The sequence below is a fragment of the Heterocephalus glaber genome, unplaced genomic scaffold, assembly GCF_053883595.1.
Source record: "Heterocephalus glaber isolate CG9 unplaced genomic scaffold, H.glaber_assembly_v1.0 deba00001481, whole genome shotgun sequence".
Lineage (NCBI taxonomy): Eukaryota > Metazoa > Chordata > Mammalia > Rodentia > Bathyergidae > Heterocephalus > Heterocephalus glaber.
In genome coordinates, this window is record NW_028258317.1 from 66,461,213 (window position 1) to 66,605,391 (window position 144,179).

The window sequence follows — 144,179 nt, forward strand, 5'->3', positions numbered from 1 at the left end:
AAAGGTACCAATAGACCAGTATTTGCAGAATCTTGTGCAATTTTATGTGAGTAAGCTATTTGGAGTCTCAGTATTACAGAAGGAATCAACAGTAAATTCTCCTTCAAATGTACTAATTGTGCCTTTGTGAAGAATTACGAGACCACTTTTCAGAAGGGGAAGAGGAGTAGGATGATTCTTTGGCTTCCTGTTTTGTCTTACCTGCCAGCCAATTCTGCATTATAAATAATTATAAATAGAAACAGTATTGGACAATTATGTTCATTTTAATGCTGGTACTCCATAATCATGTTATAATTTTATCATGTTTACAATCTTACAAGACAAATCATGTTGTAAGACCACAGTGGGTTTCTTTCAAAGGAAGCCTATAAAATTGACCTCAAAAATTTGAAAATTATATTAGTTCCAGGGAATGCAAGGTATGCATTGCTAGAATGGAGATAAACTTACAGTTGCCAGAAATAAAGAAGAGATATATATTTCTATGGAGCACAAAAGTAGTTCACAATTCTGTAATATGAGAAAATGTTAAAATATCAGGTGTTTTTATAGAAATAAACTTTATTTTTAATTTTCAGAAGTATAAAAGTTGTAACACTTTGTCTAAATTATTAACAATTTAGTTGATACCTAGTTAATCTCAAACAGCATTATTTTTTTTTCTTTTCTTGAAAATTTATACTTGCATCCTTTAAAAGACAGACTAACATATATTAGCATTTAATAAATTATTTGAAGAGCAAAATTCTAGAATATCCATGTTTGTCATGGTACTTGAAATATGTTTACTATATTAATTTAAGTAATGTATCTCAGAAGTAACAATTATAATCATTAGTTCTCTAACCTTTAGGTCTGAATAAAACCTATCACTTCTCACAATGAGAAGGCAGAAAATAATATAATAATCAAATGGAGCTAACCTGAAATCATTTAATTCTCTTGGGCCTTTAAGAGACAGGGCCTGGTGGGATGTCATTATGGGACCCTTCCATTTTCTGGCTTCCTGTCTTGCCATGTCATCTTTCCCTCTCTTCTGCCCTCCCACCACTGTGATAACCATGCACCATGATGTGTAGCAGCAAAAGGAGGCCTCACCAGAGCCAGCACCATGCTGTCTAGACATTCAGCCTCCAAATCCATGAGCTAAATAAACTTTTCTTTACGTCATCCAGCCTCTGGTATTTTGTTATAGTAATGAAAAACAGAATATATTTTCGATTTTAGCAACTTAAGATAAATGAAACACAACTTTCATTTTTAAATAAAAATTACAATACCATATTTGAAACTGCAAATGTGATTCACATTATGAGAATGAGTTAAACAGCAAATACTAGATAATTATTTCTCATGAGTAATGAGTGTGACTTAAAGTTCTCATATTACTTATTTTCAACTCAAGTAAGGACAATTAGGCCACAGAAGTCATTTCTTCATCCAAGTCACTCAATTTGGCTTTTATTTCCAATTGCCCTAAATCTTTGTCTGTAGTTAAATTCCGAGTTTTCTTCTTGTGCTTCTTAGCGACTGCATCATTCACACAAAGTTTTCTCATTTTAATGTTTGACAATTTCTTCAGATCCAAATCCCATTCCCTAAAGGTTTTCAGACTACTTGCATGTAAAATGTCTGGAATCTCAAGGCCGTAGCCTTCATATTGCTGTTGTTCACGCTCCATTGTCTGCTTAATGACCATCTCCCAGGCTTGGTGGCACCTTCCCTGCCAGTCCTTGATGCTGCTGTGTAACTCAATCTGCTCCAACTCACTGCTGAATCGATTTAAATACCTTTCAATTAATTCACAAGCGTCTTTCTTTGAATATCTCATTTTTGGGGGATCCAGCTCATTTTGAAACCACTGCAGTTTTTCACCAATAAGGTTGAGACGTAAAGCCTTTTCATTCTTCAATCTCAGAAGAAAATTTGTATATGTGTTAGGAAATTTCCAAAGCAAGTTTTAGAAATTTTTCCTTCTTTTCTTGTTTGTGGGCCTCTCGTAATTTATGCAGCTTTTCTACTATATGGGTGGATGATTCTTTTTTTCTGTGCTTTTTCCCTTTGGTGCTTTAGGCATGGTGACGCCCTGGAGGCCACAGGGGACCTCCGCACTCCAGACCGCACAGACTCACAGACCCGAGCGCCGGGTCTCAAGCCCGCTCTCCAGCCCAACACACGTGGGGCCCTGGGGTTTTTTGACTAAAAAGTATTAAACCTCCTGGTGTCAGAAGTACAAAATGAGTCAAACTAGATCAATCAGAAAGAGATGTATAAAATTCAAAACTCATTCCTATTTCTCTATGAAGCATTCTATCCTTCAACATTCAAAGAATAAGATATTCAAATAAGGTTCTTTTCATTAATACCCTGGAATCTTAAGTTATCAATGAACTAGCTCTCTAATATTTCACTAATGTAGCAATTAGAAATACAGAGTCAGAATTTCTAATAATGCTACATGTCTTCCTTAATTTGCAAGTCTTTAATGTCATAAAAGATTAATGGATAAAATGGGGAGCTAACAAAACATCACACTTGCCTCATAAAAATGAGGCACTGGCAGTGGAATAAGACAGCATTCCCTTTTTTCTTTTTTTGTACCAGGGATCAAACTCAGGACCTTGTGCTTGCGAGGCGGGCAGCAGAACCACTGAGCTAAATCCCCGGCCCTAAGGCAGCATCCTCTGTCCCACAACACACTGGTTGAGAATGCTGTGCCCTTAGCGGTGCTTTTTAAAGCAATGTAGATTTCGTTATGTCTTTAAAGTTGTCTCACAGCAAGCAAATTATTCGTTTTAACTTTTAAAAAGATACTACCATTGGAAAACTAAACTTCCTCAAACTGTTTCATTATATATATATTTTGAAATCTAAAATCATCCAGGATACTGCAGAAAAGTATTTTATTCAATGGAGTCTCGTATTTCATGAAAGATTCATTATGGATACCTCAGATTTCATTCAAAGAGTTCAGATTTAACATAGCAAATGATGAATTAAATATTTCTTGAAATACAAAAAACTTGAAATGGTAACTTTGACTCTGATAAATCTTGAAATGTTTTCCTTTCCCAACTTATTTTATAGTTACGGAAAATGGAATTCCAAAGATACAGGCCACCTTCTGTGAAAGGTGTTATAGGGACAGAAAATAGAACAGGGGTCTCATTAGGGTTTCTAGCTAATCCTGAGTAAAAGGAGTTTTAGAAAAACTTCACTAGAGAAATTCCCCTAAGAAGTAGCTCAAGGACAGGGGTAGAGAAAGAAGGAAAAGAAAAAACAGATAAAGAAAGGCACCAAATGGCCTGACTTACATCAAGAGACCAGAGAAGGAAAGAGCTGACAGTCAGGGTACAGAGATAGGCAAGTGCACAAACAATAAGCTTCTCCCACCTCCAATAAAATGCAGGGGGAGCAAATGAGAGAGAGGGGGGCTGCATAACTTTAAGGAAAGCTCTTATTGCCATGTATACAAGTGTACTCACACCTATGCACTTACATATACATACATGTGTGTTTGTGTGTGTGTATTTACTCTAGAGTCACTATTCACTCTAGGATCAGTATAGAGTACAATAGACAGCCACACACCCCCTTACTAACTCTGAGCTAATCGTGAATAAGGTACCCCCTTGCCATAGACCACTGGAAGAGATGACGTTAAGCAGAGATGCCCAGAAGCCAATTCTGCTATTGAAAAAAATCATAGAAACTTGGTTTATCCTCAAGTATAGTTACTAGAAGTTATTTTCTGAGAAATATTTAATGATTGCTGCAAATTTGTTTTGGTAAAGTAGAAATAACCATAAACATTTATGAACAACCACAAATAAATGCACAGCTAACATCAGGCTTCCTCTTCACTTTGTGATGAAATTTAAGGCTAAAGGAGGCATAATCCATTTTTTTCCCCATCTAAAAGTGGTTTCTTTGCTGTGATGAATCTCTGCTAGACTTCCAGAAACATTTCCCTCAACTTTATCTTGCTACAAAAGAACTAGAAGAAGAAGTTGAGTTAAAATTGACCAAGTTGGGAGGAACAGGAGCCCAGGAAGCAGGGATGGGGCTTGAGAACACAAGTCCATTCCAGAATTTGTCAAATTTGTGGGCTTGTGTTATGTTTTGGATCATAACTGTCCCCCCAAAATAATATGTTGAAGGCTTTGCTCCTAACCAATGGAATTATTGGAAAGTGGCTGAAACTTTAAGAGATAAAGCCTAGTTGGAGGAATTAGGTCAGCGAGGGTGTGCCCTTAAAGGGTATCTTTAGATCCCAACCCCTTCTCTCTCTTTTTGCTTGTTGACCGTCATGAGGTAAGGAGCTTTCCTTCCCTATGAGCTCCCCCCATGACATACTGCCTCATAAGAGGCCTAATGGCTATAGTAACAAACAACCATTGACTGAAACCTCTAAAACTGTGAGCCAAAATGAGTCCTTCTTCCTTGTAAAATGATGATCTCAGGTATTTTGTTACAACAGAAAGCTGATTAACACAGCGTGGAATTTTGATAATTTGGAGCAAAAGTTTACCTAGATACTGTATCCAGAATTAAATAAGTTCTTTTCCAGGATAAAAGGTCTATGTAAAATCTAAATCATTGGTTCTCAAAGATTGGTTCCTAGCCAGAAACATCAGCATCATCTCAGAAATTATTAGCAAATGGAGGACTTTACCCCTGGCCCACTGAATCTGGGCATGGATTTCACCAATCTTAGGGTCTGGCAAGTCCTCCCAGGATAGTCTCATGTAGGTAAATTTTGACAATCACTAACCTCCAAAAAATGGATTGTAACTGTTAAACTAAATTAGAGATAAGGACCAAAGTTTCCCTGAATAGACAAAAGCAGGCAGGCCTAAGTGACCTTCACTTTACTTGATCTGCAAACATAAGCAAAACTTAACTTGAGCTACTTATTCTAAATACCTATATTAAAGAAAAATGAAACATAAAACTAACGAATCAGAAGCTGCCAACTAGCTTATAGCTATGTAAGTAGGAATTTTCCAGCAGGACAGACCAGATAAGGCAACTAATAACTGTAACCAATCAAGTGGTTTCTTTACTTCCAATTTCACCCTATAAAAAGCCTTGTCCTCACATTCCTTCAGTGGAGCCCTTGAACCACATCTGGTTTAGAGCTGCCTTGTTCACAAATCCTGGTATCTCACTGGATTCCGTTGAGTACCTATACTGGTATCATCTAGGAAGAATATTCCCTCTAATATTTCTGAAAATTCAAAATTCTTCATCATGGGTTTACTCTAACTCAGTAATACTGAATGTTTTTGCCCTTACAAAATGTTATTAATAAATAGGGAAGGGTGGAGAGGCTGAAGGGAGAGCAGGGGAACGGGGAAAACATAGGATACATCATGTAAAGGTGCATGATCCTGATGATGAAAGTAACTGCATTATAGACCTAAAATGTACAAATAAACTTAATGAAAAAATGTTATTAATACAAAAAGTGAGTATTTATGAATACCAATATTCTTTGGGATAAAGAAAATTCAATTGAACTATGAAAAAATAATAAATGTCTAACCCAGGATGTTTCCTATGTGTCAGGCTCTTAAATATTTTTCTGTATTAGAACACTAAATCCCTCAGTGATCCTGAAGTAGGTGTTATTGGTATGATCCATATGTTACTAATGAGGAAACTGAGCCACAGAGAGTTTTAGTTGACTTACCTAAGGTCACACAGCTGGAAAAGAAGATGAGATTTGGATTGGGAAACAGGCTCTGAAGTCCACACTCCAAATCAATTCCGCCTGTCAAATAAAATGAAAAAAGTGATTCAGACTATGTGTGTAAGCATGACTAGAGTCTTTTCTTGAACATTTTAATTAAATGTCTTATTGTTTTATATAGAAAATATCATTTGCCTCTCATTCTTCTTTTTCAATATTTAGCATTTAATATGAATAACATTGGGGAATATTATGCCATAAACAGGCAAATATATATGTAACAATTTACATTAAAAAAGAAAATACCAAAATCTTTTAAAAAGTTATTCAATGTTAATTAGGGAAAGTCACACAATACCTTCATTTTCAGAATAAGTTCCTTGTGGTTTTATTTATTTACATATTAAAACAAAATGAAAAACCTTACACAACATCATGGAAAAGTCAACTGTTCTTATCTAAGATTTTTACACTTTTAAAAATTTTTACACTATTTTATAAAAAATCATAGCTCCAAATCTGGAAGGTAGTTTTCCATGAAATATGCTTTCTATGGGAAATGCTCCCCTGATTTAGTAAACCTCACTATGAACATCCCAGGTCTTCACAATGACACCTGTGGTTAGTATATTCACTTCTCATCCCTGTCATTCTCCTGTCTGCAAAGGTTTGTGTGCTTGGCCACTAGCAGTGTTCGCACACTCATCCCAAACAACTGCTCTCTCCACTTGACTTACTTGGTGTGAGTCTATTTTTAGCACATCCTGCCTGTAACTCTGTACAACTTCACAGGCCTCTGCGATGTCCACTCCTATGAGAAGGCTTCCAACAGTCACTTCATCACTTGCATCTCACCCTTGTGCATTTTTCCAATGGATGCAAAGCCCCAAGTTCCAGCAGAAGGACTTCCCACACTTGGAACATTTCTGCAGCTTCTCTCCCATGTGTACTCTCTGGTGTTCACTGAGGGAAGGCTTCTGAGTGAAGGCCTTCCCACACTCACTGCACTTGAAAGGTTTCTCTCCTGAGTGGGTTTTCTGGTGAATCTGAAGGGATGCCTTCCTTGGATAAGCCTTCTCACACTTACTGCACTCATAGGGCTTTTCTGATGAGTGCATTCTCTGGTGGATGATCAGCTGTGACTTCCCGCAGAAGGGTTGTTCACACAAGCTGCACTTATAGGGCCTCTCCCAGTGTGTGTCCTCCTGTGAATAATGAGGTAGGACTTGCTGCTGAAGGCCTTCCCACACTCACTGCATGCATAGGGTTTCTCTCCTGCATGGGCTCGCAGGAGAGCAGTGAGCTGTTCCTTCCTCCCAAAGGCTTTCCCACACTCACTGCACTGATAAGGGTTGTTTCCCGTGTGGACACCCTGATGATGCACCACAAGCTGTGTCTTCATGTTGAAGGCTTTCCCACAGTCCCCGCACTGGTAGGGCTTCTCTCCTGTATACATTCAGATATGAACCAGGAGGTAGGACTTGCTCCTAAAGGCCTTCCCACACTTGTTGCACTTATGTGGTTTCACTCCAGTGTGAGTTCTCTGGTGTACAACAAATGGGGACTTCGAGCTAAAGGCTTTCCGGCATTCACCACACTCATAGGGCTTCACTCCTGTGTGACTTCTCTGGTGTAAGATGAGCTGAGATTTCCAACTGTAGGCCTTGCCACACTCACTACACCCATAGGGCTTCCCTCCAATGTGGACTTCCTGGTGGACGATGAGCTGCGACCTGAAAGAGAAGACTTTCCCACATTCACTGCATGAGTAGGGCTTCTCCCCTGTGTGAACTCTCTGGTGGGCATTAAGGTTTGACTTGGCACTGAAGGCTCTCTCACATTTAGTGCATTCATAAGGCCTCTCCCCAGTATGGATTCGGAGATGGATGATGGGCTGTGACTTACAACGAAAAGCTTTCCCACATTCATTACGTATGCAGTTTCTTTTCTGTGTGATGAACTCTTTGATGCTTAAGAAAATACCATTCCTCATAACCATGAAATCTATCAGAATTCTTTCTTATATAACTTCTGCTTAAACATGAGTTTTTCACCAAACTTCTCCCATGTGTGTTATACTTAGAGAGCTTTTGTCCTGAAGGAACATGGGTTTTGCTTAGATGAAGTTTTCCAAACACATTGCACACATAGCTTTTCTCAACACTTTCACGCTCATTTTGATTTTTCTGGTACCATTCTTCCCAACCTACACAGCTTGGAGTGGACATTTTGGCATTTACTATCCATGGCTCTTCTCCTTGTTCCATCTTGAAGTCTAACTCAGGTATAATACCATGATATCCCACTGATAACAGGTTGCAGTAGTTTTCCAGGGTCACCTCCCCTGTACAGGTGCCTTTGTGTTGAATTCAGTAGCTGCCACTCTTCCCAGGAGAACTCCATGGACACATCCTTGAATGACAACAATCCCACTCACAACTTTTTGTTTGTTGATGCTCCTCTGAGAGTTGCCTGTTATCCTCCTTGTGGTCTCAGACTCTGTCAGTCCTCATCACCCCTCCATGCTCTAGAAAATGTCCTGGCATAACAGTAGGAAGCTTTCCATGACTGTAACAAACGTTTTGTGGCACTTCACATGGTGGCTCTTATGAACTTCTTAGAGTTTGGAGAAATCCCACTCCTTCTCACTTCTTTTGCACTCTAGCCCTTCATCACAGGTCCTTTCCTTCTCATTATCCTGAGTCTTCAAGTCAGTCCTCTTCAGGGTTTCAGTTTGTCACATTCACTCTGATCCAGCACGAAGTTGTCCCGAAGCTGACAGCCATCCCTTTGAGCCACTAGAACCAAGAAGGTGCGGCCTGAGTCGCTCACAGGGACACTGTCTCCACTCTTCCGATCTCCGGGCTGGGCACTGGCACTCAGCCAGATTCAGAGTGATCAAAGCGACTGTGGGCCAGGCCTACCTGGGTCCAGACTCTTCGAGTCCCAACACTTGCACAGCCACAGAGCCTCCTACTGCACTGGTGGCGACCTCGGAGCTAGAAACAGCCCCGTTCTCATTCTTGATAGTCTGTTATAAATGAGTAGACATGGCTTTGGCTAATTGCTCCGGTTAATCTCTGGTCCAAACCTAAAGAATAACATAAAAGCCTTGTGATTGCACCGCAGGATGCAGCACGTTTTTATTGAGTGCCTTCATGAGCATAAGAATATTTCACATTTTCTTCTAAGACAACAAATTCAGTCATGTGTGGAAGACCACATAAGGACAGGTTTTACATTTCTTTTTTTTTAACAGTGGTAAAATATACCTTTATTTACTTTTTTGAGTCAGAGGGTAGTAAAAAAAATTATTGCTAAAGTAGATATCAGGCAAACAGAAAGGTGCTTTAGCAATCCAGTTATCTTTGAGTTTGTTTAAACTAAGAGGAAAAGGTCATGATGTTTTCATGCAATACATACTTGGTTCTGTAAATAACAATTGTGACAAACAGCAGAAAGAATTAAGGACTGCTACACTTGTGCTCCATACCAAACACCAACATTTTGGGTTGTACATAATTAAAGAAATACCTCACTTTCAAAATATTGTAATAGCCAATACATAGAGGCATGTGTTAAGTGGACATAGGAATGCAGTTTAGAAAAGAAAAAAAAATCACTGGAACTATACAATTTTTCTTTAAAATCACTGAGCAAGAAAAGCAACAACAAACTTTCATACTGATTTTACACAATTTCTGTACAGTACCTTGACTTAAATCCAACAGCAAAAGTTAAGACTCTCCGCCTCTATTTTTGGTAAACAACTGTATGGTAAACTTAGATGACTTTTCCCCCTGGATTTTACATGTGAGTGGCCTGTTTTATATTTTATTTAAAAGAGGGCAGGCTTGGTACTTTTATACTGTTGTCACCAATGTTAATATTTCTTGGGATCTCAAGAAGATTCATATTTTTTACAGCTGAGACAGCACAGGCTGGAGCTCCTGCTAAGCCAGCCTCAGATTTCTCCAGTTCATTTTGTTCATCAATTTGTGTAACAATTTCATTCATGTTGATCTCCAATACCATCCCCCCATCACCATTTCCTCAAGAATATCGTGAAACTTGCCTACGTCGAAAATTAAATTCAGTTCACAGACATTTTCAAAACATTTGTCTAATATTTCCAGGAACACTTGAATTAAATCTAAATGCCAAGTTCACTTTCTGAAGAATCCACACAGAAGACAAAATATAGTGTTGCATAATGTCTGTAAGTCAGTTTGTTGTCAGATCCTCCAATTAATTATCCTTCTTCTAGGAAATTACAAACTTCATCTCTTTTAGATACCAAATGGAAAGGCTCCCAGATGATTTATTGTTGTGCATCTTCACTGTAGGGCTGGTAGAACTTGGAGAGCCGCGGCTTACTGTGGTTGTTGAAGATGAGGATTACCTTGATCATGGTTGGGCCAGGCCAACTAGGTTTTACATTTCTGTAACATGTTTCTCTCAAATTATTCAACCACCACTGGAAGTTCCCATTGGTTTTGGAATAGAATATTTTTTCTCTAGTAAGAGAGTATATCCTGCTAAAATAGACTAGCTCTGTTCAGGAGTCCACAATAAAGAGTCATACTAAAGCAAGACACAGTCTCTGGTGCTTATTGTGTTTTACCTACATGATAACTGCTCTATAAATTATATGACTGAAGTACTGGCTTCAGTACAATAAGCAGGCCAATGTAACTGGTTTTGAATTCACATTTGAGTCAACTGAATGTTTTATTGAAGACTTAGAAGGAAAGTATAAATGGAAGACTCTGAAAAGTATGAACTAGATAATCCTGTGAGAAGTGCCAGGAGGACCAATATGTATGGAGTTGTATCATTCTTATCAGGGAACATAGTATGGACTTAAAAGTCAGGAAGATACTATACATGTGCCAAAATAAGCTTTTAAAACTATAGTCATTCTCTTCTCTGTACTTTAATTGGTGTGATCCTGACCTTTGCAACCAAGCCAGAAGAGAAAAAAAATATCTTCATTCTGTCTCTTGTCAATGACCAACAAACTTCCTTAGGAAATTTTCTCTGTGGCCTCTGTAGCATAACAGCTAGGGACATGACCACCTTATAAGGTAGATCATTTCCTAATTAGAGAATGTAATTGACCTATCTAATGCTGATGGAAGCCCATGGCTATCAGAATCCCAGAGAAAACCATGGTTCAGCTGAATAACAACACTTTCATTTTTTTTTTTTTTTTGTATAGCAGCAACACTGTCAACCATAAAAATGCTCAACTTCTACAAAACCCACAGTGAAAAGACAGTCTGGTAAATCCAAGATTTGTAAAAACTATGCACAAAACCCAAAGAATCTGAGAAAAGGGGAAATATTTATACAAGTAGCAGTTCCTGTTCATGTCACCAAGGGAACTGCTTTTGTCTGAGCGGATGAATCAGTACTACAAATCTAACACGGGCTTGTCAATTGCCCCAGGACATTCGGTACTTAATTTATTAATTATATTTCAGTCAGATTTAAAAGTGAGATTCAAATGTGTGTAGTGAGCTGAACAAAGAGAACATAACCACAAAAATTATCCAGATATTCATGGAAAAATACAAAAAGAAAGGGAGATTGAGAGAAGCAAACAGAAAGGTGACTTCCCTCTGTAATGGGTTTTACACATAAATAAGAAGTTAGATCTAATTAAAATTGGGTTTCCACAGAGGACCTCAGCTGCAGGGAGTGGAGCTCCCTCCCGCCTGCACCCTGCCTCCCAGCAGCCAATTTAGCTGCACCTGCAGCACCCCTCCTCTCCACTGACCTCCTGGCAGCCCCAGTACATGGTTCCACACTACAGAGGCACAGGGGGTCCTACAGGCCATTGTCCTGAGCTGCAGAAGACAGAGCAGAAGTGAACAACAGAAAGAGGGCCTCTCTCAGGCTCCTTGATGAAAATTGAACCCCACGGGAAAAGTGAAGAGAACCTCTGCAATAAGGGCACACCAGACCACCATGCTTGGTAAGCTGGAGGGATCATCACCTCCCATCGGAACCTGCACTATCTTCAGGGGAAGGGCAGCTGGAACCTTCAGTAGAAACGTGCAGAGTCCAACCCTCCAGGAGGACAAGGAGCTCAACTTGGGCCTTGCAGCCAGAAATCTGCCTGAACCTCAGGGGACTGCTGCTGGCCTTCTGAGACTCACTGACTTACAGCTGCACCCTGCTGACCACATTGTCTATTGCGACAGCAGAGACACATACCCTGAAGGAGACCCTTCTTTTTCATTTGTTATTTTCAAAATTATAATGTTTTTTGCTCTTATTTTTAATTTTTATATTTTTTTCTATTCTTCTCAAATTTTTCTTTTTTCTTCTTTTCCTTTTTTTACTCTTTTCTTTCCCACTCTTTCTCTCTCTCACTCTCTCATTCTCTCACTGTCCCACATTGTTCTTCATCTCCATTTTTCTTCCAGTTCTGGCCCCGATTCAGATTTCTTCTTTGTTTTTCTTTTCTTCTCCTTTTCCGTCTCTCGACTGGCATTAGTTTTAAAGGAAAGTGAATATAGTTTCTAGCCTCCCTATTGCTGTTACATTGTTCTGTTCTCATCTTTGTTCTTTCATTCTGTCTTTTCCTCTTGTTTTCAACAGTTTCTTAGAGTTTTCATGATCTTCCTGTGTCCCCTGGCCTCACTGCTAACCTTTCTTTATCCTTCTACCTATCTATCTCTCCCTCCCCAACTCCTTCTAACTCCCCATCCTGAAGGGTAAAGTTGCTATATTGAAGAGTTTATTCACTATAAACATATGTTGGGCTTGTCCTAAATTTTGATTTAATTCACACACTTAAAGGTGATAGATTAATAACTACCACAAATTGTCATTTTCTAAGATGTACTTGATGTTATGGTGTTGCTGATTGTATCACTTGGGCTAAGGTTTTGTGATTGACCAAATCAGTTGTCCTTCCCAGTATAATGAAAATGAGATCACCTCAGAGTCATTAGAGACTCAAAACCTAAATACCAGATATATCTGGAAGATACCTCTGAGAAGCAATGATTCCATAAGGGTTCTAAATATAAGCAACAAAGATACTTACAATAAGCAATTGCAAAGTATCAACCAAGGAATTAAACCAAGGAAAGTATCAAAAAAACCTTAGAAGACATTAAAGCAAGGCACAAACCCAGACTCCCACCCCACCAAAGGCAAATTCTGGAGGAAATGAGGTGGAAAAGTCTGATAATCAGCCACCTGGACAGCCTGAACTGATAGCACAGGAAGTAACAAAACAGATGAATGTGGCTCTATAAAAATTCAAAACAGAAATCACTTCCCAGATAGAGATGGTGAACAGAGTAAAAGACATAATTAGTGGCTCTAGAAAAGAAACAGATGAAAAAAATAGATAAGCTCAGAACCATGCTGGAAACCATGAATGCCCAGCATAAAAAGAAATGAAAACCATGATCACCCAATATAGGAAAGAAATGGAATCCATGAAACAGATTCAAACAGATATCCAGGGGATTAAAAATTCCATTGAAATTATTAACAGCAGATTGAGCAAATGTGAAGATACAATATCAGATATAGAAAATATCAGATATACAGGATAGCAGTTAGTGACCATGAAAACAGAGATTTCTTAAAAGTAGTAAGGGACCATGAGAAATCAATCCACCATCTTCTAGATGACACAAAGAAGACTAATATAAGACTGATAGGAATTCACAAAAAAGCAGGAGAAAGTACATAAAAAAACTATTCACAGAAGGAATAGTAGAAAACTTCCCAGACAGAGGTAGAGAATTGGATGTACAGATACGTGAGGTATCTAGAACTCCAAGTAGCCATGATAAAAAAATCTACGTGTAGACATATAATAATGAAGATCCCAGAAACCCAACAAAAGAACAAAGTGCTACAAGCAGTTAGAGAAAAGAAACAAATCACCTACAAAGGAAAGCCCATCAGAATCACAGCAGACTTTTCAACACAGACCCTCAAGTCAAGGAGAGCCTGGAGTGAAATATTTCAAGCCCTAAAAGAAAATAACTTCCAACCTAGACTATTGTATCCTGCAAAATTAACTTTCAAAATTGATGGGGAAATTAGATACTTCCATGACAAATAACACCTGAGAAATTTCATGAACACCAAACCAGCACTGTAAAAATTCTAAACAATATCCTAGAAGAACACAAAGAAGGTCATAACTCCATGAGGCCCAACCAAATGAAGTTACCAGGCAAAGCAAGAAACTAAAGTGAAAGGGGGAAAAATAAAAAATAAAAGAGCCAGCAACAGTAAAACATCATGACAAGGATGAGTCAATATCTATCAATTATAACCATCAATGTTAATGGCCTCAATTCACCAATCAAAAGAATTAGACTGGCAGAATAGATTAAGGAGCAAAAGCCAACAATATGCTGTATACAAGAAACACACCTAACTCAAAAAGAAACTCATAGACTGAAAGTAAAAGCGTGGAAAAAAGTTCTCCATCCCACAGGAACCCAGAAGAAAGCAGGGGTAGCAATCTTATTTGCAGACAAAGTAGATTTCAAACCAAAACTAATTAAGAGAGACAAAGATGGTCACTACCTCCTTGTGAAGGGAACAATCCAAGAGGAAGAGATGACAGTCATACATATATATGCACCAAATATGAATGCCCCCAATTATACCAAACAAATATTAATGGATATGAAAAACCAAATAAGCACTAATACAATTGTAGTGGGGGACCTCAATACCCCACTGTCACAAATAGGCAGTTCATCTAGCAAAAAATCAACAACAAAATTCTAGAATTGAACCAACGTATTGAACAAATGGACATAATAAATGTTTACAGAATGTTCAACCCCACAAAATCAGAATATACATTCTTTGTGGCTGCACATGGGTCGTTCTCCAAATTAGATCACATGCTAGCTCATGGGACATGTTTAAGTAAATGTAAAACCAAAGAGCAGTTACCCCCTGTATATTATCAGACCATAGTGCAAAATAATTGGAGATCAATAGCATAAGAAACTGCAAAAGGCAGCCCTCCATGCTCACCAGTGGGCACAAGGACACGCATCCTGCAGGCCCCGATCCAGATGTGAAAGCAGGCCTGGCAGCTCCTCACCTGCTGGCATGGTCCAGTCTTGCCAGCCTCCCCACCACCCAACCCCACAGCTGGAAGATGTGGCAGCTGGCCACGGAGCACATGCAGGGTCACTAAAGAAGTCCCTCTCACAAATTGGACAGCAAGCGCAACAAAACAAACAAAACACCAAAGACAAGCAACGTCCTACCAAATCAAAGCCATACTTAGAGTGGTGCACAGTGAAACATGAGTGAAATACTCCCCTGGCTTCTGTGAGCCAGGGATGACAGAAAAAGGGGAACTGAATCAGGACATTTCCATGGAAGTTTCAGTCCTGACACAAAGGAAGGAAGGAAGGAAAGAAGGAAGGCAGGAGGAGATAAAAAAAGAAAAAAATTCATTTTGAAGAGACAGAGCCATCAACATAACTGAACTCAGAGACCCCCTCAGATATGGAATTTAAGATAATTTTGACTAAGGTATTAAGAACAGAAGTGGAAAAAGTAGAACACAAGCATGAGTATGTGAATATATGAGAAATTTCAACAAAGAGTCAGAAATATAAGAAGCAGTGAATGTAAAAGTTAGAGAAAGCATCAACAACAGAAATAACAAACACAATATAAGAGAGATGAGAAAAGACATTTAATGAGCTCATCAGAAGTTCCAGCACAAAAAAAGTGAACTTGTACATAGGCCAGCAGAAATTACCAAAGCTAAAACATAAGGAAAACACAAAAACAGAATTTATAAAAGTACAGAAGAACTTATAAGTTCTGAGGAACTGTATCATATGTTGTAACATATACATAATTGAAATCCAAGAAGGAGAAGAGAAAGAAAAGAGTAGAAAAGCATTGAAAAGGGAAGGGCTGAAAATTTTACAAAAGTAATGAAAGATATAAAACTACAGTGCTACAGATCTAAGAAGCTTAGAGAACAGGAATCAGAATAAATACTGAAAAAAGCCATGGCTTATATTCACACAGTTGGAATCTAAAAATACAAAGAAAATCTCAAAAGGTGTCATGGGGAAAGGATGTGTTACACAGGGACAAAAATAACAATTGTGGCAGACTTCTTTTTCAGAAAGTAAAATGATAGTAAGATTTCAGTGGGATAATGACCACATGATGCTAAAATATGGCTGTGAGTCAAATCCAAAGTTAATCTTAAATTCTTAAGAAAATATCTGCAATGGATGTCAGACAGTAGTTAATATAAAATCCAAAAACTCAATTATTACTTTTGAATTTTTAAATTTTTCACTTTGAAATAATTTTGAATTTATAATAATGGCAAAAATAGCACAAATAAATTCTAAGGCTCTCCAAATAATATTTCATGCAATCATAGAATAGTAACAAAAAAGCAGAAATGTTATTGCAAAATAATACTATAAAATTTTCAGACCTGATTCAAACATTTGTCATTTTTTGAACTAATGCCCCTTTTCAATTAAAATTATATATTGTCTTAAAAAAAAAAGAAACCACAAAAGCCCCACAAATACATGGAAATTGAATAACACCCTCCTGAACAGCCAATGGGTCACAGAGGAAATTAAAGAAGAAATTAGACAGTTTCTACGATTAAATGATATTGCCAGTACAACATACAGGAATCTATGGAACACAATGAAAGCAGTTTTACAAGGTAAATTCACAGCAGTGAATGCCCATATTAGGAAAACAGAGAGAGTCAAATAAATAACCTAATGCAGAACCTCAAGTTCCTAGACAAAGAAGAGCATGACAAACACAAAACTCATACAAGAGAGGAAATTATAAAGATCAGATCAGAAATCAATGCACTAAGAGACTAAGAGAATGATACAAAAAAATCAATGAAGCCAAGAATTGGTTCTTCAAAAGAATAAATAAAATCAACAAACCTTTAGCCAACCTTATCCAGAAAAGGAAAGAAAAGGCTCAAATCCATGCAATTAAGAACGGAAAAGGTGAAGTCACAACAGATCCAGCAAAAAATCCAGAGGATCATCAATACCTACTTTGAGAATTTGTGCTCTAATCAAATAAAAAACACAGAAGAAATGGACAGATTCCTAGATACATAGGAATTGCCAAAGTTAATTGAAGAAAATATAAATATTCTAAATGCCCCAATTACAATGGGCAAAATTGAAAACGTAATTAAAAATTTACTAACAAAGAAAAGCCCAGGTCCTGATGGCTTCACTGTGGAATTCTACAGGACATTTAGAGAAGAACTATTGCCACTACTCTTTAAACTCTTCAGTGAAATTGAAAGAGAAGCAATACTTCCAAATTCATTCCTGGAAGCAAGTGTTACTTTGATTCCAAAACCAGGTAAAGACCCAATGCAAAAAGAGAACTACAGGCCAATCTCCCTAATGAACATAGATGCAAAAATCCTCAGCAAGATCCTGGCAAACAGAATACAGAGGGTCATCAAGAAGATCATACACCCTCACTGAGTCAGATTTATCCCAGGGATGCAAGGCTGGATCAACATACATAAATCAATAAATATAATACACTATATTAAGAGAGCCAAGGACAAAAACCATATGATCATATCAATAGATGCAGAAAAAGCATTTGACAAAATCCAGCACCCATTCATGATAAAAACCCTATAGAAAATTGGATTAGGAGGTCTTTATTTTAACCTGATTAAGGCTATCTGTGAAAAACCAACATCCAACATCATACTAAATGGTCAAAAGCTGAAAACTTTCTCACTAAAATCAGGAACAAGAGAAGGATGCCCACCATCACCACTCCTGTTCATTATAGCTCTGGGAACATTAGCCACAGCAATTAGAAAAGAGGAAGAAAGGAAAGGAATAAAGATAGGAAAGGAAGAAGTTAAATTGTCATTATTTGCTTATGATATGATACTTTACATACAAGAACCAAAGAACTCCACCAAAAGACTTCTAGACTTAATTGACAGATTCAGTCCAGTAGCTGGATAGAAGGTCAACACTCAAAAAAGAATAAAGATCTTGTACACAAATAACAGATTCACTGAGAGAGAAATTAGGGAAAAAATTCCTTTTACAATAGCATCCAAAAAACTGAAATATCTAGGAATCAGTCTAACAAAGGAAGCAAAAGACCTCTACATTGGAAACTAGAGCAGTCTGAAAAAAGAGATTGAAGAGGATATAAGAAAATGGAAAGGCATCCCTTGTTCCTGGGTAGGAAGAACCAATATAGTGAAAATCGCCATACTTCCAAAACTGCTATACAGCTTTAATGCAATACTGATTGAAATTCCAATATACTTCACAAAACTAGAGAAAACAATTCAAAAATTCATTTAGAACCAGAAGAGACCTAGAATAGCAAAAGCAGTTCTAGGCAATAGAGACATGGCTGGGGGTATCACAATCTCCAACTTGAAACTATACCACAAAACTACTGTGATAAAACAGCACAGTACTGGCAAAGAAACAGACCTGAGGATCAGTGGAATAGATTAGAAGATTGAAAACATCTCCAGACACACTTAGCCATCTCATCTTTGAGAAAGGAGCCAACCACCCTCACTGGAGGAAAGATAGCCTCTTTAATAAATGGTGTTGAAAAAGTGGATTTCATCCTGCCAAAGATTAAAACTAGACCCACACCTATCACCGTGCACTGAACTAAGATTGAAGTAGATTAAAGATATAAATATTAAGACAGAAACACTAAACTTGCTGGAAGATAAGTCAGGCAGAACTCTTGAAGACATTGGCATAGGAACAGACTTCATGAACAAAACCTCAGTAGCACGGGAACTAGCAGAAAGAATCAACAACTGGGATCTCATCTTGTTAAAAAGCTTCTGCACTACAAGAGAAACCAACAACAGAGCTAAGAGACAGCCTACAATGTGGGAAAAAATTTAGCAGCTGTACCTCAGACAAAGGATTACTATCTAGAATATATAAAAAACTGAAAAAAACAGACCCCCCAAATTCAAAGACCCAATTCAAAAATGGGCATCTGAAATGAACAGACATTTCTCAGAAAAAGAAGTAAAAGCAGCAAATAAACATATGAAAAAAATGTTCAACATCACTGATCATCAGAGAGACGCAAATGAAAACAACACTGAGATTCCATCTCACCCCACAAAGAATGGCTGCTGTCAAGAAATCAACCAATAACAAATGCTGGTGGGGGTGTGGGGAGAAAGGAACACCTCTCCATTGTTCGTGGGAGTGAAGACTGATGAAATCACTGTGGAAATTAGTATGGAAATACTTCAAAGAACTAGGAAAGGAGGTCCCATTTGACCCAGCTATTTGTCTGCTGGGTATCTTCCCAAAGAATTAAAAGAATCATACCAGAGTGATATATTCACACCCAAGTTTATAGCAGCACAGTTTGTAATAGCTAAAGCTTGGAAACAGCCCAAGTACCCATCACCTGGAAACTGGGTAAGATGACATGGGGTTTTTTTATATAAAGTGGAGCACTACTTAGCTATAAAGAATGACAAACTAGAGACATTTATAGCTAAGTGGATGCATATTGAAGCCATACTCTTATGTGAAATAAATAGGACACACATGTGTAAATACTGAATAATTTCTCTGGTGTGAGAAACTGAAAGTGTAAATAAGGATTAAAATGAGTAAAATGAATAAATGATAATTTGAAATAGGAAGAAAAGGACCAAAGGCGTAGGGGAAGTGGGAGGGGATGGGGAAAGGAAAGAACGGGAAGGAAAAATTATGAGAAAAGACAAAAATGGAAACAAAGTCTGTGTAAATAGGCAAGGGTGGAGGGGATGAAGGGAAGGCAGCAAATAGGGAAAAAATAAGAACCAAGATGCATCATGTTCAGGTACAAGCACCCGATGATAAATGTAAATGTGTTGTATACCTAAAATGTACCAATAAAAGAATTTAAGGGAAAAAAAGAATAAATGAAAAGGGAAAAAATAAAAAGCAAAAATAAAGACTTTAAAAAATTGGATTTCAATGACACAATGAAATAAGCATGTTATGTCTCCTTTCTTATTTGTTTTGATTGTTTTTCTCATACAAATGTTGATTGAACTCTGACAAGTTTATTCTTTCTACCAACTTCCACATAAATTATGAATGAAACAATGGATAGAAGGAAATTATTAGAAAGGGGGATGATACTGGTGGAGCAGTACATGAGTGGAGGAGACAGCATGTTAGTTTTGCAATCCTAACATAAATTCATAGGTCTTGTGATCACTAAGTGCTAGAAAATATTCAGGGCAAAAAAAATCCTTATACACTGTTGGTGGGAAGGTAAATTTGTACAGCCACTATGGCAATTGGTATTTAGAGTCCTCAAACAACTAAAAATAGAGATGCCATATGACCCTGTAATACCACTCCTTGTATACCTGAAGGAATTAAAGCCAGGATATTAGAGAGATACTTGAATGTCTATATTTTTTCATGGCACAGTTCACAACAGCCAAGATATGGAATCAGACTAGGTCCCCATCAATGGATGAATGGATAAGCAAAAATGTAATATATACACACAACAGAGTTATATTCCACTATAAAGCAGAATGAAATCGTGTCATTTGCAGGAAGATGGATGGATCGCAGACCATCATGTTAACTAAAATAAACCAGATTTTGGAAGATAAGTATTGCATGCTTTCCCTCATATATGGAATTTAGGGGGAAAATATGAAATGAATATAGAAGGGAAACTGTTAAAGAAGGGCTTTCTGCCTTTGGGGTTGGGAAGAGAAGAAAAGGAGTAACACAAGGTTTGTAAGAAGGGTGGATGTGACCAAAGTAGGTTCTATGCATGTGTGAAAAATGTCATAAAGAAACTCATTATGTTGTTCAATTAATTTATGCCAATAAAATTATAGAAAAAATTCATTTGTTATAAGAAAATTAAGATACAGCACTATTGCAATACTTTTAAGCATGAATCATCTTGGAAATACAATTTTGTATCTTTCACTTTCCTATCTAAAGCTTATACAAAGTTCTTCTCGCTCATCATCATTGAAAAATATCAAATTTGCCGATTTGTGTACCACATCACTATAAGGCTTGCATTGTGAATGGCACTTTGACCTAGAAATTGCCATCCATTTCTGCCTCCCAGAAATGGCATGTTTGAATGAAAAATGCAGTGCACACTGTAGAACCATTCTGAAAAGCATTTTTGGCTTCTAAACTGAAGTTCTTCTTAGGAAAATGTTGACTGCTCTCCATGCCCTTTCAGTGCAGTGAAACTGGATGGCAATTTCTAGGCCAAAGTTCCAGTCAAATGCAAAGCTCATAGAGATGTGTTGCTCAAATTAGCCATAAAGAGAGGCACACATTGAAATGAATACTGTTTGACATCATTGCTGAAGTGGAGTTTGTAGCAATATGACCAGAGTTCTAGCTGCATTCTCTGAGAAGGAACTGCACTTTATGTCAAACCATTCCATTGACTTGTATGGGAGAGCAGGGGCCAGGAGAATGTTTGAATGAAAACTGCAGTGCACACTGCAGAACAATGCCGAAATGGGTATTTGGCCTCTAAATTCGTGTGCTTCTTGGGAAAAAGTTGAGAGCTCTATACACCCTTTCTGTGCAGCAGAAGTGGATGGCAATTTCTAGGCCACAGTGCCATTCACAATGAAAGCTTATAATGAAGTTTTTTGGATGCTATTGTGAAAGGAATTATTTGCCCGATTTCTCACTCAGTGAGTCTGTCATTGGTGTAGAGGAAAGCTATTGATTTTTGTGTGTTGACCTTGTAACCAGCTACTTGACTGAATTTGGTTATTAAGTCTAGCAGACTTTTGGTGGAGTTCTTGGGGTGTTCTATATAGAGTATCATGTCATCTGCAAATAATGACAATTTGACTTCTTCATTTCCTATCTTTATTCCTTTTATTTCTTTCTCTTGTCTAATTGCCATGACTAATGTTTCCAAAACTATATTGAACAGGAGTAGTGATAGTGGACATCCTTGTCCTGTTCCTGATTTTAGTGTGAAGGATTTCAGTTTTTGACCATTTAGTATGATATTGGCTGTTGGTTTTTCATTAATGGCTTTTATCAGATTGAGGTAGAAACTGTCTATTCCAATTTTTGTAGGGTTTTTATCATAAGTGCATATTGGATTTTGTCAAATGCTTTTTCTGTATCAATTGAGATGACCATATGGTTTTTGTCCTTGGCTCTACTGATATAGTGTATTACATTCATTGATTTGCATATGTTGAACCATCCCTGCATCCCTGGGATGAATTCCAGTTGGTCAGGGAGTGTGATCTTCTTGATGATCTTCTGCATTCTATTTGCCAGTGTCTTATTACGGATTTTTGCATCTATGTTCATTAGTGAGCTTGGCCTATAGTTCTCTTTTTCAGTTGGGTCTTTCTCTGCTTTGGGGATCAAGGTGATGCTTGTTTCCAGGAATGAATTTGGGAGTATTGCTTCCCTTTCAATTTCATTGAAGACTTTAAACAGTAGTGGCAGTAGTTCCTCTCTGAATGTCTTGTAGGGCCAGGGATTTAGTGCAGTGGTTCTGCCGCCTGCGTCACAAGCGTAAGGACCTGAATTTGACCCCTGGTACCAAAAAGCGCCCCAAAACAAAAATAAAAACATAAATGTCTTGCAGAATTCAGCGGTGAAGCCATCAGGATCCGGGCTTTTCTTAGTTGGTAAGTTTCTAATTATGTTTTCAATTTCATTGATTGATATTGGGTTGTTTAGAATTTTTAGGTCTTCTTTGTTAAACTTTGGCAATTCATATGTATCTCGGAATCTGTCCATTTCTTGTTTTTTTCCATCTTATTGGCGTATAGGTTCTCGAAGTAGGTATTGATGATCCTTTGGATTTCTGCTGGGTCCTTTGTAATTTCACCCTTTTCGTTCCGACTTGCATGGATTTGGGCCTTTTCTTTCCTTTTTCTGATAAGCTTGGCTAAGGGTTTGTTGATTTTGTTTATTCTTTTGAAGAACCAACTCTTGGCTTCATTGATTTTTTTAAATTAGTCCCTTAGTCTCCACTGCTTTGATTTCTGGTATGATCTTTATAATTTCTTTCCTTTTATGAGCTTTTGGTTTGTCCTGCTCTTCTTTTTCTAGAAGCTTGATATTCAGCATCAGTTTGTTTAATTGGGCTCACTGTTTTCCTAGTATGAGTATTCACTGCTATGAATCTCCATCATAAGACTGCTTTCACTGTGTCCCATAGATTCTGATATGTTGTATTGTCATTGTCCTTTAGTTGAAGGAACTGGATGATTTCTTTAATTTCCTCTGTGACCTTTTGGTTATTCAGAAGTGTGTTCTATTTCCATGTGTTTATGAAACTCCTGAGGTTTCTTTTGCTATTGATTTTCAATTTCATCGCACTATGGTCTGATAATATACAGGGGATAACTTCAAATTTTTTGCACTTACAGAAACATGTTCTATGAACAAGTATGTGGTCTATTTTGGAGAGTGACCCGTGTGCAGCTGAGAAGAATGGGTATTCTGATTTTGTGGGGTAGAACACTCTGTAAACATCTGTTAAGTTCATTTGTTCAAGAGATTGATTGAGTTCTAGTATTGTGTTGCTTATTTTTGTCTAGTTGATGTATCTATTTGTGACAGTGGGGTATTGAGATCCCCCACTACTATTGTATTAGTGCTTATATGATGTTTCTTGTCCATTAATATTTATTTTATATAGTTGGGCTCACTAGTGTTTGGTGCATATATATTTATGATTGTCATTGCTTCCTCCTGTATTGTTCCCTTTATAATGGTGTAGTGACCTTTGTCTCTCTTAATTAGTGTTGGTTTTAAATCCACTTGATGTGCAAAGGGGATAGCTACTCCTGCTTTTTTTTTTTTTTTTTTACCATTCTTGTTGCATGGAGTATTGTTTTCCACCATTCAACTTTCAGTGTATGAGTTTCTTTTTGAATTAAGTGTGTTTCTTGTAAGCAACATATTTTTGGATCTTGCTTCTTGACCCATTCTGCTAGTCTTTTTCATTTGATTGATGAATTGAGACCTTTCACATTGATGGTTATAACTGATACATATTGACATTATTGTCATGACTTTTTCTTTTTGTTGGATTCCACTCTTTGTATTTAATTTCTTGTTATGTCCGATGGATTCATCCTGTGGGGCCTCCTGGGGTTGTGATCCTCATTTTGTTTTTGTAGGATATTGTCTAAATTTTTTGTAGTGCCGGTTTGGTATTCATGAAGTTTCTAAAGTGCTCTTTGTCATGAAATTATCTTATTTCTCCATCAATTTTGAAAGATATATCTGCAGGGAACATCAATCTGGGGTGGAGGCTGTTTACCTGTAGGGCTTGGAATACTTCACTCCAAGCTCTTTTTACCTTGAGGGTTTGCATTGAGACATATACTGTGATTCTGATGGGCTTTCCTTTGTATGTGATTTGTTTCTTTTCTTTCACAGCTTGTAGAATTTTGCTCTTCTGTTGGGTTTCTGGAGCCTTAACAATTATATGTATATTTTTAGATTAGTTTTGATTAAGGGTAGTTGGAACCCTATATGCCTCACTTTTCTGTATGTAAAGTTCTTTTCCCCTGCTTGGAAAGTTTTCTGCCATCACTTTTGTGAACAGTTTTTTTATGACATTTACACTCTCTCCTGCTTCTGCATTGACTCTGATCAGTCTTATGTTATTTTTCCTTGCATCATCTAGCAGCTGCTGGATTGATTTCTCATGATCCCTTACAATTTTAAAGCAATTTTTCTTTTCCTTGTCACTAATTGCAATCATATCTTCTATATCTGAAATTCTGTCCTCACATTGGCTTGTTCTAAACTTGACTAAACTTTCAGTGGAGATTTTAATGTCCTGGAAATCTGTTTGCATCTGTTTTATGGATTCCATTTGTTTTCTATGTTGGGATTCCATCATGTTCCTCAGCTCCTCTATTTTTTTATCCATGTCTTCTCTAGATTTATTAATCATGTCTTGTACTATGGGCATAATCTCTGCTGTTATGTGAGAAATTATTTCTGATTTTATTTTTTCCAGATCCGCTTTTGTTGCCAGTTCAGGGAGTCTGTGTGGTTGAGTATCAATGACTTCCATCTTGTTTCCCTTTGGGGTTGCTGTAGGTGATCTGGAAGTCTGATTTTGATGCTTGTTTATGTGACTTCTCATTTCAATGGCAGGGGGGTGGGTGCTGCTTGTGCCTGCATGGCTCACCTCCTCGGCCCTGGGTGGAGCTATACTCCTGTTCTAGGGGTGGTGGTACCGCAGCCCAGAAGGCTCAGCTGGGCGTTGAAGGCCTCTGCTCCTCTGCACTGGTGGTGATGGTATGCTGGCCCAGAAGCCTCCTCTTCTGTGCTGCGAGTGGTGGTACAGTGGCCTGGAAGCCTCCTCCTCTTCCCCTTTGTTGAACTTGTGTGCTTGCTTTAATGCATGATTTTAAGGTGTGACCCACTGACGTCTAGAAGAAATGTGAGGGTTCTTTTGTGGAACTGAAACCATATTAGATACAGATCCAAAAATAGAAGTGAGTGTAGACTATAGCAGGGCCATGTTGAATCAAAAAGAGTTAAAACTACCCATGTGTTTCTAATCATTCACTATGGGTGCACACCTCCGCACTTAGATACAGTGAATATTTAATTTTTTAAAATTATTACAGTGAAAGACACTTTGCCATTAATCCCACTTGCTTAAGCACACTTACACCATCTTTCTTGCCACTCTGAAGTGGTCCTGAAAACTTCTTCTCATGTCTTTATCTTTACTGTTGTGCCTGCCGTGATATTCTGAATTGATTCAAAATGTTAACCTTTCATGTTTATTTTGACTTTAGGGAAGAGCCAGAAGTTGAAAAGCCACACTGTAATGTTTTTAGAAGACTGCCTTTCTAGTGGATGACAGCAGCAGCATTCATTGTATTTGTGTCATACCTCGTGAAGATGCTCACAAAAGAGTACTTCCAGAACTGATTCAGAAAGTGGCAAGAACAATGGGATAAGTGTGCTCCAAGTGTGGGGGGGTATTTTAAAGGGGGCTAATGGCAGTGTGTCTTTTACTGTAATAAACTTTAATTTAAACATTCACTCTATATTTCTATCACAACTGATACGTTTTCAGTTGTCTTGGGTATCTATATAACTGGAAGTGAAATTTCTGGGTCATATAACTTAAATTTACCTTTTTTAAAAATTACCAATCTGTTTTCCATAGCAGCTACACCAATTTATAGCAACTGACCATTCTAGTGTCTGTGAAGTGGTTATCTCATGATTATGATATGTATTTTTCTAATCTGTAATTTGAGGTAATAACATAGTGAGGGAAATAGCTGTAATGTGTATAAATTCAGCCATAATGTCATGGGTCAAATCCTTGAAATCATCACCTTTAATGCTATCCCTTTCTCTGTTGAATACTTTTGGATAAGTGGGCTTCTGCTATAGTGGGCATTTCATTTCCTCTATGATTATTCTGCCTTCCTTTACTACATCACATCAACCAAGTTCTGCCCTTTATTTGATGATGGCAGGAAAAAGTGATAGGCAATGTGTTGATGTTGCAAGATGGGCCTTTTAGGATGATGGAATGGTCATTCTGCTATTGTTGAAACTACATTGTCTATTTTCCTTCACACAACCTTTGATCAAACAAATTCTCACATAGCCCCAAACTATGCACCATTCATTTCTGTTTTGTTCATGTATAGGAAGCAGTGATGAAACAGGTCTCTCCACTAATGAGGCTGGCTGTGCTCTGCCAAGATAAAAATGTTTCTGGCAGAATCCCCATTTCAAAGTAGGCAACCATTTCTAATTCATCCTTCAAAAAGCATGTACTGGTTATTTGAGTGATTTAAATAAGGAAAATTGATCAAGCTCATTTGTCTTAAGAACAGTGTGGTCTCTTTTCTGGGATCTAGTGAAGCTACTCACACAAGAAGAATTAGCTGAGGATTCACAGGTAATCGCTGATTTTCACCAGGCTCACATGTGTTGTCTGGGAGCAGCCGCTGAGGGCCAGACTGTGCAGTTGAGGACATTGTGTCACAGGGACACAGATGAGCCTGTCTTCCCTTATAACAGGAAACAAACTGTTCTTTTCAAGTATAGGTGTCTATGCACAGAGGACAGGGCAGTGAATCAAGTCTATTACAGATATCACATATTTTTGTCAGATATATCATCAACATCTTCTTCAGCGTCATCTTCACATTAATAGTTCTTGTTTGCAAAGTGCCTAAGGTGTGTTAGGTTCTGAGGTAGGCACTCTATATGCACTAGCTCTAATGCTTATGATGCTCCTACAAAATGCAACATCCCTAATTTACAAATAAGGAAATGGTCTGAGAGTTAAATGTCTCATTGAGGTTGCCTACAGTAAAAGTCATATCTAGGAGACACAGCCCATATTTTTTCCAATGCACTTTTGGTTTAGAAAATTGATATGAGCCCCTCATTTCATGCAAGCACTTAGTCCTGTTAACACTATCAGCAAGTAAGAAATACCTTGACAAACTAATACTATAAAATCAAGTTAATTGAAAGTCTGTACACTGAATGACATGTTTAGGCCTACTTGGTTCAGTTTTAAATTATTAAAAGAATAAAATGAGTTATGAAACACTAAGAAATTAAAGTGTTACAAAAGGATCAGAATATACCAAAGTGGAACAAAATGAACAAAGGAAAAAACAAACCTAACCTATAATTGACTCCAGAATTGTATGAGATTTTTTCTGTCTGGTTTAACCACTGCTAATCGTATTTTTATTTTTCACTATCATATTTATGACTTCTACTGAAAATGTACCTTTGCAACATTGTAAAGTGGAAAAGTCATAAATTGAACCAATGTGAGTCAAGGATCATATATACTTAGCACTCTAGTAAGAGAAAAATTTTATCTTCTAATACTATTATTATAAACAATAATTAATAGGTGCTAATTACAACCAGAACAGTTCTAGATGCTATACAGTGACATGGAATTTTCCACTCATAATTTATAATACAGCGTGAAATTAAAAGCTCCATCTACTGGGGAATTTCTTTCCCAGAGAAAGGAAATTCAACTTCTCTAAATTCTTCAGCCACCCTGTCATTTATCTATCTGTCTGTATATCTATCTCTGTGTCTTTATGTATCAGCATCTATGGATATTCTATCCATTTATCTGTGTAATATTATGGTTATACTATATTATTCCCTTTGTCCATCATAGTCTGGTTTAAGTGCACATATACACTTACACTCTATATAAATGAGGATTGAAAACCTTGGACTCCTAAGGCTGAAATCTCAAGGACAAAGAGTTCATGTTGTTTTTCTTTTTTATGGTGAATATTTGAAGAACTTATTACAAAACTTCATATTTAGAGAACATCGTAGAAAGTATCTTAGATTGGAAAGGACATACAAAGACGAAAGATAACAGAAGAGACCTTGTTCAGTGTACATTTTATGCTAAGGTATTTTTTTATATTGTACTTGCAGGTGACCTATATTTTAAGGAAATTATGTAAGAGGAAGTCCAACTCATAGATGATATAAATTAGGATGTAACTATTTATCTTACAATTTAAGGCATAGTTCCTCAATATAGGAAGTCTTCACCATGCGTTCAAAAGGAGGCTTGATTCACAAAAGCTCACTTTGCATATAATTCACTGTGAGATAGAATTTATTTTATGTTTTATTTATTTGTTTATTTTTAGAATGTAGGACATTCACATTTGATATTTTCTAATACATTTTATTTTATTCAATTACCTTCCTTAAGCCCCCTCCCCTCCCTATGTACAGAAGCCTTGTTTCCATTTCCATTTTTTCCTTCTGTTTTCACTTTTTTTCTTGGTCCTTCCTTCCTTTCTCCCTCCTCCTCCCTTGTTCCCCTTCCCATTGAACACTTTCTTCCCATTCCCCAACGTCCATTATGCATCTCAGTCCTTATTTCCACTTTCGGTTTCTCACGCCAGAGAAACAATGCGGTATTTAAACATGTGTGTCTGATTTATTTCACTTAAGAGTATGGTCTCAGGCTGTTCAAGGCGGGAAGGGGTCCAAGGCTGCATGCCCTTGGGATGGGTGAGGGAACCCGTCTTGAAGGGAAGAGAGTTATTCTAGAGGAGTTTCTCCCTCCATTCTCTGGAGTAGCAAGGTAAATAAGATATAAGGATAATGATATAAAAGCCACACCTGCCTCACACCCACGGGGCCTCCCAGCAAGGAGTGGAGTCACTTGAGCACCCACATCAACAACCCAGTGGGCCCCCCACCCGGCCTCTGGCCTCTAGAATATGCCAGTACCTGGGTCCACACCACAGAGGCACAGGGGGTCAGAAAGGCTGTTATTCTGAGCTCCAGAAGACAGAGCAGAAGCAAACAACAGAAAGAGGGCCTCTCTCAGGCTCCTTGATGAAAATTGAACCCCACTGTAAGAGTGAAGAGAATCTCTGCACACCAGACCATCCTAGTTGGTAAACTGAAGGGATCACCACCTCCCATTGGAACCTGGAATATCTTCAGGGGAAGGGCAGCTGGAACCTTCAGTAGAAACTTGCAGAGTTCAACCCTCCAGGAGGACAAGGAGCTCAACTTGGGCCTTGCAGCCAGAAATCTGCCTGAACCTCAGGGGACTGCTGCTGGCCTTCTGAGACTCACTGACTTACATCTGCACCCTGCTGCCCATGTTGTCTGTTGTGACAGCAGAGACAGACCCTGAAGGAGGCCCTTCTTTTTTATTTTTTTTTCAAAATTATTTTTTCTTATTTTTATTTTTTCTTCTCTTTTCAAATTTTTCTTTTTTTCTTTCTTCTCTTTCATTTTTTCTTTATGCTCTCTCTCTCTCTCTCATTCTCTCACTCTCTGACCTTGTTCTTCATCTCCCTTTTTGTTCCAGTTCCTGCCCTAATTTGGATTTCTTCTTTCTTTTTCATTTCTTCTCTCTTTTTCCTTCTCTTGATTGTCATTGCTTTTAAAGGAAAATGAATACAGTTTCTAGCTTCCCTATGGCTGTTAGGTTGTTCTTCTGCTCTTTGTTCTTTTGTTCTGTCTCTTCCTCTTGTCTTCAACAGTTTCCTAGAGTTTGTGTGATCTTCCTGTGTCCTCTGGCCTCACTTCTAACCTTTCCCTACCCTTTTACCTGTCTATCCCTCCCTCCCCAACTCCTTCTAAGTCCCCATCCCGAAGAGTAAAGTTGCTATATTGAAGAGTTTATTCACTATAAATGTAGTGTGGGCTGGTCCTCAATTTTTATTGAATTCACATGCTTAAAGGTGATAGATAAATAACTACCACAAATTGTCATTTTCTAAGCTGTGATTGATGCTATTGTTGTTGCTGATTGTATCACTTGGGGTAAAGTGTTGTGATTGATCTAATCAGTTGTCCTTCCTGGTATAATGAAAATGAGACAGCCTCAGAGTCATTAGGGACTCAAAATCTAAAGACCAGCTTTATCTGGAAGACATCTCTGAGCAGCCATCATTCCATAAGGGCTCTAAATACAAGGAACAATGATACTTACAATAAGCAATATCAAAGTATCAACCCAGGAATTAAATAAAAAACAGTACCAACAACAAAAATAGGAATGAGAAGACACTTAAGTAAGGAACAAACCCAGACTTTCAGCTCAACAAAGCAAATTCTGGGGGAAATGAGGTGGAAAAATCTGCTAATCAACCACCCTGAACTGATAGCATAGGAAGTAACAAAACAGATGAATGTGGCTCTAGACAAATTCAAAACAGAAATCACTTCCCAGATAATTACAGAGATGGTGAGCAGAATGAAAGACATGATTAGAGACTCCAGAACAGAAACACATAAAAAAATAGATGAGCTCAGGACCATGATGGAAGCCATGAATGCCCAGCATAGGAAAGATATGGAAACCATGAAACAGATCCAAACAGATATCTAGGAGATTAAAAACTCTATTGAAAGTATTCACAGCATACTGAGCCGATCTGAAGGCAGAATATCAGATATAGAAGATAGGATGGTGGTCAGTGACCATGAAGAGACAGATCTCTTAAAAATAGTAAGGGACCATGAGAAATCAACCCAACAGCTCCTAAATTACACAAAGAAGAATAATATAAGACTGAGAGGAGTCTACGAAAAAGCAGGAGAAAGTACAAATGACATTTAAAAAACTGTTCACAGTATTAATGACAGAAAACTTCCCAAAAAGAGCAAAAGAATTTTTTTAATCATCCTGTGCCTTACTACTCTAATGAGGCCTTTATTGAGTTTTAATGTATTCTTTCTTTTTCTCTCAAATCAAAGATTTCCCTTGTTGCTAAACTTTCTTCATAATCATACTTTATAAGCTATGCATAATATACTTGACAATATTTAATTTTTTAAAATTTTATTTTATTGGTACATTTTAGGTATACAATATACTGACATTCATCATTGGAAATTTGCACCTTTAGATAATCTCAAAAGAATTTTTTTTGGTACTGGGGATCAAAGTCAGGACCTTCTGCTTGTGAGGCAGGCAGCCGAACCACTGAATTAAATCTCCAGCCCTAGAGCAAAAGAATTTGACACACAGATAAATGAGTGCATATAGGATTCCAACTAGCCATGATCAAAAAAAAATCTACACCTAGACATATAATAATGAAGATCCCGGAAACCCAACAGAAGAACAAAATACTACAAGCAGTTAGAGAAAAGAAACAAATCACATACAAAGAAAGCCCATCAGAATCACAGCATCCTTTTCAACACAAGCCCTAAATTAAAGGAGAGCCTGGAGTGAAGTATTTCAAGCCCTAAAAAACTTACATCCAACCTAAACTGATGTATCCTGCAAGATGACCTTTCAAAATTGATGGGGAAATAAGATACTTCCATGACAAAGAACACCTGAGAAACTTTATGAATACAAATCAGGCATGCCAAACAATTCTAAACAATATCTTAGAAAAAGATAGTGAAGGTCACAACTTCATGAGACCCAACAGAGCAAAGCCATCAGGCAAGGCAAGAAATTAAAGGGGGGGGGGGAATAAAAGCCAACAACAGGAAAACTACGTCAATGATAAGTCAATATATATCAGTTATAACCATCAATGTTAATGGCCCCAGTTCACCCATCAAAAGAAATAGACTGGCAGAATGGATTAAGAAGCAAAATCTGACAATATGCTGTATACAAGAAATGCACCTAATTCAAAAAGAAATTCGTACACTGAAAGTAAAAGGATGGAAAACAGTTATCCACACAACAGGGACCTGGAAAAAGCAGGGGTAGCAATCTTATTTATAGACAAAGTAGATTTCAAACCAAACCTAATTAAGAGAGACAAAGATGGTCACTACATCCTTGTAAAGGGAACAATCCAAGAGGAAGAGATGACAATCATAAATATATATGCACCACATACTGGCACTCCCAACTATATAAAACAAATATCAATGGACATGGAAAATCAAATAAGCACTAATACAATTGTATTGGGGTCCTCAATACCCCACTCCCACAAATAGGCAGTTCATCTAGACAAAAAAATCAACAACAAAATACTAGAACTGAACAAAGCTTTGGAACAAATGGACTTAATAGATGTCTACAGAGTGTTCCAACCCACAAAATCAGAATACACATTCTTTTCAGCTGCACAAGGGTCATTCTCCAAAATTTACCAAATGCTAGCTCATAGAACATGTTTAAGTAAATGAAAAGAAATTGAAGCTATCCCCTGTAATCACAGATCATAGTGCAATTAAACTGGTCATCAATAACATAAGAAACCACAAGAACTCCACAAACACGTGGAAATGGAATAACACTCTCCTAAACAACCAATGGGTCACAGAAGTAATTAAAGAAGAAATTAGACAGTTACTGCAATTAAATGATAATGCCAGTACAACATACCAGAATCTATGGGACACAATGAAAGCAGTTCTATGAGGGAAATCCATAACAGTGAATGCCCCTACTAGGAAAACAGAGCAAGCTCAAATAAACAACCTAATTCTGAACCTTAAAGTCAGAGAAAAAGAACAGCAAGACAGACTCAAAGCTCATACAAGGGAGGAAATTATAAAGATCAGAGCAGAAATCAATGCAATGGAGACTAAGAGAATGATACCAAAAAAAATCAATGAATCAGAGTTGATTTTTTGAAAAAATAAATAAAATGGATAAATCTTTAGCCAATCTTATCAAAAAAAGGAAAGAAAAGGCTCAAATCCATGCAATTAGGAACATAAAAGGTGAAGCCACAACAGATCCAGCAGAAATCCAGAGGATCATCAATACCTACTTTGAGAACCTGTACTCTAATAAAATGGAAAACACAGAAGAAATGGACAGATTCCTAGATACATACAAATTACCAAAGTTGAATGAAGAAGGTATAAAAATTCTAAATACCACAATTACAATGAGTGAAATTGAAAATGTAATTAAAAATTTACCAACAAAGAAAAGTTCAGGTCCTCATGGCTTCACTGCTGAATTCTACAAGACATTTAGAGAAGAACTATTGCCACTACTCTATAAACTCTTTGGTGAAATTGAAAGGGAAGCAAGGGTTCCAAATTCATTCCTGGAAGCAAGTGTTACTTTGATTCCAAAACCAGGTAAAGACCCAACCCAAAAAGAGAACTACGGGCCAATCTCCCTAAGGAACATAGATGCAAAAATCCTCAATAAGATCCTGGCAAACAGAATACAGAGGGTCATCAAGAAGATCATTCACCCTGACCAAGCCGGATTTATCCCAGGGGTGAAAGGAGGGTTCAACATTCGTAAATCAATAAATGTAATACAGTATATTAACAGAGTCAAGGACAAAAACCATATGATCATCTCAATAGAGGCCGAAAATGCATTTGACAAAATTCAACACCCATTCATGATAAAAAAAAAACCCTGAAGAAAATTGGACTAGATGGTCTTTATCTCAACTTGATAAAGGTATCTATGGAAAACCAACATCCAGCATCATATTAAATGGTCAAATACTGAAAACCTTTATGCGAAAATTAGGAACAAGACAAGGATGTCCACTATCACCACTCCTGTTCAATATAGTACTTGAAACAATAGCCACAGCAATTAGACCTGAAAAAGTAATAAAAGGAATAAAGACAGGAAAGGAAGAAGTTAAAATGTCATTATTTGCTGATGATATGATACTCTACACAGAAGACACAAAAACTCTGCCAAATGACTTCTAGACTTAATTGACAGATTCAGTAGAGTAGCTGGATACAAGGCCAACACTCAAAAATTAATAGCCTTCTTGTACACAAATAACAGACTCAGAGAGAAATTAGAGAAACAATTCCTTTCACAATAGCATACAAAATATGAAATATCTAAGAATCAATCTAATGAAAGAAACAAAAGACCTGTACATTGAGAATTGTAGCACTCTGAAAAAAGAGATTAAAGAGGATATAAAAAAATGGAAAGACATCTCCTGATACTGGGTAGGAAGAACCAATATAGTGAAAATGGCCATACTTCCAAAACTGCTATATAGATTTAATGCAATCCTGATTGAAATCCCAGGAGCATACTTCATGGATCTGGAGAAAATAATCCAAAAATTCATTTAGAAACAGAAGAGACCTAGAATAGCTAAAGCAATTCTAGGCAACAGAGACATGGCAGGGTATCGCAATCCCCAACTTGAAACTATACTACAAATCTACTGTGATAAAAACAGCATGGTACTGGCAAAGAAATAGACCTGAGGATCAGTGAAATAGATTAGAATATGCAGAAACAGCTCCAAACATACTCAGCCACCTCATCTTTGACAAAGGAGCCAACCATCCTCACTGGAGGAAAGATAGCCTCTTTAATAAATGGTGTTGAAAAACTTTATTTCAACCTGCCGAAGATTAAAACTAGAATCCTATCTTTCACCATGCACTAAATTAAAATCAAAATGGATTGAAGATCTAAATATTAAAACAGAAATATTAAACTTGCTGGAAGATAAATTAGGTAGAACTCTCAAACACATTGGCATAGAAAAAGACTTTATGAATAAATCCTCAGTAGCACAGGAACTAGCACAGAGAATCAACACCTGGGATCTTATCTCATTAAAAAGCCTTTGCACTGCGAGAGAAACCACCAAGAGAGCTAAGAAACAACCTATAAATGTGGGAAAAACATTTTACCAGCTGTTCCTCAGGCAATGATCTACTATCTAGAATATAGAAAGAACTCAAAAAAAATCAGACTCCCCCAATATAAAGCCCCAATTCATAAATGGGCATCTGAAATGAATAGACATTACTGACAAAGAAGTAAAAGCAGCAAATAAACATATGAAAAAATGATCAACATCACTGGTCATTTGAGAGATGCAGATGAAAACAACTCTGAGATTCCACCTCACCCCAGAAAGAATGGCTGCTATCAAGAAATCAACCAATAACAAATGCTGGCTGGGGTGTGGGGAGAAAGGAACCCTTCTCTGTTGCTGGTGGGAGTGCAGACTGGTGCAACCACTGTGGAAATCAATATGGAGATACTTCAAAAAACTAGGAGTAGATGTCCTATTTGACCCAGCTATTTGTCTGCTGGTTATCTTACTAAAAGAATTCAAAGAATCATACCACAGTGATATATGCTCACCCGTGTTTATAGCAGCACAGTTTGTGATAGCTAAAACTTTGAAACAGCCCAAGTGCTCATCAACTGGAGACTGGATAAAGAAGATGTGGGGTTTTTTAAAAATATAAAATGGAGTACTATTTGGCCATAAAGAATGAGAAACAAGAGACATTTATGGCTAAATGGATGCACATTGAGGCGATACTCTTAAGTGAAATAAATAGGACACACGTGTGTAAATACTGAATAGTTTCTCTAGTGTGAAAAACTGAAAGTGTAACTAGGATCAAAATGTATAACTGATAATGTGAAACAGGTGTAGGGGTGGTAGGAGGGGTAGGGGAAAGGAAACAAGGGAAAAGAAAAAATACGAGAAAAGGAAAAAACGGAAAGTTTTTGTAAATAAGGAAGTGTGGCGGGGGTGAAGGGAGGGCAGGGGAATGGGGACAAAATAAGAACCAAGATACATCATGTAAAGGTACAAGATCCCAATGATGAACGTAACTGTACTGTATACCTAAACTGTACCAATAAACTTAATGACTACAAACAGTATGGTCTCAAGGTCCATCCATTTAGCTATAAATGTCTGAATCTCATCCTTCTTTCTGGCAGAGCAGTACTATATTGTATATAAAAGAACCACATCTTCTTTATCCACTCTTCAGTTGATGGACATTTGGGCTGTTTTCATGATTTAGCTATTACAAACTGTGCTGCTATAAACATGAGTGGGCATATACCACTGTGCTATGATGCTTTTAATTTTTGGGGAAGATTCCAAGAAGATATAGCTGGGTCAAACTGAACCTCTAGTTTTAGTTTTTTTAGAAATCTTCACATGGATTTCCACAGTGGTTGCACCAATCTGCACTCCCACCAACAATGGAGCAGGGTTCCTTTCTCCCCACACCCCAGCCAGCATTTGTTATTGATTGATTTCTCAATAGCAGCTATTCTTTCTGGAGTGAGGTGGAATCTCAGCATTGTTTTAATTTGTACTTCATGAATGACCAGTAACGTTGAACACTTTTTCATGTATTTGTTTGCCATTTTTGATTCTTCATCCAAGAAGTGTCTTTTATTTAAGATGCCCATCATCTCATTGGGTCTTTAAATTTGCAGGGTCTGGATTTTTTGAGTTCTTTATTTATTCTAGATAATAGGACTTTATGTGAATAGTGGGTAAAAATTTTTTCCTACTCTGTCAGCTGTCTTTTCATCCTGTTCGTGGTTTCTCTTGCTGTGTCAAATCTTTTTAGTAAGATGAAGTCCCAATTGTTGATTCTTTGTATTATTTCCCATTCATCTTGGTTTTGTTCATGAAGTCTTTGCCTACTCCTGTATTCTCAAGTTTTCTACCTACTCTCTCTCTCTCAGCACATTTAATGTTTTTGTTTTAATATTTAGATCTTTGATCCTTTTTGATTTTAGGTAGTGCATGGTGAAAGATACGGGCCTAGTTTTAATCTTTGACATGTGGAAAGCAAGTTTTTTTCCAGCACCATTTATTAAAGAGGTTATCTTTCTTCCAGTGAAGGTGTTTGGCTCCTTTATCGAAGATAATGTTGTTGAATATTCTGTAAGACAGATTTTATACCCTGGTCTCAGACCAGTCATGAAGTTAACAAACTTATGGAGACCAAACAACATGCCAAGATTCAAGTTTGCCTTTATGAGCAACACCTGAACCCTTCAAAGATTGGCAGTTGAGGATTACTCTCCAAATCTGTAATCTTACATGTCTATTTTAGTGCCAGATTCTCCAGAAGCTCCCTTTTGATTGTACAAAGCACAGGGTTATGACTGTGTTTCTCTAACATTGTGCTCAGATTAAGCAAGAAACTTCAGTTACAGAGACACAGCATTCATTACACTAGATTCAAACAGTTAGAGGAACAGACAATTGTGCATCACCTTGCATCTTATTTAAGGTGTCTCATAGTCCAACATGATATCCATAATGCTAATTTAAGAGCTTTTCATAGATTAAAAACAAATGTGTACAAATTGAGTAAGATTAAGCTACTGTTGCTATGTGAGTTTATGCTTTGAATGAAGAGACTAAAAATGAGACCTTACATCTTTTCAGAACTTTGAATTTGTGAAATACTTTCTCAAGCACATCTAAATACATCATCAAGCAAGTTGAGAGTAGACTGTCAACTTTTTAATAGCAAATCCCTTTCAAAACATGACATTTTAATTAAGATGAAAAAGAAAATTAGTATTGTCCTCTCATGGCTTTATTCAAAACAGTGTTTAAATAAAGTAAGAACACTTCAGAGCCTAACTTGAAGCTAGTAAAGTGGAGACAAAGCTTGTAGATTTTTCATTCAGGATGTTTAAGTCAGAACATCCCTCACTGGCTTCCCACCGATCAGCACCACAAAGCTGACAAACACTATGTACTGATGTTCTATTCTTCTCAGAGGAATCCTCCACTCCAAATTTATAGGACTCCCTGTGAATCCATATTCCACTTGAAAAACAGCCCATCCCATTGTTGCATCACCTTTTGGTTGATCATATTTGAAAGAAGAAAAATATTTTTTCTTTTGTGTAGTCATAATGTGTAAACTCTATCAAACCTGTACTATGAGATTCTTATGCTGTTTAAATGCACATTTCAGAGCATTACTTCATGACAAGGTGAAAAAGCCAATGAGGCAACGAGCCCAATTAAACAACCTGATGCTGAACCTCAAGCTTCTAGAAAAAGAAGAGCAGGACAACTCCAAAGCTCATACAAGGGAGGAAATTATAAAGATCAGAGGAGAAATCAATGCAATGGAGACTAAGAGAACGATACAAAAAATCAATGAAGCCAAGAGTTGGTTCTTCAAAAGAATCAACAAAATTGACAAACCTTTAGCCAACCTTGTCAGAAAAAGGAAGGAAAGGGGCCAAATCCATGCAATTAGGAATGAAAAGGGTGAAATTACAACAGACCCAGCAGAAATCCAGAGGATCACCAATACCTACTTCCAGAATCTATACGCCAATAAGATAGACAACACAGAAGAAATGGACAGATTCCTAGATACATATGAATCACCAAAGTTGAACGAAGAAGACCTAAAAATTCTGAACAACCCAATATCAACCAATGAAATTGAAAATGTAATTAAAAACTTATCAACTAAGAAAAGCCCGGACCCTGATGGCTTCACTGCTGAATTCTACAAGACATTTAGAGAGGAACTGCTACCACTACTGTTTAAATTCTTCAATGAAATTGAAAGGGAAGCAATACTCTCAAATTCATTCCTGGAAGCAAGCATCACCTTGATCCCCAAAGCAAAGAAAGACCCAAGTGAAAAAGGGAACTATAGGCCAATCTCACTAATGAACACAGATGCAAAAATTCTTAATAAGATACTGGCAAACAGAATGCAGAAGATCATCAAGAAGATCATACACCCTGATCAAGTGGGATTCATCCCAGGGATGCAGGGATGGTTCAATATATGAAAATCAATTAACGTAATACACTATATCAATAGAGCCAAGGACAAAAACCATATGATTATCTCCACAGATGCAGTAAAAGCATTTGACAAAATCCAACGTGCATTTATGATAAAAACCCCACAAAAAATTGGAATAGATGGTCTCTACCTCAAACTGATAGAAGCCATCTATGAAAAACCAACAGCCAATATCATACTAAATCGTCAAAAACTGAAATCCTTCACACTCAAATCAGGAACAAGACAAGGATGTCCACTATCACCACTCTTGCTCAATATAGTTCTGGAAACATTAGCCACGGCAATTAGACAAGAGAAAGAAATAAAAGGAATAAAGATAGGTAATGAAGAAGTCAAATTGTCATTATTTGCAGATGACATGATACTCTATACAGAAAACCCCAAGAACTCCACCAAAAATCTTCTAGACTTAATAACCAAATTCAGTCAAGTAGCTGGTTACAAGGTCAACACACAAAAATCAATAGCTTTCCTCTACACGAATGACAGACTCACTGAGAGAGAAATAGGGCAAATAATTCCTTTCAGAATAGCATCCAAAAACCTGAAATATCTAGGAACCATCCTAACGAAAGAAATCAAAGACCTCTTCTCTGAAAACTATAGCACTCTGAAAAGAGAGATTGAAGATGATATCAGAAAATGGACAGACATCCCCTGCTCCTGGGTAGGAAGGATTAATAGAGTGAAAATGGCCATACTTCCAAAACTGCTATATAGATTTAATGCAATTCCAATTGAGATCCCAGCAGCATACTTCATAGACCTTGAGAAAACAATCCAAAAATTCATTTGGAAGAAGAAGAGACCCAGAATAGCAAAAGCAATTCTAGGTAACAGGGACATGGCTGGGGGTATCACAATCTTAAACCTGCAACTCTACTACAAAGCTACTGTGATAAAAACAGCATGGTACTGGCAAAGAAACAGACTTGAGGACCAGTGGAACAGGTGCAGAAACAATGCCAGACACACTCAACCATCTCATCTTCGACAAAGGATCCAAACACCCTCACTGGAGGAAAAATAGCCTCTTTAATAAATGGTGCTGGAAAAACTGGGCTTCAACTTGCCAAAGATTAAAACTAGACCTACATCTCTCACCATGCACTAAACTAAAATCAAAATGGATTAAAGATCTAAATATTAAAATAGAAACTCTGAACCACTTGGAACGGAGGATAAGTAGAACCCTTGAAGACATCGGTGTAGGAAAAGATTTTATGAACAAAACCTCAGTTGCCCGTGAACTAGCACAAACAATCAACAAGTGGGATCTCTTCTTATTAAAAGGCTTCTGCATAGCAAGAGAAACCACCAGCAGTGTGAAGAGACAGCCCACAATGTGGGAAAAAATCTTCACCTGCTCTTCCTCAGACAACGGTCCACTATCTCAAATCTATAAAGAACTTAAAAAGATCAGACCTCCCAAATTTAAAGACCCAATCCGAAAATGGGCATCTGAAATGAACAGACATTTCTCAGACAAAGAAGTAGAAATAGCAAATAAATACATGAAAAAATGTTCAACATCACTGGTCATTGGAGAGATGCAAATGAAAACAACGCTGAGATTCCACCTCACTCCAGAAAGAATGGCTGCTATCATGAAATCAACCAATAACAAATGCTGGCGGGGCTGTGGGGAAAGAGGAACCCTGCTCCACTGCTGGTGGGAGTGTAGACTGGTGCAACCACTGTGGAAATCAGTATGGAGATACCTCAAAGAACTAGGACTGGAAGTCCCATTTGACCCCACTATTCCACTGCTGGGGATCTTCCCCAAAGAATTAAAAGAATCATACCACAGTGATATATGTCCACCCATGTTCATAGCAGCACAGTTTGTGATAGCTAAAACTTGGAAAGAGCCCAAATGCCCATCAACTGGAGACTGGATAAAGAAAATGTGGTTTTTTAATAAAATGGAGTACTACTCAGCCATAAAAAATGAGAAATTAGAGACATTTATAGCTAAGTGGATACACATTGAGGCAATACTCTTAAGTGAAATAAATAGGACACACATGTGTAAATACTGAATAGTTTCTCTGGTGTGAGAAACTGAAAGTGTAAATAAGGACTAAATGTATAATAGGTAAGGTGAAATAGGAAGAAAAGGGGCAAATGGGAAGGAAGTGGGAGGGCTAGGGGAAAGGATAGAAGGGAATGGGACTTATATGAGAAAATGGAAAATTAGGAACAAAATCTTTGTAAATAGGGAGGACTGGAGGGGTTGAAGGGAGGGCTGGGCAAGGGTGAATAATAAGAACCAAGAGAGACTATGTAAAGGTGCAAATTTCCAATGATGAATGTCATTATATTGTATACCTAAAATGTACCAATGATTAGAATGAATAATCGATAATGTAAAATAGGAAGAAAAGGTCCAAAGGGGTAGGGGAAGTGGGAGGGGCAGGGGAAAGGAAAGAAGGGGAAGGAAAAATGATGAGAAATGGACAAAATGGAAATAAAGTCTTTGTAAATAGGGAAGGGTGGAGGGCATGAAGGAAGGGCTAGGAATGGGGAAAAAATAAGAACCAAGATGCATTATGTAAAGGTACAATTCCCAATGAAAAATGTAATTGTGTTGTATACCTACAATGCACCAATAAAAGAATTTAATACAAATAAATAAATAAATAAAATAAAATGGATGAAAGACATTGCAAGAAACATTGAGTCCATCTGTGCAGTAAAAAGAGATGAATAATATAAGAGAACCTTTAATCAAAGTGCTTTGTGCACCCACTGAGCACTTGAAAATCAGTGTCTGCCCCAGAAAAGGAGAAGGGATGAATCTACTCAAATATATTTGTTGGTATCAGTTCATTCAAACTACAGACAATTACTTCTTTCTTCTGCCCATAGAAAGAAAATCTCAGTGACAAATCAGAAAGTCTTTGCAGCATCTGACCAAACAATTCTTCATTTCTCAACTGATTAAGTTCTTGGTAGACCACATCAACTTTCAGAGACCTTATTTACTCTGCACTTCAACATAAACTGCAACCTACCGTGATATTAAAATGTTGGGAGTTTTCCAAAAACATTTAAATGCTCATATAACAGGGTTTTCTGATAAAATAAAACAGGTTATATTATGTAATACCTTCCCATTACTAAGAACAGTTTGCCTTGGATAAAAGACCTCTTTACATCCCTCCTAGTTCTCATACTCCACTTTGGTGTGAGAGCATAAGCAAGTAGTTGAGGTAGGAGGAAGAAAAGAAAGACTCCTATTTATTAAATGTCTATACTGTTTCAGGTAAATAAGAATCCATAACTTTCACTGTTAACAGGGAAGAGAAGCAGATTCAAAAGTTGTTATGAAGTTTATGATAAATGGCCAAGTGTAACCATTTTACACTGGCCTTAAACCAGACTGAGTCTTACATTACCATCAAAAGTTTGAAATACACGCCACCTGCCCTCATCTCGAAAAGAGTCCCAAAGTCAAAAGACAGACTATAAAATGCTGCCTATAGGTCATTCAACTTCACCCATTCAGGACCCCCACAAATCGACACAGTATCCCTTGCTGTTCAGGGCTCAGGTTTATTTTTCAAGTTTAAATGCCCTTCCATATGCTTTTGTTTCCCATTGACACAAACAATTAATCTAACAAAAGTAAATGACTTAAAATCATTTCTCCCTTCTCATCCTGAATTTTCCCAGAAATTCATTTCCCAAATTTTTCTGTAAGAGAAAAATCTTTGTGTACATAAAAAGTAATTAGTATAAATGTATAATCAAGTATTTGAAAGTACTTTATGTACAGTTCTAAAGCCTATAGCTGTTAGAGAAATGTCACTACATTACTATAGATCCCAACCACATTATGACAAGTGAATAGGATGTTATGATATAGAAGCTGAATATAATCATAGCCAGGAGTTTTGGTTATAAAGCTCAATAACAATAAGTTTTTATACTATCCCATACTTTGGCTGCTGGATTATGGCCTAAAAGAAAACCACCCACACCCAATCAGCTACAGAACTGAAGTTATTGAGACAGACTGTTGGATTATCTGGACATGAAGCCCAGTGCCTGCTCTCCTCAAGTAGATGAACTTCAAATCACCACTATTTTCATCGGGAACAACCAAAGTATCAGTCTGCCCATCTGTCCTCTCCTCCACCCTACAACCCTCATCCCTTCTGGTTTGTACTTATGAACTCCTATCTCTTGCTCAGCAGTCCAAACACTTGAGTTGAGCTCTGGATAACTATTGTTTCGTTCACTAAATCCTCTGTGAATTCATCTGTTCCTTTCATCCTTCTACCTTGACGTAAAAGAGACTCCCAAATCCAAATAGGTTCCTACATCTCTCACAATGGAAACTTCTCATGACCTCATGGTCAGGTAGCTCAGAATCAGGATATGGAAATTTGTCTTCAGTCCTTCTCATCAAACTTGCCAACTGTTATCATTCACCCCTAAGGCATCATGCACAACAGCCTCTCCCTTCATCTTAGCTGTCATCACCACTTGTCTAGTTACTGCTCTTCCAATCACCATTACTCACAGAACACTTTAGCAGGTAATCACAGTGTTCTTGTCCACCCTAAGTTGTGCCAATATCCTGGGTAACTCAGTGGCCAAGTTGGTGGGGTGCTGATATGCTGACCTGTGTTCTTAGCTTCCTCATCACCCTGACTTCCTCTGCACTTCTTCAGCTACTCATTCCATTGGGATGGTGTTGGATTTTGTCATACTCTGAAGTTACTAACCAGGGCATCTCTTGGTTAGTTCCTGACTTTTCTTCCATCTTATTAACTACTTTATTAAACAGCTGTCAACTGTCACTCCTATTATCAGCCTTCTAATTTCTTAACTTTCATTTTTCTCCTGCTCAAATTCTATGATACTACATTTCTGGGATAATTGGATCAGGACTGGGCTAGGGATGTAGCTCAGTGATGCTGCGCCTGCCTGGCAAGTGCAAGGTCCTGAGTTAGATACCCAGTATTAAGAAAAACAAGCAAACAAAACAAAAAACATAATCTGACCAGGACTCCACATCCTGTCATAATTGTCTGGCATGCCAGAACCCATATCAATGCTACTGATGTTTTCTGACTTTGGCCTAGAGCGAGTCACACAATGTAATTACATTTCAAACAAATGATCAGCAATTTGTTACATTTGCCTAGTCAATATTCTTCACTCTTTGAAATGAGTATTTCAAATGTATGTTGTAGAGAATGTTATCGAGATCCCCTGTCATGGGTCTTGATCTCCTGTGAGACAATCTGATGCAAGCCAACAAGAACGGGAGACAGAGACAAGACTAGAGAGAGAAACCTGTCTTAAGGTTGATCTAAGCTGCTCTGGAGAGCAAGAACAAAAGGCACCAAGGACATCCAGTGTTTATTCATAACAAGCGTGTGATGGAGGGGAGCAGGGCAGCCCTCAGAACAACTGATGATAGCAGGTATCGCAGGCAGGACTATAAATCGGAGGCACTAGCATATCTTTACTGAAGAGAACAAATGAGTAATTCAGAGAGAAAGAATTTAGTTGGAGTCAAGCTGATCTTGGCTGGAAGTAAGCCCAGCAGGGCCCTGGACCCCTAATGTAATATAGCCCAATTACAGAGGGGTGAGAAGCTTGTGCCACTTACAGCCTGCAAATACTGGGCAGAGATGTCTGCTACAGTATGTCACTGTACTCCAGACATATCTTTACAGTCCCATCATCCCCTTCCACATACCCAGTGTCCTCATCTTCTTCTTTATGGAAATGATTGATGCCTTCAACACGCTACTTCCTTATCCTTTCACACATTTTTCATTTTCTCAATTCCTCTCATCCTTTAAAAAGCCAATTCCTAATATTTGAATCCCATCACCTCCAGCTTTCCTAGAAATGTACACTATCATTTGTATTGTTTTCATTTGACAAATCCAATGAGTCAGTCTCAAATTGATCACTCCCACAGGAGACATGTTAAAACTTCACTGATTAGAAATCAAAAGGCTCTTTTAAGTTCACACTCCCATCCAGTCGTCATCACCTTATCTTTCTGTCTCACCCTTCTCAAAAATATTTCTACTTTCTTAGTGTCCATTTATTCATCATTACATGCCGATCTGGTTCTTGACTGTGCCGCTCTTCTGCATTAACCCTCAAGAAGGTCCCTACTTATTGCTAACAGCTATATCTAATGGATATATATCAATCTTTATTTTATATACATCAAGCAGCAATGGACACAATTAACCAATATCTCTAAAGCTATTTCTTTCTATGACATACACACACACAGACACACACACGCACACGCATGCACACACACACAGGGTTTCTTCTACCTCTTTGGCTGTTGTTTTCAGTCCTTTTGGCAAAGATACCTTTGTCTATCCGACCACCGACCACTGAAATTCCTCATGGCCAAGGTCAAGATTATCTTCCTTCCTCACACTGCAGTTTCTCTCTAGATGTTAACCATGAATGTGACTTCTTTGAGTTATGTCTTCAGGTAGATGATGATCTCAGCATAAGAACAATATATTCTAATACTTTTTTCCCATTAAGTTTATTGGCACATTTTAGGTATAAAATACAGTTACATTCATCATTGGGATCTTGTACCTTTATGTGATGCATCTTGGTTCTTACTTTTTTCCCCTTCCCCTGCCCTCCCTTCACCCCCTCCACCCTTACTTATTTGCAAAGGCTTTGTTTCCATTTTTTTCCTTTTATCATATATTTTCATTTCCCTTCTTTCCTTATCCCTCCCTCTCCCACTTCCCCTACTCTTTTAGACCTTTTCTTCTTATTATACAATATCAATTATACAGTTTAAAAATTAAAATGTCAAGATCTAGAAGACATTACCACAGATTTTACAGAATTTAAAAGGATATAGAGGGCCAGAGGTTTAGCTCAGTGGCACCAGGACCTGCTTGGCAAGTGAAAGGTCCTAAGTTCGATTCCCGGTTCCACACACACACACACACACACACACACACACACACAAAGAATAAAAGGATGTAGAAAGCATATTACAAAAATCTTTTTTGAAATAAATTTGACAACTTCTAAGAAGTAACTTGGAAGACAAATTAATGAAACTGATTCTGGAGGAAATATTAAATTTGAATAACACCTATTAAAGAAAGTATATTCCTAGCTTGAAAACCTGCCTATAGGACAACAGGCTCATATACATTTTAACTGATAAATTATATCAAACATTTAAAGGAGAAGAAAGAAGGAACACTTCTCCCCTCATTTTAGGAAACCAACATTGTGCTAATCCTAAAACTGGATAAAGATAATAGAAGAAAAAAGTATGAACACAGATAAAAATTTGTTTAACACAACAAACTATTAGAAGTCAGATGTAGCAGCATGTACTAAGTGATTTTATTGTAGGGATGGCAGTGTGGGTTCAGCATTGGAAGATCCACCCCCATAAGTCATCATTTTAACAGAGGAAAGGAAAAAGCCATATGATCCTGTCAGTAGTTGCAGAAAAAGTATTGGACTAAATTCCACAGCTGTTCATGGTAAAAGCTATCAGGAGACTAGAAGTAGAACAGAACCTTCTCAACAGATAAGCCATGTACTCCATACTTGCAGCAAAAAAGCCTTATATGAATGGAGAAGATACAATGCTTTCTTCCTAAGGTGGGGAACAAGGGCAGATATGCCTACTCTTCATCTGTCCATTAAACTTTGAAACATAGGCCCAAACCAAAATAGTCTGGCAATAAAAAGACACAATTAGCATAGGATTGACAAGGTAGAAGTAAAATCTTTGTATGTAGATGAAATGGTCATCTACAGAGAAAATACTAAGAAATCTCTAGGAGCCCCTAGAACTTGTATCTGAATTTAGCAGGATTAGAAAACATAAGGTACATATAAAAATTTAGGTCTATGTACACTTGCTATAAATAAATAATTGGATATTGAAATTTAAAAGTTATGTAGGAGTACAAAGGACCTAGAAAAGTTTTAAAAAAAAAAGTGTTGTAAGAAAAGTTAAAAAACAAAAAACAAACAAACAAAAAACAAGTGTTGGAAGACGTTTAGTACCGAATTTTAAGACTTCCTCTAAAGCTACAGTAATCAAGGCAGTGTTGGTGTAAGGAAAGACATATAGATCATTTGAATAAAACAGAGAATCTAGAAATAGAACCACACATATATGGTCCACTGAGTTTTGAAAGATTATTTAACATTAGCATTTTATAGAATATAAACTCAATTCAAGAGCCGAGGAAGAGATAGTGTTTTCAGCAAATGGCACTAGAACACCTGGTATCCGTATATAAAAAATTAACCTCAACTCTTTTTTTCCATACATGAAAATAACTTGAAGGGATCTATGAACCTAAATAAGAAAGCCTAAAAGTATAAAACTTTAAGAAGAAATTATAAGGGAACATATTTATGAATTCAGGGTAGGCAAGAACTACCTAGGATACAAAAAAACATGATGCATAAAAGAAAAAAATTGATAAATGAGATTCCATCAAAATTTAGAACTTTAAGTGACATCATTAAAATGAAAAGTAGTCCTTAAACAGACCATATTTACAATGCATATAACCTATGACCAGAATATCTAAAGAATTCTTAGAGCTCATTAATAGACAACCCAATTAAAATGTAGACATAAGAAGATGATAAATAGCCAGTACAGCACAAGGAATGGTGTGCAACACTAGAATCAGAAAAATACTAATCAGTACAATAATAAGATTGAATTATACACTCATTAGGGAGATGAAGTCAAAAGTTTTAAAAGCCTTGTGATGACTTTTTCTTTTTGTTGGATTCTCCCCCTCTGCATTTAATTTGTCAAGCCCAATGCATGTCTTGGTCGCAAGCTGGTCAAGCATCACATTGTGTATCTTAAATTTACATAAATTTTCTCAATTATATTTCAGTAAAGTTGGGAAAAGGAATATATATTATTATTATATTTTCTTTGTATATTTTTATTTCCAAAGAATAATGTCATGAGAGTTAGTTGAGGAAAAAGTATTAAAAAATTTTAAAATTGGGTTAATATTTAGTGCATTTCAGGGTAATTAATGCCCCTTTAAATTTAAAACAGTAGAAAAAAACATAAAGGAGACTCATATGTAGCTAAAAACTTGGAATTTGAAAATAAAAACTTTTTATATCTAAAAGACAAATTTAAAAGATACTTGGAATAGCCATATAGGTTATTATCCTCTCTATCGAGAGATCTGAAACAAAACTCCTAAAATAGTTATATTTATATTTTCCAGTAGAGTCAAGTAGCCAATAAACTTACCACAAATAAGTGTTCTAATAAATGTCCAACTTTACTGTTACAGAGCATCAAAACAAATGAAAACATACAATTAATTCTATCAAGAAGAAGATATCGTCACCTAAAATTGTAATAATACGCAATGCTAACAAAACATGGTGAAACGGGCATTTGCATATTCTGCTGGGACACACATTGTTTCCACTTTTCAGAAAACTATTTGGCAATATTTATGGTCCTATTAATTATATCTCTAAGGCTGTATGTTAAGATTTTTCATCCTATTATATGTATTAGCAAACATTTTAAAACCATACAAGTATCTGTGTAAATTGATACGCTTACCTTATGAAAGCATTAAAAAGTATGCTATAAGGGATATTTAATTGGGAATGGATTGAGAATGATCAGTTGGGAATATGCTGTCAATGCAGCTAATGGGGGAAAAAAGGTGTAAGATTCTATCCTTGGGATCATTTTCTTAAAATTTCCACACAGATAAAAGTCTGTAGAGAAAATACTTAAGATGTAAACAAATTATCACTGGGTGATGGAATTAAGAGTGATTTAAAATTATTCCCCTCTATATAAGTCTGTAGATTCTTTTTAATTAGACATTGTTTTATGTGTTAAAAAGAAGCATTGTATTTTAGAATCCTTATGAATTTAAAAGTTAACTTTCAACAAATATATAAAAAGGAAAATATTGATATAGTCATCTGATATCTAAATTGGAAATGGCTGTTAACCTACAACTAATGAATAAAATCTATTCCAAAAACCATTATGTCTTCAAGAGAATTTGAACAGAAAATTCACAATTGAAGAAATACAAATAGTTAATCTATGATAATTATAAAATCAAGTAATCAAAATAAGAACATTAAAGCAATCATGCAGCCACTTTTTCTTCCCAATCAAATCAGTGAAGTTCACTTTGTCCCTGACCTTCAGTGCTACACAGCAAATGAGCAGTCACTGGTAGGAGTATGATGACTTGGCCTTCTGTTCCTGATGGAGGTTCAGCTTTGAAAATACTTGGAGCTGTGAATCAGGACTGTAAGATTTTTTCCATGTTATAAGATGAGCTCTAGGCCCAGGGATTTAGCTCAGTGGTTCCTGGTACCAAAAAGAAAAAACAAAAACAATAACAAAAAATAAGATGAACTTTGGAAAATCTAGCCTAAATACAAAGTCATAAGGAGAGATACAAATCTCTACACAGGAAGATGTATCATGAGGCTGCATTTACTTTAAAATATAGAAATATTCTAGAAGTTAAAAATTTGATCATGTCTGAAAAATGCTGCAAAAATTTAAATGAAAAATTTTCAAAAATGAGGAAAATACTTATTAAATTGCTAAAATTTGAAAGCTACAGCTATTTTTTTTAAAACTTTATGTATTAAGAAATTTGAAACAAATGTATCCAAATAGCGATCTTTTTAAACAGAGAAACAGGAAAAAATGTACTGGACTTTTTCTGAACAAAAATATTGGCTTTAATATTCCAAAGTGAATGAAAGGGAGGGCTGAAGCCAGCAGAGTGGACTGTATGGGAATTCCATGAAGATACTATTTCATCTTATCTTTCCATTTAATGTGGACTTATGTCAAAATTGTTCAAGGATCAGGATTCAAAGGACTTGATATAATTCAGAGAAATCCCAGCATGGTTGCCAATTTATTTAAGAAATATTGCCTTTCTGGTCCGGGGATTTAGCTCAGTGATTCCGCTGCCTGCCTCGCAAGCAGAAGGTCCTGAGTTCGATCCCTGGTACCAAAAAAAAAAAATGGTTAAAAGAAATATTGCCTTTCTTAAGAAATATTTAATAAATTTTGGCAATCAGAATTCAATTTGATGAGGTTCATATTGAGCAGCTACAGCTCTTAATATCACACAGGGCATACTCATTAGTGTGTTTCCTACCCAAGTATTACAAAATTCCCAGAGTGTTGACCGTGAGGGTTCATGGTGCTTCCCCAAATTGTTTCCTGCATTGTGCTAAATCCTAGCTGCATACAGTGCTCTTGCTTTACATAATGTTTAAAGAAACAGCTTTTATTTACAGAAATCCCAAGGTACAAAAAGTATATGCTAAAAGCATTCAGAGATGGAAATAATCAACACAGGTTGGAAGGAAACAATTAAAGTAGAGTGTATTGGGTGCATAGTAGGACCAGTCACTAGAGTTTTTGTTTTGTTTTGCTTTGTTTTGTTACAGTACTGGGGAATGGAACTCAGGACTTTGCACTTGACAGGCAGGCATGGCACCACTGAGCTACATCCCAGCCCCCACTAGAATTTTATGTACATTCTCTTTGATCTTTCTTTCTTTCTTTCTTTCTTTCTTTCTTTTTTTCTTTTATTCTTGGTTATTTGAGACAGGGTCTCACTACATAGTTCAGGCTGGTCTTGAACTCACTATGTAGCCCAGGGTGGCCTTGAACTTACAGTAATCCTACTGTCTCAGCCTCCTGAGTACTGGGATTTCAGGCATGCACCACCATGTCTGACTCTTTGACTTTTCAAACAGTTCTCTTTGATAGTCATTGTAACCCACACTTTATAAACCAGGTAACTAGGGTTCACAATGTACATAACTTTGCCCAGTTCACAGAACTAGTGAACAGATTTCTGTGATTCTCATATTTTCCCCTACTATTCAATGAAGGGCTCAAAAAGAACTAGGAATTTGAAGAAACATGATTGATATGTCAAGGGGTAAGAGGATAAGAATTCTGTAAATAACTTGTAATCTATTCAATACTTACTCCTGATATCTCTTCTTATTAAAAGGCTTCTGCATAGCAAGAGAAACCACCAGCAGTGTGAAGAGACAACCCACAATGTGGGAAAAAATCTTCACCTGCTCTTCCTCAGACAAAGGTCCACTATCTCAAATCTATAAAGAACTTAAAAAGATCAGACCTCCCAAATTTAAAGACCCAATCCGAAAATGGGCATCTGAAATGAACAGACATTTCTCAGACAAAGAAGTAGAAATAGCAAATAAATACATGAAAAAATGTTCAACATCACTGGTCATTCAAGAGATGCAAATGAAAACAATGCTGAGATTCCACCTCACTCCAGAAAGAATGGCTGCTATCATGAAATCAACCAATAACAAATGCTGGCAGGGCTGTGGGCAAAGAGGAACCCTGCTCCACTGCTGGTGGGAGTGTAGACTGGTGCAACCACTGTGGAAATCAGTATGGAGATACCTCAAAGAACTAGGACTGGAAGTCCCATTTGACCCTGCTATTCCACTGCTGGGGATCTTCTCCAAAGAATTAAAAGAATCATACCACAGTGATATATGTGCGCCCATGTTCATAGCAGCACAGTTTGTGATAGCTAAAACTTGGAAACAGCCCAAATGCCCATCAACTGGAGACTGGATAAAGAAAATGTGGTTTTTTAATAAAATGGAGTACTACTCAGCCCTAAAAAATGAGAAATTAGAGACATTTATAGCTAAGTGGATGCACATTGAGGTGATACTCTTAAGTGAAATAAATAGGACACATATGTGTAAATACTAAATAGTTTCTCTGGTGTGAGAAACTGAAAGTGTGAATGGGGACTAAAGTGTATAATAGGTTATGGGAAATGGGAAGGCGGGGCAAAGGGGAAGGAAGTGGGAGGGCTAGGGGAAAGGATAGAAGGGAATGGGATTAATATGAGAAAATGGAAAAATAGGAGCAAAATCTTTGTAAATAGGGAGGACTGGAGGGGCCGAAGGGAGGGCTGGGCAAGGGTGAAAAATAAGAACCAAGAGAGATTATGTAAAGGTGCAAATTTCCAATGATGAATGTCATTATATTGTATACCTAAAATGTACCAATGATTAGAATGAATAATCCATAATGCAAAATAGGAAGAAAAGGTCCAAAGGGGTAGGGGTAGTGGGAGGGGCAGGGGAAAGGAAAGAAGGGAAAGGAAAAATGCTGAGAAATGGAAAAAATGGAAATAAAGTCTTTGTAAATAGGGAAGGGTGGAGGGGGTGAAGGGAAGGCTAGGAATGGGGAAAAAATAAGAATCAAGATGCATTATGTAAAGGTACAATGTAATTTAAAAAAAAATTATTTGTAAAGATGGTTTATATTATGATTTTCTGAAGAAAAGTAAATTTTAAGGCAATATATCAAATATATAACTATATGGTATCAAATGCATATGTAAATATGTTTTTATATATCAGTATACATATCAGTATATATTACAGCTTTAATGTACATATCTACTTGACTCATTATTTGTAAGAAATTTGTTACTATTACTATGTTAAGAAGTGCTTCCTTATACCACATGTCAGGAAATAATGGCCCTTTAGCACCTGCACCTGATTTTTGAAAACAAAGATTTGGTAAAGAATAATGTTCATTTGTTTACATATTATCTATGGCAGCTACAAAAGCAGAATTGAGTAGTTACAGTGCATTGCTCCCACACTCTTAAAATACTACCTGTCTGGCCCTTGAGAGATGAAATGTTCTCACCTCTGCTCTGGTTTATGCTCCATCTAGAAACCTGGCACTCCTAATTGTGAATTGGGACCAACAGAGCTGTCTATAAAATCCATGGCTCAGTAAGGACCAAACACTAAATCAAGAAAAAAACTTCATGTTTTCTTTCTGCTGGAAACAGAGACAGGCCAGAGGGCAGTCAGACGCTGTAATCTCACTGTCCAGGCTATGACTCAGGTCCTTCTACTATCGAAACTGTGTGAAGCTAAGCCAGTCCCTTGCCTCATCTGTACCTATATGCTCTCATCAGCAAAGCAAGGAAAATAATCAGAATAGCTACTTTGTAAAGTTGTTCTGAGGGTTATTTTTTAAAACAATGAGTAGTAATAAAAATATTTATGATTATTTATTAATTGGAATAAATCAATAATCAATGCAGATATACTTTAGAATAATGCTTTGCACACAATAAAGAGAAATGTATTTCATGTATTTTTGTTAGTTAGGGGAAATGGCAGGATAATTTTTGGTGCAGTACCTTGAAACTCCTTGATAAGAGCCATGACATCCGCATCAGTGGCTGCGGACCAACTTACATCCACTGTTGTCAACTGGCTGCAGAGGAGCCCAGCATGGAGAAGGATTGTGTCTCCAGGGAATCCAGGACCACTACAGCTTGTCAGAGTTAGCTCCTAGGTGAGGGAAAGCAAATGAGCATTCATTAGCAATGCTTCTGAATCCCTCTGGAATAGGGAATGAGCAGAAAGGGATTTCATGACATAAGATAGTGGGTTAAAGAATATGCGAAATCTCCATGGAAGCCAAAAGCCAAGGCATAAGCAGCTCAGACAAAGAAGGAGGAAGAAAATGACTAGAGAAGTTAAACTCATGCATCCCCGTGGGCTGGCCTGTCTGCCCCTGGGTCTGTTTGCTGACTGGCCCACCCTCTCTGAGGGCATTGGACTCCAGTACAGGAGAGAAATAACTCAAGAGTCACTGCAGGATTACAGAATCTTGTCCAAGTAGTCAATAAACATATAATCTTTAAAAAGTGTGCTTATAAAGAACTTTCAATTAATTGATAAAACATTAAAGTAAAATATGTATATAAATGTTTTACATAATTTATAATCGCTATTTTATCTTAAAATGTTTATAAGTGCTCTTTAACAAACATGAATTGATTTTATAGCCTAAGGAAATGACATTTGCCAAGCAAGACAAGCTAATTTATAATGGAAAAACTCAGAAAAATGACTTATGCTGGGGATTGGGTGGGAAGAGACAAGAGGGAACTTCTTGGTAACATTCTGGAGGTAGTGGGGTTGCACAGAGACATGCACTTTTCAAAACTCAGCAAATATTATATCTACAGTATGTATATTTCACTGTATACAAATTTTACCTCTAAAAGAAAAAAAAGGAATTGCAATGATATGTATGCCGAAGAACTTGGGGGTGAATTATACCAGATATTTGTAACTCTCTGAAATTCATTTTTTAAAAAGATTTATTGATGAATAAATAGAGGAATGAGCAGGAAGGCATATGTGTGATACTTAGATGGTAAGCAATGACATTTACTATATAATTCTTTAAATTTTGGTATACTTGAAACATTTCAGCTATAACTGGAAACAATGTTTTCCTGAGATCACGCAGCAGCTGTAAAATTCCTAAGAATCCCCTTTCAAGTGTGACCATTGCCTTCCTACCATTGAGATCCTCGTATTAGAGATTCATACTGAGCAGGTCAATAGCCCATGCCTCACTCACCACCCTGTCACTGGTTCATCCCACCTAGGCCTCCTACTCTTGCCTCAGAAGCACCAAACAATCTAGAGCTAATCCTGCCTCCTCAGAAGATCCTCAGAATCCTTTAGAAGGAAGCCAAACCTCCTAGTAAATGCTTCTCTCCCCATGTTGAGCAGCATTTCGGGGTTCTCTGAAGTGTCTTCCCTGAGACTCCAAGTCAATAAATCTGATTTCATCATACCTCTGCCTGTTCCTGGTGCTCTTGAACTGATAGGGTTCAATGATACCATCCTACTGGCAAGAACTTAGTCTTTTTATTGTGGAAAAATATACATAACATAGAATTCATCATTTTAACCATTTTGTCCAGCCACCACATCGTCTATCTTCAGAATCTTCCCAAACGGAGACTCTATACCAATAAATATTAATTCCCCATTTTTCCTGCCACTAGGTCTTCCAAGTACCATTTTATTTTCTGTCTGTATAAATCTGATTCTGCTAAATACCTCAAGTAATTGGAATCATACAATTTGTGACTTCAACAATGTTGTAGCATGTGTCAGAAGTTCTTTGCTTTTTTTGGTTTGTTTGTGGTACCTTGGATCGTACTCAGGTCCTTGCCCTTGTGAAGCAGGCAGCAGAACCACTGAGCTAAATCCCTGGCCCCAGAAGTTCTTTGCTTTGTAAGGCCAAATACTGTGCCATTGTATGTATACACTCATTGTGTTTATTTATTCAACTATCCATGAATACTTGAGTAGCATCCATCTCTTGGCTGTTATGAATAAGGATGCATTGAAGGTAGGTATACAAATATCTGTTTGAGTTCCTGATTTCAATTCTTTTGGAATTATACACAGAAGTCAAAATACTGGATCATATGAAAATTCTATGACTAACTTTTTGAAGGTAATTCAGCCTTTTGATAAAATTTAATACCATCAGGAATGTGCCATATTAAATGACCTCAAACCTTCCTTGGGCTGCTACCTCAATATAAGAGAACAACGATCTGTAAAGGCTGTAAAAATTGTATTAGTCAGGGGGCTAGGCTTGTAGCTCAGTGGTGCTGTACCTGCCTGGCAAGTGCAAGGTCCTGAGTTTGATTCCCAGTATCCCCCACCCCCTCCAAAAAAAACCAGACAGACCCTCCGGTCCCTTTAGGGGCGGGGAATTTAGCTCAGTGGTGCCGCTCCTGCCTCACAAGTGCAAGGTCCTGAGTTCAATCCCCAGTAGCAGAAAAAAATTGTTTTAGTCAGATATGCCTGTTTGGGAGATTTCAAATGAGGATGGCAAGTAAAGCTGCCAGAGGTTCTTCTTCCCTGAAGATATAATAATATTTACATAATTCCTTAGTGAACAAGAAAATATAGCCCAAAGTGGACCAAATGACAAAGAAGGCACAGCCCAATGTCACAACCTCTCTGAGGAGGTGAACTGAAGGTCCTAGAGCAGAGTGGAGCATTGCACATCTAGGGACCCAAACTATTCTCTTCCTCACCAAGCCTTATTATCTAAAATTCTGAGACTTGTCAATAATTATCCAAGATGGTGTGTTTACACCTCCATTTTCATGCCCCTTGGCTATCGTAATTCAGAAGCATGCGCTGCATGCTATTTCCCAGAGTAACCTTGAAGAATTCTACTCTACTTTCCCAGTATAAGCTAGCTTACCCAAAATACTTCATTGGCATATTTCCCACCCTTGTACCACTATTGTTCTTTACCAATATTTCCTGAACTTCCCAACATTAAAACTCTTTCATAGGAACCACTTTTAGAAAACACAAGCTAAGATATTCTATTGTAAGGAACAGAATTACTTGCAAGACTTTTGGTTTCTGGTTCCACATGTAAGGAACTTGGAAGTCACCACTTGCTTCCTCCAAGTAAAATGCTGTAAGACTAATCAGGAACTATTGCTTGGTAGAAAAAACTGAACTGCAATTGACAAATTGTTGAAAAGAGAATATCCAAATGCAAACTATTCTAATCTTCTATGTGGGACAAGGGAAATACTCTATTCCAACTCATTCTAGCAGTCTGTCTTGCCTAAAGCAGAGGTTAAAAACTAAGAAGTTATAAAGTTCATAACTAAAACTAGAGGCATAGAGGTATAGCCTCACAAAAGACAGGGACCTAGTCACAGGACTGTGGATCACTTCCCCTTCCCTATATCTTACTATCACATTTATTATAAAGACCTACTTACAGAAATTTCTTTTGCCTACTATAGTATGTCCAACTGTCAAGAAAAATGTACAAAGCATACTAAAAAGCAAAACGCAAAATTTGAAGAGATAGAGCAATCATAAGAACCAGACATGACAGGGGTATGGAAGGGATCAGACCAGGTATTAAAGAGAACTATGATCAGTATGATAAGGGTTTTAGTGAATAAGTAGAAAGATGCAAAAACGTATGGGACAGTGTAAGCAAAGAGATGAAAACCCTATGAATGACTAAAAAAGAATGTCTAGTGATGAAAACACTGTACAAATTAAGAATATTTTGGTGGGCTTACTCATATGCTGGATGCTGCTGAAGAAGGAATCACTAAGCTTGAGAACATACATATAGAAACTTTAAACAACTGAAAAGCAGGATAGAATATCAAAGACTCTAGGATAACCACAGAAGGTAGAATCCATATGTGACTGGAAAAAAAGAAGAGGACAGAAAAAATGCTTGAAAAAATAACAGAATTTCTTCAAATTAACATCAGATATTAAATCCCAGACACAGGAAGCTCAGAAAACACCAAACAGGATAAATGCCAGAAAAACTATACATAGCATTTTCAAACCACAGAAAGAGAAAAGATAAAGGGAAAAATCCTGAAAGAAGCAAGAAGGAATAAAAATCTTACCTACAGAAGAACAAAGACAAAAATTACATCTAACTTTTCAGAAAGCAGGCAAGCAAAAAAAGAGTTGGAGACAAATGTTTACAGTTGTGGGAGGAAAAACCACCAACCTAAAATTCTATATCCTGCAAAATTATTTTTCAAAACAAAGAAAGATGAAAACTTTATCACATAAACAAAAATCAAAGGAATTATTTGCCAGTAGCCTTGTAAGATGCTAAAGAGAGAAGTAAAATGATACTAGTCAGAAACTCAGATCTGCATAAAGAAAGGGTGAGCAGAAAGAGAAATAAGTAACATTAAAACAAAAACCTTGGTTTTCTTATTCTTAATTGAGCTAAGATAATAATTTGTTCAAAATAATAATAACAATGTACTTAATCAAGTATGTTTTGGTATGACAGATAGATGATAGACAGACAGACAGAGATGAGATAGATTTTGATTTGTGATGGGGTTATAACCCAATAGGCCTATCATAAGTTGAAAATCCCCTAGGTTGAAAATTTATTTACTTTATCTAACTTCCCAAACTGAATAACTTAGAAATACACTATACACTTACCATACACATTTGGTTACTTATCCTCCTGATAGTGTGACTAACTGGGAACTGTGGCTTGCTGCTACTGCCCCACTCCCAAAATGGTATCATGTTGCTAACCTAGGAAAAGAATGAAATTCAAAATTCAATCTACAGTTTCTACAGAATGTGTGTTATTTTTGTGCCATTGTAAAGTTGAAAAGTTGTAAGTTGGAGCATGATAAGGTGGGAGCTGTCTTTATGCATGTTTGTATATTTATAAATAAATGACAGCAATGCTATGAGGAACAGGCAGAGAAACTCAGGGTTATTTGTTCTTATAAGGTACCCACACTACCTAGTAAGCATTAAATATCATTTGAAAGTGTACTTGGATTCATTGTAAATTATACTACAAACTCTAGTGCAGCCAAAAGAATAAAGCTTTTAAAATTATTTTATGCTAAAAAGAAAGAAAGTTGAATCATATAAACTGCTTATTTAAAAATTTTAAGGGGCGGGGATTTAGCTCAGTGGCTCCACCACCTGCCTTGCAAGCGCAAGGTCCTGAGTTTGATCCCTGGCACCAAAAAAAAAAAAAATATATATATATATATATAAATATATATAAAGGCCAGAAAAACAATGACAGAAGAAAAACATAGACAAAAATTAGGGAAAAAAAAGATACAGGCAAAAATAAAAACAGTACCAAATATGGTAGTTATTAATCTAATTATATCAATAATCACTTTGAATAATGGTCATATTTTCAGTGTTCTAAATAAATCAAAGATAGACACTGTCAGAGTGAGTAAAAAACCAATATATAATTATATGTTGCTTACAAGTAATATACTCTAAATACGATGACACATTTTTTTAAAGTAAATAAATGGAAAAAATACCATGCTAACCATGATAAAAGAAAGCAGGAAGAGCTATATGAATTAAGAATTGAACAGACCTCATGAAGGAAAGTTATGGGGAATTAAGGTTGCAGATAATAATGATAATGGTAATAATAAAAATGTCAATTCTTTAAAATGACATAGCAATCTTCAATATTTAATATCCTAAAAACAGCATCAAACTACAGGAAACAAAAACTCGTAGAACTACAAGGAGAAATGGATTTGTCCATTATTATAAGCGACTTCTATCCAACTATCTCCTCATTCAGAAATGGACAAATCAAGCACACAGAAAGTCAGTGAAGACCTACTTGGATTAAAGAACACCTTCAACAAACTGTATACTGGATACCTATGGCTTATTTCATCCAGCAATGGCAGAATACATATTCTCAAGCTCCCATGGGACAGTCACCAAGAAAGAACACATTCTGGGCCATAAAATAGATCCTAACAAATTTAAAAGAAAATAAATTCTACAATGTCCACTTTCAGATGTCAGTAAAATCAAACTAGAAATCCTTCCAGAAAGACGACTTAAAAATTTTAATATATGTGGAGGTTAAATGACACTCTTCTAAGAAACAAGTGGTTGAATAAATAGTTTGAAGAGAAATTCAACAATGTTTTGAAGTAACTGAAAATGAAACTAAAATAAAACTTGGCATAATGTAGTGAAAATGGTGCCTACATGGAAATTTATAAAATGGGCACATACACTAGAGAGGAACAAGGGTCTAAAGTCAGTCATCTAGGGTTATAGTCTAGAAAACTAGACAAAGAAGGGCAAGTTAAACAATAAAAGAGCAAAAAGTCCAATTAGTAAACAAAAATTAAAATGACGGGAGAGAACAGGGAACCAGGAGGTAGGCTTCTGGAGACAAGGAAGGGGCTAAGCACGAGGACAAAGGAAAGGCAAGGGAACGGGGACCTGCACAGATTGGAACACGTTGAAATGCTCGTACTAACTTCCCCAAGTGAACCCATTATCGTACAACATTAACATACACTAATAAGCTTTATGAACTGTAATAAAAGACAGAAAAAATACTTGCAATGGAATTTTAAGATGGTGCCGCTGCTTTGTCAAACAGGCCGTCAGTTGCTCAAAATGTTAAACATGCAGTTACCACGTGGCCCAGAAGTCCCACTCCTGGGCATACACCCAGTTCAGGAGAACTGACTTGAACTTTTATTTTATTTTATTTTACTTTTTTTTTTTTTTGTACCTAGGATCAAACTTAGGACCTCGTATTTGCCAGGCAGGCACTATGCCGCTGAGCTAAATCCCCGGCCCAGTTCAGGAGAACTGGAAACAAACACATGTCCATGCAAAACTTTGTGTGTGAATCTTCATAGTGGCAGGGTTCCCAGAAGCCAAAAAGTGGAAACAAGCCAACATCTATCCAGAGTTGGACAAAATGTTCTATTTTGATACCATTAAATTATCCAAAAAAGAATAAAGTACTAATACGTGCTACAACTTGGATGAGTCTTGAAAACACTACGCTAAGTGAAAGCAGTCAGACACAAAAGGCCACATAGTGAGTAATTCCATTGACTTTAAATGTAAACAAGTTCATTTAATATCTACAGTATTGCAAATTATCTCATAATAATGAGGCAATCCACTCAAAAATGGTCCTAACTGTTGTCAATGCAAACACAACCTTAAAATCTCTAGGCGTTGTTCTCTGTGTGCAGATAGCAACACCCATTCCATACTTCACAGGCACAGACAGTGTTCTGCAGGCATTTCTTACTACTCTCCCTTTGATTCCTACCTGCAATTGCACTTCCCATTCTTATGAATACTTACTAAACAGCATGTCCGTATTGGTGATGAACTGCAGTGTCAATAAGTAATCATTACAGTTTCCCGGGAGATGGATAGCTTCCTTAGACTCATGATAATGTAAATTATATGTGTATAAATATATGTGTGTGAATATGTGTACCAATATGTAGTATATAATAGAGTCCAATTCATATATTTTAATTAAAGCTATAGCATTAATAGCTTAAAAACAGTAAGAACGTAGGTCTACCAACCTTATAAAATTGCTTTTCTTTCTTTATGTATGCATATTGTCTTCTATGTTAGCAGAATTTTTATAGTTGCAATCATGGTATATAATAACATGCTTTCTGTTTTTGCTTCAGAAATTCTCTGTATACCTTTAGAATTAATTTATGTGCATGGTTTCAGACTATAACTTTGTGCAAAATGAATATTCACATAACAATTCCCTAATATTAAATATCACAGGCAAAGGTTAGACTGAACACTTTTCATGTAGAAATACAGTATACGTATTGATTATCAAAATATCAAATACTTATTTCCATTTATTAAGTATTTATATTTGAAGTAACTGGAACCTAATGGACAGGTAGCAGTAAGTGCTAAGGGGCAGGAGGGAGAGGGGGAAAAGGAAGGAAGGGAGAGAAGGTTCCAGGTTAAGCTGGCAACAAACTGTGATATTTCCTTAAAAAAAAAAAAGGAAAGATAAAAGATATTTAAAGACTGGTTTTCTTGTAAGACTTATACAAAACTTTAACATCATCTTCTGAAGGGGCTAATCTGTTGTAAGTCACAACTGAATTCTTAGGGACTTTACAAATGCCATATAGTGAGAGAAGTTAAAGAATGGCAGCAATAATTGGGCCAAGGCTAAAGAGCTGCTACCAATGTTTTCCCAGACACCTACTTTTTAGAGCTTCTGACCTGCATCCATACCTCGAATAATTCCAGCAGGCTAGTATCAGAGGGCCCCACCCCTGAAAATGCACTATTATCTTTCTTTTACGAAAGGTCACACAAAGTTTACTTTTTAGCTATTTCCTTGCAATCCTTAGCCACTACATAGCTCATTAACTGAAATGTTCAACAATGAAGACCATTCTCTGCAGGAAATATTAGAATAAGAAATAATCCTGTTGAGGGAGGGATCTAGAAAATAGTTATGCCAAATAGGCAGGATGATAAAAGTAGTCTTCTCCCGAGAAATAACTCCAATTTCAACCTGGCACTATAAAAATGCCCCAATTGGCAAATGAACTACAGTGGCATCTCTGGTGAGGGCTGTCCAGCAACACGTCATCCAGACCATGAGAATCATTTTCATAGAGCCCTAAAGCATCAACGACTCAGTGGGCAGACGAGGTGACACATGCTTGTCATCCCTCCTGGTACTCTGGTAAGCTGAGGCACAAGGGTGGCAAGTTAAAATCCAGACTGGGGACTTTAGGGACCTAATGTGACCCTATCTCAAAATAAGAAATTATGAAAAGACCTGGGTATTTTCCTTAGTGCAAAGTCCTTGTGTAAATCTTCGCTTCAAAAAGCAAAAAAATGAACAAAACCCTACAAAAACAAACGAAAAACCCTTCAGCTCTTCCAGACCACGGCAGCCTTCTTACAAGCAGGTCACTCACTGTCTTCTCCCACAACTCCAAACATACACTTGGCTACTTTTCTATTTGAAATATCATATTTCTCTCAGAAATCCCTTGTGGAGCTTTGTGACTTCTTACTCCATCCATAGTCTCAAAGGACTGTCTGAATTTTTTTAAAAGACATTACCCACTGCACAATAAACACCACTTCAAACCTTTAGAAGCTTTTCTTTTTAACTCCTGACTGGTGTCATGGAAATAAAAGACTTATCTGTGGTTGCCTCCTCCCTACTCTAACAGTCTCCTCCCAGATAAAAAGGCCATGGATACTGGAATATGAAGTGACACAGAGTTATTGCCAGAGCAATCATTTGCTGACAGTTTCTGCTTCGAGGGCAGAGGTCACAAAACACAGGGCTCTGTGCTATCCTGGCTTCCCTCACTGGGTCCTCCAGGGTGCACTTTTATCTTTCTTTTTCCTCCTTTACTCGACCCATGCTCCCTCTGCAGAGCCAATTTTTCCCTCACTCTTCACTTTTACAAAGAACTTTTGTCACTGTTAAACTCACACACGCATGCACACACACACACACACACACACACACACACGGCTCTCAGTGAGTCTGGAAATGGTAATGTTGAAACATTTTTCCAGATGGAATCTTTCTGAATGCTATAAGAATATGAGTGATTTGAGCTTCAACTTATGGACACAGTACATCAACTTCTGCAGTATCTTATTGCTCACAACACCAGTATTGGCATCAGGGGGAGCTTGCTAGACATGCAAGATGTGCATTTTATCAGGATCAGCAAGGGATTTGCTCAAATCTGAGAAGCTCTGCATACTAAATATTGAGATTCACAGCTTTAGCTTCACTCTTCCAAGATATTTCTTTAGGCATAAACCGGATCGGGGCATGTATTTGTCTGAAAATTATGTGAAAAATCGTAGAGTCATGGAAAAAAATTCCCCTCTGAACATGAAGACATTTAATCAGTTTAGTCAGTATTTGGATATTTTCAGAATTGACTAAAAAAGTACTGGTTGCTAATTTCCCTGCTCACACTTTAAATACCAACATGGTAGAAAAATCAAAATGGTAGTAGAAACGGAGATAAATTAATAATATTAATGTTTTAATTATTTGGAAGAATTAGTCCTAGCTGAAGTGTAGCTGATTTATCCTGATATCTCTGTTACCTTGATGTTACAGACCTGTTTTCCTGGGTATGGTGGAGACCACCTTCATCCTTGAAGGAATTCTTCCCTGGGAATTCATCTGTCCTCCATTATCAGAATCAGATTGGATACTATAACACTCAGTCATTCAATTTAGTCATGAGTTCCAGGGCTCTGCATTGCAAAAGTCCATCATGCCTTGTGATGTCCCAGCATTGTGTAGAAAGAGGCAGAAACAAGAAGCAAGCCCCTTCAGAGACCCATGATCGACCTCTAATTCCTTGAGAACTACATGTTGATTCAGAGTTTGAAGTCATAGAGTAGCCTATAATTCAAAATGTAGTTCTGCCTCATCAAAATAGTATTGAGCTGAATAAATGTCTTTCAGACATCACAACTGTAACAGAATTTGTATATTAACTTGATTTCAAGCTGTATCTTGAAAAGAGAATTCTGATATCACCTTGGTGGACAGTGAGAGAATTGAACTAGAATTTGTAGGTCCTTGGAAAGATCAATCTGCATTATTAAAGATTGAGTAGTCATGAAAATTACATAAATGCAATGTTAGAAATAAAAAAATTAAATAATTGGATTTCTCAAAATACAGAAAAAATATTCTTATTAATATTAAGTAATCAGAAAAGCAATTTGGAACACACATCTGTTTTCAAAAATTCAGAAGAAAAATACTTTACAAAATTAAGAAAAATAGAAATACTTAATGTGAAACGATTAAAAAAATAGCAAGGACACAAAACAAGTGAAAAGAACAGCTTTTTATTAATATAATAATATTAATTAATGGTAATAATATCAACAATATTGTAATATTTTAAAAATCCATCTAAAAAGTAATGCAGGGCAGAAGATGCATTGCACAAAATAGAATCAATATCAGACACCCACCAGAAAAACTTCATGAGAAAACTATGGTCAATAAGAAAAAAAGAGAAAGCAACAGATTACAGAGCCCAGAGACCCAATCAGCTGGCCATTGACATACTTGAGAAAGAAACCAGAAAAAAAATGAGGGAAAAAGTCTAACACATACCACAAGTTTTCTGCCATGGCACGGGACAGGTTATGAAGACGAGACACTATTTGATTGCACTGCCACTGTCCCTGAGAGTGATGAGTGAACATGGAAGCACAGTAACTTTACAAATTCAAGGCTGAGGTCATGACTGGGGCAAAGATATTCTGCCTTTTCACTGAGCTGACGGTAGGAGCAGAGAAAAACTGCAAATGAGCACAAAAGAACTTTTTGGGATAGTGGAAATGTTCTGAAACCCCAAATCATTGAAGTGTACATTTACCGTGAATCAATTTTATATGAAATTCATGTCAATAAAATTGTCATTAAAAAGAGAAATTCTCTGGGATAAAAGTTGGAGTCTACAGCTTTTACAAGCCCACCATATTCCTGACCAAAATCAATTTAATTTTTCTCAGTCTTAAACTTGTCCTGGCAATAATTTTATGTTCAAGATTAAAAAAAAAGATTTTAAAAATTATAAGTAATATGATCTTATTTTTGTAAGGAAAATAGACAAACAGATTACTTGCAAATGAAGAATAATCATACAGAGCTCAAGCTCCTCTGCAAAAATAAGTGTCATAATGAGACAAAGAATTTTTTACAGATTTTTGATAAAATCAGTTAAGCTGTCAGAATTATATGCCAAGTAGCTTCTGTCAAGGCAAAAGAAATATAAGCAAATGTACTTATTTGATACTCAAAAGACTTAGTTTATACTTATAGTTAGCAAACTACATACACTTCAGGTGGCGTTTGCTTTGTAAACAAAAATTTTCCCATGATATTTCATAGAAATGCATCTTTTGCAAAAATGGGTTCAAGTTTGATGGTCTTTGGTGACAGGCACTTACCCTAAATGAATTAGGAAGGCTGTGTTGTCATGGCCTGCCAGAGAATTTCCTGACAGAATACATAATCTCTTTCTTTTTCTTTTTTGTTTTCTTCTCTTTCTCTCTCTTTCTTTCTTTCTTTCTTTGCATTCAACGCTTGGTTTCCTATTGTTATTGGTATGTTTTTGCAATACACAATATTTACATTTGTTCTGGGGAACTGTTACACAACTTGATCATTTTCTTTTTCATTTTTCTTTTTAATTTTATTAGTACATGTTTGCGTTACACTAATGATTACATTCATTGTGTGAAGTTGGTGTATGCACATAAAACATTTTCATGCTTTTTTCACCCTCTTCAACTATGAGGTCTTTGTCAGACTGGAGTGGGTCCCAACCATCTGACACTGTTTAAGACTAGGAATCTGTGTTGCTGAGTCTTATACTTTCTCAAGAGAAGTAAGACGCTTACAAGTTTATATTTTTAAAACAATCTTCAGTTTACTAGACTGAAAATAAAAGGTTTTATCAAGAATTAGGGGCTTTCATGCTGCTTTATGCTGTAGAAGTCTTTCTTCGAATTAAATTCTTCAAGGAACCCTAAAATATGAAAAAAATAAGATTATGTTTTATATTCTTCAAGATTTGCTATCGTTTTATGGTATTCTAAAGAAGAATTGGTAAAATAAATGATTTGTTACCTAGCTTGTTGGGATATTTAATTTGTACCCATTTAACAGTGGTAAGTGACTATTATGGACCAGATGTTGTTCCTAAACCAGTCTTGAACTTTTATGGGTGTGTGATCTCACAGGTGATGGTCAAACATTTCAGGGCAGAGAGTGCAGAGCATGACAGAGGCTGAAGAAAATCCTGATTGTGGTAGAGGAGGGGAAGATGTCACCCAAAGTGACATTTCCACTGTTGTCTTAAAAGATGGGTTGAGTTTTTCCAAACAGAGATAGGACTGGTGGCAGATATCTGGAAGAATTTTTTTTTTTTTTTTGTACCGGGGATCAAACTCGGGTCCTTGTGCATGTGGGGCAGGAGATGGAAGCACTGAGCTAAATCCCCAGCCCCAATCTGGAAGAAATGTGCAGCATGAAGAATCACCCAGGTGTGCAAAGGCACAGTACATCCAAGAAAATAAGAGAGCTGAAGCACAAAGGAAAAAGCACCCAGAAAGGGCGTGTTCACCTGCTCACCGGTAGGTAACCAAGTTACATTAATCACTCACTTGTTTATAGTACCTGGCATTGAGGAGATAAATCAGGGCTCAAACTTGCTTGAATAAAATTATTGGCTTACAAATATGAAATATTCATTCAATTATACATATTTATTTATTTATTTATTTATTTATTTATTTATTTATTTTGGCACCAGGGATGGAACTTGGGACCTTGTGCTTGCAAGGCAGGCGGCAGAACCACTGAGCTAAATTCCAGGCCCTCAATTACACATTTTAAATTAGAATTACAAAGATAATCTGTACTTTAATAAAGTAAATAGTCTTAAATATTATATATATACATATATATAAAAAACACAAATATGTCCTGATATTTACACAAATTATTAATTCATGGGTTTGATTGTCACAAACATTTCTACTCTTAACTCTGAATCTTCCTAGAGTTAAAATCTGTTAACTTGTTTCAATTAAAATTATCCCAAACAACTGAAGCACCCTTTCCATGCAATATTGGGTGTTGCCTCCTCAGTTCTCAAAAACATTCTTAACAACCAGAGTGATTCATTGAATGCAGAATGAATCCTTGTTCAAAACACAGGTGGGAAGGGCCCTATTAATAGACTTAACATGGACTATAAAATTTAGAGAAGGAGTAACCAAACATTATATATCTCCAGGGATGACTCATAGCATGACTTTAACATCCAAGTTATCTGAGCCTTTAACCCCTTCCTGAACTACTATATGACTTGAGAAAATTTTGTTCCTCATATTATATTTTAAAGATATATTTTATGGGCATTAAATACATTGAGATAACATCCCATTTGTCTTGAAAGACCTTAGAATTTAAGAGAACGTTGCATATTTAGGCCCTGGTAGGGCCAGCAAATTCATTTTAATACTAAATAAAACCACAGCTAATTGGATTCTCTATCATTTAAGCCTGCCTTGCTATAGCTTCTAAGGTTGTTCTATTATCAATGCCTGGCATTGGCATATGTCAGTATCCAATTACTAAATTCAAGGAAGAAAATAGGGAAAAAGGATGAAAGATAGGAAAAATAAAATAAGGCTAAAGATTGACTTAGTTTACAAAAGGTGATAACATCATATGTCTTATTAAGATGATTAATTTCACAAATTTGAGTCTGAACTTCCAAGAGGCAAAGGGGAAGGGAAAGCATAATTATACTGTCCACAGAGTAAAATTCAACAAGTAACTAGGAAGAATGACAAACATCCCCAAGTCTTTATGGTGAGGACAATTAATAATGTAGTCTTAAGAAATTTTCTGTCTTGGAGATCCTGAGTCACACAGAACATGCCGAATCAGCCCGCTGCAGACAGGCAGGTCTGCCCACGCCCTACTGAGGTCCCCAGTCGCGGGGAATATGTGGAATCACCCCGCTGCAGACAGGCAGCCACCTGGTTCCACACTACAAAGAAGCAGAGGACACCGGACTACCAGACCATGGTACTGAGTCCCACTGCTCCTGGTCCAGAGGAAGGAGCTTCCCGGCCACCATCCCTCCCTCTACTCCCAGCCCACAGGAAAGGGCTTTTGGGCCACCATCCCTGCAGCTGCTTCGGGCCCCTGTCCCACCTCACTCAGCTCAGAGGAGGTAATCCCTGCAGGCGCTAACAGCCCCCTGCCCCAGTCAAAATGAGAAAACACGTAAATAAGTCTTAAAATCAGACTTCCAGATCACCTACAGCAACCCCAAAGGGAAATGAGATGGAACACTCTGATACTCAACCACCTGGACCCACTGAACTGGCAACAAAAGGGGATCTGGAAAAAATGAAATCAGAAATAATTTCTCAGATAACAGGAGAAATTGTGCCCCTAGTGCAAGACATGATTAATAAATCTAGAGAGGAGTTCAGGAACATGATGGAATCCCAACATAAGAAACAAATGGAATCCATAAAACAGATGCAAATAGATTTATAGGAGATGAAAAGCTCCATTGAAAGTCTACACAGCAGAATGAGCCAATGTGAGGACAGAATTCCAGATATAGAAGATAAGATTGCAATTAATGACCAGGAAAAGAAAAATTGCTTCAAAATTATAAGGGAACATGAGAAATCAATCCAGCAGCTGCTAGATGATGCAAAGAAGAATAACATAAGACTGATTGGGCTCAATGAAGAAACAGGAGAGAGTGGAGATGATATAAAAAAATCTCTTCACAGAAATAATGGCAGAAAAGTTCCCAAGGAGGGGAAAAGAACTTGACATACACATAAGTGAGGCATATAGGACCCCAAACAGACTTGATCAAAAAAAAATCTACACAAAGGCATATAATTGTTAAGATTCCAGAAACTCAACAGAAGAACAAAGTTCTACAAGCAGTTAGAGAAAAGAAACAAATCACCTACAAAGGAAAGCCCATCAGAATCACAGCAGACTTCTCAACACAAGCCATCAAGGCAAGAAGAGCTTGGAGTGACATATGCCAAGCCCTAAAAGAAAACAGCCTCCAACCCAGATTGATGTACCCTGCAAAACTATCTTTCAAAATGGATGGAGAAATAAGATACTGTCATGACAAAGAGCACCTTAGGAACTTCATGAATAACAAACCAGCACTCCAAAGAATTTTACACAGTATCCTAGGAACAGACATTGAGGATCACAACCCCAGGAAGCAAAGCAGAATGAACCCATCTGGCATGACAAGAAATTAAATGTAAAGGGGGAGAACCCAACAAAAAGAAAAAGTCATGGCAATGGCAAGTCAATACGTTTCAGTTATAACCATCAGCGTTAATGGTCTCAATTCACCAATCAAAAGAAATAGACTGGCAGAATGGGTCAAGAAGCAAAATCCAACAATATGCTGCATACAAGAAACAAACTTAATTCAAAAGGAAACTCATAGACTGAAAGTTAAAGGGTGGAAAACAATACTCCATGTGACAGGAACCCCCCAAAAAGCAGGAGTAGCTATCCTCTTGGCAGATCAAGTAGATTTCAAACAAACACTGATTAAGAGAGACAAAGAAGGACACTACATCCTTGTAAAGGGAAGAATCCAAGAGGAAGAGATGACAATCATAAATATCTATGCACCAAACACTAGTGCACCCAACTATGTAAAACAAATACTAGCGGACATGAAAAGTCATATATGCACTAATACAATTGTAGTGGGGGACCTCAACACCCCATTGTCACAAATAGATAGATCAACTAGACAAAAAATAAGTAATCAAATACTAGAACTCAATCAAACTCTTGAACAAATGAACTTAACAGATGTTTACAGAGTGTTCCACCCCACAAAATCAGAATACACATTCTTCTCAGCTGCACATGGGTCATTCTCCAAAATACACCACATACTCACACATAGAACATGTTTTAGTAAGTGCAAAGGAATTGAAGTTATCCCCTGTATATGATCAGACCATAGTGAGATGAAATTGGAGATCCATAGCAAAAGAAACCACAAAAATTTCATAAACATGTGGAAATTGAACAACACACTTCTGAATAATCAATGGGTCACAGAGGAAATTAAAGAAGAAATCAGACATTTCCTTCAATTAAGTGACAATGCCAATACAACATATCGGAATCTATGGGACACAATGAAAGCAGTCTTATGAGGGAAATTCATAGCAGTGAATATGCATATTAGGAAAACACAACGAGCCCAATTAAACAACCTGATGCTGAACCTCAAGCTTCTAGAAAAAGAAGAGCAGGACAACCCCAAAGCTCATACAAGGGAGGAAATTATAAAGATCAGAGGAGAAATCAATGCAGTGGAGACTAAGAGAACGATACAAAAAATCAGTGAAGTCAAGAGTTGGTTCTTTGAAAGAATCAACAAAATTGACAAACCTTTAGCCAGCCTTGTCAGAAAAAGGAAAGAAAAGGCCCAAATCCATGCAATTAGGAATGAAAAGGGTGAAATTACAACAGACCCAGCAGAAATCCAGAGGATCATCTATACTTACTTCCAGAACCTATATGCCAATAAGATGGACAACACTGAAGAAATGGACAGATTCCTAGATACATATGAATTACCAAAGTTGAATGAAGAAGACCTAAAAATTCTGAACAACCCAATATCAACCAATGAAATTGAAAATGTAATTAAAAACTTATCAACAAAGAAAAGCCCGGACCCTGATGGCTTCACTGCTGAATTGTACAAGACATTTAGAGAGGAACTGCTGCCACTACTGTTTAAACTCTTCAATGAAATTGAAAGGGAAGCAATACTCTCAAATTCATTCCTGGAAGCAAGCATCACCTTGATCCCCAAAGCAGAGAAAGACCCAACTGAAAAAGAGAACCATAGGCCAATCTCACTAATGAACATAGATGCAAAAATCCTTAATAAGATACTGGCAAACAGAATGCAGAAGATCGTCAAGAAGATCATACACCTTGATCAAGTGGGATTCATCCCAGGGATGCAGGGATGGTTCAATATATGAAAATCAATTAATGTAATACACTATATTAGTAGAGCCAAGGACAAAAACCATATGATTATCTCCATAGATGCAGAAAAAGCATTTGACAAAATCCAACATGCATTTATGATAAAAACCCTACAAAAAATTGGAATAGATGGTCTCTACCTCAAATTGATAGAAGCCATCTATGAAAAACCAACAGCCAATATCATACTAAATCGTCAAAAACTGAAATCCTTCACACTCAAATCAGGAACAAGACAAGGATGTCCACTATCACCACTCTTGTTCAATATAGTTCTGGAAACATTAGCCATGGCAATTAGACAAGACAAAGAAATAAAAGGAATAAAGATAGGTAATGAAGAAGTCAAATTGTCATTATTTGCAGATGACATGATACTCTATATAGAAGACCCCAAGAATGCCACCAAAAATCTTCTAGACTTAATAACCAAATTCAGTCAAGTAGCTGGTTACAAGGTCAATACACAAAAATCAGTAGCTTTCCTCTACACCAATGACAGACTCACTGAGAGAGAAATAGGGCAAATAATTCCTTTCACAATAGCATCAAGAAAATGAAATACCTAGGAATCATCCTAATGAAAGAAATCAAAGACCTCTTCTCTGAAAACTATAGCACTCTGAAAAGAGAGATTGAAGATGATATCAGAAAATGGACAGACATCCCCTGCTCCTGGGTCGGAAGGATTAATAGAGTGAAAATGGCCATACTTCCAAAACTGCTATATAGATTTAATGCAATTCCAATTGAGATCCCAGCAGCATACTTCATAGACCTCAAGAAAACATTCCAAAAATTCATTCACAGCAAGAAGAGACCCAGAATAGCAAAAGCAATTCTAGGTAACAGAGACATGGCAGGGGGTATCACAATCCCCAACCTGCATCTCTACTACAAAGCTACTGTGATAAAAACAGCATGGTACTGGCAAAGAAACAGACCTGAGGACCAGTGTAACAGATTAGAAGATGCAGAAACAACACCAGACACACTCAGCCATCTCATCTTCAACAAAGGAGCCAAACACCCTCACTGGAGGAAAGATAGCCTCTTTACTAAATGGTGCTGGAAAAATTGGGCTTCAACTTGCCAAAGATTAAAACTAGACCTATATCTCTCACCATGCACTAAACTAAAATCAAAATGGATTGAAGATCTAAATATTAAAATAGAAACTCTGAACCAGTTGGAACAGAGGTTAGGTAGAACCCTTGAAGACATTGGTGTGGGAAAAGATTTTATGAACAAAACCTCAGTTGCCCGTGAACTAGCACAAACAATCAACAAATGGGATCTCTTCTTATTAAAAAGCTTCTCCACAGCAAGGGAAACCACCAGCAGTGTGAAGAGACAACCCACAATGTGGGAAAAAATCTTCACCTGCTCTTCCGCAGATAAAGGTCTACTATCTCGAATCTATAAAGAACTTAAAAAGATCAGACCTCCCAAATTTAAAGACCCAATCTGAAAATGGGCATCTGAAATGAACAGACATTTCTCAGACAAAGAAGTAGAAATAGCAAACAAATACATGAAAAAATGTTCAACATCACTGGTCATTGGAGAGATGCAAATGAAAACAACGCTGAGGTTCCACTTCACTCCAGAAAGAATGACTGCTATCATGAAATCCACCAATAACAAATGCTGGAGGGGCTGTGGGGAAAGAGGAACCCTGCTCCACTGCTGGTGGGAGTGTAGACTGGTGCAACCACTGTGGAAATCAGTATGGAGATACCTCAAAGAACTAGGACTGGAAGTCCCATTTGACCCCACTATTCCACTGCTGGGGATCTTCCCCAAAGAATTAAAAGAATCATACCACAGTGATATATGTGCACCCATGTTCATAGCAGCACAGTTTGTAATAGCTAAAACTTGGAAACAGCCCAAATGCCCATCAACTGGAGACTGGATAAAGAAAATGTGGGGTTTTTTTTATAAAATGGAGTACTACTCAGCCATAAAAAATGAGAAATTAGAGACATTTATAGCTAATTGTATGCACTTTGAGGCAATACTCTTAAGTGAAATAAATAGGACACACATGTGTAAATACTGAATAGTTTCTCTGGTGTGAGAAACTGAAAGTGTAAATAAGGACTAAAATGTATAATAGGTAATGTGAAATAGGAAGAAAAGGGGCAAAGGGGAAGGAAGTGGGAGGGCTAGGGGAAAGGATAGAAGGGAATGGGATTAATATGAGAAAATGGAAAATTAGGAACAAAATCTTTGTAAATAGGGAGGACTGGTGGGGTTGAAGGAAGGGCTGGGCAAGGGTGAAAAATAAGAACCAAGAGAGACTATGTAAAGCTGCAAATTTCCAATGATGAATGTCATTATATTGTATACCTAAAATGTACCAATGATTAGAATGAATAATCGATAATGCAAAATAGGAAGAAAAGGTCCAAAGGGGTAGGGGCAGTGGGAGGGGCAGGGGAAAGGAAAGAAGGGAAAGGAAAAAATGAGGAGAAATGGAAAAAGTGGAAATAAAGTCTTTGTAAGTAGGGAAGGGTGGAGGGCCTGAAGGGAGGGCTAGGAATGGGGAAAAAATAAGAATGAAGATGCATTATGTAAAGGTACAATTCCCAATGAGAAATGTAATTGTGTTGCATACCTACAATGTACCAATAAAAGAATTTAATACAAAAAAAAAAAATTCATGATGTCATCCAGCAGCTCCCCCTACCGCACTACAGAACACTGGAGTTCCTGATGAGGCACTTGTCTCTTCTAGCAGACTATTGCTCCATCACAAATATGCATGCAAAAAACTTAGCAATCATCTGGGCTCCAAACCTGCTCAGATCAAAACAGACAGAATCTGCCTGCTTCAGCGGAACAGCAGCTTTCATGGAAGTGAGAATTCAGTCTGTGGTTGTGGAGTTCATCCTCAATCATGTAGATGTGCTCTTCAGTGGCAAAATCAGTGCAGTCATGCAGAAAGGGGCAGCATCTTTATCTAGGCCCAAGTCTCTGCTGGTATCTTCTCCATCCACCAAGCTTCTGACTTTGGAGGAAGGCCAGGCAAGAACACAAGCTCAGGTCAATTCTCCAATTGTGACTGAAAATAAATATATTGAAATAGGAGAAGGACCTGCTGCACTTCAGGGGAAATTTCATACCATAATTGAGTTCCCACTGGAAAGAAAGAGGCCTCAAAATAAGATAAAAAATCCCTTGTGGGCAGCTGGCATTCCTTTTTCACCTTGGGGAAGTCATCATCTGTCTCTAAGCAGAAGTTGCAGTGCAATGAGAGTGAGTCTTCAGAGATGAAGGCCATGGCTTTGAAAGGTGGCAGGGCAGAAGGAACCCTACGCTCAGCTAAAAGTGAGGCGTCTCTTACTTCTCTCCATGCAATTGATGGTGATTCCAAGCTCTTCCAGCCTAGAAGACCGCGGTCTAGCAGTGATGCCCTGTCTGCCTCTTTTAATGGAGAAATGCTGGGGAACCGCTGTAATTCCTATGAAAATTTGCCCCATGACAATGAGAGTGAGGAGGAAGTAGGACTTCTTCACATTCCATCTCTAATGTCTCCTCCTTCTGCTGAGGACATTGATTTGAGCACACCAGACATTGGAGTGGCCAGCCTGGATTCTGATCCAATGTCCTTTCAATGTAGTCCTCCTAAGGCTGAGTCAGAATGTCTGGAGAGTGGTGCTTCCTTTTTAGATTCATTAGGATACTCAAAGGATAAACCATGTGCCAATATGAAGGATATAGAAACAGGTGGTAGTCAGTCTCAGACTCCAGGAAGCACTGCAAGCTCGGAACCAGTTTCTCCAGTTCAGGAGAAACTGAGTCCATTCTTTATCCTGGACTTGAGCCCACCTGAAGAGAAATCATCTAAGCCATCTTCATTTACTGAAAAGGTCATCTATGCTCTCTCTCCAAAGATTGGATGGAAGTTAACTAAATCACCTTCCATGAACGTGTCAGAGCCAACTTCAGTGACCCTTCCACCTTGGGTGTCAGAAGTGATTGGTACCATCTCAAATACTGCAGCTCAGAATGCATCGTCTCCAACTTGGGGCAAAAGCATGGAAGACAGTGATGTCACAAATAGATCCCTCACCCAGATAGTAAAGATGAAAGCAAATGAGAGAGAGGCCCAAGAAGGATGTGAACCTGAAATCCAGCCCCTGGACCAGGTGGCTGCTGAAGAAGTAGACTGCCAGGGAAAGAGGATCTGTCTGTCCCAAGCAGTCAGAGTAAGGCTGTAGCTTCTGGACAGACTCAGACAGGAGCAGTTACCCATGACCCCCCTCAGGATCCCATTCCTGTCAGTTCAGTCTCTCTTATCCCACCACCTCCACCTCTGAAAAATGTTGCTCGAATGTTGACACTAGCGTTAGCTGAGTCTGCACAGGAAGCCTCAACCCAGACATTGAAGAAACCAGGGACTTCCCAGGCTGGGTGTACAAATTATGCAGACATAGTGGCCACCGCTGAAGATAAACTGCCCAGTCCCTACTCTAGTGTTGCAATAGATAAGGCCTATTTCCAAATGGATTGACCAGCAGAGCAGTTCCACCTCCAGAATAGCACACCTGGGAACAGTGACCAGCCTCTCGCAGAGACAGCAGCTATTGGGGATTCCGCCCCCCATTCCCACACAGAATCTGGGGAGCACCTCCGTCAAGTAGATTTACCAGGGAATCAGTCACTTCCAAACTGTTTATTTGGGGACCCAGAAAAGGCTAGAATTGTTTCAGCTCCCTTAACTGACTCAGAGAAGTCTGATGATCATGGAAGTTTCCCTGAACACCAGGCTGGGAAGCCCAGTGTGTTGAGCATTTCCTTTGCAGAGCAGGACCAGTCTGTGCTCCACTTCTACAATGAGCATCAGCTTCTCTCCTACCTTGGTACAAGTGTGGATAAGCCCCATCACCCTTCAGAACTCCCAGGCGAATCTCCCATGCCTGCAAGTTTGCCCAGGGACCAAGTCTACCTGCCTTCTGGGTCCCCTGAAGAGAATGCCAGCACAGCTACCATGGCTTACATGATAGCGACTGCGGCAGCCGAAACAAGAGCCAAGGACACCAGCTGGGTGACGGCTGAACAGTCTGCTGCTGCTGACTTTGCTGCTGCCACCCTCCAGCGCCCCCACAGAAACTGTCCCCTCCCTGCAGCTCCTTCCCAGAGGCCAGGAGAGCAGCCACCAGTCACGGGGCAGGTACAAGCACCAACCAGTATAGGAGTATATAATTCCCACAAGGTTCAAGGATCAGTTCCAGCTCCAGAGAGGCCACCTGAGCCTCGAGCCATGGATGACCCTGTCCTCATCTTTGTCAGTGATGGCAGTGCAGCTGCCCAGTGTCCCATGGCTGCTGCTGCTGCTCTCCAGCCAGGCCTACCTGAGAAGGTTCAAGAAGGCACCAGGGCCCCGCTCCTCCACCTGCATGCTGAGTCTTTCCCTGGGCACTCCTGTGGCTTCAGAGCACCAGTGCCCCTTGCCAGGGCCATGGAGAGTAAGATGGCTGCTGCCTTACACTCCAGCAGTGCAGATGCCACCAGCAGTTCCAACTACCACTCCTATGTTGCTGCTTCATCAGCCTCAGTGGACAATGTGTTGCCTTTACCACTTTCTATCCCTCAACCCAAGCATGCTTCTCAGAAAATAGCTTACTCCTCTTTTGCCAGGTCCGCGGTTGCCACTGAGCCCTTTGGCCCAGAAAATTGTTTGCATTTCAGTATGACTCCAAACTGCCAATTCCGTCCCCAGAGCGTACCTCCACATCCTAATAAGCTGGAGCAACACCAAGTGTATGGAGCCTGATCAGAGCCACCAGCCTCCATGGGTCCCCGTTATAACACCAATGTGGCTCCAGGAAGAAATGCATCTGGACATCACTCCAAGCCATGCAGCCGGATTGAGTATGTTTCTTCTCTGACCTCCCCTGTTCAGAGTGCTTGTTACCTCAAGGATGTTCCACCATACCCTACCATCCGGAGGGTGCAGTCCCTTCATGCACCCCCGTCATCCACGATCCGCTCTGTCCCCAGTTCTCAGACAGAAGTTCCCCCCGATGATGAAGCAACCTACTGCCCAAGACCCCTGTACCAGTATAAGCCACATCAGTCCTCCCAGGCCTGCTCAGATTACCATGTAACTCAGCTTCAGCCTTACTTTGAGAATGGATGGGTACAATACCACTACAGCCCATATTCCAGTTCCTCCAGTTCCTGTTACAGTCCTAATGGAGCCCTGTGTGATGTGGATGCCTATAGCACAGTGCAGTTGAGGCCCCTTCACCACCTGCCAAGTCGAGATTTTGCTCTCTACAATCCTAGGCTGCAAGGCAAGAACTTGTACAGTTACCCTGGTTTGCCTGTTTCTCTGGTAATGACCATAATGTAGTCAACATGCCTCCACCTGCTGATATAAAGCACACTGGCACCTCTTGGGACTTCGAGGATATGGAGAAATATCACATGCAGTCCATTCGGAGAGAGAGCCGTGCACGGCAGAAGGTGAAGTCTTCGGTATGTCTCAGTATGATAACATGACCCCAGCCATGCAGGATGACTTGGGAGGGATCTATGTCATCCATCTGTGCAGCAAATCCAATCCTGGGAAAACCGGACTTCTCTCAGTGGCAAAGGGAAAGGAGGGGCGACACTCAATCAAGGCTGTCAGTCCTGGGGGAGGTGACTGCTTCTATAGGAAGCACACAGAGCAGGAATTTGATAGAGTCCTCCACCATGGAGGCGATGGCAGTGCACAGGCAGAGAAGCCATCCCTCCCTCAGAAGCAGAGCACCCTTAGGAACAGGAAGCTCCGTGACATGGGTTGTAGTCTCCCAGAGCACAGGGCACATCAGAAAGCAATCCATAGGCAGTTGTGTGAATCAAAAACTGGGGCACCTTATCCCCGAGCAGCTGGCTAGTTAGATTATGGGCCCAAAGGGATGCTAGACACTCCTGAGCCAGGAAGCTACCATAACTCTGGAGGAAAATATGCCCCATCAGGGCAGGAGTCTTTAAGACTGAATCACAGAGAGGTAAGGCTCTCCAAAGAGCTGGAGCACCCTCGAGCCAGACAGCCACCTGCCCCTGACAAACACTCCAGAAACTGCTACAAGGAGGAGGAGCACTTCACCCAGTCAGCAGTCCCACCCCCTAAGCCAGAGAGGAGTCAAAGCCTAAAGCTGCACCATACCCAGAACCTGGACAGGGATCCCAGCATGCTATACCAGTACCAAACGCATGGCAAGCGCCACAGCAATATGACTGTTGTGTCCCAGTATGATAACCTGGAGGATTACCACTCCCTGCCCCAGCACCAGCGAGGCGGCTTCAGAGGGGCAGGCATGGGGACATATACGCCCTCTGGCTTTGCCCACCCACAGAGCAGGACATACGCCACAGCACTGGGTCAGGGGGCCTTTCTGCCCACAGAGTTGTCTTTGCAGCACCCTGACACACAGATCCATGCAGAATGAGCCCCGGGAGCAACAGAGTTGAAGCAGCCTCTGCTGGACAGTGGACTGTTCTATTTTTTTCAGTAACCAAAAAGATTAAAAAGAAAAAAAAGGTACAAAATCTCCGACCACATTTAAGAAACAAATGTAATAAAAGTAAGCAAATCACCATCTTTTCCCCTTCCCTGCTTCATTACCATCCTTCCATCTATAGGCTGTCATTTTTGTCTTTAAGAGAGATCTGAATGATTGTAAAGCACTGTGTTGGAAACCTAGTAAAAAAATTTGTCACAGACTATACTTGCCATATAGGGCTGATCTGTAAGAGCCTGAGGACTGCCTTTAACTGAATTTGAATTTAGCTTTGTCTTTTCTTAGCACGTGCTACCTAGTTCAGAGCAGTTTACATATATTTCCTGGTGTGCTTTTTTTTGCATTTGTGTCCCTGCTTCCCCACCAGTGGGTGTACAGCTTGCCCAGTTGGAGACTGAGAACATCACTTCATTGTCCAAGAAGGGACTTGCAGATTAAGTTAGGGTGGAGAAAAACTCCCTGATTCTTCAAATAAGTCACTTGGATAATTAGCAACATTGTAATTAAAAAGTAAAAGAACTAAGATTTTAAGCATTTCATAATAAATACAGAGTTATGAAATATTAGACCATTTAGACTCAGGCCGAACCACACTCTTTACATTATTTCTATACTTGGTCTTCACAGGTAAGTGAACAAACTCATAGCACTGCAGAGGGTTTTTTGGGATTTTTTGTTTTGTTTTTTAGTTAAAGTTTAAGGAAATTTATTAGGTAAGTGAAAGTGAAATTCTATTGTCAGCAAACCTGGTTAACTCCAGAAAACAGTATAAATGCTGTTAATGTGTTGCCTGTCTGCAGATTTTTCCCACTAATAATATTTAGTAAATTGTACTTCCAGTAAAACACAGTTTATTTTCCTAAATTAGCAACTTTTTTCTCATTAAGAAAAGCCTTGCCTGATTTGACTGGATAAACACACAATTTCTCATGAATACAGATTTACATGTTAATTTGTTTCTAAACCAGAGTACAGGTTCCCTGAAATTCTTAAAGTAGTTGTGATTTATCTGTTAGGAAACTGCAAGTTCCTGCAGTAACCACTGTGTACACAGCCCCATCTCTCCAGTTGGAGTTCTGGGAAGCTACTATTTATGTCCTAAGGAGTCATGCAGTGTTTGCTTCCTCTGTACTTTTGTGATCACAGTCTTAATGTAATTGTCACTGACGCCAGCATTCAGGTATAGCTCTTTATAACTCTGTAGACATGTGAAACATGTTTAATACCCAGGACTTTCTTTTGAAAGTCACATTCCTTAGAAGAGTAGGAACAGGACACCTCTCTAACCCAACTCTATTATGTTTCCTCAGCTCATCCCACCACAGAAACACCAGACTAGAAAGGCAGTCCTGTATTTGCAAAGTGAGATTGTCGTTTCATTCCATAACTTGTAATAATACTTGAGTTTTATACATTTACATATTTTAAATGCTCAGTTGTAGAAAACAGTTCATTCCATTTATTGAATGGTTGCTGCTCTGGCTTTTTAGAACTTGGAATTATCTTTTAAGAGGCTGAAATGCTGCTATTATTGCTGTGAATTTGTATAAAGAATAGGATCCATGCCAGTCATTTTTTTAATTTAAAAAAGTCATGTGATTGCTTTTTGAGGATTTATATTTAGAAAAAGTTTTAAAGACAAATTTATATATGAAAATACTTTATATAAGGTTTTCTTTTATTCCCAAGAATTGATCAGAGGAATGCAACAAAGACCAGAGTAGAAATCTTAAAACACCAATTTATGGAAAAGTCTAGAAGTTTAGGCCTCAGTGTTAAAAGTGCAGACTAAACTAATGAGGTCAAAACTTGAGGAACCCAATAGGTTACTTCATCCAGCACACACACACACATACACACTGGGTGCTATGTATAGAAATTGAGCTCTAGTGAATATGCAGCACTACTTTTTTTTTTTTTAAAAAAACACCTTAATCATCTTTTTATCAAGTAGGCAACCCATTGCCCCTTGGGGACCATACCAGCCCTGAAATTCTTACCAGCAGCAGAGGTTAGGAAGAGGGGCTGGCATGACATGGCTTCAGTAACTCAGGACCCAGGACAAAGTGACAAAAGAAGTCCAGGCCAGTTTTACTATTGGTGGATTTGGTGTCACACATTGTTTACTCCTGAAACTAAGTCTATTTTATAAATGCTAAAGTTCATTCCTCAGAACAATTTTTTTATTAATGTCCTATGGGCTTGGAAATAGGTACATATTTTGAGAATAGAATGATGATTCAAATTACTGGTGTAAGTGTGAAACAGTAGACTTTAGATCAAGTCTAGAGTTAACATATGTAGCAACAGCCTTAACTTTGGATTCAGCCATTTAAAAGACTTTGTCCCCATCTTTCCGTTTCTATTACTGTCGGGGTAGAAATTGGATGGTAATCACTGTGAGCCAGGTTACCTCAGCATTGGCCACCCTGTGTGTGGCTTCACAAATGCAGAACTGAACGTTGTTACTTTCAGATGTTGACATGGAGCATTGTGATCAAGGAGCTGCCTTACGCATTAACCCATAATTCAATTCTATTGATACCTTCACAGCCTTGTCTCCAGGTTTCATCTTTTTGGCAAAATTCTGATTCCACAGTTTGGTTTGATGGAAATATTTCCTGGATTTCTAGCTAAGAACTTTGCTAAAAGCCCCAGGGGTGCCATTATCTTATTAATAAATTTAATCTGAGCCTTATTTCTTAGTGTATTTGATTTCCTTTTAAATATCCATTCACATGTTTTAAATGCTTAGTTTGAAGAAGTCCCTGGGATGGTCCCAAGGGTAGGGCCCACACATTTCTTACAATGGCAAAGCATTTTTTAAAATTTAAGGTCAGGTTGAAAACTTCTAGGACTAATTCTGTAAAGAGGAGGGACTGTGAATTTGAGTGGGAGTAGAAGAGTGGGTTGTCATGTTTGAATTAGTAATAAACGTATATGACATAAATTTAGGATTTGCTCCTTTAGTTCAAGAAGGAGCATGTAAAGTCCATTTCCCTGTTCCAGCCCCACTGATCACCCACTCAGAATGCTGAGAGTATCGCCTGAGCCGAGGGTGCAAAGGAATAATGAAAGCTAAGTATGTCAGGAAGTGACTTTCAAATGGTTAGAGGCATGTGATTGTCAGTATTGTGTGTTACAGAAATGTTGGGAATGATATATTTTAATGTGTGCAAGACGATATGTTGGTGTGCACAGAGGGTCTTTGTTTCCTTATCTGATTAGTACTGTTAATGTCCAAGAATAAAAATGGTTGTTTTGCAGTTTAGATTCTGAGAAAGCAAAACCTGATTTTTCAACCATGACCTTCATGAGAGAAGCATCCTAGAAAGTCCTAGATCATACTTCTGAGTTCTTTAATTTTTAGTGTTTTTTAAAGTTTTAATATTTTTGTGAACTTGTGTAAATTGTTAATGCATATAAGCTTGTGTATTTTTGTAAATAGTTTTGTGACTCATTTCTTGCCCCTTATGTAAATATTTAGAGCCTCATTTCTTCCAAACTTATTTGAAGCTGAGTTGTGGGTTTGGGTTTCCTTGTTTGTTTGGCTGGAGGGTGGGTGGAGAAAAGGGATTTTGTACTTGGAGATGGAGCTATCTTGTGGTTTAATGCAAATGTCCCACTGAAAGCAACTCAAATATCAACAGAATTATTTCAGGTTAAAACATAAAAAAAAAAAAAAAAAGAAGTCAATAAGTCTCAGCAAGCTGGTCCCAGACCCGTGAGATTCAGGCAGATTTCTGGCTGCAAGTCCCAAGTTGAGCTCCCTGTCCTCCTGTAGGGTTGAACTCTGCAGAGTTGTACTGCAGGTTCCAGCTGCCCTTCCCCTGAAGATAGTCCCGGTCCTGATGGGAGGTGAAGATGACTCCAACTTACCCAGTACAGTGGTCTGGTGGTCCGGTGTCCTCTGCGTCTTTGTAGTGTGGAACCAGGTGGCTGTACAGAGAAGAGGCCAGAGGAGCGGCTGGGGGGTGCCCAGTGGATTGCTGCCGGGGCAAGGGCTGATTCGGTATGTGCCGCACAACTCCCGACCTTGGTAGGGCTTCCGCAGACCTGCCTCTCTGCATTGGGCTGATTCGGAGTTGCTTGCTATTTTCAAAGGTTGTGTTTCATCATTCCTTCACTTGTAGTCTACGTGTGTCCCAGTACCTGAAATTATTTTCTTTTAGGTAGCATTTAGATGGATCTTGATTTCTTATATATTTGGTCACTCTCTTTTAATTTGAGATTCAATCCATTTACATTCAAGGTAGTAAATGTTAGGTAAAGTCTTACTATTGTTGTTTTGTTATTTGGCTTTTAATTGTTTTGTAGATTGTTTCTTCCTTTCTTTTTCTCTTTTCTTTTTCTTCTTCTCTTTTCATTTGTACCTAAGCAATTTTATTTGCTGATATGTTTTGAGTTCTTGTTTTTTATTTTGAGGTATGTATTATAAATTTTTCCTTCATGGTTACTGTGAAGCTTACAAAAACCAATATAATAAATTATTCTAAACTGATAGCAAGTAACTTTGAAAAAGAAACAAACAAAATAAGACTAACCCACATACATTTTGAATTTTTTGATATCACAATTTACATTTTTTATAGATTGCCTATCTCTACATATGTAAGCCATACCTCTTAAGTTTTTTCTTTTAGTCTTCATATTGAGGATATACGTGGATTACACACTACAATTAACATACTGGAGTATTCTGAACTTATATGTGTACTTAGTTTTGCTGGTGGATTTTTTGTGTTCAGATGTTTTGTTGTTACATGTGATTTTCCCTTTCTTTCAATTTGAAAATGCCCTTTAGCATTTTTTTGCAAGACAAGGCCTTATCATGCTTTTGTTTGTCAGAGTGGTCTTTATCTCTCCTTCATATCTGAGGATAACTTTATTTGTACTCTTGGTTTGCAGTATTTTTCTTTAGAACTCTGAATTTATCATCCAACTACCTGTTAGCCTACAAGATTTCTGATGAGAAGTCTCCTGTCATGCGTATTGGACAACTTTGTACATAATTTGCTTCTTTTTTGCTTGCTTTTAGAATCTTCTTTTTGTGTTTGACCTATGAAAGTCTGATTATAATGCCATGAGGCAGACAGATTTAAGTTGAATCTGGTGACCTTTGACCTTCTTGCACTTGAGTATTTACATCTCTCCATGTTTCAGAAGTTTTGCCATTTTTCCTTCAATACACTTTGCATCTCTTTGTCATTTTCAAGTTCCTCTTAAACTCCAATGACATTTACATTTACTCTTTTGATATTGTCTCATAGATTCCCTAAGGGTTTTTTTTCCTTTCTTGACATTCTCTTTTCTTTTCCTCTTCTTTCTGTTTTTAACTAGGCTGTTTTCAAGTTCACTAATTTTTTCTTCCATTTGATGAATTCTGTTGTATTGAATTCTTCTCCACTGCTGTATTCAATTCATTTATTGTAAGTTTCAGCTCCATGATTTCTAGGTTTTTATTTTCTATGGTTGTTAAATTGCTCTGACAAATTTCTAAATTATTTTGCTGAGTTCTTTTGGAGTTTTCTGAGTCTCCTCCAAACTGCCATTTTGAATTCTTTGTCTGACAGTTCACATATTACCATCTGATTAGCATCAGTCTCAGACACCTTGTTTTGCCCATTTCATAAGTGATGGTTCCTGTTTGTTCTTAGTTCTTATAGATGCACATCAGTCTTCATATTGAAGAATTGGGTATTTCTCCACTATCTAATTTGGTTTTGTTTGTTGTAACCTATACCTGTCTAAGAGATCCTCTACAAAGTGTTGTTTCCCCTTGGGTCAAAATCTCTATTTCCTTTTCACCACTAAGTGGTGCTCTAAGCCCTGGTTTGCTGTGTGTCTTGCAAAGATTTCAAGTATTGCCTAGTGTGCTGCTAGAACGGACCTTGAGGAGCCCTAAAGGAGTAATTTAGTGTGGGGGAAAACAGTTAGAGACTCCTGCCTAGAGGACCTGTGAAGCCCATCTCCCACCGCATAGCACTGCCATACAGACTGATCTGGATTCTTGTTTGCCCAAAATGCAGAACAGTTATAGCTCTGGACACTGGCCATCATCAGCCCTACCCTACGCTTCTTCGTTAGTTGGCTTCAGGACTTTTCACCCTACAGGCAGTGTAATGTACCTTATGGGCTGAGATAGGACTATTTTTCCTGTGATGAAATCCAGGATGGTGGCGAAACCTGCCGCCTATATCAGTTTCATTTTTTCTAGTTACTTTTGTTTTGGAGGGGGTATTGTTTTTGCATTACTGGGTGTTGAACCCAGACCTCACACATCCCTGGCAAGTGTTCTACCACTGAGTTATAACCCCTGGGTTTTTTTTCCTTTTTTTTTCTTTTTTTGAGACAGGATCTTGCCAAGTTGCCTAGGCGGATCCCCAGTTGAGATGCTTCTGTCTCAGCAATCCAGGTACAGGCACATACCACTGGGCTGACATCCAGTTTTAAAAACGAGGTCCAAAGGAGTTTATCCATGCAGTATCTGCCAGCTTTGGGGGGCAGGGGCACTCATGTTTAGAGAAATCAGTTTGTCTTACCAGCTGCTTATAGTTTTAAATTGCATTATGCCTCAAAGGATCATCCTATCCTCAATTTTGAGTTTTGGAATATTCTGGGTGCTAATTTTACCACTGGATCATTGTTATTGGTTTCCTATTTGGAAGACTGAGGCCAAATCACTTCTAGCTTTCAATTTTGGTAATGTCACTTTCAAAGTTCTGTTGTGATTCTTATCTTTTAAAAATATCCTTCATTACCTTTTTAAAATTGTACTTTTCTGATTCTGTAGTGAGTATACATTCTTACTTTATCTTTTGTTTGCCTTAGCAGTGGGCTTCTATTTTAAAACATTGATTGGCAAATTCATTTTCAGTAAAAATCTTTGGTTTTCTGTTCTTTTTTTCCTCTGACTCTCCTTTTTCATTTCTCTTTCTGCCCTTCCAGTTCATCTCTTGCCTATCAGATCTTTTGTTGCCTCTATCCAACTATGTAGGTTAGCAATCCAGAGTAAGTATTTATGATGGATAGTAGAAATTATTTCTCTAAAGTAATGTCAGATATTTAAGATATATAATCATAGAATTTAGGACCATTTTACCCTTCTGAAATTAATCTTATAATGACTAATCTGCACGTGGGTAAAAAGTGTCAGATGTCATTAGCTATTACATCACATCTTGTTTTTTGTTTTTGTCCCAGATATATTTATCATATACTTAACTAAAGATAGTCCTTTAAAGTGAATAATTGATAATTTGAAATAGGAAAAGGTCCAAGGGTTTGGGGGTGGAGGGAGAGGAAGGGGAAAGGGAAAAAGAGAAAGGAAAAATTATGAAAAAGAAAAAAAAGTGGAGTCAAAGTCTATGTAAATAGGGAAGTATGGAGGGGGTGAAGGGCGCACAGGTAATGGGGAAAAAATAAGAGCCAAGATACATCATGTTCAGGTACAAACACCCAATGATAAATGTAAGTGTATTTCATACCTAAAATGAACCAATAAATATATAAATAAAAATAAATAAATAAAAAGACATTCCTTTATATTTATTATTCAATACATTGTTTCTATGTGTTTGAAGGAGAAAATGTATTTGAAACTTTAACGCACTTGTCATTTAGATATAGCTATGGGCATATTATAAATATGACAGATACAAATCCAGCTCAATCTCACAGGTAAAATTCCTAATATACCTTCATCAAACTTTGTATTATTTTAATTTTTATTCAGCCCACCATTATCCCAATGAATTCCACTGTCTGCTATGATTCAATTTTAGTGGGAAGTGATCGTATTACAAATGTCAATGGAAAGGGTATGTGATTGTTCGACATGTCACATCACATTTCTCTAGATGTGCCAAATGAGAAGAGAGTTTGAGACTGTTTCACATTCCATACCATGAAGGTCTGGAGCTCCAGAAAAAAAAAGTTATCTGATACTGGCAAATAGAATGCAGAAGAGCATCAAGAAGATCATACACCCTCACCAAGTGGGATTCATCCCAGGGATGCAGGGATGGTTCAACATACACAAATCAATAAATATAATACATTATATCAATACAGCCAAGGACAAAAACCATATGATCATCTCAACAGATGCAGAAAAAAATTTGAAAACGTTCAACACACTTACGATAAAAACCTTACAAAAAATTGGCATAGACGGTCTCTACCTCAATCTGATAAAAGCCATCTATGAAAAACCAACAGCCAATATCATACTAAATGGTCAAATATTGAAATCCCTCACACTAAAATCAGGAAGACGACAAGGATGTCCACTCTCACCACTCCTGTTCAATATAGTTTTGGAAACATTAGCTATGGCAATTAGACAAGAGAAACAAATTAAAGAAATAAAGATTGGAAATGAAGAAGTCAAATTGTCATGATTTGCAGATGACATGATACTCTATATAGAAGACCCCAAGAACTCTACCAAAAGTCTTCTAGACTTAATAACCAAATTCAGTAGAGTAGCTGGATACAAGGTCAACACACAAAAATTAATAGTTTTCCTCTACATGAACAACAGACTTACTGAGACAGAAACAGGTCAAACAATTCCTTTCACAATAGCATCCAAAAAATTGAAATATCTAGGAATAAACCTAACAAACAGAACAAAGACCTCTTCTATGGAAACTATAGCACTCTGAAAAGGGAGACTGAAGATGATATCAGAAAATAGACATCCCTTGCTCTGTGGTAGGAAGGATCAACATAGTGAAAATGACCATACTTCCAAAATTGCTATATAGATTCAATGCAATCCCAACTGAAATCCCAGCAGCATACTTCATGGACCTTAAGAAAACAATCCAAATATTCATTTGGAGCAAGAAGAGACCCAGAATAGCAAATCCAATTATAGGTAACAGAGACATGGAAGGGGGTATTGCAACCTCCAACTTGAATCTATACTACAGAGCTACTGTGATTAAAAACAGCATGGTACTGGCAAAGAAATAGACCAGAGGAACAGTGGAAAAGATTAAAAGATGCAGAAACAACTCCAGACACACTCAGCCATATCATCTTTGACAAAGGAGCCAAACATCCTCACTGGAGGAAAGATAGCCTCTTTAATAAATGGTGCTGGAGAAATTGGGTTTCAACTTGCCAAAGACTAAAACTAGACCTATATCTCTCACCATGCACTAAACTAAAATCAAAATGGATTAAAGATCTAAATATTAAAACAGAAATACTGAACTGTCTGGAACAGAGGTTAGGTAGAACTCTTGAAGACACTGGGGTAGGAAAAGACTTTATGAACAAAACCTCAGTTGCCCATGACCTAGCACAAACAATCAACAAGTGGGATCTCTTCTTACTAAAAAGCTTCTGCACAGCAAGAAAAACTGCCAGCAGTGTGAAAGGACCACTCACAATGTGGGAAAAAATTTTCACCAGCAATCCCTGAGACAAAGGTCTACTATCTCGAATCTACAAAGAACTTAAAAAAATCAGACCTCCCAAATTTAAAGACCCAATCCGAAAATGGGCATCTGAAATGAACAGACATTTCTCAGACAAAGAAGTAGAAATAGCAAACAAATACATGAAAAAATGTTCAACATCACTGGTCATTCAAGAGATGTAAATGAAAACAACCCTGAGATTCCACTTCACTCCAGAAAGAATGACTGCTATCATGAAATCAACCAATGACAAATGCTGGTGGGGCTGTGGGGAAAGAGGAACCCTGCTCCACTGCTGGTGGGAGTGTAGACTGGTGCAACCACTGTGGAAATCAGTATGAAGATACCTCAAAGAACTAGGACTGGAAGTCCCATTTGACCCAGCTATTCCCCTGCTGGGGATCTTCCCCAAAGAATTAAAAGAATCATACCACAGTGATATATGTCCACCCATGTTCATAGCAGCACAGTTTGTAATAGCTAAAACTTGAAAACAGCCCAAGTGCCCATCAACTGGAGACTGGATAAAGAAAATGTGTTTTTTTATGAAATGGAGTACTACTCAGCCATAAAAAATAAGACATTAGACACATTTATAGCTAAGTGGATGCACATTTAGGTGATACTCTTAAGTGAAATAAATAGAACACACATGTGTAAATACTGAATAGTTTCTCTAGTGTGAGAAACTGAAAGTGTAAATAAGGACTACAAGGTATAATAGATGATGTGAAATAGGAAGAAAAGGGGCAAAGGGGAAGGGGAAGTGGGAGGGCTAGGGGAAAGGATAGAAGGGAACGGAATTAATATGAGAAAAATGAAAAAATGGAAACAAAGTCTTTGTAAATAGGGAGGGATGGAGGGATTGAGGGAGGGCAGGGGAATGGAGAAAAAATAAGATCCAAGAGAGACTATGTAAAGGTGCAAATTTCCAATGATGAATATCATTATATTGTATACCTAAAATGTACCAAATAAAATTAAATTTTTTAAGAAAGTTATCTGAGAGAAGGCAAAATGAGTTGGAGTGAAGATTTTACCCAAATACCTGAGAGTTACCCAGTTTTTGCTTCACTGGACTTCAGGCCACTCTAGATTGACCTTTTTCATTTTTTTGAAGCGTTCAGATACCTTACTCTCTCATTCACTCTGGTTTACAACAAATTTTCCAAAAAGACAAATCTTTTCCTTTTCCTTTTTGTTGAGAAGAAGGATAGAACAGGAGAGTTTGAAATTTCTAGATTAGAAATGCTTTATTTACTAAAGAGCAAAATTGCATCAGTTCTTGTCTACCCCTGAATGGAGCCAGATAAAAGGCTAATCCAACATGAGCTCAATGTGATCAGCACTTTGACCTTCTGAAAGAGTCATCAAAATACTGATTGCAGAAAGGTTGTGATTTTCTGCCTCATGTCCTCACAAACTGTAGCTTCCAAGAGGTATGACTAGGGTCTTTTTCATTGTCCCTAGTTTTGTGAGAGAGAGAAAAAAGGAAAAATTCTTTTTATAATTATTGTAAAGACTTCCTTCATATAAATGTGAATATATACTTGAATATACTAATTTTCAATGAGGCCTAAATTGATAAATTGAAGAAAAAAAAAACAATAGCAAAGTAAATTATACCAGAGACCCTAGGAGGTGGCAAGTATAACTACAATAAGATATAGCTAAGTGTGATAGTACAGACCTGTAATCTCAGCTACTTAAGCAGTTGAGGCAGGAGTATCACAAATTCAAGGCCAGCCTTGACAATTTAGTGATGACCTGCCTCTAAATTTTAAAAAAATGGCCAGGGTTGTAGGTCAGTGGTGGAGTACTACTGGGTCCCATCCCTAGTATAGGAATAAAAAAGAAAGCAGACAAGATGTTACTGAGGAAAGTGAAAAGGATGAACTGAAGAAAAATAAAAAGAATCTAAGAAAAAGCAGAGACATTTGTTCTGCTGGAGAAGAGAGTTTTGGAACCAACATGTGTATCATCTAAGTGGGGTGATGAATTGCCAGGACATGGCTCTAATTCAAGGGAACAATTCAGCAAGGAGAGGTAAGTCAGACTAGCTATTTAAGTGATCCCTTGCCCAAAACTCTGCTAAAACCCCTATTTATGGGTCACCAGGTCTCTCTTGCAGTTTCAGAAACACAGATTTCTGGATTCACCCATAAATAAAAAGCCCAAGGAATCAATTTAACCCAAACACACAAGAGACTATGTACTGTAAATGAAAATCCCAGCTCCTAATAGTGCAGATATCTAAGTTAGTTAGAGATTGTCACAAGACAGTTAGACAAAGCTGGACCCTCAGCATAGAAAAACAATACTGGGGCACATTCATGGTTAGCATTATAGAAAGAGAAGAGGTACTGCACTTATCTACTTCCCCTAGAGACGAATAGCAGTAATTGACATTCTAAATAGACATCAATCTCCCTAGCTCTTTTCCTTTCTGGAAATTCCTCATAGGTAACTTGTTTTCCCATTTAATCTCCATTTAATCAATATTACCTGGGTGATTGTACTTGTAACCTTATTGGCTGATCATGGCTCTGTCCCACCTTAAGCCCACCTTGGATTTTCCATTGGATTTATAGTTTTGTCCCACTTTGTACCCACTTCACCTCATGGCTTTGCTTTATAAAACACCTTTGAAAATCAGGATGGGCAGGCATCCCACTTTCCAGTCCCCCTTCTGTCTCTCTTAAACAGAAGCTATCTTTTTTTCAATAAATTTTTCCTACTTTTAGCCTCCATTGTTCCTGGAATTCATTCTTTGATTTTAGAGAACACAAATTAACATTTTGGATATCTAGCAGATTGGGAGTTATATTTCCCTTGTTTGGATTATTTTTGCTTTGTTGGGATTACTTGGTGCTCTATATCACTAACAATCCACCCAGCCATCAGAAGAGGGCACTCTTGCCTAATGAAAACCAAATTCAGATTGGAAATTTGCTCAGCAAGGTGAGAATTAAAAATAGTTAACTTGGACAATGGGGCTATGAATGAAATTTTTCCCTCTTACTTTTCTACGTTGTCGAATAGTTACATAATGAACACATAAAATTAGAAAAAATTCTTTTCTGGTGGTGCTGGCGATTGAACTCAAAGTACTGTATGTGCGAGTCGGGTGAAGAAAAAATGTTATTTTAAAAACATTTGTGGATGGAGGTGAGGGTGTATCTCTGTGGTAAAATGCTTGCCTGGCATGCACAAGGCTCTAGGTTCAATTCCCAGTACTGAAAAAAAGAAATAAAATAAAAACACTCTGCAATCTTCTATCAAATGGTACATAAGAAGTGTGTGTGTGTGTGTGTGTGTGCGCGCGTGCACGCGTGTGTGTTGCCATAAGACAAAATATAACTTCTTGTTATATTTTGGAAGGAATATTGACCTGTTTGATACTAGTCTTCCAGTTTCCCTGTGGGATTGAAAACTTTCATAATAAAAACTTGGAAAATACTTCAAATATAAAATTGAAAAGACGTTTGGGAAAATAAAAAAAAGATCCCTTTAATTCAAAGGCAATCTCTACCTAAATAATAGAACCAGTTTCCTGGGCAACAGTATCTGTATCTCTGGGTATTAATGCCATGTTAAAAAATTTTTATATTCAAACTGTATTCGAATATTCCATTCTTGTTACATAAGATCTTCTTACATTTCAATGAGAGAACATAGTATTCAAGAGTTCTAGTTGTTATTTTCACTTATCAAATTACCTCAAAACCTAGCAGCTAAAAATACCCATTTATTTTGCTCACTATTTGTGGGTCAGATGTTCTGAAAGGGCTTGGCTGGGCAATGTTGCCCAGAGTATACCATGTAGTTGTAGCTTGATGTTGGCTGAGCCTGTGGACATCTAAAGGCTCCACATGTGGATTTTGCAGGGAGTAACCAAAAAACTCACAGGAGACTGATAAGCAGGGGTAAAACAACAAAATTTATTTGCTAGCAGGCCAGACCCACAGGAACATACCTTTAAGGACTGACCCTGGGTCACATTGGAGGCTTACATTTATACTTTAAACTAGGTCTAGTCATGTGATTTACAGAAAGCTTAGGGTCTATGTGTACTTTTGCTTATGAGGCATGGTTACCATTATCTTGATACGGACATCTGGCCTCAATTGGGTGGGGGTTGCAGCTAGGCAATGTTGCAGGCAGTTGCTTATCTCATGCCCACAAACTTGTGGTTAATGGTGAAGCATCTGGTATGCTATTCTGAGAAGTGAAACAAGTGAAGCAAGTTACAGAAGCAGAACGAGACAGGCAGGTATTCTATATTATTTTATACTTTCCTTAACACACAGGACTGAATATCCAAGATGGTCCCACTTACATGGCTGACAGACAATGCTGGCTGTCCACCATTCCACCTTGCCTCTCCATTGAGGTAGTCTCAGGATAGTCAGGCTCTTGCACGGCAGTTCCATGCAGCTCAAGACTCCAAGTATAAGTGTTCCAGCAAACTTGGCAAAGGTCACAGCCCTGTTTGCTATAATTAGATATTAAATTCCTTGAAAAGCCCATATGTTAGAGGCTTGGTGGCATTATTTGTAAGTGATGGAAGTGATAGGCCTTGTGGAACTTCTGATGTCATCGCAGGTAGAATCCCAAACGGGACTGTAGGATCAAGACCCATTCTCTCTACTTCCTGGTTGGCTATGTGAACACTCACTCTGACATTTACTGCCATAATGTGCCATATTCTCCAGGGGTCCAAATGAATGGGGCCATGCAATCAATTATGAACCAAAATAAACCTCTCCTTATAGCCTGTGTCCAGTATTTCATGAAAAATTTTTTATAAATATTGTAGATTTCATTTATATAAATGTGAATATTGTAGGTAGGTAAATTAATTAGATATCTTGTAGGCAGTTAGACAGGGCTAACCCATGAGGAGCCAACATGGAGGACAGTCAAGGAATCAACATGAAGGACAATCAAAACACATGCACTGAAATCCAGCATTGTAGAAGAGAAACTACCACACCTGCACAACATGAATAGCAGTAATTGATATTCTAAATAGCTATCAATCACCTGGGTAGGGGGACCAAGATGTTCCAAGAAAGATCCCTGACCCACCCCTTACCACAGAAAATCCATTCTCATTCCTTGTACTCTTGCTATGTGACTTGTTTCTCCATTGGATCCCTTTTTAATCGATATTATGTAAGCGACTATTCTTGTCATAATCTTATTGGTTGTTCATAGTTTTGTTCACCTTGTGATTTCTCATTGGCTCAGTATTACCTAAGTGACTGTACTTGTAATCTCACTTAGTTGGCTGTAGTTTTGTCCCACCTTGAACCTGCCTCAACCTTGTGGTTTTGCTTTATAAAACACCTTTGAGAAGTTGGGTGAACAGGCAACCCACTTCCGGTCCCCCTTCTGTCTCTCTTAGTCAGAAGCTATCTTTCAATAAATTTTTCCTACTCTTAACCTCCATTGTTCCTAGAATTCATTCTTCAATTTTAGAGAGCACAAATTTGCACTGTGGATATCTGGCATGTTTAGGAGTTACATCTCTTCTCCTATATCACGATTACTTAAATATACTGATACACCTTCTATGGCCTTTTTAAAAATTCCTATTTTGTTTTACTCATTTTTTATTTTGTTTTGGTACTGGAGGTTGAACCCAGCATCTTCACATTGACCCACATCCTCAGGTATTTTTTAAATGTTTTGTTTCACAGTCTTGCCAAGTTGCCCAGGGTAGGCTTGAATTTGTGCTTGCCCTGCCTTAGCCTCCAGGGAGCTGGGATGACAGCGGCCTGTTTAGAATTTACACAGCTTTGTTTCTGCTGCAGTTTCAGACAGGACTGAGGTAGCTATTCCCACAGCCGGGTGCCCTGGCTGTCTTCCTCAGTGAAGGCCTGGAGGGCCATTGGTGAGGCCTCAATCCCATTCAACCCTTATTCCCAGGGTTCTTACCTTTCCGTAAATAGAAACTTTGAAAAGTAAACATTATTTTCCAGGACAGGTTGACAAGTTTTGAGATATTACCCATACACAGAGAAGGCCACCACTCTAATCACCCTTCCCTTTCCTCCTGATAAGAGAAATTTTAGTTGAACAGATGCCTGGCACACTGACACTCAATTTTCCACTTTCCCTACAACTAGGGGAACTAGACTAAATTTTAATGAATAAATTGAGAGGGAAAGTGAGATGTACATTTGTTTCATTCTGTAGAGGGTTAGAATTATCTTCCTTTCCCCTTTCCCCCTTCCTAATAGCTGGAAGAAGGGTACTGTGCATGGCCTGTGAGCTGGGAGCTGTGTTGAAAATGATAGAATGAAAAGAAAAGAAAAGAAAAGAAAAGAAAAGAAAAGAAAAGAAAAGAAAAGAGTAGAGTGTCAACATGGAAGACTGACTTCCCTGGTCCATCTTCCTTGTCAGTCAGCATTTCTGGGGTTGTTTGTGGGTTTTAAGAATTTTGGTTGTCATTTCTCACACACTTCACAAGGAGATTTAATTTTTCCCTTCTCTAGGTCAGGGTTACTAATGTACTCCTTTAGGGGCCCCCATCATCCTGTGTTCTCCAAATCCTCCCTGCCATAGTTAAAAGTTTGGTTTTACAAGCCCAGTATGTGGTAGAGGTCCCTGTGGTTGCCCAAACACTCTCTTCTTCCTTAGTAACAGAAATCTTAGAATAATTAATTTAGCTGAAAAATTACTTGTCCAGCCTCTTTTGCTCATGGATGTCTGTGTAATCTAGTTTAGGGCAGGGAGCTATGACCATGTACTATCTGTGAACTTTTAGGAAAGAGGATGATAGCTGGAACCCACCATTTTCCCTTCTTTCTTCCCACTTAAAATGCAAGCATGATGGCTGGAGCTCCTGTAGCCAAATAGTGACACCAAGAATGGAAGCCTCAAGCTGAAAAGAGTGAGATGGATAGGCTATCTGTGGCCCTGATGATACCAGGAACCACCATCCCAGTCCTCTGCCACCTGCCTCTCATTGCCTACTACAACATGCAGCTGGATCTAATCCTGACAAATATTCCTACAGTTTTAGAAGAAAGAGCCAGACTTCAAGTAAGACAACAGAAGCAGTGGGGGAAAGTCTAGTACTGCTTGGCCTCCCTTTTCCACTCAACCTCCACGATTTCCTCTCTGCTCCCTTCAGACATATGTGAGAGTGAGGAAAGGAGTAAGTGTGGGGGACCAAGGTGAAGCTCACGAAGAGGAGAGCAATGGAGACAGATTTCCATAGGACTCTGTTCACACTGCTTCCCATACTAGAGCTGTGAGTGAACATTTTAGCGACGAGGGCCCAAACTGCAACCCTAAACCCACTTATTTATCACAAACTGCCAACACTGCAACTAAACCTGAATACTAAGGTTTTAGTTTAGGAAAAAACCCTCATAAATTAACATCTTTTATCTTAAAAGAAAAACAATAACACACACACCATAGGTTCACCACTAGCCTATTACAGAATCTTCACTACCACTTCAGAAGGAAGTACTATTGTCCTAACCTTACAGGAAGAGGCTTAGGCAAGAAAAATGGCTGACCCAGAAGTCAGATACAGTATAACGGCAGTGACCCCAGTGCAGAGCTTAGCTCAGGCCCATCAGACTACATGTGCTCAACCATCAGACCTGGTCTCCATGCCTCAGACCTGGTCTCAATGCCTCAGGACAGGAGACATAGACCTTGTTCCATTACCAGCAAGGGCTTCTTACCTCTGCTTCCAAGTATCACCTCCCTGTGTCTTTCCTAGGCTAAATGGTAGGTGGATGAGAACAAAGATGGAAGTTCAAGGGTCCCTCCAGTGGCAAACCACTTACCTCTACAGAGATCCCATCAGAAAGCCTAAAACCCCACGTTAAAGATATGTAACAGGATAAACTTTGTTATACAGCTGTACATAAGTTATGTAAACATTTACATAATTTTATGGGTAAATTGATAAATGTTCCATCTACTTATTTATGTGAGAAAGAAGTCTGGTAAATATATAACTAAGGTATAAACATAAATGAAGGAGTGTTGAATTACGGATTTTACATTATTTGTTTTGATTTTCTAAAATGAACACATAAGAAAAAACAGTGAACAACGAATAAAAGTGATGGTTTTATCTAACTCTTGAAATGACTTCCACCTTCCTATCCTGACCACAGGAACCGGGTTCTAATGGGGAAGTCCCTGAAGGCTCAAGAGGCCTGGCAGAGACTCTATCCAACACATTTATCTACACTGAGGGTGATTCACTCCACAAATGAGAGCTCACCGAGTGACCTCAATGAGAGAGTGAGAGAGGAGAGGAACAGCCTTGTGAAGGGAAGACTACATATAGAAGGCAGAAACAGCTATCCTGACATGAGTGATCAGCCACTGAGAGAGGAAGAACAGCAGGAGATGGACAAAAGGAATAACAATCACAAGGAGAATCAAATATAGAAATGCAGCAGCAGAAAGATCAAGGCAGAGGTGATGTGATCATAGAATGATCTTTAAATCTCTGAATTCAAGGTAAGCAGGATTTAATGACACAGTGCTTTTCTAGTTGGCATTTCTGTTTCCTTGGGTATCCACAGGAGGATCAGGGTTTTTAAGATACATCCAACTGTTGCACACATGAAAGACTGGCAAGAACATCTAGACTAGGTGAATGTGGCTTCTCTGGGGACATGTATCGAAACAGACAATACCAAGAGACCGTACAAGGCACTCTTATTTCAGGAGAAATCTGAGAAACCAAGCTGTCACATCAGTAACCTCTGGCCCTAATGGGCCTCAAACTCTATTCTTCCCTTCTTCCTCCATCTTTCCTGAACAGCCCTCCAGCCCACCCACCGCCCAGGGCTGCTTGGCCTCACAGTTCAACACTACCTGTTGCCCACAGGGCTGAAAATACAAGTAAGGCTGGGGAGGAGAACTTGGAGGCAGTGAAGACTAGAATGGAATGGTCAACTGCATGGGCTACATTCAAATTCCAGCTTTGCCACAATCATCTGTGTGACCATGAGTGAGTTAACCTCTATGTTATCTGTTTCCTCTCCAGTAAAACAGGCAAATAGTACTTATAATCTAGGATTCTCTGAGGATGAAATGTTAGGACAGTATTATTACTCGTGGAGTACTCAGAACAAACATTGGACCAGCAATTAATAAGTTAAGAATATGAAGTCTTGAGCAACCAAACTGCTCTGCTCAATTCTGTTAGGAACAATGTGGCTCCTATCTGGGCCTGTTTCTACAACTGCAAATCATGATCATCTCTCTCTTTTTAACCAAAAATAAGATTAAATAACCCATGAAAGAGCAGTAAGACAAAATTAGCTCCAATAGAAAAGGTTAAAATGCCTGACACTGGCTCTTCTGTTTCAATATGCATTCTTGAGCCCAGAAGGAAGGCCAAGGCTGCTCCTCAAGTGGCCATGAGGTCAATCTTTCCCTTCTAGACAGGGCTCACCCAGAGACCTTTGCCACCGTTAAGTATGAAGTTCCTATTTCAACAGTCACTTAGCCCGGAGGTTTTCAAACCCACTCATGAAATCAAGCTGGTGGGTCACAAGCAATGCTTTTTTCTAAGTGAATTAGAAGAGAATGGAAATTTTCAGACTGTATTATCTGTGATGCAACATTTACCAGAGTGTCCTATGTGTATTCCTGGTGTGTCAGTTTAAAATGTACTCTCACTGGGGTCACAGTCAAGTCTAAAAGCCTATTGCCAGGTACCCAGTCCCCATCCTGAAGCTCATGAGGGGAGGTAACCAGGAAATGCTTCCTTTTATGTCTTTTTAGATGTCCTCCCCCACAAAGCCTTTTGTGGTCATAGGTGGGGCTTTTTCAGAGGTGGCTGGATGTAGTGTGTGATGTTGGAATTGATTCATGGTGCAATGCTGGGCTCAAGGGCACTAGGATTAAGGGTGGGAATGCTACCTACCCTAAGCAGTCTGGATAAAATGGGCAGAAAGATGCTGTTAAGGTCCATTGTTGCTCTTGTCTTGCTTGCAATGAACTGGTTCTCCTTTTTGATGCCCGTCTATCATGTGCCACCCTGGCTTGGAGCCAGTCAATTATGGACTGAAACCTCTATAAAGTGTAAGTCAAATAAACCTTTCCTCCCTGAACTTGTGGACATTGGGTATTTTGTCTCAGCAATGAGAAAAGTAACTAAGAATTCGGTACCAGAGAAGTGAAGTGGTTGCTATGACTATATCTGATCGTATGATTTAAGATCCTTTGGAGCTGGCTTGTGGGAAAGGGAAGTTAGGAAAGGTTTGGAGATTCTGGCTGGAAAAGTAGAGCTGGAATGGTGGCAGCTGTACTTGATGGGAAATTCTGGTCAGAGCTCAAAGACCAGAAGGCTATCAGAAATCCTACCAGTAAAGACCAGGCTTGGGAGGCTTCTGTTGGGAAGTACTGCTTTCATTGGCTGTTGGACTCCAGATGATGTTATATACCTTGGCAGAAAGTTTGTCTGCATTTTGCTTGTGTCTGGAGACTTTCCCTGAGACTGAGATTAAGGGCAGCAGACTAATTAATCTGGCAGAAGAAATTTCAAAACAGTCTAATGTTGAGACAGAGGCATGGCTACTGTTGGGGGCTTTTAGCCAGATTTATGTTGAGAATCAAGAGCACAAAGCCTAGCAGAATAATTTAAAATGCTTTGGGTTTAGCTAGAAAGGAAGCTCCAGTTAAGCTGTAGCCTGAAAAGATAAGAAGTGGACAAATTGGTTGCTGAAAGTACTAGCAAGAGAAAGCCAAGTATTTCAGAAGGCAACTGAAAAGAGCTTGAGAACATAAAAAACCAGCAGGACTCCACTCTTTGCAGCCTCAAAATTGTGATGAAAGACTTTACTTTGAGAAGAGAGCCCAAGAGCACCATGTTCAAGAATGGCAGTGGCCTAGGGAAGTTGTTCCTTGGGGTTAGGATCAGAGTACTTAGCAATCCAGGCACTTGACCTGTCCAGCCAAAACAGAGGGAAGCCTGGCTACTGCTCCAGCTGGCTGCAGACCTTGGCATCATTCGTGTGGTTGGTTTTAGGTGCATGCAGAATGCAAGAGGTGTGGGGTCAGTGCGCTGGAGATTTCGCTCAGCGGTTCTGCCACCTGCCTCGGAAGCAGGTCCTGAGTTTGATCCCTGGTACCCGGCCCCCCATAAAAATCAAAGCCTTATGGGGTCAGGAAGCCTTCCACCCAGATTCCAGAAGGCCTGGGAGGCAGGCAGTGTGCCCAAGAGGGCAGTGTGTGAAGCTGTGTGAAGCCAAAGGTGCAGTGGAGACCCCAGAAGTTGGATCTTCTGAGGAAAACTGCGAGGGAGCAGAGCTGACCCAAGAGAGAAGCCATGGAAGCTACCACCACCATAAGTGCCATAGGGGCGGAGCCACCCAAGCCCTTTGGAGTTGTCAGATTGCCTTGGATGCTGCACATGGAAATACAGGACTTAAATGTTTGCTCTGCTAGATTTTGGACTTGCTTTGGTCCAGGTCCCCATTTGTACCTTTTAGAATGGTAATGTCTATCTTGTGCCAATGAATGTTGGAAGTGTTGAACTTTCTTTCATTTGTACAGGGCCTTGTAGCTAAAGACTTGCCTTAAATCTGAGACTTTGGACTTTTCAGCAATGTTGAAACTGTTAGAACTTTGGCAACTCTTGGAGATAGATATGCTTTTTTGCATAAAGGAATATGCATGAGTCCTCAGGGGGCCCAGGGTGGAATGTCTAAGTGTCTCCCCAAAAAACCTCATGAAGTCATAGGTGGAGCTTTTTCAGAGGGCTGGATCTAGTGTGATGCTACAATTGATTCATGGTGCAATGCTAGGCTCAAATGCACTAGGATTAAGGGTGTGTTAGGCACCCTAGTAGTCTGGATAGAGGGGCAGGAAGATGCTGTTAAGGTCCCTTGTTGCTTTTGCTGTCTTTGCTCGCAATGAACTGGTTCTCTCCTCTGTGATGCCCCTCTACCATGAGCCACCCTGCCTTGAAGCCAGCCAATTATGGACTGAAACATCTGTAAACTGTAAGTCAAATAAACCTTTCCTCTCTTAACTTGTGGATGTTGGGAATTTTGTCTCAGCAAAAAGAAAAGTAACTAAGACACTGAGCCAGCAGAGGGTGCCCAGGACAGAGCAGTCACTGAGAGGGATTCAGATGCTCTGGTTTTCTCCCAGGCCAGGCCTGCACAATGCCAATCATTCTGCTGACTTCATATCCATCCCAGCTCCAGTGATTACCGGTAGGGATGTAGCCTGGAGTCCCCTCTCCATCATCCAACCTGGCCTCTGTCCTATCTGGTGCCCTCCTCAGCTGTCCTGGGGCTTTTCTCTCCAGTCCTTGTCTGCCAGTCATCTGGTTTCCGGCCACCTACTTCCTCTCACCTGTGGAGCCTTTCCCTCACTATGCTTTCTCCTTTCTTTCCCTTTTTTGGCCCACCCTTCACCTTTCCCAGGATACATGCACACACACATACACACACAAATTCTTTTCAGACAATTCAGCCTTTATTTTTGAAAATAATTCTGTGGATTCCACTTTCTTCTGTGAAAGTGAGTTCAGGCAATAAAAACACAAATTCCTCTGCAACCTGCCATTTGCTCCTAGCCTGTGAGGATATGGAAATGTAGGACTTGTTCCAGGGCCAGAGCTATCCTGATCTCAGCTGCTCTATCTCAGACTAAAAAGGCCACTAGAAGCCACCGTCTTCAGGGAGGGGCCTGTGCACCAAACCCCGGGGGAAAAAGGGACAAAAGGACCTCATCTGTCTTTCACCAAACCAGCACAGAATCCGCCTAAAAGACAGAGACTGACATTTTTTAGAAGGGGGTCCAAGGATAGTATCTCTTTGAGGCAAAAAATGGGTGGGGGAGCAAAGGCTTTCCTCTCACCACCTTTCCCCTGCCAGCCGTGTATGAGCCAAGGAGATCTTGCTTTTCTTCCTCCACTTTCCATCTCCAACTACTAAGTGTTAGACTGCAGAGAAAGAAGAGCTGAGAGGAGATCAGCGGCAAGGAGAGAAGGACAAGAGACAAGAAAGCCTGGCAACCCATCAACTCCATCCCGACCCTGCCATGAAAGCCCTTTGGTTAGTCTCATTTTGGCCACAAACACATTCTCCTCTCCCATAACCCAACCCCACATCGGGGTAAGGTGGTGAAAGAGGAAAGAGACAGGAGGAGGCTCATGCCCTGGCTGGAAGAACCGAATCAGAGAAGAGGCTTGGTTAAGAAAGCTACAGTTGCCAACCTCTCTGCAGAGACCATAGGAGAAAACTCAGGATGTGGACATTCTTGGCCCCAACAAGCCCAAGTCTCTTCCTACCACACAGTGGTTTCTTGTATAATGGCTCCCAACATACCTCAGAATTGTTGTTCTCCTCTGACTCCCTTGAGAACGGGAGAATACCCCTCACATTATCATCTGTGCATTTGAATGCTACTCAAAAAAAATGCAAAGGAAAATAAAGATAAATGGACCCCAAAGGGCAACACAGACAGGACGATACAGTCTGGGGACTGCAATCCCATCTCAGCTCATGACACGGCAAGGAAAAGATCCCAAAGGGATAGGAGGTGCTGTTAATTCCAACTAGGATCATAGCCCTCCCAGGTCTGTGGGGGCGCCAGATGGACACGACGGCCCCGGAAATGGAAGGTGACGATGCCTCGGTAGCCGGCCCTGGGAACACCTGACTTGAGGTCATCCATGACACCCAGGGCCTTGGCAAAGGCCTTGAAACTGTCCCTACTTGTATACTGCACTCGCACCTCTCCCAGCTCCTTCCGATCGTTGGTCCTCACTTTTTCCACCTGTAGCTGAGGAGCACCATAGACTCGGGCAAGGAAATCACGGTCATAGACCTCCTGCTGCAGGTATGACAAGTCCAGCTGGGTGAAGGGCACAAACTGCTGGTTCAGCTTGATGAACTTGAGGTGCTGGTCAAAGAACTGCCCATGGCTCACACCCTTTCGGCCAAAGGTCATTGTTCTTGAGATTTCAGGGCGCACGCAGGCCCGCCCCTTCCGTTGCTCAGGCCGGCGCATCCAGTCATCCCAGAAGGCCTTGGGCCACTTAGGCTCCAGCTCAGCCCACAGTTCAGCCAAGAGCAGCCAGCCCAGGCCAGGAAAAAAGTCTGTGCGATAGAGCAGCTCTGGCTTGCTCAAGTCCACCATCTGCTCCTTGCCATTGTCATTCCAGGCAGACACACACCAAAGAGAGGGGTCGCGCCTCAGCAGTGGGTAAGTGGCCTGAAAGTACTCAAAGAAGTCTGGTGCTACTTCTAGATCATCCTCCACCACCACAGCTGCTGGAAACTTGAACTCATGGAAGATCTGGCCCAGTGCCCAGCGATAGTGCCTGGCAATCTTGTAGTAGCCCTGGAACTTGCGGTGGTCAGGTTGCACAGCAATATTGCTCAAGTCAGGCTGCCGTATGTGCGTGACTGCATTGCCATAGGAAGCAATGACCTGGGCCGTTTCCTCGTGCCCACAGTCCTGGCTGACAATAATGGGGAAGTGCTCAGCTGAGGGCCGATAATGCAGCAGTTTGTCCAAGCAGCGTCGGACAGTGCTGCGGTCACAGGCAATGACTAGGATGGGAATTACAGCTGGTGATGAGGTCACAGGCACATGAGGCTGGGCAGGAAGAGCTACAGTGGGGACCCTCCACCGCTGGCTCCACAGAGCATGGTGCTCCCTGATCTCCTGCAATAGCCCCCGCTGACGCTCTAACTCCACTTCGGCGTCCTGGGCCAGGCGGATCACCTCTCGGGTGAGACTGGCAGGGTCACCATTGAGAGCATTGTCTAAGGGTGGCCGGCCAGGTGCTGGGCGTGTCCAGAAGAAGAGGAGCAGCAGGGCATTCCAAGCCACAAAGAGGATAGCTCCCCACAGCACAAGCCCTGCAGACTGCTTCTTCAGCATCCTGGCCCCCACCGGGGAGGGCGGGCAAGGGAGGGCTCGAGGCTGCCCCTGAGTTTCCTTGACCGCAGTTCTAGAGATGCTTCCCCTGGGCTATGGGATCAGGAAGCAGTCATGAACCTAAAGAGAGAAAAGAGAAAAGCCAACTGTCATCACAAAGGCATATAGGTCCACACTTTTATGAGGTACAAGGATATGAAGGGCAGGAACAGGTGAAAAAGTAAGAGGCAGGAAGCAGAGGTGGACTGGTGGTCTCTCAGTGAAGAGTTGCCATTCCCCTAATCTTGTCAGTACTCCAAAATGAGCTAACTAGCCCTCAGAAAAGCAATAATGTTTAAGTGGAAGGTAGAGAGTGATGCTGGTGGAAGGGAGAAAACAACCTTCCCAACCTGACAGATTTCACTTCCATCATCCACAGCTTTGAGGGAAGAGTGAGAGGTGAACCATTTACCTCCCACTCCTCAAATTAAATTGCCCTACAGTACTGATTTAGAAATCAAACATCACAACTCACTTATTAAGAAAGCATTCTGATTAAGGAGGCATTCTCATGAACATCAGGAGTAAACCCAGCTGCTCATGAACTCCATGGCTACTAACATTATGGTCCACGTATCTGCCAATACAATTGGATTACAATTAAAGGCAGAAAAAAAGTAAAGCTATCTCTATTTGCTAATGCTGCAAAACTATGCTCCAAAACCCTAAGATAATTAATGATGAAACTAAACCAAATAGAACTGAGCAAGGCAGTGGGATATAAAAACATACAAAATCAATAGCCTTTATATCTATATAATAGGTAAGAAAACCTATTTACAAAAGCCTGAAAATGGTGAAATATTTACAGATAAGTTTAAGAAGCTGTACAATTCAAATTCAAAAACTGTACAAATAAAACTATAATTCCTAAAAAACACAAAAGGAAACCACAATATCCTTTTCTCTTAGAACATTACAGCACCATCAAAAATTCCAACAAAATGATTTTTTATGGACCTAGACAAACTGATACTGAAGTTCACATAAAAGACTAAAAACAAGACTATCCAGGAAAATAATAAAAATGAGTTTTGAAAATGGACTAATCCCGGCAGATACTACAACAATGCAAATTATAAACCCTCTGTAATTAAAAGTGATACAGGTAAATAAATAGACTACCCAATGGAATACAAGTTAGACTCCAGAAACAGATGAATTATACACAGAGATCTAGTGTGTGATATTTATAATTACTGAGGAAAAGATCTTATTATTAATAGAACTACAATTATATATCCATTTGGAAAAACTTACAATTAGATCCATTCACAAAAGGACAACACTGAAGTGGATGAGAAATCTAAATATAGATATCATGAATTTTTTTTTTGGTACCTGGGATCGAACTCAGGACCCTGTGCTTGTGAGGCAGGTGGCAGGACCACTGAGCTAAATCCCCGGCCCAGAAATCTAAATATAAAAAATAAGATTATAAGGGGTATTAAATGGAAATTTGGGGGAGCATGCATATATTTATTATATTGATTGCAGAGAGTTTCACAGATGTATACATGTCAAAATTTAAACTGCAACTTTTAAACATGTGAAGTTCACTGTATGTCAATTATACCACAATAAGACTCTTTCTACAAATGTGTTACTGAGTCCATGCTCCTAGGGGAGAAGGTGAGCCAGTCCCAGCACCCAGAAGGAGGCTCCCCTGCCACCATCCCAAGCTCCTAGGGCAGAGAAGGTGAGCCGCATGGGCACCAGAAGCACAACCCCTGCCAACGTGGAAATGAGAAGACACATAAACAAGCCTCAAAACCAGACTTCCAGATCACCTACAGCAACCCCAAAGCAAAACGAGATGGAACAATCTGATACTCAACCACCTGGACTCTCTGAACTGGCAACAAAAGAGGATCTGGGAAAAATGAAATCAGAAATAATTACTCAGATAACAGCAAAGATTTTGCTCATAGTGCAAGACATGATTAATAAATCTAGAGAGGACACAGATAAAAAAATAGAGGGTCTGAGGAACATGATGGAATCCCAACATAGGAAACAAATGGAATCCATAAAACAGATGCAAACAGATTTCCAGGAGATTAAAACCTCCATCAAAAGTCTGTGCAGCAGAATAAAACAATGTGAGGATAGAATTTCAGATATAGAAGATAGGATTGCAATTAATGACCAGGAAAAGAAAAATTGCTTTAAAATTGTAAGGGAACACGAGAAATCAATCCAGCAGCTGCTAGACGATGCAAAGTAGAATAACATAAGACTGATTGGAATCAATGAAGAAACAGGAGAGAGTAGAGACGACATAAAAAAACTGTTCACAGAAGTGATGGCAGAAAACTTCCCAAGCAGGGGAAAAGAACTTGACATACAGAAAAGTGAGGCATATAGGACTCCTAATAGCCTTGATCAAAAAAAATCTACTCATAGGCATATAAGAGTTAGGATTCCAGAAACCCAACAGAAGAACAAAATTCTACAAGCAGTGAGAGAAAAGAAACAAATCACATACAAAGGAAAGCCCATCAGAATCACAGCAGACTTCTCAATGCAAACCCTCAAGGCAAGAAGAGCTTGGAGTGGTGTATTTCAAGCCCTAAAGGAAAACAGCCTCCAACCCAGATTGATGTACCCTGCAAAACTATCTTTCAAAATTGATGGAGAAATAAAATACTTTCATGACAAAGAGCACCTCAGGAACTTCATGAATACCAAACCAGCACTCCAAAAAATTTTAGACAATATCCTGGGAAAAGACAATGAGGATCACAACTCCAGGAAGCCCAAAAGAATGAATCCACTGGGCGTGACAAATTAAATGCAAAGGGGGAGAATCCAGCAAAAAGAAAAAGTCATCACAAGGCTTTTAAAACTTAACTTCATCTCCCTAATGAGTGTATAATTCAATCTTGTTATTGTACTGATTAGTATTTTTCTGATTTTAGAGTTGTACACCTTTCCTTGTGCTATACTGGCTATTTATCATCTTCTTATGTCTACTTTTTAATTGGGTTGTCTATTAATGAGCTGTAAGAGTTCTTTATATATTCTGATCATAGGTTATATGCATTGTAAATATGGTCTGTTTAAGGACTTTTCATTTTAATGATGTCATTTAAAGTTCTAAATTTTGATGGAATCTCATTTATCAATTTTCTTTTATACATCATGTTTTTTGTATCCTAGGTAGTTCTTGCCTACCCTAAATTCATAAACATTTTCCCTTATAATTTCTTAAAGTTTTTTACTTTTAGGCTTTTATATTTAGGTTCATAGATCCCTTCAAGTTATTTTTATGTATGGAAATAAAGGTTTGAGGTTAATTTTTTATACACGGATACCAGGTGTTCTAATGCCATTTGCTGAAAACACTATCTCTTCCTCAGCTCTTGAATTGAGTTTATATTCTATAAAATGCTAATGTTAAATAATCTTTCAAAACTCAGTGGACCATATACGTGTGGTTCTATTTCTAGATTCTCTGTTTTATTCAAATGATCTATGTCTTTCCTTACACCAACACTGCCTTGATTACTGTAGCTTTAAAAGAAGTCTTAAAATTAGGTACTAAACGTCTTCCAACACTGTTTTTTTTTTTTTTACTTTTCTAGGTCCTTTGTACTCCTACATAACTTTTAAATTTCAATATCCAATTCTTCATTTATAGCAAGTATACCCAGGCCTGAATTTTGATATATACCTTGTGTTTTTCTAATCCTGCTAAATTCAAATACAAGTTCTAGGGGCTCCTAGAGATTTCTTAGTATTTTCTCTGTAGATGATCATTTCATCTACATTAAAGATTTTGCTTCTACCTTGCCAATCCTATCCTAATTGTGTCATTTTATTGCCAGACTATTTTGGTTTGGGCCTAGGTTTCAAAGTTTAATGGATAGACAGTAAGCATATCTGCCCTTGTTCCCCACCTTAAGGAGAAAGCATTGTATCTTCTCCATTCATATAAGGCGTTTTCGCTGGAAGTATGGAGTACATGTCTTTAATCTGCTGAAAAGGTTCTGTTCTACTTCTAGTCTCCTGATAGCTTTTACCATGAACAGCTGTGGAATTTAGTCTGATACTTTTTCTCCAACTAGTGACAGGATCATATGGCTTTTTCCTTTCCTCTGTTAAAATGATGACTTTTGGGGGTGGATCTTCCAATGCTGAACCAACACTGCCATCTCTATAATAAAACCACTTTCCATATACTGCCAAAAAAAAAAAAAATATGTTACTGAGTAAAGTGACAAAGCTGGAAAACAGACAGTAGTTTAAAGTATTGGTATCAACTGACTGATAACTCTTACATCACATAAGAGAATATTCCAATTCTTGGGAAATAGACACTAAAGTGCTTACAAGGGCCATGACAGATGCCATCAAACGGTCGAGGACAAAAATCTGTGTGCGTGTATGCATGTGTATGTGCATGTGTGTATGCAGCAGAGAGAACAAATGGAACAATATGTTGGTAACAAGTACATCTCAGTAAAGAGAATATCCACTTCTTATGTCATTTTTATTCTTGAAACACTTTTAAAGTTTGAAACTATTTTCAAATACAATTTCTTAAAAATAAAATATGAGGATATGGCCCATGACTGAATAGCTGCACCCATCAAAATGGTCCACACTGGGAACACATATCTAGTAAGAGCTGAGATAATCTATTTGCCTTGAATTTCTTAATCGTTTCATGATATGTATCACATACCTGCTCTCTGTTAGACTCTTGAAAGGGACAAGGAAACACAACCAGTAAAAGAAAGGCATGCCCCCAGCAGCCCTCCACACTCTGCCAGACTGCATTACTTGAAAGGATCTAAACATCCTCTAAATCCCAGATAGCTGCCATTCCAAATCACATGACTCCCTCGCATTCCTAATTCTGGTCTCAACTGTACATATCCAAAAGCTTCAAGTATGTACTCTTTTGTGCCAACTACACTATAAGTTACTCTCTGGCTTACAGCCCAGTTCTCTATTCTAGCCCAAACCTTAGGTCCTAGATCTAATCTCTGCAGCCTGGAGGTCTCAATCTAAGGGATCTGGTATGAAAGGGCTTATCTTCAAGAGTCTAAAGGGACCTGGCTTCTGTCTCTCTCCTGGAGAGTAAGTAGCCTAGTTCTTGCCTGTATCCACCACCACGTCTTCCTCCTAGAAACCAATCACCCACAATTGCAGATCACATCTTCTCAGAAACCTTAAGACCATTTCTTTTAACTATGTAATTAAGTTCCTATTTTATCAGGTCTTATATATTAGTTTCCTGGAATAGAGATATACAGACTTCCAGCTTCTTCACTCTCAGAAAGTGGACAATGTCGGAACTTTCCTTCTACTCTAATAGCCGGGATTTTTTCTCTCCCTACTTCCTGTCTCCTAAACAATTAAGCAGAAAAAAGGTGGCTTTAGGTAAAGGGAAAGAAAAGAGATTCAACTCCATTAACTGAAACGCTGTCCTCAGGTATAATAAGCAGACTGTCTCTAACTTACCAACGAGCCACCTGTGACCTACAAGTGGTGAAACTCCAAGGGATCACATCCTCTCTACTCTTCGGATGACTTTTGTACCTTTCCAAAGTACTTTACTTTTCATTTTTTAGACTTTAGAATTAAGGGGAACACACCCACCTCCAGAGGCCTAGAAGAATCCTCCATTACCCTTTCAAGCCATGCAAATAAAAGGAGCCTTCAGATAACCTCCTCAGCCAAATGGACTCTTATGTAAACATCTAGAGGGCTGAATCATCTTCGGAAAAGCTCCCTTATTCCAGTCCCAGTCTCCACCTTAGCCCTCATGCCTTTGTTCTCCATCCCATCGCCATTTTCTATCAAGTCTCAAAGAGAACTTTTTCCTCTTGCAATAAAAGAACATATTCTATTCCCAGTCTCCACCTGCCTCTCCACAAAGACCTAGTGCTGCTTTCCTGCTGTGTATCTGTATATTCTTCAGAGTACGATCCTTAGTTCTGTTTATAAGTTAACAGAATATGCACATATACAAACCTGAGTGCCTGGCTGTGTTCAGGGGATGGCCAAACTTAGCTCTGCTCAGAAAACTGTTCCGGCTACCACCAGGAAGGTACAGCAATCACAAAGGCAAGCCAGACAGCTCAAAGGCAATGAGTAGCATCACACTGTTTCTCCACATTTCTTAGACTCAATTTTCTTACATGTAAGATGGAAATCAGAATACTTCATTGAGTTGCTGTGATTACGATGGGACACGACAACAGTAAATGCTAGCCAGTAACTGCTTTCACTGTTCCACTCTATTAGACTCACTTCTGGTCCTCTTCCTACCCCCAGGGCCTTTGCATATGACTGCATACTCAATCTGCTCCTCCTCCTCTTCTTCATCTGAAAGCTCTAATTTATATCTACCAAGATATCTTCCTTAATGCCTTTGGACAATGAGTCCAGCTCCCCTTCAACATCATCAGTGCCACTGCAACCACTTGCTCAACAACTGACAAATCCCTTCAGCTGAAAGCTGTCCAAGGACAGGGACTGGCTCTACCAGCTCTGCCCAGCTGCTGTGCTAGAACCCCCAACATTCACATGTGTGTGTGACCTAAAAAGCAGCTTTAGTGTGGAGGATGCTACACACATTCACAATCCCTCAGCTGTAATTCCAAATTTAAAAAAGTGCTGAAAAAGAGCACTTTTTGGGAAACTTGAGTTTCCTAAACTCATTTGGCAATAAAATCTCACTTTGGCGAAATCTAATCTGATCTAATATGAGGCTATTTATAGTCTTTATTTATCCTACTTAGTGTGTTTACTCATATATTTTGCTACAGAAATAAACATGGTGGATTATGGTGCATGGCTTCAAATCTCATAACACACAGTAAATATACCAGAGTTGTTTTAAAATCCAAAAATTTCTAAATTCGCAACCATCTAGCCCCAAGAATTTTGGACTATGAAAATGGAAGAGAATCACTCATTCACTGCCAGGATCCTATTTCAAGCCCTCAAATCATTTAACCTTACCTCTGTCCTTATTATGAAATACTGCTTTAGGCCTGAATTCTTGATGTGGCTTCCCAGCTGATCTGCCTATAGCTTCCCTCTAAACAACTTTCCCAATAGGAACAGAGTATTCTCCTGAAGTACCCACCCAATCACAGCATTAACCTGTCTTAAAAATCAAGGCTACCAATGACCACATTCAAAAAACTCAAACTCAAAAAAAAAAAAATCTCAAACTCCTTATGACTTACAGGGACCTTCACAAGAAACTGACTTAAATTCCTTTCAACTTCATCTCCAGCCATGAACTGCAGAGACCTCACACTCTGGCCTCAGATTGGCTGATTTCCCCATTAAGCACACCTGCACACTCCCATATTTTCACTCCAGCTAGTCTCTTATCCTAAATGCTACCCACAGCCCTAAATGCAAGCCACCAACACTTTCTCAGAGGGCCACTTCACAAGACTCCTACTGTTAACACCCTTCTGTGGCTTGCAAGACTAGTTCATAAAAGGCAATACAGTTCCTACCTGGTACTCTTAAGATGCTTGCTCTTGGAAGTCTACCGCAGGGACTGGACATCTAAAGGTATTCCAGCTGGTGACCCAACTAAGTTCACTGCCAAATGCCACCAGCACCCACAAAATGCATCATCCACAAGAGGTGGGAGAAAGCCTTCAGATGTCCTGAGCCCCAGCAACATCTGACTGTAACCACATGAGACCACAGCAAGGGCCTAGCCATCTAAGATATGAATAAAATGATTCTATTGTTTTCAGTCACTGAGTTTTGGGATGATTCATTATGTAGCAGTAAGTACTAGGAAGAATGAGCGAAATGGAATGTAACTCTGACTAGGAAAAGTGCTCCTCCTTGCCCTTCCCATTCAAGACAAAGGTCCAAATTCTGAGGCCCTGCCTCTGCTCACATCCCTTTCCACATTAGGTATGTACTGCTAAAAATAATCTCAAACCTTAGTGGCCTAAAACTATAGCAATCATTTATTCTTCTCACAGCTTCTATGTTTCAAGAACCTAGAAAGTGGGGCACAGAGGAAATGACCTGTCTCTGTACCCCCGTTTGGGAGCTGAGCTGTAAGACTCAACAGACAAAGGCTGGCTCATTCTATCACATGTCTGTAGGTCGCCTCCATGTAGTCTCTCCATGTGGTTGGGATTCCTACAATGATGATGACTAGCTTCCAAAAGTAAGTGTCCCAAGAAGGAGAACAAGCCAGTAAAGCCATATCCTCTGAATCCAGTCTCAGGTCATTTTTGCCTTACTCACTGGTCAAGGGAATCACCAATCCCTACCCATTCAAGGGAACAGAATCACAAACACCACCATTCGATGGGAGAAGAGCAATGACAAACTGCGATAATCTGGAATGAGATATTTATGGATGAAACCATTTTGGGGAAATGTAATCTACCACACCTGCCTTTTAAAAATAGAACTGTTATGTACATGAACCAACTCCTCATAATGAATATAATCATTATGCAGTACAAACATGTACAAATAAAAGTAAACATTTTTTAAAAAAAAGAAATGTTTTCCATCTTGACCTGAGTTCGTATATTTCTATTTATGAGATATCCCTATAAGGCACAGACTCAAAGCTAACTGATTTCCCAGCATTTTCAGAACTCCTTTAAGGAAGTAAGACAGCCAATGTACACCACTAAGTGCCCCATGGTGGGGTATGTGAAATGAGTCTTTTTGGTATATAAAACATTCAGGCAAAACTCAGGTAGTTCCGAGCTGGTCCTACTAATCCCAATGGGATTCACTCAGTTTATTCACTGGAAGGATGGCCTAAGAACAGATTCCTTTCTAACATTCCTGATTCCATGCTTTGTCCCATCTCTCTGCCAAAAAATGTTCCTGAAACAGCAAGTGAACAACAAATAGTCAACTTCCAATCATGAGTAACAGTAAAAAAGTCATATCTAGCGTTGAAATTAAATACAGAAGTTGAGGGGATATTGACAAACTTTCCCTTCTATCTCGGTGGTGTTTAGTACGTTAAAAAAAAAAAGTACTGCTCTAAAAAATGCAGAAAGCACAGAACACATCACAGATAATGAATATCTAAATCAATTACTTTCTTGTTCACTATTATACTCTTGTATCATGTACCAGGCTCCATAATTTCAGCAGGATGGAAGAACTGAAAGGGAGTCAGAGAAGATAAACTAAATAATTCAAGGGCTTAGAGAATAAGATCTAGGAAGGATGGGATGCAGGTTATTCATGGGGGAGGAGGATATACAATGCTAGTATAGCAAAAATATGATGCTGGGGAGGAGTCAGGTAATCCAGCACCTGCAAGACAAGTAACATCTCAGACAAGCTCCTTGGCTCACTTGTGCTTCAGTTCCCTCATCTACAAAGTGAGAGTTGATCTGGATTACCTCTGGTGCTCTGGTGTCTGATGATGGTGATTCCTCCAATGCCCCAAACAGGAAGTAAGTTTAACTCTCACATATGCCACCAACGTTAGACACATTGCAGTACTTTTTGTGAAGTTAAGACAGGAAGTAAAGATCCAGATGCCCTCAATGGTTTCAATCAGGCATCAGTGATTTGAGATGTAAGGAAGACCCCGAGCATCTAAGAGCAAAGGCTACATGGTGTGAGAAGTATTTAAAATGACAGAAAATAAAACTAAACATCTCAGCCAGTGATACTCTAAATCTAAAGCAAAGACCTACTACATTACAGAGCAACGTGAAGCTTCACCACTGAGCTCACGCCTCCATGGAGACACAGGTGGGACCAGCTAGTCTCTCTGCTTCACAGTTTATTATGACCCTGAACATATTAGCATACAGGTAGGGAAAAAGCTTTCCTGCCAATTTACATATTTCAAAAGTGAGTCAATTTTTCCTTACAGCATGGCTGAACAAAAACAAGCCCCAGGGCCGGGGATTTAGCCCAGTGGTTCCGCAGCCTGCCCTGTAAGTGCAAAGACCCGAGTTCGATCCCCGGTACCAAAAAACAAACAAACAATCCCTAGTAACTTTGAAAGGACGCTGGAGTTTGGTTTTGGGCGAACAGCCACTTCCCTTTCTAGTTCAGCCACTATCTCTAGCGACCCCACCTCCCCCCTGCCCCACACCCACAGATGCCCTGCGGGCGACTTTCATAACAGCATCGCCCCCCGAGAAGTCCACCGTCTCCAAACAGCTGGAGGCCCGGGATTCCAAAAGCAGAACAGGGAGTTCCACTTCCTGGCTCCGAAAGGACGGAAGCGCAGCCGGGACCAGATCCGCCGGGGCAACTACCGAAGCAGACAGCGGGGTCCCCCCCGTGCCGGGGCCGTCGGGAGACACGAGGCGCTCGGACCTGCTCCCCCGAGCGCTCGCGGCCCCTACGGGGCCTCCCTCTTCCTCACCTCCGTCCCTTCCCATGGACAAGCCCCAGAGCCGAGGGAAGCCCGCGTCCCCGGGCCCCACTCACCAGCTTCTCCCAACTTCCTGGCCCGAACCGGCCTGCCCCGGCTCTCAGGAATAAACCCGGCTCCCCGCGTCCCGCGCTAGCGCAGCTGACGCCGGGTTCCCCTCGCCGGCCTTCCAGCCGGGCAGGCGGGCGGGCGGGCGGGCAACGTGGCCCTTCCCGGGGGCGGAGCGGCCAACCCTCCCCGCCCTGCCCCGGCTGCTGCTTGACCGAGAACTCCGCCCCAGCCCCAGCCCCAGCCCCAGCCCGCCGTCAGCGCCGCCTCCTCCCGGTACTTCACTGCCACTCGAGTTTTCCCGGGGCCCCAACTCCAGGAGGCAGCCGAAGCAGCAGCTGTTCCAGTTACAACTCCACAGGTGGTGACCCGACCCACACACACCCTTCAGGGTTCTAGGCGGCTCCCTCTCCCCAGCCTGAAGTCCTGGGAGTAGTGGAGTTTGGGAAGGAAGGGCAGTAGGAGTGAAGTAGTGTTCAAATGGCCCTGGCTGAAGTAAAGGGCACAGCCTGAGCCGAAGAGCTTATCCCCAACCCAAGGGAGGTTTCGAAGTCTGAGCTGGGGTACAGGGATGTAAGAACAGGAACCCGGGTGCCAAAAGGAAGTCAGGGAGGAAACACTTGCTGCCAAAGGCGGTCAAGAGCCTTGTATTGTTTCATTTCTTGTTTTTTCTTTAGGGAGTGGGAAAGTGCACTGCTAGTTCTGACTGAAAAAACAGAGAACTGCCCATGGGGCAAGACCACCAGACCACCAGACCACCAGACCTAAGAAGGGAAGGAATCATTCACAGGCTTTTTGGTAGCCCTGGAAAAGCCTGGATGTTTATATCCCTTGGGTTTTTTGGGGGGGGGGGTTGTTTGGTTTTTTTTCGATACCAGGGATCGAACTCAGGACCTTACACTTTTGAGGCAGGTGAGGCACCACTGAGCTAAACCCCTGGCCCACTCCCTTTGGTATTTTAGAGGAGATGATAGCAAGAACCTCAAGAAGAGGTGGAAGAGAGACGCAGGACTCAGGCCAACCTCGGGATGGACAGCTCAGTAACCTGTTACCTATGCCACAAAGTCTGAAGAGGGGAGAAAGGAAGGCTCACAGGACCAGAGGCTGCAGCACCTATCTGAGGGTCAGCAGTGACTTTGGAGCAGAGAGAATTTCTCTGAGGTCCGATCCCCGAGTAGCAGGATAGGCCACACTGTGCAAGTCAGGTACCATGGGGAGCCATTCTGGAACTCAGAGGTAAACCAGAATTATAAGGAGTCACCAGGCACAGAGGCCTCCCCAGGCCAGAGCCTTCCCTTGGGCTCTCCATTAACCCTTCTAGTACCTCTGCATCCCCATTCTACAGGTGAGTTTGAGGCTCAGGGAAAATGCCAACTTGCTAGAGGAAGAGAAAGCTTGACAACACAACTGGGAGCCCTGCCCTGAAGGAGTGGAGCAAGGGGAGAGCAGCTACAGCAGCAAGGCTGGACTGTGTGTGAGCGTGTGCTCAAGATCTCTGGTTTGGCTGGCTGTGTGGACTGGGGCAGGAAGCTCAATCCCATGCTCATGTGCCAAGGCGGAGGCCAGCATCTCTGCACTTTTGCCCTCTCTACATTTTCCTCATGAAGTGGGTTGGGGGACATAGGGTCCTGTACACTCACTGTGAAACTGAAGGGATACAATAACCCTTCCTAAATGTGTAAAGAGTTGGGAGCCTGAGCTGCACCTGATGGCAAATGCTGGTAATCCCAGCACTCGGGAAGGCCGAGGCAGGAGGATCAAAAGCCCAGCTTGGGAAACCTGGGGACCTAGGGAGACCCTGTCTCAAATAAAAAGGGGCTGTGGGTGTAGCTTATTGGGAAGACCCTGAGTTCAATCCATAGTACCATTAAAAAAACCAACTACTAGTTTGTAGATCCAAGTTATAGAGAGTAAAAATTGCCTTCTGGGAGACAGGATAGATGCAGTGGGGTGCTGAATGGTGGCAGAAGGCAGACCAGCCCATGTCCTGTCAGAATTCCACCGCGAAGCACAATACTCCATCTAAGCTAGCTGGATAGGGAACAAAAGTGTCTGTGTGGGGACACACACAACTGTGCACTGTAACGCATCCTCCATCTCTACAGTCCTTTGCTTAAATACCAAGGCTTACAGGACAATCTACAAGTAGAAATTCCCAAACTGCAGGAGTGCTATCCCAAGAAGGGCAGGCCAGACTACAGAATGAGAATGGGATGAATTCTTAAATGGAAGCAAGAAGAAACATTGAGTCTGAGAGGCAAAAAGCCAGGTAGATGAGTGCCAAATTCACTGGGAAAGGGGACCGGGGGCTCTCTAGATGTTTCATGGGAAAGAGAGAACAAGGAAGAACAGAAACAAGGAGCCAGGTGCCTAAATTCTAGGCCCGAACCTGGGACTGATTCTATGCAAAGGGAGAAACAAAAAGATCTGGCCACAGGTTGAAAGAATTACAAGAGGCAGTACACTGTCCTGCCCACCCCAATACCACCAAAAGAGAACTACAGAAAGCAGAAGAAAATGAAAATTGTTCCAGGAAATTGCGCTTCTATAAACCATGTCCAAGATATTCTGAAAGTTTTTATGATTTGGAAAGAATTCATGCTCTGAATTTAAGACAGAACTCGGCTTGAAATTATCAGTAAAAGTAAAAGCAAGTTTTAAATCAGTGTCTCAATTTCCCTCTCCCTCCTCCCAACATCTCTATTCCTCAGCCCACTACCCTCAGTTCATTAGGTCAAAGGAAAAAGAAGAGATTAACAAGATAATCATTGAGCAATGTGTGTGAAATCTAACTTTCTGTTAGCTATCTGTAATTCCTTTTGCAATAAAGGGTATAAAAATTCAGTTAAAACACACACATGTACACATACACACACACAATGGGTGGTTTAGCCTATCACTGGCCCTGACTAAGTAGACTTACAGCTCTTAAGTGCTATTTTCAAGCATTCTGGTGTTCTTGCAAGAAGGAGTCAGCTGTCCTAAGGATGTCTTGAGGAGTCCCGTAGAGGGCAGAGCTGGTGCTCTGGCAGAGCAGGCAAAGTTTGGCTCACTCTAAAGAAGTCTTACCAGAGAGTCTGTAGTTTCTCTCCCTAGAGGTTTATAGCAGAGCTGAGATGCCCTGAGTCAGGTCAGATGCTGTAGAAGCAGCTCAGCACTGCACACGTGACTGCAGCACCTGCCACTACACCCTTAGGTAAACCTTCCTGCTCCACCTTCCTCACAAGAAACTGGTAAGGGAAAATGGACACACCAGACTGGACGCTTTACATCATGTAAGTACTAAACAAACACAACACAACACCTTCACTTGCATGTTGGAGGGACTCCTGGGTTGGGTGAAGAAAGTCTTCCACACAATGTAAGACCCCAGTGACAGCTGAGGAGTCATCTTGGAACCACAGAGCCCAAAAGACCCTATGCCTATGCAAAGATTGGTGCCAGGAATTTGCAAGGTCAAGTTGGGGGAGGTAACACACCTGCCCTGAGACCCACACCTTCACCAGTAGCAGCCTGGCTTCAAAAGGGCTGCCCTGAGCATCAGACCAGAGAAAGAAAAGCTCAGGGTCAATGATTCCACCCAGGCCTGTGGAGGAGGCAGTAATTTCTATGGGGAAAATGGAAACAAATCAATAAAAAAGCAATGCATAAATGTAGGATTTTCTGGTACTGCTGCCAGTCCCCAGGGAATATGAGGCCCAGCTGTTACTCAGCTAGTGAGAATGCTGGAACCCAAGCTTACTGCCCCTGGCCAGGCAATGGGTACGTGCTGTCTCTCAAAACTCCCCATGCTGGGCACTATCACTCCTGTCTGCTATTTGCTTCACTAAGAAATACAGGCATCTTGGCATAGGTAACAGAGCTCAAGGTAGGCACAGGCAGGTGGTGAGAAGATAACCATGAATAGGTTTGCTTTAATGGTAACACAGCCTGCAAAACTATGAATAGCTAAGAGATGTCAACCTGAAAACACCTGTCATCTTAAAGAGCCTAAGATTATGATATGGCACAGGAAGAAAAGGCTCAGTGCTCACCTCAAGAAATGAAATTCTATCTATTAAACAGACACTTGGCCCTTAAGACTTAAACTTCTCTCCACCCCTCTTTAACCTGCTACCCCAAGAAGCACACTGTCAAGCTGAATGGAGAACTTTGGGGTCAACGCAGTTAAATTCTCCTTAAACCGTTTACCTTTCTATAACAGGATGATCCCAGGTATTAACAGCAACAAAACAAGACAAATTCAGACCAAGCTTTTAATTAAAGACATCTTCTAAATCTTATGCCAGCACACTAACTCAATATAGAAGAACAGAACTCCTACTTCAAAGCTTTTCTTTGTGTAACAAACAGGTATATCAAGTGATGCCAGTGTTACTGTTTTATATGTACACGGTCCTAGGCACTCTTGGTATACTAGTTATCAACACTTTGGAAGTGAAGAGAACATGGCAGAGATTAAACAACATATCTAGGCTTGCACATGGATGAAAAAAGTCAGAGCTAGAACACAAATCCTACTAATCCCCAAACTTGGGTTGTTTCGCTGTTCTTTCCATGAGATTTCATGGCCTAATCTCCCTTATAGGAAAGGAGGAGACAATTTAGGAGATTATCTAGACTATTTCCCATCCCAACACCCTGCCTGCTGTCATATTCAGTTAGCTCCCCAAGAAAGCAGCCTACCTGTGCCCTGGGTAATCTCTTTTAGAGTCTTAGCCCAAATTGACTTGAAATCCTATTATCTCACTGATGGAAAGGGCTTTAAGGGTAATCTAACCCAACATCCTTTACACCTGAATTCTTTTCTTGTTCTCCTTAGCCTAACCTCACTAAGCTAATCTCAAAATACCAATTACTCACAATCCTCTACTAGGTACTTTTCTTGGTAAGGAAAGGATGGGAACAAATTTGTATCCAGAAAGACTGAAGAAGAGGTGAAGCTATCTGTACATTAGGGAAAGGATTCTCATTTGGACACAGATGGTGTCCTACTTCCTGAATGGCAGTGTCCCTAGAGTTCCCCATTTAGCATTTTCTCCACAAGAGCAAGGCACTAAGTTGGAAATGAGACAAGAACCTTACCTTTCTCCTCTCAGTCGCTCCCTTGGAGACCATCAAACCCCCATCCTCCAGTATTACATTTCCAAAACTGAGAATCCAAGTCAGATCCACCAAAAAATGTGCAGCTTTTCTTATCCAGGTCCAAAGTCCATGGCTGAGTGGACCTTGAGGGGGAGGAGTCTGGGGGAAGGGGTGTGTCCAAGCCCCTCCCCCCCACACTGCAGACTTCAAAGTCCTTCCCAGGAGGCTGTTACCTTGCTTCATTCAGCTGGTTTATTAAGCTCAGAGGCCAGTGTTGGACAGATCCCAGTTACTCTCCCATCTGTTGGTCAGGAAGGGGAGGTCATTCACTATGAGGACTGGTCCATTTATCTTCTTCTGGGGCAAAACAGAAGAAGCAGACCTTAAATCCAACATGGCCTGGGAGGCTGATTTCTGTGTTAACCTGAAAAACAATGAAACATGGCACTATAATCTAGGGTGTACCTGAATGCATTCTTCAGACTTTCTCGTTCCCCCTCCGTATCTAAAATATATTTCTTTACTATCCTGTATCATCAAAACCTCATCCTTAAATATTCCTAAGGTTATACAATGTACTTACTTAATTTACATATTGTACCACAAAACACACTTACCTTATCAATATGGGCACACGCATATAGCTCAGGGTAAGAGGTGCACCTATTCTCAGTACAGAAAAGTAACCAAAAGCATTGACTGTGCGCAGGTTGTCTTCTAAGAAATACAGAAAAGCACAGTGTCCTCTCATGTAAAGCACTCATCGAATCTCTCAAGCTTCTTAAGGTATTCAGCACTTTGATCTGCCCCTCTCTTCCAGCGAACTAAATTCTTTCCAGGACTAGATGCTGGCCTCTTCCACAGGCATTCCTTGCTCCTTTTTCTCAACCTTCACTTCCCCCTCTGCTTCCAAAACTGCCCGGGATTAATTCCCAATGCCTGTCAAACTCCTTCACAGGGCTACTGCCAAGAGCACTCTCCTGGAACCTCGGAGGCCTGGGTCCTGCCAGCGGTAGCCCCAGTGTTCTAATGCCTCACTGCGAGAGCCCACCTCTGCGACCCCCTCCTAAGTTTATTCCTCAACATACACATGCACCTTTCCTTCCTGTAGGGGCGTGGCCTGCTCCTAACCCCCCTTCCCCAACAAGGACTTAACTCCTCCCACCCTTCTCCCCGGAACCTCACGTTCCTAGTTCATGCAGCACGGGGGGGGGGGGGGGGTGATGCTGCGACCCTCACTGGTTTCCGAGCCCCATCTCTCTGCCTCGCTGTCGACCCTCTCCTTAAACTTGCGGCTTACTTACCTGGATCCTGCCTAGTGTAGGTGGGCTGGAAGCCACTGCCTGCCGAGTCCAAGTCCGGACTCGGGCTGAGTCCCACCGCTGGCCCAGGCCCCACCCCCTCGACCCCGGGAGGCCCAACCCTCCCCCAGCACTCCTTCCCCCCCCCTCCGCCGCAGCCACTTCCGCCATACTCCGGAAGTGAGCCCGAGGTAGTCACTGCCTCTCAACATCCGGCCTCCTCCACCCCACGCCCCTGCCCGTCACCAGCTCCACCACCGGAGCACGGGAGGCGGGTCTGCAGCACTGGAAGTTGTTCTACACTGTTAACACGATTGAAGACTAACTGCGGGCCAAATCTGATCTGGGTGAGAAACGGAGCTACGGGCTCAGGATGGGAGCCGTACAAGAGGGGGCGGGACCGAGAAGAGGGCGCTGAGAGGGAGTATGCCCCTTGTTTCGTGCGGGAAGAGGAGCGCATGCGTCCGGGGCTTGTGCCTGTCGCCAGCGTCACCACTCCGACTGCGTCGCCAGGCTGGATTTGGGCGGGAAGGGGCGGGGCGAGGAGTGTGAGAGTCCCTGGGTCCAGAGGTTGCCTAGCAACGGCTGGCCGGCTATCGGGCTCCTAAAGCCACCGGCAGGCAGCTCTCTTCTCCGGATGCCGGTCCTGCGAAGCACCGTTCAGAAAGCACCAAGGAAGGCTTGTGTTTACCTGTTTCTGTGCTGAGAACTCTGTGTAGCAATACCGAGAAAAGTTTTGTTCATCACTTTTTCTCACTGCATCTCTGTATAAGGCAGGACCTTCGACTAAAAAGAGAAAGGCTAGGGGTACTAATGAAAACTGCCCCTCCATATCCCTTGGCTGTACCCGCTCTGGGCTGAACTCTTTACAAGTAATTGAATACCCACAAATCGGGACCCCAAATACCATCACCACAGCGAGGAGTATACCCGCTGTTGCAGGACTACAGGTAGGGTCTAGACTTGAACCGTGCAGTCTGGTCACTGACCACACCTTTACTGCACACTGAACTACCACTGTCAAGTACCTCCTGTCTCCTTAAAAGAAACCTACTCCTTCAAACATTGGACTCCCATTATGGCTTGTATCTAGATGTCCCCCAAAAGCCTCTTGTGGTCATAGGTGGAACTTTCAGAGGTGGCTGGATCTAGAGTGTGTGATGCTGGGATAAAGGTAAAATGCTGGGTGTGGGTGGCACTGCCCAAAGGGCCGGTAGCCTGGATGAAATAGAAGGCAGGCTTGCTTTGCTGCTGGTGCTACTTCGCTGCTTTCTGCCTGCCCTGCTTTGCCCTGGACTGTTTCTCCTCTGCAGTGCCCCTCTGCCATGCCACTCTACCTTGGAGGCAGCTGACTGTAGACTAAAACCTCTACAAACTGTGAGCAAATAAACCTTTCCTCCTTTAACTTTGGGTGTTGGATATTTTGTCTTGGCAACAAGAAAATTAACTAAGACAACTTCCAAGTTCCAAAATTACCAGGTTGCTTTTTTTCTTAACTTTAAGCTGAATCCAAGTAAGCTACTATAGATGTTTAGGGCCAGGCATATTGGCACATGCCTGTAATCTCAGCACTCAAGAGGCTGAAGCAGGAGGATTGCCATGAGTTCGAGGCCAGCTTGGGCTGCATAGTGAGTTCAAGGCCAGCCTGAACTATATAGAGACCCTATCAAAAAACAAAAGAATTTTTGGAGTTCAAGTGCCATGCCATGCCATGCCGTGTTGTAGAATCTTATCAGAACTGTAGACCTATTCACAGCCTCAATTTTCCCCCGTTTTGAAAACTGGAACCTAGGCTCTGATCTTCTAGCTTTTCTTTTTCCTTTTGTGGTACTAAGGATTGAACCCAGGGCCTCCCCACTGAACTACATCCCCACCCCTTTTCTTATGTAATTTTTAAGTTTTGAGACAGGGTCTTACTAAGTTGTCCAGGCTGGGATTGAACTTTCACTCCTCCTGCCTCAGCCTCCTAGAGGCTGGGATTACAGGCTGTACTACTGTGTCTGTCTTTTGGCATTTTTTTCTTCCTTTGTTGAGATCGTGTTTTGTTTTGTTTTGTTTTTTTGGAACTGGGGATTGAACTCAGGACCTTGCACTTGTGAGACAGGTGGCAGAACCACTGAGCTAAACTCCCTGGCCCTAGAGCATATATTTTTAAAAGACTTGCTACAGACAACTTTGAAAGACAGGCTTTGCAAAGGAGACCAGCAACGCAGAAACATTAAGATTTTGAGAACAATCTAGGCAAAAACACATTACAGCTGAGTCTTCACGCTGAGGAAGATGTAGGCTTTCAGAGACTATTGGTTGATAGTCTTTTTGCTCTAGTGCTTGCTAAGAGTGTGGATGCCAGAGTTGACCACTTGGGTCTCTGTGTGTTACTGAACAAATTACTTACCACTTTGCCTCAATTTTTTCATCTGTAAAATATAGACAATAATAGTACCTGGCTCATTGGGTTGTAAGAATTGAATCCAAATAAAGCACTTCACACCTGGCACGTGAGTATTCAGTAAATGCTCTTTGTGAAAAATTCATGGAGAGGCGAGAAAAGACACGATTTCAGTCTGCATAAAAATCTCATCTTGCAACCATTGTGATAATCCTTCCTGCCTGCGGAATTAATAATACCACCACAACAATTACCTCAAGTGTTCTTATTTTGATTTTTTTCCTCTATCCATCAGTCCATGGGAGTAGAGCAGTATGTCTGAATATATAGAGCCCTCTGATTCTGTATCCATGAAATTTACAGGCCATTGGGTTGACTGGTCTTTTTTCTTCTTGGGTGCTAAAAAGGTTTAAAATCATGGACTACAGCTATGGACTACATTTACATGGACCATTCCCTTAAAAAAAAGAAGAGTTCTCACTACCTGATGCAGAGCTGCCTGGGATGCAAAGTCCTCTGCTCAGCAGTTGTGAAATCCATCCAGGCAGGGAAATATGGAGATGGGATTATCACAGAGAATCCAGACACATAAGTGCACCCATATGCCTGTCCTGATTGTAACACTGGGTAAGTACATACAGTCACATCTCCCTCAAGACATCTGGAAATGAGAGTCCTACTTACTGCTACAATAGTATAAGCCAACCTTTATTTCTACTATGGATAACTAGATGAGTGGCAGTTTCCTGAGTTATTACTCTGACCCATAGGTTTCTTTTTTCAGATGCCTCAATTCTTTTTTTTAACAATGGCTGAAAATGTCTTTACCCCCATTTACTGCATATTCAAATCATCAACCATAGAAGAGAAGAATAAATTTTGGTTTTGAATAAACATATATTTAAGCAAATCCATGATGGGAGTGATGTTCTCAATTCAGAGTTCTTTGTCTTCATAAAGGGATACTGTTGGGCTGGGCATGGTGGTGCATGTCTGTCATCCCAACTCTTGGGAGGCTGAGGCAGAAGGGTTGCTGTGAGTTCAAGGCCAGCCTGGACTATACAGTGAGACCCTTCTCAAAAAAATAAAAAGAGCAGGGGGGATACTGTTGATCTAGTACAGCAGGTCAACAGATGTGGTCTCTCTCCTCAGCTAGATATAGCAGTAGCTGTGAGATTAATTTGCATGTATAAAATACATATTAACAACAGAAACAGTTACAACTGAGGAAAATTACTGAAATGATAGTTTGTATCATGTGTTTGTACTAGCTGAAAAAGGAGACTGAAAGAAAGAAACCATTTTCTGTAAATGCTACCTTTTAGGATTCTTCAATAATGACTAAACCATAGGAGTTTTTACCTTTATAAAGAAAATTAACACATACTAAATCTTTTTTAATCCTTGCTTAAAACTCCAATTGTGTTCAGTAATCACACAAATTAACTTGTATATGACAAGATAGTACAAGGCAGTTAAAAATCACATTAGATAAATAAACTCCTTTCTAGATTAATAAACACTGGCATATTTTTTATCCACATGGAACTGTTAAAACTTTGGTAACTTGGGCGAGGGATTTAGCTCTGGTTCTGGCACCTGCCTTGAAAGCGCAAGGTCCTGAGTTCGACCTCTGGTACCAAAAGAAAAAAACTTTGGTAACTTTTAGAGGTGGATTAAATGCACTCTACATAATGCGATGGACATGAGTCTTGGGGGTGGGGTTATAGTTTAGATCTAGATGTTCCCCAAATGGCTTCTGTGTTCAGAGGTGGGACTTTTTAGAAGGTGACTGGATCATGGAGGCTAAGTTGCCTTTAGGAGGTGGGGCCTTGTTAGAGGTGGGTCCCTGGAGGCATGACCTAGAAAAGTGTATCTCTGTTCCGTTCTCCCTTCCCTGCTTCCTGATTGCCATTATGTAAGTAGCTTTCTTCCACAACAGGCCCTTTCACTATGTCTTTTCTGAGTTTGAGATGGCTAACTATGGACCGCAGTTTCTGAAACTAAGCCAAAAGAAACTTCTTGCAGGTGTCAGGTATTTTGTCCCCGATATGAGGAAAGTGACTTAAGGCATTGTCTTTGCTAATGTGATGGAAAACTGATTCATAGTGTTATTTTATTTTATTAATTGCTTGTAAAGTTCAACCTGTTTTTATGCATCACTTGCAAACTACTTATTCATATCTTTTGCCCTATATTGCAACTGTTTTCTCAATTTGTTACTTGCCTTTTTAGTCTTTTTTTATGCTCTTTTGACATTGCAGGAGGCAGTGCCAGCTGAGGGAGAAGTCTGGTCTTCCTGTGCATCCTCTGCCTTTAGTTTAGTTTAGTTTTGTTTTTTTTTTGAAACAGGGTCTCACTATATAATTCAGGCTGCCCTTGAATTCACTATGTAGCCCAGGCTGTCCTTGAAATCACGGCAATCCTCCTGCCTCAGAATCCTAAGTGCTGGGATTACAGCACGACCGTGTGCTACCACGGCTGCCTGTGCTCTGCCTTTAGAGCAAATTCCTAGAGGTAAACTAGAGATTTTTGTATTAGTTATTCCACCTGAAGGACTAGCAGGCAGAGTTACCAAGATCTTTTGGACTGTCATTTGGATTAGGGTGGACAAGATGGACTGAACACCTGGAGAACATGGCTAAGAGGTTGTTCGTACCAGGTGGGTTCCTTCTCCCCGTGGATGCCTCATGTCCATCAGAAGCAGTAGGAAAATGACCACTGCATCTCTTGTGCATTCTGTATCTGGCTCAATGACACCTAACTGGCCAAATCTAATTGCAAAGAGGTTAGACTTCCAACCTCTCCAGATACAGAGACGGTAACCAGAGACTGAAGAGCTGGAGTGCCCACCAAAGTGATGTGCAAGGCTTTCCATTCCAGTTTATTGGGTTATCTATTTTGACACCTATTTCAGTCACTGTAGCTGTGAGTAAGTTTTTTTTAATGGATACTGGAACTTGAACCCAGAACCTTCACATTGAGCTACTTCCCTACCCCTTTTTATTTTTTATTTTGAAAGAGGGTCTCACCAAGTTGCTAAGTTATTCAAGCTGGACTCAAACTCATGATCTTTCTGCTTCAGCCTCCTAGAGTGCCTGGATTACAGGTGTAGGCCTCCACTCTTGGCCAGCTGATGCTAAATTTTAAAAACAGCCAGTAAAAATCTTCCTCCATTGACCTTGTTTTTCGATGTTTTCTAGGCCATTTCACAATACTAGTTTAGAAACTAAGTGTTTGGTAAATTATTCTCCTAATTTCCAAGGCTTTTCCTTGTCCTGGCAAGGACATTCTTTATACTGTCTTTAATCTGAAATCTAGTAAGTACAAAAGTCTGTGTGTATATTTGTTATTTGTTTATGCTTTTAACCTGGAGAACCTTTGAAAATTCTAATCCACGAGTTTATATTCTATAAAATGCTAATGGTAAATAATCTTTCAAAACTCAGTGGACCATATAGGTGTGGTTCTATTTCTAGATTCTCTGTTTTATTCAAATGATCTATATGTCTTTCCTTACACCAACACGGCCTTGATTACTGTAGCTTTAGAGGAAGTCTTAAAATTGGGTGCTAAACATCTTCCAACACTGTTTTTGTTTTTGTTTTTGGTTTTTCTGGGTCCTTTGTACTCCTACATAACTTTTAAATTTCAATATCCAGTTCTTCATTTATAGCAAGTATACACAGACCTGAATTTTGATATATACCTTGTGTTTTCTAATCCTGCTAAATTCAAGTACAAGTTCTAGGGGCTCCTAGAGATTTCTTAGTATTTTCTCTGTGGATGATCATTTCATCTACATATAAAGATTTTGCTTCTGCTGTGCCAATCCTATCCTAGTTGTGTCATTTTATTGCCAGGCTATTTTGGTTTAGACCTATGTTTCAAAGTCTAATGGACAGATGAAGAGTAGGCATATCTGCCCTTGTTCTCCACTTTAGGGAGAAAACATTGTATCGTCTCCATTCATAGGAGTTTTTTTGGAAGTATGGAGTACATGTCTTTGATCTGAGAAGGTTCTGTTCTACTTCTAGTCTCCTGATAGCTTTTACCATGAACAGCTGTAGAATTTAGTCGAATACTCTTTCTCCAACTAGTGACAAGATCATATGGCTTTCTCCTTTCCTCTGTTAAAATGATGACTTTTGGGGGTGGATCTTCCAATGCTGAACCAACACTGCCATCCTTATAATAAAACCACTTTCTACATACTGCCAGATCTGACTTCTAAGAGTTTGTTTTGTTAAACAAATCTCTATCTATGTTCATACCTTTTTCTTCTATTATCTTTATCCAGTTTTAGGATTAGCACAATGTTGATTTCCTAAAATGAGGGGAGAAGTGTTCCTTCTTTTTTCTGCTTTAAATGTTTGATATAATTTATCAGTTAAAATGTCTGTGAGCCTGCTGTTGTCCTATAGGTAGGTTTTCAAGCTAGGAATATACTTTCTTTAATAGGTGCTATTCAAATTTTATATTTCCTCCAGAGTTAGTTTCACTAATTTGTCTTCTAAGTTACTTCTTAGAAGTTGTCAAATTTATTTCAAAAAAGATTTTTGTAATATGCTTTCTGTATCCTTTTAAATTCTGTAAAATCTGTGGTAATGTCTTGTAGATCTTAATATTATAATTTTAAAAATGTATAACTGATATTGTGCAACAGGAAGAAAAGGTCTAAAAGAGCAGGGGAATTGGGAGGGGTAGGGGAAGGGAAAAAAGAGAAAGGAAAAAATATGAGAAGAAGAAAAAAAATGGAAACAAGGTCTTTGCAAATAGGGAAGGGTGGAGGGGGTGAAGGGTGCACAAGTAATGGGGAAAAAATGAGAACCAAGATACATCATGTACAGGTACAAACACCAAATGATAAATGTAAATGAATTGTATATCTAAAATGTACCAATAAAAGAACTTAAAAAAAAAAAAAGAAAATTCTGATCCATAAGGAAATAACCCACACTCATTTTTTTCCTTCATCTTACTGTGCCTCTTAGCAACTTCTGACATACTCAACTGTTTTCTTCCCCTTCCAACACTCTTCTCCCCTCACTTGGGCACTGCTACACCTTCCCAGGTTTCCTTCTTACTGGCTGCTGCTTCTCAGCCTTCCTGTCTAGCTTCTTCTTCTTTTTCTGTGCCTGATATTTAAATACTGAGACTCCCCTTAAATACTGAGCCTCTTTCATAGGCATGTGTTGCTCATTTTACACTTGGTTTTTGGGTGATCCCACAGAAGTCATCTGTCTTCCATTATCAGCTTTGTGTCAAACACATCCTATGCTCCCTTCTCCTTTGTCCTGAAGGCCCATATATCTACTTTCATGCTTGACATCTCCCTTAGTAGCCTCACAGTTACCTCGAATTCATTTGTCCAAAACTGAACTCATAATATTCTTTATTTGCCCTCTCAGCATTCCCATTCGCAACTTATGACTCTGTCATCCAATAGTCGCTATACAAGAAACTCAGAAATTTCCCAGTCTCCACATTGAGTCAATCACAAACCATGTAAAAATCGTCTCACAGTTATTTTGTGACTGTGTCTTCTCATGCTGGGCTGGTTGTGGCATCTCATGCCCAGGTCTTAAGAATTTGGTGGTATAAGACCTAACCGTGGCCAGTTAGCTCCTTCCTGGCATTTGCTGACCCTGCAGAGAAAGTTTTTCTTAGGTGGCAAACCTCAAATACCACTAACAGAAGTTTCAGCCTTTCCTCTTGAAGGACAACCAAACATAAAAGTCTTGAGTTCCTCCTTCCTCCCTTATCCCATCTTTTGACCTGCTAACAGTAACTGATAACTGAGAAAAAATTGGAAGTTAAGTTGCTGTTTCTTTTTGGAGAAAATTGAATTTTCCAGTCTGACTGACCATGTAGATTTTCCTTTACCTTAGAAGTTTGGATAATTGTACCAGAATGATTTAATCTAGATGCATTATGCTCTTTTCCTGCCACTCATTGCAGTATTTTCTTTGAAAAATTACTAGCACTGTCTATTCCTCTGTTCTCATGAGTACAGTAGGAATGATGATAATAGTCCCTAACCTTATTCAGTTATTGAGAGCATTAAATGAGGCAGTGTATGTAAAGTGCTTTATTTGTACTCTGCCTACCATATATACCATAGTAAAAGTTTTTGTTTAGTATTTTGACTGTTTCTTGCATCATTTGTTCTCTTCTTTAGGGGCACCAGTTATGCTTATGTTAGCCTATGTTTGATGTCTTCCACCTCCCTCATCCGTGTCTTTGTTTCCTTTCTAGTTTTTGTTTTCTTTGTGAATAGGTTTTCAGTTATGTTTATTCCATTTTGATATTTCTAATATGTTCCCAGAGAAATATTGGGCTAATACAATTCAGTTTCCTCCTTAAATTCAAAGTAAACCTGTAACATTATCCATCTTTTTTTTTTCCATGAAGTAGTAGTAAAGCCATCATCACTGACTCCTAAACACTTTCATCACCCTTAAAGAAATACCATAACGATTAGCATTCACTTCCTATTTGTCCTCCCTCAGACCCTGGCAACCACTGATCAATTTTCTATCACTTGATGTATTCTGGATATCATTTATGAATGGAATCATATATTACATATCTGGCTTCTTTTATTTAGTGTAATTTTCAAGTTTCACCCGTTACAGTACTGCAACATTCAGAATTTTTGGTGGTGGCGTAATATTCTATGCTGTGTATATACCATATTTTGTGTATCCATTCATCAGATGGTGGACATGTTAGGTTTTTTCAGCTGTGCATCTGTTTTTGCTAATTGTGATCTCCCTCAATGGAGTGAATTAGAATACAGGACCAGTCTTCATGTGAGAGGCTATAAAATCCCCCAGATGGAGGAGAAATTAGGGGAATCTGTGTTTTTGGAGTGCAGTAGGTATGACCCAGTACCGTCCTAGATTTTTGAGAAATTCCAATAATTACACACACAAATTATCAGACTATTTTTTGTGTGGATAGAGGTCCTGATCATGCCATTTTCTAACTTGTCACTTATTCTTTTTTCTATTCCGGTACTGGGGATTGAACTCAGAACCTTGCAATTGCCAGGCAGGCACAGCACCACTGAACCAAATCCCCGGCCCTCTCACTTATTCTTTCCTTTGTCTTGGTCAATATTTCTTTCTGACATTCCCTCCTTTATTTGTCTCTTCATGTGTAATTCATGGGTCATTGTATCAGTTTCTAAAATCCATTCCTTTCAGAAATTGTAGGTGATGTGGATGGAATTTTCTGGAACACATAAGACAAATTTCCCCTTCTCCTATTTTATGTCCCCTGTAGCTTTAAAAAATTTTTTTCTTTTTAAATTTTTTTGGCCACAAGTTGCCCCACAAATACTGGACTGAAAAGATTGTGACAGGCCTAGAAATTGCCATAGCTAAGGTATAAAACTGAAGAAGACCTCATAGGTGCCATAAGAAATCTGAGTAATGGGCCGAGGATTGAGCTCAGTGGTTCCGGCGCCTGCCTGGCAAGCGCAAGGTCCTGAGTTTGATCCCCGGTACCAAAAAAAGAAATCTGAGTAAAAGCCAGAATATTAAGCAACAACTTGGGATGGAGACAGAGAAGGCAGATGAAGGGCTCTTGGGTGTAAGTTACATAACTACATTTAAATATTGAAGGAGTTACTTGCCTCATTTTACAGTGAAAGATGCATTTACTGTTTGGTGTCTGGTCTTGCCTTATTTAATTTCTGTGTTATTACTTTTTTTTTTTTTTGATACCAGGGATTGAACTCAGGACCTTACACTTGCAATGCAGGTGCGGTGCCACAGAGCTAAATCCCAGGCCCTGTGTGTTACTATTTTGGGCATTTCTCCCAGCTCGACTGAGTTTCTTGAAGTGAAGCAGATACCCTGTTTACCTTAAAACACTCATATAGTTCTATATCTGTACAATTCAACGACTGTTTACTTGCAGCTTAGATCCTGGCTCCTCTGATTTCTGTGGGCTCCAGAGATTTAGTTTCCCTTTATACTATGAGGATAATGAAACCTATACTTTACCCTTACCAACGTATTCATGAGAATCAAATGAAACTGTGGTCTGGGAACCCTTGTAGAACTGGAAAGAGTGATAAAAATATCTGTTTAAAAGTTCAGATAATGATGAGAAATACCAGAGTACTGGTATGGACTGAGCTTTCAGAGGTGACCACTCTGAGTGCCCTTTCCCTCTGCCAACCGAGAAAGCCCTGAGCATCCTTTCTTTATGGAAGCTGCTCCTCTTTCTCACTGGCCTCTTTCCTCAGGGTCCCTAAAGTACGTTTGCATCATAATGAAAGCTAGTTTGCTTTTTAAACACCTTTATTTAACAATGTAAATTCTGGCTATCGCTAGGGTTCTTTAAGACTACATTTGCATTTAAATAAGGAAGGATTGCCCTTTTCTGTGTTTTGTTAGAGCAGCTCCACCAGTGGGGGTTGTACAATTTTCCTGGATGGGCCTCTGTTTGTGGGAGAACAGTGTAGAGGGAGAAAAGTGGAAGAAAGATAGAGATATAGATGTGTCTTTTGCCTTCAGGACACCTCAAGTCACTTGAAGAGAAAGCTTATTCTCAAGCATTAACAGAAGTAGTAAAAAAACCAAGCCGAGTTCAGAAGTGCTGATGTAAAGAAAGGTTTAGAGGAATGTAAAATAAATCAAGAACATCTCCCAGGAGTAGGTTGAACACCAGCAAGCTCTTGAAGGGAAACAGGAAAAAGGCACTTCTTTTTGGAGGCTAAATCCTTTACTTTGAATTCAACCAAGTTCAAATAGAAATACTGTATTTTTTTGCGGGGTAGGGGCCAGTACTGGGGATCGAACTATAGAAACTGTATTTATGCTTCTTCTTTTTTGGTATGGGGGATCGAACTTGGGACCTTCAGCTTTCGAGGCAGGGGGCGGAAACCGTGGAGCTAAATCCCCGGCTGTATTTGTGCTTCTTAATTCTTTTTTTGGGGGGGTACTGGGGATCGAACTCAGGTCCTTATGCTTGCGAGGCAGGTGGCGGAACCACTGAGCTAAATCCCCAGCCCCTGTGCTTCTTAATTCTAAATTGGGTGTGACCAACTCATCATATAGACTGACCAAATCTCCGGCTTCTTTCTGCCTCTCTAAGGTATCTCGTCAGGTAACAGCAGTTGAAAGGTGCTGGAAAGTATCCTGGAGAAAACAATCACAACTATTAGCCCGGTTTTGAAAAAAAAGGAGGCTCAACAGGACAGGTTTATTTCAGAACAAACCTGAGAGGGCCTATTCTGCACTAGAGACCAGACCAGTCATTCTCATACAGGTGTGGGGTCTTTTGGGGAGGGGTAGTTCAGTGAAAGGGGGTTGTGGTTAGCTGCCAAGAATGCTTGCCCAATCAAAAGGCTTCTGAAAGCACAGGAGTAGAGGCTACTGTCAGTAGCAGGGCTGATAGTGTTATGAGTCCCTAGGTGCAGCTGTGCTGGGAGGGGGCATTTAGAGGGATCTCTGGTCAGGATGGTGTCAGTATAATTCCTTAACCCCCAAACCAAATTATCTGTATAATTCTTTCATCTTTTAATGGCTTTTAAACCAGAACAGCCACTTCTAATTGTTACTAACATTTTAAATAATTACCAGTAATAATGCCATTAATCATAAAAAGGAGAGTACATCTGTTACTAATTTTCTGATTTTTTTGATTTCTGATTTTTTTGGCCCACTCTAGCCTCAAATTTCAGATCCCCCAGCTTCAGCTTTCTGAGTGCTGGTACTACAGGTATATGCCATAGTGCTCAGGTTCTCTTTTCTATTGTTAGGTATGTGATCACTCTTTTCTGCCTTATTTTGAGACAAAAATGTGGTGCACACTTGGCCATCCTCTGAGCTAACATGAGTCTCCTTCAAAACAATGAGAGAGCGTAATTTACAGGCAGTCCAATAGCCCGAACAAACACTCATTAGATAGTGTCTGGAAACTATTCAAAGCAAATTTTTTTTAAAAAGCCAGAGGCTCCTGAGAATTGATAATCCACTGCTATGCCTGCCACCACCCAATTATCTCACTGATGTGTGTGGATCACATCTGCATATGTCATATTTATTATTCCTAGGAACTGTTAAAGGGCTGGCCTTTTCAGGTGATTGACCCTGCTAAATAAATCACACAGTTTGAGGTCACAGCTCTGGGCAGATCAGGCTCACCTCACTGACTTGGATTTTAACATGCCTTCTTGAGTGGAGCAAAAGCAACTGGAATTTGAACAGAGAATTCAGGGTAACATATAAAATGGATTAGAGCTACTCAGCCACAACCAAAATAAGGAGAATGCTCCCCCCCCCCGCCAAATTTTTTTATTTACCTTTTTCTGGGCTTTGCCACTATCCATTCATGGTCAGCGCTGAGTTTTCCTTGCCTTGCACTGTCAGTTCCACACTAGCACAGCAGGATCTGACGAAGACCCAAGAGGTAGTATGAGCAGCCACAGTGAAAGAAGACAGAAGTAGCTGCAGAAGAAACTCAGATTTTAGAGAAGCACTATGTAGAAATCTGCCCTGTGGGGCGTGGGACCAAAATTAAAGGGGTCGAAAAGACTTACAAAATGTTGAAGATTTAACCTGATAAGTTTTGAGAAAATGAGAAAAATAATATGATACAGTTGGTTTAGGTGGGATGTTGGGATAAAATTTGAGTTAAATTTATTGAGTCTAGATTTTTAAAATCCCCTATAAAAGAGCTAAGAAAGTGTTAGAAATGTGGTTGTAAATGAAGGGCAGGTTTGTGGGGTAATGAGTGGAAAACAAAAATGGTTATTCCAAGAACAGTACAAGTTTTCTCACTTGAAAAGTAAAGAAATAGAATTTGAAAATAAGTATGAGGAAGCATGTGTAGTCCAACACAGGCACTGTGGCATAGTGTTTAGCAAACTTGAGAGCCTGCTTTAAAATAGGTTTTTGTGGCAAAATATATGTTACCTAAAAATTACCGTAAGTAGAGCTAAGTGCGTTCACTTTGGTGTACCACCAGGCTCCTGAATTCTTTACATCTTCCCAAAGTTAACTATTAAACAGTGACTTTCCATTTTCCCCTGGCAACCACCGTTCTACCTTGTTGTTTCTATAACTTCTCTAGGTACCTCATTTAAACGAGATCATTGCATGTGGGATAATGTCCTCAAGATTCATCCATGTTGTACCATCCATTAGAATTGCCTTTTTAAAGCTGAGTAATACTGTTCTTTCTCTAACAGAAAAGATTGTTTATTAGAACTGGGTCATGCAGGAAAGAAAGATTGGGGTTCCGCGTAGCCAGATAGGGTTAACAACATTGTCCTGTTGCACCCAGTGAGAGAGAACCAACCAGAGACCGATATTAAATCCACACAGGAGTTTATTACCGGCCGGGACCCGAGCCGAGCATCGGACTGGAGCCCCGACTGGGGGTTGACAGGCATGTTTTATACACCTTTGAGGCCAGGAGTTTCTAGGCCCCCCTGTGGGATAGAAGTAGTAAAGCAAGCAAAAGGTACAGAAGCGGAACGTCCTGCCGGTGGAACATTTGTGAAACAGTAGTTGATTCACTGTTGTTTCTAAGAGACTCTCTAAGGGGAGGAGGTTGCTAAGCTTCCTCCTTCTGAGTTCATCTAAAGGGCAGGCAGGTGGGTCAAGCAGCAATATGGAGTCTGTCTCGCTAACCAGGGTCCTTCAGTCCCATTGCCTCTGAGCAAGAGACAGTAATGGGACAGCCTGCATCTCACAGCTCGGCATGCCCAAGTTCCAGGAGGACCTAAGGGTCAAGTGGAAGCAGCAAGGGCAGGGTTTGTGCTTCCTCACCAACCCAGTCCTCTGACCCAGAACGTGCCAGTCAGGGGAAAGAACATACTGTAGATGTGCTGCCAATAATGAAACTGGGAACCGAAAGAGGCTAAGCCACACCCGTTCCTCCTAGCAGTGGAGCCCACATCCTGTTCCTTCTGAGCCCATCACCAATATTTAGGACCTTCAGAATAAAAGGTCAGAATGCACCAGCAGCAGGGTTGCCAGATGCCCAATTATATTTGAATTTCAGATAAAAAACAATTGTTCCTGCATGAGACATTTATACTAAAAATATTTTATCGCTATCTGAAACTCAAGTTTAACTGGGCTCGCTGATTTTTGTTTTTGTTTTGCTAAATCTAGCATCTAGATCGGACAGCTATGTCTTAGAAGAGGTGGCACCTTCCAAACTGGGTGAGTCTGTCAGGCCCTGGGGTTTAGTCAGTAATTCCCATGATAGGCCTTCTTTTTCCTAGGAGCTGTGGGAACAAAAACGGAAAATACTTGATAAATGTGGGTGTGATTTGTAAGACAGAGTAATAAGCAGTAGCTCAGGAGTTTCCTTCAGCAGGTTATAGTTCCTAAGCTGTGAATTCAGTTTAACATCAGTATTTTGGGGAAAATGGGAAGAATCGGGGAAGGGAAAAGATGGGACAGAGTAGGAAATCAGAGTATATGGCCCATGTTTTATCTCATAAAACTTTGTATGTGTGATTCTTTGTGTACAGTAGCTAATAATATTTCTTTTTTTTGTGGTACCAGGGATTGAACTCAGGACCTTGCTCTTTCGAGGCAGGCGGTGGAACCACTGAGCTAAATCCCCCGCCCACTAATAATATTTCTTAATTGAAGTTAAAGTCTAAAATATTTGAAGCCACTTAATGATACTGCAGCTTGTAGGACATTATTTGTGAAAGCTGTTAGGTCCACAGCCAGGGTCAATTAGTTTCACACTGAAAAAGTGAGAGCAATCTTTGTCTTGGAAAAAATCACCCACTAGAACTACCTTACCTTTTGGTGGAGTCTACATTCCCTGCATATAAATAATAATATTTCATTTAAATCACAGTTCTCAGTTTCATTTGCTATAATCCATTTCTAAAAATATGTACTAAGATCTAATACTGTTGCATTCAACATTAAGCAGTAAATATAAGTGATACTGTGGGATAGGAGGCGTTGTCTAAATGACCATGGTGATTTTTGTTTGTTTTATTTCCATCTGTAAAGGGAAGGATTTTCAACTTTGAAATCTGTGGAGATTGCCTGACATACTTCATCAGAGCTACCTCAGATGGTTTTGAAAGATTCATAATTTCTCCCATGTGATAAACTAATGCTTTTACTTTGCAGTGATTCTGAACTTTTAAAAAATTCCTAGAATAACCTCGACTCAGAAATTAAAAATAAAACTTTAATTAAACTCTACTGAAACATTGTGTCCTGTGATGTTTTAGTCTTTATTATTGCAGTGACTTAATTTTCTCTTGTACTTTTGTAGAAAACAGAATATGAATCTTAAATTCAATATTTATTCTTCAGTATCAATTACTTTTATTTCTAGTGCCTGAGATCTTGCATTTATGCATGGATGAAGTGGATTTGCCATGCTTTCCTAGTGGACATCAGTTGACTATAAAATTTGGTACAAGTACAGGTTTTAGAGATGATACACTTGGATCTGAAACTACTCCTGACATACAAGAACACTGTCTGACTTTGAAAGACATACATGTCCTTGGCTGTAAAATAAGGAAAATGAAAGTGCCTAACTTACAGAGCTGTTATGAGGTTTATGCAAGACAAAAAAATCTAAATCCTAGTATATGAGAGACAATGCTGCTATTTATCAAATTCCATTTCAGTTTCCTCTTTAAGAATAGGCCACCACATTTTCAACTTCCTTTACAGTTAGTTTGGGTCAATGTGACTGGGCTCTGGCCAGGGAATATCACAGGGGACACATTCTAGGTGATGTATCCACAGGACAAGGGAGAGTTGCCTAGTCCATAAAGGATTCCCTCCCTTCCCAAATACTGAGGATTGAACTTCATATTGAACTATATCCTGAGCCCTTTTTATGGTTCAAATTTGGCAATTTTCAGACTCAGTCCCCCAATGTGCATGCCTAGCTCTACAAAGGGTTTTATGTGAGCAAGAAATCAACCTTTTTTTAGATAGCCATTGAGATTTGGGGTTTGTTTTGTTTTGCTTTATTTTGTTTTTAGTTATTCTAGCTTTTACCTAACCTATTGTGACTTACACACTTGAGGGGTGTGTGTATGTGTACAGTAAACAGTTAATGTGATATGGAATGATTCCTTGGATATAATTTTACTGAGAGAAAAAAGATACAGAACAGAGTAGTGGTACACTTCATTTTGTATTAGAATGAAGATATATATTCTTGCAACAAGAAATACTAGAAAGTAGAAACTAAAAACTATGAAAAGTAGGTAGATTGAAACCAGGTGGAGGAGATAAGCATATGAGTGAGATTTCTGTGATTAAACTTTTTTATACAGTGTTTATTTTTAAATTATATTTTATATGTTCAGAAATAAAAGTAGTTTTTAAAGCAAAATGACTTGAAATTGGATCTTAAAAGAATCAGACTAGCCGGGGATTTAGCTCAGTGGTCTTGCCGCCTGCTGCGCAAGCACAAGGACCTGAGTTCGATCCCCGGTACCAAAAAAAAAAAAAAAAGAAGAAGAATACTAACCTAACTATCTAATATTAGTTACTGGGATTAGGGTACAACTCAAGTGGTAGAGAGCTTGCCTTGTATGCACAAGGTTCTGGGTTTGATCCCTAGCATTACAGGACTAAAAGTTATTTTTGATAATTTGAACATATTCTGACTATGTACTATTGGAAAGCAGAAATTTTTCACTATAAAGAAAAAGATGTCAAAAAGAATTTAAGAGAAACACTATTGTGTTAAATTTTAATATGAGTTTATACTACTTTATTATATATTATACATTGTATTTTATATTTAATGTAGGCATATTTAATTGTGTTCTTGTGCACATGATATGCTAGTGGTAATGAACTCAGTGTCCTTCGAAGTATTCTTGCAGAGTGTTTTACCCAAATCTAACTTAATTTTGAGGGAAAAACAGACCTAAAAGGACATCAGAAAGCAGTCAGACAAACCAAGAATGTGCAACTTGTAATAAGTTGGCCCAGATTCTTAAAAATTCAATGTCAGTGATAGCTCACTGGTACAGCACTTGCCAGCCATGGGTTCATTCCCCAGTATTACCAAAAGAAAAAATAAATAAAAGTCAAATAAGTAGTAAAGTCAAATACAGAAGTAAAGCTGTGGGAGATTTTCCAGATTAACCTCCAGATGGAACCTGCAAACCTTGATTACAACATGCAGGGAAACTGCATGAAAATCTTTAGAGGACAATTAGGAAAATTTAAACTGACTTGAATATTAGTTGTGGTGTAAAATAATTGTTAAATTTTTTTAACATTTAAACATTTAAAGATCATGGTGTCATACAGTTTACTTTTAAAAGTGATATTTTAACATATTTGGGAAGCAAATATGATAAAACATTAAGAGTCACTGAACCTAAATGGAAGGGATATGTGATTATATTCTTTTCACATTTTTAAGTGAAAAATTTCATAATAAAAACCTAGAAGATAAATACCAAGAAAAACTAAAGTAAAATTTAGGACAAATTCATATTTGAAGAAATGTATTAAATTGTGTTTTATTTTCCTCAACCAGATACATGTAAGCAGCCAATACCTTATCAGGGACTAATTCATCCATAATAGATATTTACACTCAAATTGTGCTTTTTACCTTTTGCACGCCTCTAGCAATTTCCTGTGTGGAGAAAATTTAATGTCAATTCTGCACACCCAAATTCTCGCTGGTAGAATAATCAGCAAAGAGTATGGGGAGTTGCTTCCCTCAAAAAGCTGCATTTAGCTGGGCATGGTGGCATGTAATCCCAGCACTCAGGAGGCAGGGGCAGGAGGATCACCATGAGTTTGAGGCCAGCCTGGGCTGCATAGTGCATTTAAGGCCAGGCTGAACTATGTAGCAAGACCCTGTTGCCAAAAAAAAAAAAAAAAGCTGTATTTATCACACTGGTTGTGAGTGCTAAGACACTGGAAAAATAATCCTTTAGAGGTAAATTTCAGTGAATCTGGTAGGGGTATCAGGTTTTTTTTATATGCATTCCAGATCATATGTAGGATCCAAATTGGAACAGCATCATTCTCTACAGCTGTACTGGTAACAAATAGACATGGATTGATTAATTAATACAGTAAAATGCAGTTATTTCAGGCCTCTGTTAGCACCACTTCTTGGCTCTCTGAGAAAACCTCCCCAACTGTTTTGATGATGTGTCAGGTTTTGGTTTTAGTTTTTTGACCCAGTTTTCTATCACCACTCCCCACCCCACCCCCTCCCTCCCCACCCCTACCCCCAACCTTCCATTTGGCTGGTCTGTGCTTTGAAGTTTAAAGGGTCCCCTGCTGGTGGAGTGCTCTTTGGTCCATCCTGGGAGGGGCCCCTCTCATACTTGCAGAGTGCTAGTATTACACAGTGCTCATTCTTTTCTTCTTCAATAGTAAAATTAACTCCTCAGTTAAGGCTGAATTCATGGCAAGAAATCTTCAAATCTCAGTGGCTTATATCTAAAAAACAGTCACTTGTCTTTCTTACAGGTTAACAGAGCATGGTCAGAATGCAATGACCTCACTTCTCTGGTACCAAAATATTAGTCACTTTTCTTGCTGCTGGGACAAAATACCCAACACCTGCAAATTAAAGGAGGCAAGGCTTATTTTGGCTCGTTCCCTAGGTGGCTGTTTTCCAACAGTGTCCTAAGGCTCTCTTCTCAAAGCAAAATCTTTCAGCCTTGCACCCTTGAGCCTAAGAAGGGAGGGGTCTTGCTGTTTTCCAGGATGTTGTCAAGCCATTTTTCCTACTATCTTATAAAATGCTAGGCTGCTTTTGGGGGGGGGGGGCGGTACTGGGGATCGAACTCAGGACCTTGCGTCCTCAGGACGAATGCTTGTGACACATTCGTGGTGCCACTGAGCCCTGGCCCTGGGCTTCTTTTTAATACAGATCTCGTTAGCAACATAGCTCTCCTCTGCTGCAAATTTGTAAGCCTCAATTTTACCTGACCTTCCTTTGTGGCCAAAATCAAAACTATTTAAATTATTCAGCTGTGCTCTTTGCTCTTGATTCTCAAGGTAGAGCTGGCTAAAAACCCCCAAGAGTACCTATCTACTCACAGCCTCAACATTTGGCTGCCTTGATATTTCCTCCACCAGATTAATTAGTCTGCAGCTGTTAATCTCAGTCTCCCACAAAGTCTCAGCACAGGAGGAACATATAGACACATTTTCTGCCAGAGCATAACACAAATGACCTGGAGTCCAACTGCCAATGGAGACCTTGTTCCCAAATGAACCTCCAGAGCCTGGTCTTTTCCGTCTTCATTTCTATCAGCATTTTGGTCTTTTGAGCTCTGACTAGACTCTCCCATCAAGCTTGGTTTACAGCATTCTAAGGTTTCTCTAACTGGCATTTCCAAACCTTTCCAAACTCTTCCCTCAAACCAGGTACAAAGGCTTCTGAACCACATAGTCAGGTAGTCACAGCAATGACCCCACTTCTCTAGTGCCAAAATCTGTCTTAAATTACTTTCCCTGTCGCTGAGACCCAGTACTCAACACATACAACTTAAAAGAGGAGGAATTTATTTTGGCTCATGTTTTTAGCTGGAGTGGGCCAGCTTCCACCAGCAAGGCATGGTGGAAGGTCCTGGGCAGAAGAAAGCTGTTCACTGCCATGGCAGCCAGGAAGCAAAGTGTGAAGAGCCAGTGATGGATATATACCCTACCAGGTTTCACCACCAGTGACCCACCTCTAACCAGGCCACACTTCCCCAACACCAAGCCACAGCAGTGCCCTCCTAATCCACTCACCTTCCATTAGCCCTGCCTATGAGTAAATGAGGCATTTGGGGGACATCTGGATCTCCACCTGCCCACCTCTAAACTGTTACCTGAAAGACAACAAAACAGAGGCCTGTCTTCTGGAAGTCAGTGTTTTCTCAACCATTCCATGCCATGAGCAACCATATTCTGCCATGCCTGCATTCCATGCATTACTGCCTTGGAGCCAGAAGACTATGGATTAAAACCTCTACAAACTGTGAGTCAAAATAAACTTCTCCTCCTTTAACTTATGATGTTAGATTTTTTTTCTTTTTTTTTTTTTGGTACCAGGGATTGAACTCAGGACTTTCCTCTTGTGAGGCAGGCAGTGGAACCACTGAGCTAAATCCCTGGCCCTGATGTTAGATATGTTATCCCAGCAATGAGGAAAGTGTCTAAGACATGGAGGACATAATTCTGAAATCAAGATGTCAGCAGGACTAACACCCACTGATGGTCCTATGGAAAAATTCTTTCTTGCCTTTCCTGGCTTGTTAGCTTTCAGCAGTCCTTAACATTTCTTGCCCAGTGGCAGCACAACTTGATTCTCTACTTCAGTCTTTACATGGAGTTCTCCCTGCTTATCACTAAATCTCTCTCCATATAAGATCAGTTATTGGATTTAAGGCCTGTTCTAACCATTATGACCTCATCTTAATTTGATTACATCTGCATCTGTTTGATTTCCAAATAAGGTCAAATTCACAAGAACCATAGATCAGAACTTCAACATATCTTGGGGGGGGGGGGCTGAACCCACGATAGAGGTCATGCCACAAAGCCAAAAAAATCACCAGAAGCAGACCTGTTTTCTCAATTCCCAAACTTAATATAGTAGTTAACCCTATAATCCTATGTGATTAAACCTGTTTCTTTTCATGAGATGGTAAACTGAGACAAGTGCCATGCTGCCTTGGAAAAATCTCAATGTTACCATTTTCAGAGCCGCTGGGGTTGTCTGGCAGCAATAGGGGTGGTTGTTGACATGTGGGCGACACTTACCAGAGGAAGTCGGTAGGGACTATTGAAGCAATTGATTTCCTATAAGAATAAATACTACTGAAGCTTCTATTGAGAGGTCTGGTTAAATAAGTCATGGTATAAGTATACAGTGATTTAGTGGGAAGCCTTTAGAAAGAGTGCAGAAAGATGTATGTATACTTTTATAGGTGACCCACTTGTGTGCTAATGTCAAGAATGGTAAGATCTCCTTTGTTAAAAATCAACAGCATGGAGGGCCCGGGATTTAGCTCAGTGCCACCACCTGCCTTGAAGGCACAAGGTCCCAAGTTCGATCCCTGGTACCAAAACAAAACAAAAGCATGGACACAGAAACAAACTCACAAAACTACAGTCATCTAATTCTTGACAAAAAGACTAAAAACATACCTTGGAGAAAACACAGCCTCTTTAATAAACAGTGATGGGAAAACTGGATATCTGTATGAAGAAGACTGAAACCAGATGCCCATCTCTTATCCTGTAAAAAATCAATTCAAAATGTATCAAAGATCTAAGTATAAGTTATGGAACTGAAACTCCTAGAAGAAAATGTAGGGAAAATTCATAGGTACAAGCAAAGACTTCCTGAAAAGAACTCCAGTAGCACAGGAAATAATAGCAAGAATCAACAAATAGGATTACATGAAAATTAAAAGCTTCTATATAGCACAGGTAATAATCAGCAGAGTAAAGAGACAGCCTACAGAATGGGAGAAAATCTTTGCCAGCTACTCTTCTGACAGAGGATTGATATCTGGAATATATAAAGAATTCAAAAAACTGGGCTGGGGATTTAGCTCAGCGGCACCATGCCTGCCTTGCAAGCACAGTCCTGAGATTGATCCCTGGTACAAAAAAAAAAAACCCTCAAAAAATTTAACACCAAAAAAGTAGACAATCCATAAACAGGAAAATACTATAATTGAACAGACCTGCTTAAAAAAAGTACAAAAGGACAATTACGTATATGAAAAAAAAGTTCAACATCTTTAGCTCTTACGGAAATAAATCAAAACTACATTAAGATTGCATCTCTTACTAGTCAGAAGGCAAACAACAAGGATACAAAACACAATAAAAGCTGGCAAAGTTTCAGGGGAAAAGAAACACTATTGGTGGGAATGTAAATTAGTATAGCTACTATGGAAATCAGTATGGGGGTTCCTCAAAAAACAAAAATAGAGCTACTATTTGATTCAGCTGTACCACTCTTTAGTATATACCCAGAGGAATTAAAGTCAATATACTATAGGGATATCTGCATGCTTGTGTTTATTGTGGCACACTTCACAATAGGCAAGATATGGAACCAGCCTAGGTGCCCATCAGTGGGTGGATGAAAAAAGAAAAGGTGGTGTATATACACAATGGAGTATTCAGCCATAAAGAAGAATGAAATTATGTTACTGCAGGAAAATGGATGGAACTGGAAATCATTAAGGGAAAAAGGCCAGACTTAGAAAGACATTTATCATATTATCATGGTTTCTCTTATACGTGGAATCTAAAAAAATTCCCAAAGATAATATAAACATAGAAAAGAAACTATTAAACAAAAGAAAGGCAATACGGGGGAGGGAGAGAAGGGAAGGGTAAGAGAGAGGATGAATTTAGTCAAAATATACTATATGTATGTGTGAAAGTGCCACAATGAAACCCAGAATTTAGTAAAATTAATATCCACTAATAATATATTTAAAAATCAAAAGCATGTGTTTGGAAACAAAAGTCCCCATTAGAAGGCACTGTATGGAGCAGCTGTTCAGAACAGTCCTGAGCTGCTGGTTGATTGGCTCTCACATGCTTCCCTGCTAATGCTGAGGCTGGCTCAGGAACCATGAGACTCTCCCATTTTACAAATTTTTTGAAGCGTAAGTGTAGAGTATTATTTTAGCTTCCTCAAAAACAGTTACATAATACCTGAGTTTAAAATGCTTGTGTACTGAGAAGAATGCGCGTTTCCGACCTGGTTGTGTTTTACTGTACTTTTAGAAGCCCCTGACACCAAAAAGCTTCACTTGATGTTCGAATTTTCTTTTCTGCACCAGCCACTATCCTTCTTCCAATAAGATTTTTGAATCCCTGGTTAATTAATGAGAAACCGAAAATAAACTTATAATGGGTAAATGGCTCCTTTTCATGTATCCCCAGCCCACCTGAAGTACTGCAGTTGTGAAATTGGCTAATGGAGGACAAGAGCTGAGGCTACCAGGTGGAGATGCCACAGAATGTGGCCTACAGCCATGACTCATCAAGGTTGTGTTTGTCCACTGCCCCTGGTTGGTTAGGCACAATAGAGAATGGTCTTAGCCAAGGGGTAGTAAGCTCAGGGATATATAGCCCTCACTTCTCTTAAATGCACTGGCCCTTATAGGAGGACATCAACTTCAGAAGAAGTTGAAGAGCTGGAAGATGAGGAAGGCCTTGAAGATGCCCCTTAAACCACACTAGATGTTAGTCAGCCAGTTTATTTTCTGTTGTTATAACAAAATACTTGAGGCTGGGTAAAGTAAAAGGTTTATTTTGTTTACAATTTTGGTGACTAGAGGCTCCAACAACATTGTGTCAGTGTCCTGATGAGGGCCTTATGCCTGCTTCATGACATGGCTGAGAAATGAAAAGGGAATCAGTCATGTGCAGGAGTCACAGAGGTGGGTCACTTTATAACAACCATTTATCTCTAGGACCAACACACTTGAGGACCAGCATTAATCCCTTTCAAGGGTGGTGCCCTCATAACCTAACTAACTTCCACCAGGCTCCATATCTTAAAGGTACAGCCAATCTCAATACCTCTACACTAGGAACCAAGCATCTAAGATATGAAAACTGTGTGGTGTGGGCCACACTCAAATCATATCTAAAACGCAGCAGCTAGTTTCCAGGAAAATCAATTAGGTAGCTTCCAGGGTCCTAGATATGGGCAGAAGCATGCATGGAATTGGGAAATGATATATTTCTTCCCCGTAGAATTAACTAAAATACTTTTTTGAGGAGGGGCTACCAGAGGTTGAAACCAAGGTCCTATCTTTTCACTGAGCTGCATCCCCAGCCTTTTTAATTTTGAGACAAGTTCTCACTAAGTTGTCCAAGTGGGACTCAGACTTGGGATCCTCCTGTCCCAGTCTCCCAAAATGTTGGGATTACAGGCATATGCCACTATGCCTGGCTTAAAATACTTCTTTTGGAGGGGATGAAAGTGGTAAGATCACAGGGAGAAAGAAAAATTACTCATATTATTGCTATTATAGCATTTCTGTTATAATATGTTTGAGTCAATCTCTGTTTTTAGAGGAAACAGCCTTCTAATAAAGAAGCTGGATCTGAGAAGCTCCATGATTTGTGCTTGTTGAGGTTTTGTTTTTCTGATATATTCAGAGAACAGGGTCTAGAAAGAAATTTCTTAAGTTACATAAGTGACTTCCGAAGAAAAAATTAAATATAGTGAACTGAAATAACCTCAAGATGCCTTAATCATTAAGAATTAACTAACCTCTTCTAGCTCAGACATTGTTTGGTAGCAAAGTAGAAGATGACCTTGCTGGATAAAAGACAAATTGAAACAAAAATGGGAAGGAGGGCAGTGTA

General features: G+C 39.5%; 1 protein-coding gene, 1 long non-coding RNA gene and 4 pseudogenes across 7 annotated transcripts; 2 read left to right on the forward strand and 4 right to left on the reverse strand.

The window, feature by feature from the left end:
* Nucleotides 1-1,271: 1,271 nt before the first annotated feature.
* LOC101724747 (translation machinery-associated protein 16-like) lies at nucleotides 1,272-2,080 on the reverse strand (annotated as a pseudogene).
* A 4,450-nt stretch (nucleotides 2,081-6,530) lies between these two features.
* LOC101707669 (uncharacterized) lies at nucleotides 6,531-8,858 on the reverse strand (annotated as a pseudogene).
* LOC101725116 (AP-3 complex subunit sigma-1-like) lies at nucleotides 8,857-10,109 on the reverse strand (annotated as a pseudogene).
* Nucleotides 10,110-11,103: 994 nt separating this feature from the next.
* LOC101708041 (rho GTPase-activating protein 32 pseudogene) lies at nucleotides 11,104-78,411 on the forward strand (annotated as a pseudogene).
* A 13,211-nt stretch (nucleotides 78,412-91,622) lies between these two features.
* On the reverse strand, nucleotides 91,623-119,563 carry Mgat1 (alpha-1,3-mannosyl-glycoprotein 2-beta-N-acetylglucosaminyltransferase). 6 transcript variants are annotated; one of them, XM_087183527.1, is made up of 4 exons: nucleotides 119,442-119,563; nucleotides 118,138-118,561; nucleotides 106,691-106,819; nucleotides 91,623-102,716 (listed from the first exon to the last, which is right to left on the reverse strand). In XM_087183527.1, the coding sequence occupies exon 4, from the start codon at nucleotides 102,597-102,599 to the stop codon at nucleotides 101,256-101,258; it is 1,344 nt and encodes a 447-aa protein (XP_087039653.1). In that variant the 5' UTR covers nucleotides 102,600-102,716; nucleotides 106,691-106,819; nucleotides 118,138-118,561; nucleotides 119,442-119,563; the 3' UTR covers nucleotides 91,623-101,255. The 6 variants fall into 6 exon arrangements, with proteins under 6 accessions (XP_087039653.1, XP_004862628.1, XP_087039652.1 ...); XM_004862571.4 differs by lacking the exon at nucleotides 106,691-106,819 and having other exon boundaries at nucleotides 119,442-119,559; XM_087183526.1 differs by lacking the exon at nucleotides 106,691-106,819 and having other exon boundaries at nucleotides 118,138-118,491; nucleotides 119,442-119,541.
* Nucleotides 119,564-119,624: 61 nt separating this feature from the next.
* LOC147826000 (uncharacterized) lies at nucleotides 119,625-135,038 on the forward strand. Its single transcript, XR_015439945.1, has 3 exons — nucleotides 119,625-119,785; nucleotides 122,235-133,799; nucleotides 133,968-135,038. It is a non-coding gene; the product is annotated as an uncharacterized LOC147826000 (long non-coding RNA).
* Nucleotides 135,039-144,179: the final 9,141 nt, after the last annotated feature.

What these genes read in the sequence shown, in the direction of transcription:
- Mgat1 (XM_087183527.1), bottom strand. Translation starts at nt 102,599, where the DNA reads ATGCTGAAGAAGCAGTCTGCAGGGCTTGTGCTGTGGGGAGCTATCCTC.